A 144,179-nucleotide genomic window follows, 5' to 3' on the forward strand; every position below is an offset into this window, starting at 1 on the left:
GTGATATATAAAATGTCATTGTGGAAAGTAAAAGCACATGATGTAGGGGTGACAGATTGACATGGATAAAAGATTGGTTTGCTACCAGGAAGTTGAGAAAAGGAATAAGTGGTTCTTTCTCAGGCTGGCAGGATGTCATGTGTGGTGTACCAAGGGTAATCAGTATTGGGGCCTTAACTCTTCGCAATTTATAAAAATGATTTGAGTTAAGAGATTGAAAATATGGCAGTTAACTTTGCTGATGACATAAAAAGTGAAAGTGAATTATGAAGAGAAATAAGGAGCCTACAAAGCGGTCTAGATAGGTTAAATGAGTGGACAAGATACAAGCAAATGCATTATAATGTGGCAAGGTGTGAAATTGTTCATTTTTGTAAAAAGAACAAACAGCTATCTAAATAGTGAAAGAGTGTTAGAGCTCTGCGATGCAGACATATCTGGGTGTCTAGTACCTGAATCATCGCAGGTTAATATGCAGATACAGCAAGTAATCAGTAAATCTAATAACAAGTTATGATTTATTGTGAATACAACAGTAGGGAGGTTATGCATCAGTTGTACAGGGCGCTGGTGAGACCTTACCTGTGTTCACTAATGGTCACCATATTTAAGGAAGTATATTAATGTGTTAGAACTCGTTTAGAGAAGGTTTACTAGAGTAATACTTGGAATGAATGAATTGTCTCATGAGGAAAGACTAGACAGGCTAAGCCTGTGTCCTCTTGAAATGAGAAATATCAGAAATGACTTAATTGAAACATAAAAGATCCTGTGGGGACTTGACCAGGTTGAATGTTGAAAGGATGTTTCCTCATATTGGAGAAGCTAGAGATAAGGGTCATTGTTTGAAAGTAAGAGGGCTCCCATTCAAACCTCTCAAAGTGTTCGGAGTCTTTGGAATTCTCTTCCTCAAAAGGCAGTGGATGCAGGAACTTGTAATATTTTTAAGACAGAGATGGGAATGTTCTTGACTACCAAGAGAATGAAAGATTATCAGGGATATGCAGATATAGAGTTGAGGTTCAAATCAGATCAACCAAGATCTTATTAAATGGTGGAACAGGCTCAAAGGGCAGAGTGGCCTATTCTGGTTATTTCCTCATACGTTCTTATGTACCAAATGTATTCACTTCAGTGTGTGTTATAGAATCAGTGACTCTGTTATGAATGATACAAATGCTTTATGGTTTGTTTTGCATGTTCTAGTCTTGAAGGTTAGTACAGTAGTTTTTTTTTGTCTCTCAGTCTCCTTCTGCCACCTCTGGCCTTCATTTTCCATATTTGTGTTTTCTTCTCCTGCCTTGACCTTTGATTTGTTACATTTACCCAAGCTTGACCACTCACCCTCCTTCATCCTCCGCCCCCCCCCATGCACTTAATTTAGTCTAAAGACCCAGGTAATACAGCTTGCATGAGCATCAGTCTCTGAACTGGTAGAGATCCCACTTTCCCCAGTGCCCAATGAAGTAGAACCTATGTCTCCTATGTGTTACCCTATGTCATAGAGTCATAGAGATGTACAGCATGGAAACAGACCCTTTGGTCCAACCCATCCATGTTGACCAGATATCCCAACCCAATCTAGTCCCACCTGCCAGCACTCAGCCCATATCCCTCCAAACCCTTCCGATTCATATACCCATCCAAATGTCTTTTAAATGTTACAATTGTACCAGCCTTCACCACTTCCTCTGGCAGCTCATTCCATACACGTACCACCCTTTTTGTGAAAAAGTTGCCCCTTAAAGTCTCTTTTATATCCTACCACTCTCACACTAAACCTATGCCCTCTAGTTCTGGACTCCCCTAGACCCCAGCGAAAAGACTTTGCCTATTTATCCCACCGATGCCCCTCACAATTGTAAAAACCTCTATAAGGTCACCCCTCATTCTCCGACACTTCAGGGAAAACAATCCCAGCCTGTTCAGCCTCTCCCTATAGCTCAAATCCTCCAACCCTGACAACATCCTTGTAAATCTTTTCTGAACTCTTTCAAGTTTCACAACATCTTTCCAATAGGAAGGAAACCAGAATTACATGCGAAATTCCAACAGTGGCCTAACCAATGTCCTGTACAGCTGTATCCTTTTCCACAGTAAATACTGATACAAAATACTCATTTAGTATCTCCCCCATTTTCTGCAGCTTGACACAAACACTGCCTTGCTGATCTTCGAGAGGCCCTATTCTCTTCCTAGTTACCCTTTTTGTCTTAATGTATTTGTAAAAACACTTTGGATTCTCCTTAACCCTATTTGCCAAAGCTATCTCATGTCCCCTTTTTGCCCTCCTGATTTCCCTCTTAAGTATACTCCTATTGCCTTTATACTCCTCTAAGGATTCACTCAATCTATCCTGTCTGTATCTGACATATGCTTCCTTCTTTTTCTTAACCAAACCCTCAATTTCTTTAGTCATCCAGCATTCCCTGTACCTATCAAATTGGGACCAATGTGGACCATGACCACTGGATGCTGCTCTTCTTTCACACTAACAGGAATATACTATCTATGGATTCTCGTTATTTCATTTCTGAAGGCTTCCCATTTTCCAGCTGTTCCTTTACCTGCAAACATTTGCACCCAATCAGCTTTCGAAAGTTCTTGCCTAATTTTGTCAAAATTGGTGTTTCTCCAATTTGGAACTTCAACTTTTTGATTTGGTCTATCCTTTTCCATCACTATTTTAAAACTAATAGAATTTTGGTTGCTGGCCCCAAAGTGCTCCCCCACTGACACCTCAGTCACCTTCCCAAGAGTAGGTCAAGTTTTGCACCTTCTCTAGTAGGTACATCCACATACTGAATCAGAAAATTTTCTTGTATACACTTAATATATTCCTCTCCATCTAAACTGCCACTATGGCAGTCCCAGTCTATGTTTGGAAAGTTAAACTCCCCTACCATAACTACCCTATTATTCTTACAGATAGCTGAGATCGCCTTGCAAGTTTGTTTCTCAATTTCCCTCTGACTATTGGGGGGTCTATATTACAATCGCAATAAGGTGATCATCCATTTCTTATTTCTCAGTTCCACCAGGAATATCCTCCCTCAGCACAGCTGTAATGCTATCCCTTATCAAAAATGCAACTCCCCCTCCTCTCTTGCCTCCCTTTCTATCCTTCCTGTACCATTTGTGTCCTGGAATATTAAGCTGCCAGTCCTGCCCATCCCTGAGCCATATTTCCGTCATTGCTATGATATCCCAGTCCCATGTTCCTAACCATGCCCTGAGTTCATTTGCCTTCCCTGTTTGGCTCCTTGCATTGAAATAAATGCAGTTTAATTTATTAGTCCTACCTTGTCCCTGCCTGCTCTGACTGTTTGACTCACTTCTGTTCTCAACTGTACTAGTCTCAGATTGATCTCTTTCTTCACTATCTCCCTGGGTCCCACCCCTCCCACCTTACTAGTTTAAATCTTCCCGAGCAGCTCAAGCAAATCTCCCTGCCAGTATTTTAGTCCCCTTCCAATTCCTTTACTAACCTTATCCATCCTGTGCTAATTTCTGTATAGTTTCAGTAATAATCCAGAGATTATTGCCTTTGAGGTTTTACTTTTTAATTTGGCACCTAACTTCTCATATTTCCTCAGCAGAACCTCTTTCAAATTGGGACCAATGTGGACCATGACCACTGGATGCTGCTTTTCTCACTGTGAGTTGTTCTCCAGCCCTGGTATTGAGCAAACTGCACAACCCCATCTGGACTTACACTGTTTTACTTTAGAGGACAGAGTCAACACTCCACACTATGCCATCCCCAATGTCACCACATTGTTTTTGGACTCAATTCTTGAATGTCTTTTTTTCTATCTCAGTAGTATAGCTAGCTCTGTAGCCCTCATTTCTAACCAAAGATCTGTGAAACCTTAAAACTTGGACTATTGATGGACAATTGCAAAGCTTGAGACTCCTATGCTTCTGCTCCCTAGCTTCCCTAATCTGTCTGATTTGCCATTGTATCTTCCTGTTCCTGAATGCTGACTAAATTAGAAGAGTAAAAAATGAGGTCTGCAGATACTGGAGATCACAGCTGAAAATGTGTTGCTGGTTAAAGCACAGCAGGTTAGGCAGCATCTCAGGAATAGGGAATTCGACGTTTCGAGCATAAGCCCTTCATCAGGAATGAGAGAGAGTAGCCAAGCAGGCTAAGATAAAAGGTAGGGAGGAGGGACTTGGGGGAGGGGCGATGGAGGTGGGATAGGTGGAAGGAGGTCAAGGTGAGGGTGATAGACCGGAGTGGGGTGGGGGCGGAGAGGTCAGTAAGGAGATTGCAGGTTGGGAGGGCGGTGCTGAGTTGAGGGAACCGACTGAGACAAGGTGGGGGGAGGGGAAATGAGGAAACTGGAGAAATCTGAATTCATACCTTGTGGTTGGAGGGTTCCCAGGCGGAAGATGAGGCGCTCCTCCTCCAGCCGTCGTGTTGTTATGTTCTGCCGGTGGAGGAGCCCAAGGACCTGCATGTCCTCGGTGGAGTGGGAGGGAGAGTTAAAGTGTTGAGCCACGGGGTGGTTGGGTTGGTTGGTCCGGGCGGCCCAGAGGTGTTCTCTGAAGCGTTCCGCAAGTAAGCGGCCTGTCTCCCCAATATAGATGAGGCCACATCGGGTGCAGCGGATGCAATAGATGATGTGTGTGGAGGTACAGGTGAACTTGTGGCGGATATGGAAGGATCCCTTGGGGCCTTGGAGGGAAGTGAGTGTGGAGGTGTGGGCGCAAGTTTTACATTTCCTGCGGTTGCAGAGGAAGGTGCCGGGGGTGGAGGTTGGGTTGGTGGGGGGTGTGGATCTGACGAGGGAGTCACGAAGGGAGTGGTCCTTGCGGAACGCTGATAGGGGAGGGGAGGGAAATATATCCTTGGTGGTGGGGTCCATTTGGAGGTGGCGGAAATGAAGGCGGATGATACGTTGTATGCGGAGGTTGGTGGGGTGGTAGGTGAGAACCAGTGGGGTTCTGTCTTGGTGGTGGTTGGAGGAGCGGGGCTCAAGGGCGGAGGAGCGGGAAGTGGAGGGCATCGTCGATCACGTCTGGGGGGAATCTGCGGTCCTTGAAGAAGGAGGCCATCTGGGGTGTGCGGTGTTGGAACTGGTCCTCCTGGGAGCAGATGCGGCGGAGACGAAGGAATTGGGAATATGGGATGGAGTTTTTGCAGGGGGCAGGGTGGGAGGAAGTGTAGTCCAGGTAGCTGTGGGAGTCAGTCGGTTTATAGTAGATGTCTGTGTTGAGTCGGTCGCCCGAGATAGAGATGGAAAGGTCTAGGAAGGGGAGGGAGGAGTCTGAGATAGTCCAGGTGAATTTCAGGTCGGGATGGAAGGTGTTAGTAAAGTTGATGAACTGTTCAACCTCCTCGTGGGAGCACGAGGCAGCGCCGATACAGTCATTGATGTAGCGGAGGAAAAGGTGGGGGGTGGTGCCAGTGTAGTTGCGGAAGATGGACTGTTCCACATATCCTACGAAGAGGCAGGCATAGCTGGGGCCCATGCGGGTGCCCATGGCAACTCCTTTAGTTTGGAGGAAGTGGGAGGATTGAAAAGAGAAGTTATTCAGGGTGAGGACCAGTTCAGTCAGTCGAAGGAGGGTGTCAGTGGAAGGGTACTGGTTGGTGCGGCGGGAAAGGAAGAAGCGGAGGGCTTTGAGTCCGTCGTGATGGGGGATGGAGGTGTACAGGGACTGGATGTCCATAGTGAAAATAAGGCGTTGGGGACCGGGGAAGCGAAAATCCTGGAGGAGGTGGAGGGTGTGGGTGGTGTCCCGAACGTAGGTGGGGAGTTCTTGGACTAAAGGGGACAGGACCGTGTCGAGATATTGGGAGATGAGTTCGGTGGGGCAGGAGCAGGCTGAGACAATGGGTCGGCCGGGGCAGGCAGGTTTGTGGATTTTGGGCAGGAGGTAGAAACGGGCGGTGCGGGGTTGTGGGACTATGAGAAGACCCTATTCAAAGAGTTATGACTGCATCCTGGAAAAAAATGTCCAGGTAACTGTTCATGCAGTGTCTGCAGCTTGGTTTCCAGCTCTGTAACTCTGAACTGAAGTTCCTGTACCTAGCTGTGAGTACTTACTCTATATCACACCAACATCCAGAAACACCCAGATTCTGCAATCTCAGCACATCTCCTGCCCTGCCATCTCTAATATGAGTTAATCATTAGTAATTGCTAATTAATTAATTTATAATTAATACAGCCTACACCTCCTCCAGAGTCATACCAGACTCAAAATGCTAACTCTGTTTCTCTCTCCACAGATGCTGTCCACTTAGGGGGATTATATTTGAAATAATTCAGACTTCAAGAAGGATAATACTTAGTTCAATGTTTAGGGCAAGGCTCAGCACTCAGCAAACAACATTTTGCATTTATATAGCACTATTAACATAGTAAACACGTCAACAATGCTTCACAGGAGAGTCATTAAACAAAATTTGACACTGAGCCACATAAAGTGATATCAGGAAAATACAGCCTGAAGTTTACCTCACGATGTCACTTTTAAGGCCTGTTTTGAGAGAATGATAGATAGAGGTAGAGAGGCAGAAGGTTTAGGGAAAGGCTGTTTGTCGTTATTTAGAATTGCCTATTTCAGAATGTTTGAGTATTTCATTTCTTTTCACATTTGGTCTGTTATTCCTGGTGCTTAATTTACATTGTTGAATAATTTTCGAAGGTTAGATGTACTAAGTTATCAATGTTGTCCATTGTCCATGAACAATGGTTTGACACAAGATCCATCTCAATGTGTGCACCAATACTTGTTCACGCTGAGATGAGTTGGGGCCTCTCGTTCAAAAACTGCGATACTCTTCAGCTCTAAATGTGTTCACATTTACTTTCACCGCATATTAGGACTGGTTTAAATCTAAAGCAAGAACTTAATTAATAAACCACCCCATAAAACACACATAGCACTCCAGAGTATTATCTAAAAAAAATGAATCAGTGCAAACCACAAAATGCAGTTATACATTTGGCTACTCCACCCACAAGGGCTTTTGCTCAACAACAGCCTAGAAATGTAGGTTTATTGCAGCCACTCCTAGTTACAGGTCAACGTCAAGAAACTTCAGCATTTTTTACCATCTTGTGAACAATACAATCTATCTTTGTTTCTATAGCAAAAACAGATCAAGCATTCTCACTGAAGATCTGGTTAAACCTGAACTACTCCGCTGGTATCATAATTGCAGAGTATTTTAAAGATTCAATAACACACCCATATCAAATGACATACCTTTGTAATATTATTTGCACCAGTTTCTTTCTTAATAAATCACAAGGGCTTCCAATGAGAGTAATTTTTGTTTAAGAATGAATTTGCTACTTGTGTTAGTTATGCCACCACTGACAGCCATTTACCCTCATTTGCATTTGTCGAATGGTTGACAAGTTAAAGAGTGACATAAAGTAGTGCAGCTTTGTCTTGAGTGACCTGACATCTTTCTCCACACATGTTTTGATCAAAGTTAAAAATCACACAACACCAGGTTATAGTCCAACAGGTTGAATTGGAAGCACTAGCTTTTTGAGTGTCGCTCCTTCATCAGACAATCACCTGATGAAGGAGCAGCGGTCTGAAAGCTAGTGCTTCCAATTAAACCTGTTGGACTATAACCTGGTGTTGTGTGAATTTTAACTTTGTACACCCCAGTCCAACACCGGCATCTCCAAATCATTTTTTGATCCATCTCATAATGGCAGTCTTTAACTTAAAACATGGCATTTGTGCTTGAAGGACAATTGGGTTTGTTTTAAAAATGCACATTGTTATGTTGAAGAGCCTGTGACCAGCAGTGTACCATAAGGATCAGTGGGTCCACTGCTTTATGTCATTTATATAAATGATTTGGATGTCAACATGGGAGATAGGGTTTGTATGTTTGTAGATGACACGCAGTAGACAGTGAAGAAGGCTACCTCAGAGTACATTGGGATCTTAATCAGATGGACCCCCCCCCCCCCCCCCAGTGGGCCCCTTGACTGATCCAGTTTAACTTAGGTAAATGTGAGGTTTTGGAAAGGCAAATTAAGGCAGGACTTGTACAATTAATGGTCAGGTCCTGGGGAAGTTGCTGAATAAAGATACCTTGGAGTATAGGTTCACAGTTCCTTGAAAGTAATGTCACAGGTAGATAAGATAATGAAGAAGGCATTTGGTATGCTTTTCTTTGTTGGTCAGAGCATTGAGTATATAGGAGTCGGGAGGTCATGTTGCAGCTGTCCAGGACCTCAGTTCGCCACTTTTGGAGTCTGGTGTGCAATTCTGGTCTCCCTTAGGAAGGATGTTGTGAAACTTGAAAGGGTTCCGAAAAGATTTACGAGGATATTGCTAGGGTTGGAGGGTTTGAGCTATGGAGAGAGGCTGAATGTGGTGGGAATAGGGAGCGTCGGATGCTGAAGGATGACCATTATAGAGGTTTATAAAACCTTGAGAGGCATGGATAGGGTAAGTAGCCATGGTCTTGTCCACAGTCCAAAAATAGAGGTCATAGGTTTAGGGTGAGAGGGGAAAGATATAAAAGAGATCTAACGGGCTACATTTTCACGTAATGGGTGGTGTGTGTATGGAATGAGCTGCCAGAGGAAGTGGTGGAGGCTGGTATAATGACACCATTTAAAAGGCATCTGGATGGGTATATGAATAAGAAGGGCTTTGAGGGATATGGGCCAAGTGCTGTCAAATGGGACTGGATTAGGTTAGGATACCGGGTCGGCTTGGATGAGTTGGACCGAAGGGTCTGTTTCCATGCTGTACATGTCTGTGACTACATGACATTTGTTTTCTTGGTGGGCTCTACCAAATATCTGGAGAAAATTATTCTGCTTCAAAATTGCTTTTTTTTTAGGAAAGATTTTTAAATGTGACCAAATGGCTACAAAAAAATCAATTAAATGTAGAATCCATCACAAACGCCAGTCACCTTATTGAAAATTATTAATCACATCTTCAAAAGGGTGGCATGGTGGCTTAGTAGTTAGCACTGCTGCCTCACAGTGCCAAGGATCTATGTTTGATTCCAGTTTCAGGCGACCATCTGTGTGGAGTTTGCATGTTGTCTCCGTGTCTGCGTGGGTTTCCTCCGGGTGCTCCAGTTTTCCTCCCACAGTCCAAAGATGTGCAGGTTAGGTGAATTGGTCATGCTTGATTGCCCGTAGTGTTCAGAGATGTGTAGGTTAGGTGCATTAGTCAAGGGTAAATGTAGGGGAATCGGTGCAGGTGGGATACTCTTCAGAGGGTCGGTGTGGACCTGTTGAGCCAAAATGGCCTGTTTCCACACTCTAGGGATTCTATGATTCTATGACTGGCTTGTCAGTCATTATTCTTGGTTAGGTGCAAGTTGAACATTGGGCCCCTGCAGAACCCCATCATAGCAGACTCCGAAGGAATTACCTGGGTAATTGAAAATGCTGCTGGGTAATTCCTCTACGCTTAGAACCTTCCAAAAGTCTCCATTTAAATCAGAGAATTGGGAGGGTTCTGCTGCTGTTAAGTAAATAGTTACTCAGGAAAAGTTAAATGATTAAACACAAAGTCTAACTCCTGAGTGTCTATTCAACTGACCTCATATTTACCTCACACTCCCTCCCTCAATTCTACCTCCTGCATACCCCCTACAACAATCTGGATCCTGGTATAATAAGCAACCACACACCAACCCCTGGAGGCATAACATCGCTGTCCTGGGACATGATATCCTCCTAGGAATGCAAGCCTCACCTCGCCACTATCATACCCTGTGATCTGATACCAGCCCCCTTCTTCCCCCCACCCCCATCACCTCACTCCACATCAGAAAAGCCCGATGCGCGGCTGGCGCAGACCCTCAGCTAGACACCTAACTCCTCCTCCACTGAAATCGACACAATCCAGTACACCCTGCAGCCAGGCCTGATCCAACCCAAACTGTCTGGATCAGACCCAACCCTGTGTCTCCCTGGACCCAAAAAACACCCCTCCATCATGAAACCCGACCTGTCACCTTGAAACCCAAACCCCCCAACTTTAATGACTGTTGCATCTGGATCCCCCCCACCCCAACTACAGCCAATACCTGTCCTCTCTGTCCTCCCTGCTGGAACCATTTTATCTCACCCACCTCATCCTACCCTAAACACTGCATCACTTACTTTGTTACTTTGTACCCTGGCACCCTACTCTTTGTATCCTACTCACCTGGTACCTTGCCCCCTTCTCAGCTAGCAGTTATTTATCTTGCACCCAACCTACCATATCGCTGACACATCTGGCATCCTGCCATTGGCATCATATCCCTGCCCCAGCTGTCACCGTATACAGCTAGCACAATAGAAGTTCCAAATAAATCTGTTGGACTATAACCTGGTGTTGTGCGATTTTTTTTTACTTTGTCCACCCCAGTCCAACACCAGTACCTCCACAAATGGCTATATTTACCTGGCATATTCTCCACCTAGCCTCAACCTACTTTTGTTACTCTATCCCCTTCCTAGTTGGCACACTATTATCCAGCTGATACCCTACTTTATAGGCACCATGCCATCTTGCTTACTTGTGTCTCAGCCCCTAATGATCTGGCATCCTATCCCTGTACCATACCTTCTTTCCAGCTGGCATGCTGCCCTACTGGCACCTTATTTACAGGCACCATTTCCCCCTACCCATCTGGCACCCTTCCCTCTCAGTCCCCAAATGTCACACTAACCTGACATATTTAGATTTGACAGCAGCTGTCAAAGTTATTGTCAGAATCTTTACATTTCAGAATATGGCAGCTAACTGCTATGAAAAGATCCTTTCCAAAGCTTCTCACAAACTTGCAGGGAAAAAAAAACTATGTTATGGAATGTTCTTTGTGTGCTGTATTTAATAAAGTCAGAAACCTGATATTTATCAATTACGTTACAATTACAAATAAATCTTCATGAATCACTTTGGTATAGATCGCATGAGCTAAGCTATGAAATTGAGAATACTTCAGAAGAACAAAAGGGTTTCTGATTGACTTCTTTTAATTGTGGATTACAATGAAAACCTTAACAGAAAATGTCATACAGCAAAGAGTTCTTGGTCATGTATAGTTTAACTGAGAATCATGCAGTATAAGCTGTTTCTACTGAAGAGATCTTACTGGTGCTGAGTATTGCCATTCTGCTGATGCTGCTGTCTTTAAGACTGTGATAATTAAAAACTGTGTTCAGTAACCGTGGGGACACAGAGGCTCTAAAGCATCCTGCAGTTTACAGCTCTTTCAAGGTAACTCAGTACCCTGCCAAGTTGTAGAACTATGATCTAGATAGGCACAAATGAGAACTTCAGAAACCTTAAAAATATTCAAGACCCGGCCACTACCACCTTTTGAGGAAGAGAGTTCCAAAGACTTACAACCCTCTGAGAGAAAAAAATGCATCTCATCTCCATCATAAGTGGGTGACCACTTTTTTTTAAAAAAGGAACTCATAGTGCTTGATTCTCCCACATTCATTCACATCCACCCTGTCAAAATGCTTCAGGATCACATGTTTCAAACAAGTTGTCCCTTACTCTTCGAAACTCCAGTACTTGCAAGCCTAGCTGATCCTACCATTCCTAATCAGATGACCTGCTCATTCCAGATATTAATCACAAAAGCTTTCTCTGAATCGATTTCAATGTATTTACACCCTTAAATAAGGAGATCAATACTGTATGCAATACAAAAAAAACCCGAAGTACTGCAGATGCTGGAAATCAGAAACAAAAAGAGAAATTGCTGGAAAAACTCAGCAGGTCTGGCAGCATCTGTGGGGACAAAGCAGAGTTAACATTCTAAGGAAAGTTCACCAAAACATTAACTCTGCTTTCTCTCCACAAATGCTGCCAGATCTGCTGATGCTTTCTATTGTATACAATACCTCAGATGTGGTCTTGGATGTGTTCTGAAAACCAATCCTTCCCCTCTTCGGGTAATGAATCCAGTCTTTATCCAAACTATCTCTTCTCTGAAGGTCTCCCTTATGTATTTAACAGAATCTTCCATTGGTGTTGAGTATCTCTCCTGCTGGCTGAAAAGCCATTCACAGAAACATGCTACCTCATCAATGGAAGGTTCACCATATTTTCTAACAGTCATTTAGCTCTGAGGTCACCACTGGGCCTTCCTCTGAAATAAAGTCCCTGCGGGCTGAGGTCTCACCAAGTATGAGCTGCCCATCAATCTGAAAATGGCAGACCCTGTGCTCAGTCATTCCATAGAGGAGGCTGTGTTTGCTGTCAGAAGAGCAAATGCAAAGTCCTTGGACCGGAGAAAGGCAAAGGATGTGTTTGTGTTCCACTGTCACAAGGTTGACCCAGGGTTCTAAAGGAAAAAGTGAGGACTGCAGATTCTGCAGATCAGGATCAAAAAGTATGGTGCTGGAAAAGCAGAGCCGGTCCGAGGAGCATGAGAGTCGACGTTTCGAGCATAAGCTTTTCCTCAGGAATGTGGGGGAGGCCCAAGGAGACTCGTCTCCTCTGCCCTGAAGCCCAGCTTCCTATTCCCACCCCCCTCCCATTCATCTTTCAGCCCCCTTGAGTCTCCCCCACATTCCTGAGGAACAGCTAATGCTGACTCTCCTGCTCCTCGGATGCTGCCTGACTGGCTGTGATTTTCCAGCACCACACTTTTTGACCCAGGATTCAAAAGCCTTTACACAAGAAACACATTGCCTTTTGATTCAAACACCCCCATGTTTTATAATTTTCCTTGTGGTTGTTTAACTGTATTACTCCGGGAAAGGTTCCCAGCAGTACAGGGATAAGACCCTTTGCCAATTAAACGCCTTGCGGACAAAACAGGAATATTGAGGGAAAGGATGAGAGAGTGGAGGTTTGAATTTGACACAAACCCATCTATTTAGATACCCTTCCTCACCACTGTAGAGAGTAAAACATTCTGTCTACATTGTCACCTTTCAGTCTTAGACTCCAATCCATCTGAGGTAGTTTCCTTTACAAGTTGTTGAAATGATCCTTCTTCAGTTGGGACTAAAGTAATAAGATTTGTCCACTTATTAGAGACAATCTTCAAGAGGTTTTAGGCACAAGTGTCAATCCCATCTTCCAATGTGTATGTTTATATTGTATGTTATTGAAAATATCATACATTTTTGGATAAGTCCTTGCTATACATGTTGCTCAAAATGAATAAAGCCTTAACTAAATATCTGAAAATGTAGTCCCTATGTTACAGAGACTAAGCGAAGAAGAATTTGCCTTCTGGGGTCCAGAAGCAGGGTGGTTCTTTTAGGGTATGAAAGAATGTAAAGTGTCATATATGCAGTGGAACCAGTGTGGCTGATCAATTTAACAGGAGTGATACAATGATCACAGAGAACAAAGGCAATGACCATCACATTGGGAATGTAGAAAGCATTTAGTCACAGGAATGACTGAACTACAAATATGCTCTTTGTTCTTCTATTTAAATAAGATGGCATTCTAGGTCAGTCCAAATTTAGCAGTCTGAACGTTTATTGGTCTGGAACTTGCTGCAAAAATAACGGTGCGCTAACAATGCATACCATTGTCGACTTGCACATTGATTAGGTGTTCAATCTGTTACAAGATAAAGTTTGAGTTGCACATTTGCTGGTCATTTTTGGTGCCGAATCCCCTTTTTTGCATAGTGAAGCTGTAAAACAAAACAACCAAGTATCACTCAAATGAAGAAAGTACTGATAAGATTTTATCTTTTCCACCTTTCACTTAAATATGGATCAGCTGCAACATAAATTAAAATTTAATTAACAGGCTAATGTTGCTTCAAATAAACAAGTAAATTTCATTTTAAGTAATCAATGTAACAAACACGTCTTACACAATTGCAAGAATTTACCTACAGCTTGAATTGCAGCACGCAACTACACAGTTCCACAATATTCTGCTTTTTATTTACACCGGGTAGACCATGAGTCCTCTATGAGAACAGATACAGCCTTTGAGTTTCACAGATATGATGATTGTCAGTATGGAGCTTCTTGCCCATGGTCACAAAGTCTTGATGACCTTGCATTCCAGAGTTCTATTTTGACTGACCAGGCAATAACAACTTGGTTTACAATTTAGTCACTTCTGAGAGAACACCCATTTCTACGTTTCCAAACCATTCCTTATTTTAAGCATTGTTAACCAGTTGCAAAACATATGTGAGCTCCAATGGAACTGATGATTTCTTCCTGAGAGGGATTTGTTTTTTATCCTTCTTCAGTGTGTTCTTCTTTCTGTTATTGTCTGCTTTCTCTATGTGTCCGCATCTCTGCTATATTACACTTCAGCTCCTCTGCTTATAATTCTCCTTTATTCTGGCAGCCACAAGCTAACTTTTTATCTTTCTTCCTGTAGGAACTACTTCTTGGTCAAAGATCAGTCAGTCTCTCAGACCAGTATTTCTTACTGTTGGATAAAATTATAATTGTTCTCTTGGTGCGATTTTTTAAAAAAAGCCACTTTCAAACATTATTAAAAATAATATAGATTACAGTGTCATTTGAAATAAAGTCAAAACTCTTCTCGCAATACTGCTTCTGGTCAAAGATCATCATGCCCTCTCCTGTTCATTGGTCAGAACATCTTGCATTTTCACATTACTTGCCATTCAACCTGCCAGAGAAATGTTGGTAATTAACAACAAAATTTTGTTTTTGATAACAATTATACAGCAATGTACAAAATTACATAGTATTTGCAGCGCAGAAATAGGTAATTTGTCCATCAAGTCTATGTCTACGTTAATGCTTCACACAAACATTCTGAAGCCTTAACTTTATCTGATCTTACTTACATATTTTTGAATCCTTCTCTTTTAAAAATTTCTTTGGCACTCCTTTTAAAATGTATCTGCCCTATTCTACTCAACCTTTCCATGGGAAAGCAAGCTCCACGTTTTAATCATCCACTGAGTAAAGTGATTTATCTTAAATCCTTCCTTCAATCTCTTTAACATTTATTGAAAATATTACAATTATGACCCCCACCTTTGATCTCCTCCATAATGCAATGCTAACCAATCTTTTGGGTTGAGGAAAGGAACTATTCAAAATGAAAACAGAAAATATTTGAAAAACTTAAGAGATTTGATAACACCTTTGAGGTGAAAAACTGAGTTGTTTGGCTGAATTTTCATAGAGTTGGGAATAGTCTGCACACCTTGAAAAATAGGATATGGGATCCAAATTTGGAATCCTGCTACTTTCTGACAGATTTAATTTTTATTGGGTCATGAGATTGAATCATACAACTGTGACACTCAAATTGTTTTGGGTCAGTGTTAGTCAGAGCTAAGTTCAGATTGATTCAATTTTTATTGTTCCAGGGCCTTAACTCAGTGTGGGAGTCACAAATTTATGCTGTAGAAGTAAGTGCTCTTGTGTTATGTTTAACTGTCATGATCTGAGGTTTTTAAAATTACTCTCTTTAAACCTGAAAATATATGAGCTGAAGCTATCATTGAGGGTTAAAACAACACCCTCAATGTACTGATTTGATTGACAGACAACCTGGTTCATGTTTGGAAATAAAGTACCATTTGGTCATAGAGTCATAGAGATGTACAACATGGAAACAAACCCTTCAGTCCAACTCATCCATATTGACCAGATATCCTAACCTAATCCAGTCCTATTTTTCAGCACTTGGCCCATATCCCTCTAAACCCTTCCTATTCATATACCCATCCAGATGCCTTTTAAATGCTATAATTGTACCAGCCTCTGCCACTTCCACTGGCAGCTCATTCCATATATGCACCACCCTGTGTGTGAAAAAGTTGCCCCTCAGGTCCCTTTTATATCTTTCACCCCTCATCCTAAACCTATGCCGTCTTGCTCTGGATTCCCCCACCCAGGGAAAAGACCTTGTCAATTTATCCTATCCATGTCCTTCATAATTTTATAAACCTCTATGAGGACACTCCAGGGAAAACAACTCCAGCCTATTCAGTTGCTCCCTATAGCTCTTAGAGATCTTTGCCTACATTTTCTAAGGTCTGTTGTTATGCCACTCCTAATGCTTGGTTGAGTTTCAAATGTTACACTGATCTCAGGAGGGGTTTCTTTTTTTGCAGTTTGCTGAACATTTTGAAGAGGCTATTAAAGCATTGTCAGTATTTGGTATGGGCTCTGAATAGAAACTTGTTTGTTCTTATAAGGGAAAGTGAGGACTGCAGGTGCTGGAGACCAATGTTGAAAGTGTGGTGCTGGAAAAGCAGAGCAGGTCAGGCAGCATCCGAGGAGCATGAGAATCAACATTTTGGGCATAAGCCCTTCATCAGGAATGTCATCAGGTATTCCTGATGAAGGGCTTATGTCCAAAGTATTGACTTTCCTGCTCCTCGGTTGCTGCTTGACCTGCTGTGTTTTTCCAGCTCCACAATATTCTGATAAGGGATTTACTTGTTAAGGAGATTTAAGGTTTGTGATTATGTTTCATGGATGGGATTTCTTTCAATATCAAGGAGAGAAAGCTCTTTTAGATGATTAGAGGCTTATATTTCTATCTCCATATGGCTCCTTAGGGATATGAAGGTGATTGGGGGTGTGGAGTGTGGCATGTATGGAAGTAATGAATTGGCACAGCAGGGACATGAAGCTATGAGGGTCATGGAGATGGCCAGGTCACATGAGTAGACATTGAATGGAAATGGTGGTTGCATTGGGAGGGTGATGGAGAGAGGGCCCAACAACCTAAAATGCAACTGGCATTGAATCCCTAATGTTGTTTATGGGCTTTAGTAAAGCCTTTGACAATTAGTAAAATTAGATCTCATGGGATTCAGGGTGAGCCTGCCAATTGGATACAAAATTGGCTTAGGGTAACAGCCAGAGAATGGTGATAGAGGGTTGTTTGTCCAACTGGTTCACTTTTGTTTGTCATTTATATAAATAATGTAGATGAGAATATAGAAGACGTTGCTAGTAAGTTTGCAGATGACACCAAAATTGGTGGTATAATGGACAGTGAAGAAAGTTATCTAATATTACAAAGACATCATGATCAATTAAATCAATGGACTGAGGAATTGCAGATTGAATTTAATTTGGATAAATGCTAGGTATTTCATTTTGGTAAAACAAACAAGGGCAAGACTTATACACATAAAAGTAGGATCTTGGGTAATATTGTAGAACAGAGAGAACTTGGGGTTTGGGTACATAATTCTTTGAAGTTTACATCACATTTGGACAAGCACAGGAATAAGAAATGTTTGGAGGTCTATGGGTCAAGCATAGCCAGGCGGGACTAGTTCCGTTTGGGATTATGGTTGGCATGGATGCGTTGGACCAATGCATCTGTTTCCAAGCTGTATGACTCGATAGCTCTATTTCCCCACCGTTGTGGCTAATTACGTTCTGCTTCTGGAAATTGACGGTGTAATTCTATCCCATCGTAGCCTCTCCAGAGTATTGTATATGACTCAGCCCTTTAATCAAACACAGGTCTGTTGAGTTGGCAAATTTGCCCACTTGATCCATTTGCCTTGACAGCCAAAATCTGGCCCAACATTTAAGATTGTGACCTTTCATTGGATTTGTTTAAATTCCCATCATACAGTTAGTTTCCCTTCAAGATTTTAAATATGTCATATACTCAGTTCTTTCTTTATTTCTCCAATTTGATTTGAATTCACTTGATTTCCATCTTAGCTATTCATATTGTTCTTTCTCAGTTCTTTACAAATTAATTGTTTTGGGAGAATAACTGCTGGTTATGCCATTCTCCATGGGCTCAGATGTCTTGCACATATTGCACCTGTCATCAAGTTTCACTCTCAGCGAACTATGTTATGATACTCCTATGTGACATGAATTTGCTGTGTCAATTACATCCCTCATGGATGTGAGCCCTCAGCATGAAAATTGACACCCATTAGCTGACTTGTTCAGGCTATTAAAATGATAAATGAGAAGATTGATCACCATGAGAACAAAGTTCCATTTTAATGCTAGCACAATGGCATTTATGTCACTTCTTTTTGGGGCATGGGCATGGCTGTCCAGGCCAGTATTTATTGTCCATCACTAGCTGACCTTTATACCACTGCAATCTGTTTTCTGTAGGTAGATCAACAATGATGTTAGGAAAGAAATTCCAGGATTTTGACCCAGCAGCACTGAATGAGTGGCAGTATATTTCCAAGTCAGGATGGTAAGTGGCTTGGAGGGGAACTTGCAGGTGGTTTGACTTCCATAGATCTTCCAACATTGTTCCTCTAAACGGAAGCGTTTATGGGATTAGAATGTGCTGCCCAAGGAGCCTTGGTGAAGTTCTGTAGTGTATCTTGTAGATGGTACACAGTGCTACTATTGACAGTTGGTAGTGGTGTGAGTGAATGTTTGTGAGTGTGGTGCCAAATAAACTGGCTGAATTGTCTTGGATGGTGTCTTGAATTTGTTGGGATTCCACTCATCCATTCAATTGGAAAGTATTCCATCAAATGTCTGACTTGCGCCTTCTGGATGGTGGACAGACTTTGGAGAGTGGGTAAGGTGAATATCTAACACAGCATTCCTAGCCTCTGGCCTGCTCTTGTTGCCATAACATTTGTATTGTTAGCCCAGTTCAGTTTCTTGTCAATGTGAATCCCCTGGATATTAATAATGAAGGAAGCAGTGATGGTAATACTTTTGAATGTCGAAGCACAGTAGTTAGATTCTCTCTTATTTGAGATGCTGTTTGCTTGGTTCTTAAATAGCGCAAATGTTACTTACCACTTGTCAGGGCAAACCTGAACATCATCCAGGTCTTATTGCATTTTGTCATGGATTGCTTCAGAATATGAGGACTAACAAATGGTGTTGAACATTGTGCAATCATTGACGAACATCCTCACTTCTGAATTTATGATGGAGGGCAGGTCATTGATGAAGCAGCTCAAGATGGTTAGGACAAGGACACTACCCTGAGTGGTGGTGAGTGCAGGATGGATACTCTTTTGAGGTTGCAGCTAAGGCATGCTTGGCATGGGCAGATAAAAGTGGGCACTGCTATCCAGCTAGATGCCCTGGATGTTGGCACATGAGGGTCAAACTGATAAAAATGTACTCCCACTCAGATTCTTCACCTTGTTGAATACAAAATCCAGCAGGCTGCCCTGCTGGCCTTGTGAATAATGCCATAGCCAAGTGAGCCACTGGATGAGACATGAGAAGTTGTCCGTGTGAGCTTGGTTCACATATCTCAGCTGGGTGTGCAGTCAGGAAGCATGGGGGATTTCATTGTAAAGGCAAGTGAACTTTGGTTCGGGAATCAGTCCTGAATGTATTCCAGTGAACTCTGTAAGGATGTGTGCATATAGTATTTGGATTAAAACAGAATTGCTTCTGAAGTGCTCCCCATTGAAATAACCAGTTCACTAATAAATCTCACGGTGGTTAGCACTGCTGCTTCACAGCGCCAGAGATCTGGGTTCAATTCCTGCCTCAGGTGACTGACTGTGTGGAGTGTGCACATTCTCCCCGTGTCTGCGTGGGTTTCCTTTGGGTGCTCCAGTTTCCTCCCACAGTCCAAAGATGCGCAGATCAGGTGAATTGGCCATGCTAAATTGCCCGTAGTGTTAGGTGAAGGGGTAAATCTAGGGGTATGGGTGGGTTGCACTTTGGTGGATTGGTGTGGACTTGTTGGGCCGAAGGGCCTGTTTTCACACTGTAAGTAACCTAATGTTTAGAGAAAAAGAGCAAAAACATTTGCTGGCAACTTATGTTTAGTTTTAAAACTTGCATCATAAAAATGTGCACAGATATGTGGCCAAGCTGCATTCTAGGTAAAAGTAGTTTCATGCTTTAGAATGCTCCTCCCAGAATAAACCTGCTTACTGATCAAGATGGAATTGAGAGTGAAAACCTCCTTAACAATAAGCATGATTTAACTTAATTTCGTTCACAAGTTTTCTAATTATATTTCATCATGAAAGAATATAGAATATGTCAAATTTCTATGATTCCAAATCTTGAAGTCAGTCAACTATAGTAACCCAGCACTGTTTAAAATTTTGAAGTCTTTGAATGCCAAACACCACCCATTGCAATGCTATTATTATTGTGAAAGGGTGTTTCTCTTCCAAACTTTGTAAGACAAGTCCACAATTAATGCAAACAAAAGTGTAAATGCTTGACATGGCACTTGTTGCTCAGTTGCAAAGATTTTTTGCCTCTGAGGGTTCAAGCCGCATTTTGGACACTTAAGCATGAAATTCATGGCTAACGTGCCAATACGGTAATGGGAGGAAGCGCGACACTAACTAAGTGCTGTCTTTCAGTCAAGGTATCAAACAAACCTAGTTGGCACATTCAGGACAAATTTTCCAATGTATTGTATGACTAACATCACAAAGTATATTATTTGGTTATTATTACAAGGTGGCTCTGGGCCCTTGTTGTGTACAAAAAGACTACTGCATTAAAACAATGACCACACTTCTGTAGAGTGCTTTGGTACATTCTGGGTTTGTGAAAGATGCTATATAAATGAAAAGTCTTTTTCTCTCCCTCTCCCAGTTTCCTTTATATGCATATAAATTGGAGATCCTAATCATACCTCCTCCCATCTCATTCTTTCCATTTTTTTTTTGCCTGTCTGTTGAAAGGGTAACATTCTATGGTTTTAAGGCACACCTTCATATCTCGTCGCTCTCATGCTTAACTCGGAAAGCAATAAGGTATTTCAGCTAGGAAGGAGGCTAGTAAGGGTTGTTGGTATCAACCAATACTGTGGAGAAAATAATTGAGGATGATATTCATGCGGGAAGCATGGAAGGATGTGCAATGGGGAAATAAAATCAACTGCCCGAGTTGTAAAAGTGTAAATGACTGAATTAGAAACAGGTTAGTGTAGACTCAAAAAGATGGAACAACATTAAATAATAAGTTGACATTCTTATATTGTAACACAGAAGTTATGAGCGTAAACAACAACATCGAGATGCAGTTATTTTGCAGAAAATTCAAGACTTTATTGCATTAACCAAAAATCTGTTTCAATTGTAGAAGAATAGGAAACAAAGAGTAATTGGAATTGATTTATGAGACTTCAACATAGATTCATAGAGCCGTACAGCACGGAAACAGACCTTTCGGTCCAGCTTGTCCATGCTGACCAGATGTTCTAAATAAATCTAGTCCCATTTGCCATCATTTGACCCATATCCCTCGAAACCCTTCCTATTCATATACCCATCCAGATGCCTTTTAAGTATTGTAATTGTACCAGCCTCCACCACTTCCTCTGACAGCTCATTCCATACACACATCACCCTCTGCATAAAAAAGTTGCCCCTTAGGTTCCTTTTAAATCTTTCTCCTCTCACCTTAAGTCTATGTCCTCTAGTTTTGGACTCACCTACCCTAGAGAAAATACTTTGTCTATTCACCCTATTCATGCTTCTCATGATTTCTTAACCTCTGTAAGCTCACTCTCAGCCTCCAACACTCCAGGGAAATTAGCCCCAGCCTATTTAGCCTCTTCCAATAGCTCAAACCCTCCAACCTTTCAAAATCTTTGTACAGAGGAATCTCCATTATCTGGCATTCGATTAACCGAATTTCAGATTATTCGAACAAGATCACAAGATCCCGATGCTTGGCTAACTATGTTATCTGACATTGGATTATCTGGCATTTGAATAACCAAATGAAATACTCCCCACTCATGTCCTTCAGATAATTGAGGTTCCTCTGTAAGTCTTTTCTGAACCCTTTCAAGTTTCACAACATCCTTCCTCTAGCAAGGAGATCAGAATTGCGCACAGTATTCCAAAAGTGGCCTAACCAATGTCCTGTAGAAAGGAGGTGAAGTTTAAAACCAGTCTCAGGGTGTGGGCATTGATTTCCCATCCTTCATTTTCTTGTACAACTTGTTTTACAACTTCAAAGTCAGCTATTCACAATATATCAGATTGAGTAAGGACAGCAGATTTTCTGCCTGAAATCACAGCAATCAATTTTTATGCGACAATCTAATCAACTTTAGTGACGCTAGTTGAGTTTAAGAGTTAAAATGTCATATTGGGATTTGGAATTCAGTCTCACTGGCTAACAATTAGTTGAAGTTTAGCACGAGTGATTCAGATTAATGCAAACAGTGTAGACTCAATTTCTGTTGAGGCTAGTGTACAGTTGGGAAGTACACCCTTGCCCTCCTTCTGGGATGGATGACAATGACAAACCACCACTGACAATAAGACCAAAGAAAAATGACTGAGTATGAAGCACTCAGCACCTACCTGATAGAACTCTGAATTTTTGTGGCAATTGCCCATCTAATTTCCAGAGTAAAGCTTTATCAGAATTTGGACCATAATATGCAAATAACATATCATTGAGCATAAAAGCTGCAGTTGTCACAAGCCCAGCCAATACCAGGACTGTTATGACCAGGTTCTCTTTAAGGTAAGATATATATAGCATGAATATGTTGGAGTTTTCAGGCTATTGTATGGAACATGCTTGAACCAATTTTGATTCTCCTCTGGCTGTTGTGGATGACCTATTGAGGCTTAGCAAAAGCAGCAGCTGATAAAGCTGTGTAACATGGAAACAGAATTAATGTTTCAAAGCAATGACATTTCATTAGAATTGTAAAAAGCTTTATGCAGGGCTTCGCAGACTGTGGGTTGTTACCCCTATGGGGACAAGGGATAAACAAGGCGTCATGAGCTCTGAGACAACAATGGCAGCAATGGAATGGAGATTAAGATTTGCCTGTCCTGGCTATGAGACCTCTTTAATAGTGCATGATTGTGTTTGCTGGTAGGCATGTTCTAATGAAGTGAGCTCTGAGAATGGACCTCTGCTGCCATTAAGGCCTGTAAAATGCTGGGTGTTGGCTTTTTCAGTGCCTGTACGTTGTAGCAGCTTGAATGCCACCTCAGCTCAAAGGCCAGCATGTGCTCCATTAAGCACCCCCTCTATATGCACTACCACAACTCTGCACCCCACTACCCCACAAACTCCCTCCCTGCCCTGCTAACTTTCTAACACTCCACCAACCTGGCCACCAATACAACTCTTTCCCACCACTACCGCAACCCTCTCCCAATTACAACAAACATCAGGATCAAACCAAGTGAAAAGGATTACAATGGGTCACACTGACAAATTGTTTGGCAAGCATTGGTATAAGGCACCCTTTAAGTAATTGTGATCTGTTTTCAGTTTATTTTGGAGGTGGATGTTGCAAGTGGTGTGCCCTCTTCCATTCACAAGGAAGCTGTGCCACTCTGCAAGATTACCTTGAAGTGAGAAAGAGGGACATGATTCATGTGACATTTACCTCATGAGAAAATGTCCTCTGTGTATTGTGGGTCTGTTAAATAAAGTTATACCGAACAAACAAAAAGATTGCTCCTTGCTGAGGTAGATAGCAATCAGGGCAGAAATAAACAAACTTGCAAACAGTGGGGTGGCACGGTGGCTCAGTGGTCAGCACCAGGGTCCCAGGTTCAATTCTAGTCTCGGGCGACTGTATGTGTGGAGTTTGGACATTCTCTCGTGTCTGCGTAGGTTTCCTCCTGGTGCTCCGGTTTCCTCCCACGATCCAAAGATGTGCAGGTCAAGTGAATTGACCATGCTAAATTGCCCAATGTTTTAGATGCGTTAGAGGGAAATGGTTCTGGGTGGGTTACTCTTCGGAGGATCGGTGTGGACTGGTTGGGCCGAAGGGCCTGTTTCCACACTGTTGGGAATCTAATCTAATCTAAAAGCATATTCTTGATGAGGAAAATGCAATGCATGTCATATGAGTAGACTTCCGGACATTAAGGCATATGGAATTAATAACATCAAACTGGAATAAAACTTTAGTAGGAAATAGGAAACATTGGTTTTACTGGTCACTGCATATACAGTAGCCTAGATATGAGCTCAGCAGGTACAGGTCAACATTTACAAATGGGATAGTTAATTAATTCATGCATCTAAGGGGGTTGCTAGGCGATGATAGGATAGAATAGCAGCTAAAATATGACAAATTGAATTTAATAAGAATGACTGTGATGTGGGGCAATGCATTGGCTGAGTGACAAAAGTATCCAACAGTGCGGATTCAGTCTTATATAAGCTAGAGCAGTTTTTGCATCTTGCCTTGTCCCATAGAAATGTCATGGTTGGAAATCCTTGAGCGACAAGGATTGGTGATGAGAGAATATTTGGGGCGATGTACATTATTTTGGATTATAATTTATATAGAAATGGAGTCAATGATGTGGAAGAGCACAAGACATTAAATATCTCACTTGAGAGGATGTAAAAATGCTAATGGAGAAATGCGCCTATTTTAATACACTGAACAGCATTTACTCCAGATGTTAAAATCAATATTGGCTTCTGATTTATATCTTACTAATTGTTTGTTTGCCGTTTTGTTTTCCAAAACACTTGAGACATGTTCAATTCTAAAGTTGTCCTGGAGATGATAGCAGGTAGACCATTCATAATTCACATCTCTGCCCCTTTCAAAGCTCCCAAATGCTGGGCAGACCTAGTCTGGCTTGTGTGGTCCTTCACACTCAGATGACATGTTGGGCAAGAACTTTGCTGTTTAGTTCATGAATGCAATAAAGTGGATAAAGTGTGGAGCTGAAAAAAGCACCACAGGTCAAGCAGCAGGGGAGTCAACGTTTCAGGTCGGTACCTTTCATCCGTCCTGATAAAAAGTTCCAACCAAAATATCGACACTCCTGCTCCTCTGATGCTGCTTGACCTGTTGTGCTTTGTCCAGCTCCACACTTTATTGACTCTGACTTTCCAGCACCTGCTGTCCTCAGTATCTCCATGAATCCAACAAATCATCACGCAAGATTTCACATCTGTTGGTCATTACATCTCTGCTAGACTCATCTTGTCAGGATCCAGGTAATGCCTTTTTGATGTCAGCACATACTTGACATCTGTGTCAGGCATCTTAAATTACATCTTATTTTTATTCATCTTCAGCTTCATCAGGTGAGCTCTTTTTAGCAGTCTCATTAAATTCTGTTGATGGTCTGTGATAGCTTCATCCATGGATGCTCCATGTCCATGCATCTGCATATGTTCTGTGATAACTTCTGTTGTGTTCTAGCATAGATTACAGACTAGACATCACGACATATTCCAAAGTGAAGCTACTTGTCTTGCTGTTTGCTTCTCTCTGTGTCACAGAGTCAATGACCTCAAGGATAGAGCGACAGCAACAAAAGAGGGAATACGTTACGTCAGGAGATCATCTCAGTTAGAACCTACAAGTCATATACAAAACCACAGCATAGAAAACTTGCCATCGTTTTTCTAAACTTCATTGTACAACAAAAATGATGCCACCATGCACAGTAGATGGAGTTAGTTATTGTTTTCTTTTCAGGACTAAAGTTAATTTGTTTAAATTTGAAACCTCCTAGTGGTAATTGCATCAGTCATGTATTCACTGATTCAGTATGTCATCAAGTTAAATCAGGTCATTCATTGTCCAAGAATGAATTCAACAAGTTATGGCCTCAAGCAATCAGGGTCATAACATTGTGTGTAGTAATTGACTTCTTATCATGTCAGCTCACAAATGTAATCAGAAACTAACGTAAAAGTGTCACCTGGCTTGACATTTCTGAACCACATTTCATAGCTGACACTGAAAGACAGCAATTTAGAGCTGCCATATTTGCACAGTGGTCTGTAAGATGTCCAAAGGCAGCTTGTTCCAAGGATCAAATGGGGACCTGTGTGGCATCTCAAATAAATCCAAGATATCATTGATGAAATTTTCTGCAGATTACGATTGTTCATATCCTTCCCTATGACAAGAAGAGTCGAGCAGCTCTGGCAGTGAGATCCTCTACCGATTTTTCCCATGTGCTGGGAGGGTATAGTCTGGACCCCATCTTGCTTTGATAGCACTATCTCACCAACCTGCAAATTTCATCAGCAAGTAAAGATTTCAATGATGTGTAGAATCATCATTGAAAATGCTTGAGGTGGGTATAAGTGTGCAAGGTGTCCAGTTCAGGCCCTGGCACAACCCTTGCACATTTGTGTCAACGTTGTCCACATTCAAGTGCAGTGCCTTGGCTATAAGTCATCACTGTGCCAGGTCAAGGATCCAGCCTGTGCCATCTTCAACTAAGGAATCTGTTGCTTGTGAGACATGAGCAATACTTGGCTAGTAGAATTTCTTTCATTATTGGGATGTCTAAAGAGGTTGGTTATCTCTCAAATATGTGAGACTTATCCTGGTTGACAGTGACAAGGATATTGGGACAGAAGTCTTAAGAACACTATTGCATATTTGTGAAAGTGCATCATAATTTATAATGATGCTCTCTCTATATGGCCTCAATAATTTTTCCCCTCTTTCCCTCCAACTACATTCATGCATAGTCCCAACATTTATAGCACAGAGTGGAGGGACCCTTCTCTGCAATTGATTTTTTTTCCCTGGAAAACTTGGGTGGTTGTCCCCAGGGGAATTTCAGCCTTGAGGGCCCAGGTCTACTGAGAGGGTCCTTCCAAATTGCAGGATTACCTTCCTCAGCTTCAACTTCTGCAGGCTTTGACATCCACTTCAGACAAAGAGGGAAATGGAGGCATTCGGCATCGCTGGAATGTCCTAATAAGAAGCCTCTGGGATTGGGGGGGTGGGGAATCCTCTGGGGGCGTCACTATTTTATAAGTGCCTGCTGACACCACCCTGTCTACCCGAGGGGAAGAGGCACTTGGAATGACCTAGCCATTGAATATCTAAGACTGCAGTGATAGGCCCATGAACATATCTGGCAGACACTAAGTGTGCTAGGCCTAGCTCTCTATCGCAACCATCAATCTCTCCCCTAAATTCAGCCAGACATGTGTATGTAGCTAGCACGGTGCTGACGGCACTGGTAGACTCCATTATCTTTCGATTGACTGCTCTGACAAAGCTGCCTGCTGTTGTTGCACCTGACTGTGCATTTTGACAAAGTCATTAATGGCTGAAACCATGAGATTGTTTTCTGCAAGTGAATGAGAGCCTGGTTCCAGCAGTTCTCTGAGTGTTAAAGACCTGGGTCTTTCTTACTCAAGAACTGTGGAGACATGTCAGTGATGTGCTCAACAGTTTGTGCTCCAGATCTAATCTTCACAAAGCACACACCGAAATGATAATCTGAGCTGGTGAAAGGTAGATGCCTTGCTGGTGTACCCTCTGGGGCTTGAGTCCTTCTCAGAGATGGAGGTGATGCTGAGTGTCTGTGTCAATGGCCTCTATGAGATGGATGTTCGCTTGGTGCTACAAGTACCTGCATACAGAAAAAAAATAGATTTAATTTTGTAAGAAAGATAAAAGACTATGCAGGTGAGGTATGAGTTACTATTTGTGGGTGTAAATGGTTCACGTAGCCAATGCATTTACACCTACTAATGGTCCTCATTATCAGCTTTGCTTTCTCCCCGCATACTATCATGATCTCCATAACTGTCATTTTCTCTCTCTCTTTCAGTCCAACTCTGCATTTCCATTCACTCTTTTACCCAACACCTCACTCCCCATCTTTAACCTATCTGGCACCTTATCCCAGCTACTATTAGTTTTGAGAGAGGATCATTGGATTTGAAAGATTATCTCTGTTTTTCTCCTGAGAAGCTGCTGGACTTGCTGATTTTCTCTAGAAATGTCTGTTTTCCTTTCAGCTTTCCAGTATCATCAATTCTTTGGTTTATTTTACTGTTGATGGTAATGGCAAAGGATGCAATGTAGTTTACTGGGATGGCTGGCCACAGATGTCTCCCCATTTACAAATGAGCGATCTCACTAGTCACCATCCATTCACCTCAAACAATTCACTGGAGGAGAAGGCTCCACAAATATCTCTATCCTCAATGATGGAAAAGCCCAGGACATCAGTGCTAAAGATAAGGCTAAAGGTTTTGCAGCAATCTTCAGCCAAAAGTGCCAAGTGGATGATCCATCTTGGCATCCTCCAGTGGTCCCCAACATCACAGATACCAGTCTCCAGCCAATTTGATTCTCTCCATGTGATATCAAGAAATGGTTGGAGGCATGGGATACTGCAAAGGCTATGGGCCCTGACAATATTCTGGCAGCAGTACTTAAGACATGTGCTCCAGAATGTGCTGCTACCATAGCCAAACTGTGTCAGTACAGTTCCAACGCTAGCATCCAACAATGTACAAATTGTCCAAGTATGTCCTGTACATAAAAAGCAGGACAAATCCAACCCGGCCAATTACTGCCCCAACACTCTACTCTTGATCATCAGACAAGTGATGGAAAGTGTCAACAACAGTGTAATCAAGTAGCACTTACTCATCAATAACCTGCTCAGTGATGCCCAGTTTGGGTTCTGCCAGGGCCACTCAGCTCTTAACCTTACAGCCTTGATTTAAACATGTTTAAAAGGAGATGAATTCCAGAAGTAAGGTGAGCATGACAGCCCTTGACATCAAGGCTGCATTTGACCAAGTTTGACATTAAGGAGCCCTAGCAAAATTGGAATAATTGGGTATCTGGGGCAAACTCTCTGCTGTTTAGAGTTATACCTGAAACATCGGAAGATGGTTGTAGTTGTTAGAGGTCCATCATCTCAGCTCCATGACATCACTGCAGAATTCCCCAGGGTAGTGTCTGAAGCCCAGCCATCTTCAGCTGCTGCATCAATGACCTTCTCTCTATCATAAGGTCAGAAATGGGGATGTTTGCCGATGATTGCACGATGTTCAGCACCATTTACAACTCTTCAGACTCGGAAGCAATCTGTGCCCAAATGCAACAAGATCTGGACAATATCCAGACTTGGCCTGACAAGTGGAAAGTAATATTCACGTCACACAAATGCCAAGCTATGACCATCACCAATAAGCGACAATCTAACCACCGCCTCTTGATATTCAATGGTGTTACCATCACTGAGTACCCCACTATAACATCCTGGGAGTTATCATTGGTCAGAAGCTCAACTGGACTCACCACATAAACACAGTGGCTACAAGAGCAGATCAGAGGCTAGGAATACTGCAGCAAGTAACATACCTCCTGACTCCCCAAAGCCTGTCCACCATCTATAAGGCACAAGTCAGGAGTCTGATAAATACTCTCCACTTGCCTGGATGGGTGCAGCCCCATTCAGGACAAAGCAGCCTGGTTGATTGCCTTTGCATCTACAAGCATCCATTCCTTCCACCATTGACACACTGCAGCAGCAGTGTGTACTGCCTGCAAGGTGCACTGCAGAAATTTACCAAAGATTCTCAGTTAGCAATTTCCACACCCATGACCATTTCCATCTAGAAGGACATGGGCAGCAGATATGTGGGAATACCACCTTTAAGTTCCTTTCCAAAACATTCACCATTCTGTCTTGGAAATATATCACCATTCCTTCACTGCTGCTGGATCAAAATCCTGGAATTCCCTTCCTAATGGCATTGAGGGCCAACCCACAGCAGGTGGACTGCAGTGGTTCAAGAAGGTAGCTCACCACCTTCTCAAGGGCTACTAGGGACTGACAATAAATGCTGGCAAGACAGCGGTGCCCAAATCCTACAAAATGAATAAATAAAGAAAAGGCGGCATGTGGAGCTTATGTCTGCTACCCGCTTGCCAACCTTGGCCCTCTCGGTCTGAAAGTGAACTGTTTTTACTGCACTGAGACAAGTGGAGTACTAAAGATGATAGAAGTGGAAGGAAGGAAAGTTAGTGGTGATGGATAAGCAGGAGAGCTGATGAGGTTCCCCCACTGAGTGAATCGGAGGCTCACAGAGGGCAGGGAAGGTTAGTAGTACCAGACATAATGTGTGTATGAGCCATTGGCATGATGTATGTGGTAAGAAACATTGTACTTCATGATCCTTGAAGAGAAGAATATGCAGTGGTAGAATGAGGATGAATGATGGCCCAGTGTGTGAGGTAGCAGAGAGATGATGGTGGCACTGTCCCTTGCAGAGCACAGAAGATCATGAACCTTCTTCCTTCATGACTAGTCATAGAATTTCATCAGGGAGACTGACCACTTTCTTGCTCCAGACTGTCTGAGTCTGATGAATGGGTTCCTTTGCCAGTTAGTAGGATACAAGAATGTCCTCCTCTCCACGATCCCATTCATCAGAACCACCAGGTCCTTGTCAGTGAACCAAGGATCTAACCTGCCTTTCATGCCATTTTCTTGGGGATAATGGGACCGTGAAGCTAGAATATAAATATAATGTCAGTCGCATGAACTTCACAAAGTCTCAGCAGAGGCAAGCACTTCTGCCAAGTGATCCACAAGATGGGCATGATATGGGCTGGTCACATAATTAATGGGATGAAGAGTGGAAGGTTGCATTAAAAAAGACACCATGAGCTGTGGTGGACCAGGTGCCATGAATCTCATTTAAAAATCACTGCTTGAAAGAAGAAATTTTTTAATTTTATGAGTGCATACGTTTGCAATATTAGTCATGCAAATAATGATGTTAATAAACTTTAAGACATCTATCTCAACAAGTGCCTGACTCTTTGTGGTATTTGTTGTTTTGTAGACTAACATAATAGAAAGCCACAAGATGCTTCCACTCCTGGATGATCACAATCTCACGTTGCCTGGCACTCTTCAGTGGAAATGCATGTGAAAATATTTGTACCCCTACATGCCATCCAGGTGCAGTTAAAAAAAAACCTGATACTCCGTTTCACAAACCAGGAGCCTACCTACAGTGGTAAAAGATCTTTGCTTTGGCACATTGTGGCAAAATATTTTCAATGGTTTATTTTTTCAAAGTTGTATTCAGATCCTTTGAATCTATATGTATACTCAGCTCTCTTTCTTTTCACACTGTTATCAGGTTGTGAAGCTAGTCCATAAGAGTTTTCATTTTCTTGAATACTCCCTTCTTTTCCAACTCTTCTCCTTTGTCTTTCAAGACAGCTGGACTTTTGGTCTCACATTCTCATTCACTTTGAGTTGAATTTTATATTATCTTTGTAATCCTGTAGGTTCTGTTCAGCAGTCAATGGGCTTAGTGGCCTGTGAAATGCTGCAAATCTTCTCTGGTATTTTTAGGGTTATTAGTTCAATCTTTATCGCTGTGAGCTAGGTCAAATAGTGTCAACTAGGAATAGCTCTTCACAGTACATGTGGTGGGAAACAGAATTATTTTTATTCATTCATGGTACATGGTTTAGTTGACTGGGCCAGCATTTATTGCCCAACTTGAATTGTCCTTGAGAACTTCTGCAGTCCATTTGGTGTAGACATCCACATACTACAGTTTGAAAGGGAGTTCCAGGATTTTGATTGAGCAACACTGAAGAAAACAGTGATATATTGCCAAGTTAGGAAAGTGACTGGTTTTCTATGCATTTTAGCTGAGTGCCTATCTCCTGTCTTTTCCCTGCACATTGTTTGTATTCAAATAATCATCTGATGCACATTTGATTGCCTCAATTGAACCTGTCTCCACCAGGCAGTACATACTTGCAGTGATAAAAAAAATTCTCATCTCGCATTTGTTGTTTTACAAAACACTTTAAAATTGTGCCCATTGGTTCTTGATCTACGTACAAATGGGAACTGCTTCTCCCTGTCACCTCTCTCCAGAATACTCACGATTTTGTAAACTTCTGCCAAATCTCTTCTCCAAGGAAAACTGATCCAAATTCTCCAATCTTTCCTCATAACCAAAATATCTCTATCCTGGAACCAGTCACATAAACTTCTTCTATACTCTCTCCAATGCATTTGCATTCATCTTATGGTGTGGAGCCCAGAACTGTCAACAATACTTCAGCAGAGGCCTGTCTAATGTCTTATATAATCATCATTACCTCCCCGCTCTTGTATTTTATACCTCTATTTGAAAAGCTTAGAACATGGTTTGCTTTATTAACTGTTCTCACTGGTTGTCCTACTACCTTCAATGACTTATATACCCATTTATGCCATGTCTGTCTGCTCCTGCCCACATTCTAGAATAGTACCCTTTCTTTTATACCGTCTCTCTGTGTTCTTTTTATCAAAAGTGTGGCGCTAGAAAAAGCACAGCAACTCAGGCAGCATCTGAGGAGCAGGAGTGTCGATGTTTTACGCATAAGCCCTTCTGCAGTCCTCACTTTTTACCAAAATGCACCACATCGCATTTCTCCTCGTTGAACTTCATTTGCCACTTTTCTGTCCACTCTGCCAACATGTCAAAAGTTCTTTGATATTCTATACTGTCCTCCTCACAATTTTTCTAAGTCTTGCATGGTCCTGGGGAACTCTGTGTCTAATCTTCCTTCAGCCTGAAACATTTCCCCTCACCATTACCCTCTGTTTGTATCCTAATTGCTGTGCCAATCTTTGCAAACCTTTTCAAGCAGGGTGGAATGCTAGCAATTCTCCATTTCTCTGGCACCATACCCCACTGCCCCACTGCCCCCTCACCAATGCACCTCCCCCTCACGCAATTGGTTTCTCTGTGCCTTAATTGCACCACACCAGAGTAACAATGTGATTGCTTTGAATCTGTGTGGAGCAAACAGAGACACAACACGATATGTACAGTCAACATTTGCATGACAGACAACTGACAGTTCAGCATCAAACTCATACAGTAGGACATGGAAGACTCCAAAAAGGATGGCTATGGTATGCCTGTACATGAACCTTTGACAGAGTGGACCTTTTAGGATGGATGCAACACAAACCATTTGTGCAAATACAGTGGAAGACTGTAAGTGTGGTTGGATGAATATAACCTTATGTCCCATGCTTCCATCATCCAAGCAAGCCAGCAATAACAGCATGTTGTTAGGTACAGTTGGGGGAAAGCAGAAACCAACTCCACAGTTTTATGCAGCCGATGATACCTTAGCTGGTCTTTGTGAATTGTGGCCCAGGTTTGATGATATGTTGGCTTTCATGGTGACAGGATTTGAGTGTGGAAACAGGGATGTCTTGCTGCAAATGTGCAGGCCCTTGGTGAGACCACATCTAAGTGTTGTGTGCAGGTTTTGATTACCTCATATGAGGAAGTATACTCTGGCAATGGAAGGAGTGTGACATAGATTTACCAGGCTTATTCCTGGGATAGCAAGTCTGACATATGAAAAGACCTTGGATCAGTTCGGAGTATATTCACTGCAGATTAGAAGAATGAAGAGGATCTCAAATAAGCCTATAACATTCTAACAGGACTAGAGAAGGTAAGCTCAGGAAGGATACCTCTGACTACCAGGTAGTCCAGAACAAAGGTCACAATCTAAAGATATAGAGTAGACCAATTAGGACTGAAAGGAGGTGAAATTTCTTCACCCAGGATTTCACGACCAGAGAAAGCAGTCAAGGCAAAAACATTGAATGTTGTTGTCTGGTTTTTCTTTAAAAAAGTTGTGGACATCTCCGACCAGAATGTTCTGAATGATTTGCCCAGGTGTCCCACAATACCAAAGTGGTCAAATCAATACAAACACAAACCGGTACCAAAACAAAACATTTCCACTTTATTAGGAACAAAATTACAATAAACTTTAATACTAAACACTCTGTCCCTAATCCTATTTGGCCCCTTAAGGTTACAATACTTCCCAAGTCTCTTGTCGATTTAGACAACTGCGTTCCTGTGGCTCTGTCTCTGGATCTGTGAAGCTGCTTTCTCCCTCGCTCTCCATATGGCTGGTCAGCTGGTCTCTGCGTCTTACAATGCTACATTCCTCAGAAGGCCTCAGATGATTACAAGAGCTGTTCCAAGAGAGGGGGTTCTGCAGACTCAGCTGGCTGGCCACAGCCAGTGAACTGTGCATGAGATGATTATGATTTGATCAATTAAAATTGTTGTGGTCAGGATTTGCATTTGACAGACTTGAACAGTGCTTGTGTTTCACATAACAAACTCTATAGATGTCCTCAATCTGTACAGTGAAAGTGCCTTGTTGTGGAGGTGCCGGTGTTGCACTAGAGTGAGCAAAGCCAGTAGTCATACAGCAACAGGCTATAGTCCAACAGGTGAACTCTGTTTTTATACCTTTTAGATGGTTTTCTGGAACTTCCTGTAGTTCTGGACAATCAGAGAGTTACACTTAATAGTTTGAAACATGAATCAATCTTTTAGATGGCATTCTACTGTCAGTCTCTTTCTATAGCAGGACCTGGTGCCTTTCTGCCTGGGCTATCCTGTGTTTAGTGGATAAGTTGTTGTGGGAGTCTGTGCTGAATAACTGTTGCCTTTTACATTATGCTAATATCATTAGCACCTGGCTGCTGTGTTTGCATTGTGTCTGGTGTCTGGTGTGATTTCAGAGTTTCACTTGCCAATGTAGCCAGCATCCCTTGCCGTTTGGCCAAGTTAGCAATCTATCTTATCTTCTGGCAACCAGGAGGCTCTGCATTGTTTTCAAGAAGGAGAGATGGATATAGATTTTAGGACTAAAGGATTGAAAGAACTGCATGGAGGCCAATATCCCATCACCAAGTCAGCCTTTATTTCCTTGTGCACAATACACTGGCTGTGGCCAGCCAGCTCAGAGTCAGTCTCCTGAACTGAGGAAATTCTAAATCTCCTGTGTATTTTTACTCATAGTTATACAAAATACAATATAACAATAGTAATACTCAAGACAAGTAGGGACACAACCATAAGGTGCCCGAAATTTCACAAAACAACACTTCATAAAACATATAGTTATGGGCGGCACGGTGGCACAGTGGTTAGCACTGCTGCCTCACAGCGCCTGAAGACCCGGGTTCAATTCCCGACTCAGGCGACTGACTGTGTGGAGTTTGCACGTTCTCCCCGTGTCTGCGTGGGTTTCCTCCGGGTGCTCCGGTTTCCTCCCACAGTCCAAAGATGTGCGGGTCAGGTGAATTGGCCATGCTAAATTGCCCGTAGTGTTAGGTAAGGGGTAATGTAGGGGTATGGGTGGGTTTCGCTTCGGCGGGTCGGTGTGGACTTGTTGGGCCGAAGGGCCTGTTTCCACACTGTAAGTCTAATCTAATCTAAAACATATAGAGTTTCATCTTCTGTTTATATTGGTCAGCCAAGGCTTTGTGATTGGCCCAGGTTAACAACTCCAGTCAAGAATCTCATAGTCAATAAGATTCACCTCATTCCAATCACCACAGGGATCAAATAGTATGGGGAGTATAAAGATCAGATATAATCTATGGTCCATTGAATGGCAAAGCTGGCTTGAAGGGTTGAGTGGTCTACTCCGGCTCCTATTTCTGTTTCTATGTGACAAGGTTACCTATGATTACCTTTGCTTCACTGAGATGATTGTGATTGATCTGTCAAAATTGCTGTGGCCAGGATTTGCATTTGACATAGTTGGATAGTGTATGTGTTTCACATAACAAATTTTATAGATGTCCTCAACCTGTACAGTGAAAGTGCCTTGATGGTGGAGGTGCTGGTGTTGGACTGGAGTGAACAAAGTCAGAAGTCACACAGCAACCGGTTATAGTCCAACAGGTTTATTTGAAATTGTAGAAGCTTTCGGAATGCAGCCCCTTTGTTAGCGGCACCTGACGATAAGGCTGGGCTCTGAAAGCTTCTGTGATTTCAGATAAACCTGCTGAACTATAACCTGGTGTTATGTGACCTCTGACTGTGTAAGTGCCTGATTAATTTAATTGCCTTGGGAATCTGCGATGATTCCACCCCTTATGCTTAAGGAAGGACCTTACAGATATCCTTCTGGCCTGTTCAGAAGAGCAGGTTACAATTGTCCCTATGGCCCTACAGGTGAATCCTCACGATGATTTTAAAATCACCCCTTATTTCCTCTGGTTGGCAAATCAGTAACAATCAGGATTACCCCTGATAAACAAAGAGTCACCAAAAGTATTTTGTTTTTCAGAAGAAGCCATTTAAATATGATAAAAATAAGAGCTTGATTAAGAAATCAAATACGATAACGTCATTTAAAATTTAGTTGGATAGATCATTATAAAAGTGCAATATTAAAGTACATTGGGGTTAGGGCAGGGGAATAGCCTCTAAATTTAGCACATGTCTTATTTGCTACGATTAAATCATATTTGAGATATATCATCAGCAGCTTATATTCCTTTTTAAGCTGCAGGCCCTAGTTTAAATGATTATTTGGCCTCTGATTTGCAATCAATCTTGGATATCCACCATTCTGTTTTTGTTTAAAAGATAGCAGTGTAAAAGCTCTGTCAGGAACAGTTTGGTTCTTGTACTTTGCAGACAGGTGTATGTGGTAACTAACTACCCTGCAAATAATATTTGGGTGGTGGAATCTGCTCAGGTGGAGTTGTGCTGATATGGAAGGAATGTAGTTTAGTTGATCTGAGAGGGTGTGGTGGAATGTGGAAACTCTGCTGCCACTCTACTTTATTCTTTATGCTTTCTGCTCGTTGGAGGTTGTTCTACCTCCCTCTTCTCCACCCAGAGGGAGTGAGTGTGAGTCAGTGTCAGTGGGGTGGAACCATGTTGATACAGGAACAAATAAGCTGGGAGTTACCTCTGCCAGCATTCTGTTCAACATTACTCTTGTCAGCTAGCTCGCTGGAACACAGAGCAGCAAAGTGTATTCAGCTGTTAACACTGCTAAAGGAGAAATTACAAAGGAATTCCTTCAGAGAACAAAAATCCAACAGGTGAGTGCCTGATATTAATATTGTACTTCTTTTAATCACTCTGACACTTTGATAAGATTTGATCAAAGTTTATTAGCAACCTATTTACACACTTTTTGGCTGTTAATGTGTAAGGAAGTGAAAAAGAATCCCAGTACCTTTAAAATGGTTCAAATGACAATATTGTTTATGTAGCAGAAGAAAGTTTGGTTTGAATTTGTTAGATTGTCAACATATGTTGATGGATTTTGGCTGGCCAGTTATGAAAGGTGTTTCCTCCTTGAAATGGCATTGCTATGTCACAAATTCTAGGTAAACTTGAATGTTCTGTCACAAATGAAATGATCTATGAATTACAATGCAATATATTTAATGCATATATTGCCAGAAGATTTGTCAAGGGTCAAGTCATTAGGAGTGAAATTTAAGTCATTTTTGTAATTGTATTGCTTTGACTTTGGTATGGGAAATCTTGTAATCAAGTGCCAATTCACGAGAGTGGTCTGACTGTAACTGTCTTTGACATAAATCATTGCATGAAAAGCCTCTACCTTTACTTTAGTATGTTATTTTTTGATAATTGAAAAAGTGATTGGTGATCAGTTAGATAAAAGCAGGGCTTGTAAGACAGTCACAAAGCTAAGGGTTGTATTTTGTTTTCAGGTGTGACTGTGGATGGTGAGGCAAAAATAAATATGCATTTGAAATGATTTTTTGCTGATGATTAATCGTAGTTTCATTGGACACGCATAAAGCAGATCAGGCAGAGATGACTTGGGCAATCAGGTAGCTAACATACACTGATGTGCATTACCATGAGAAAGAATCTCCAGATCAGTCTGCTGGGAACTCGACATGAGTGGATTTTCCATTTGCTCAATATACAGTGAATATCCTTCTTCTTTAGTCTGGCACTTCACTTTACCAAGAGATTACAGGCACAGGTGACAGTAAACAAGCCTTAAGAACTTCGAGTATAAAACAAAGTTACACTGGAGTTTACCCATCAAAAATGACACAGCTTGTCTCTGCTAAGTTTCTTCTTTATTGCTCAACCTGGACCACCATACCTGTTTTGGAGTTACTTTACAGGGTTATATTTGGAATAGAAAAGGAAAGGTCTTAACCCAATAGCAGGTCTGCCCCTCCAAACATCATTAAGCTGTTCAATCATTAGAAATACCTTGGACTGCAGCCAAACTGACTCATTCAGGAACTGCATGACTGAGGGTGTCTTGAAGTAGCAAATTGGTTGAAATCCTTTGTCACAAGTCATTCCAACTTAGATCTAATGTGATTCCAAATAGATCCCACTTATTTCCTCGTCAAAGAATTTAGACACCAGCTGGTCACTAAGCAGTGACAGATGTAGGTTGAAACCCTTGACAGATTCACAGAAGCTAATGGGACCTCCCCAGAGTAATGTGTCATCCATAACCAATGTATGGCCTCCTTAAATTAAATAATGAATGGTAGTGGAAATAATTGGAAGTGCAAAAGTGCAGCATTAAACAAGTAGCAAACACTGCTTTAAATTTCACACCACTGACTTTCTAATAATGCCTCTAATGTGCTTGGGTCCCCAGCCTCAGAGTTTACCCATCTATTATATATTGTAGATAAGTCCTCAGCAAAGGACTTAAACGGGACAACTTGTGTCCTCCCAGCTGCTTTGATATTCAAGATTGAATCATAGAATCATAAAATCCCTACAGTGTGGAAACAGGCCCTTTGGCCTAACAAGTCCACACCGATCCTCCGAAGAGTAACTCACCAAACTCCTACCCTCTTACTCTACATTTACCCCTGACTAATGAACCACACCTACACATCCCTGAGACAATTGGGACAATTTAGTTTGGCCTATCTGCCCGAACCTGCACAATTTTGGACTGTGGGAAGAAACTGGAGTACCCGGAGGAAACCCATGCAGTCATGGGAGGTGGAAAACAGGCAAACTTCACACAGACAGCCACCATGAGGGTGGAATCGAATTGGGTCCCTGGCACTGTGAGGCAGCAATACTAACCACTGAGCCACCATGCCCCTCCGTGGGTGTTGGGGTGCGGGTTGCAGTCCAGCAGAAAAATAAAAGCCCACCAACTCTCCCACTGCACCCACTGTCAAAATGGGCGGGAGGTCAGTCTTGAGGATGACCCACAGCAGTGTCACAGGTGGAATCCAATTGTTGGGAGTGCTGGTGTCTCTATTGGTGCTTATTCAAGCTGCAAGACATCATGAATCTGGCAGGCGAATGGCCTCTCCCTGGTGTGGACCTGCTAATGGGTCAGCAGGGTGGAAGAGACAGCAAAGCCCTTTCAGTACTTGAGGAAGGCGAATGGCCTCTCTCCGGTGTGGACCCACCGGTGTGTCACGAGGTGGGAGGCCTGGGTAAAGCCCTTCCCGTACTCAGGGCAACTGAAGGGCATTTCCCACGTGAGGACCCGCTGGTGCTTCACCAGGTTGGAGGCGCGGGTAAAGCCCTTCCTGCACACAAGGCAGGTGAATGGTCTCTCACCGGTTTGCACCCGCTGGTGGGCTAGCAGGTCAGAGGAAGGCCTTCCCACACTTGGAGCAGGGGAAGTGCTTCTCACCGGTGTGGACCCACTGGTGGATCATGAGGTGGGAGGAGCGAGTGGACACCTTCCCACACTCGGGGCATATGCCCAAATCCTGAGGCACATCATCACTTGATCACTCAGTGTCTTTGTGCAAGAGACTTGGATAAGAAAATGTTTCCACCATGAGGCCAGCAGACCCTCCGGAGCACCGATCAGGACAAATTAAATATCAGCTTAAACCATAAATTCACTTAACTACTTGCTCCTGCAAACTGAAAGAAGGTTACTGGGATGCAAGAGATGAGCAAAAGATCCTTTTCAAAACAAATATGAACTGTAATTTATGAAAATTAACTGTGCGTGCTAATGGACTCACTTCTGATCTTTTCATTTTAAATATTATTTTGCAGTTTACTCCTGATAAGGATTTTATGCAGTTTTATTTATTTTTTTTACAAAATCTCAGTGTTATCACTGTTCATGAGATGTGACACAAAGTCTAGAAAGGCTTTGGACTGGAGAAAGGTGGAGTGTTTTATTTCCTAAGAGTAAAGTAAAAGAGATGGATAGGAGGCAGTGCAGTTGCTATGTGGGTTGGAGCCTCATGAAATGTGCCATAGCAGGCAGAGGAGATTTCTGGGGTTATTGTCAATGAGTAGGACTCTTGCTTTTGATGGAGAATGTTGTGAGTTCAAATCCCACATCAGCACTTGAGCAGGAACAGACAAGTTGATATTCCAGTGCTACGTTTTTAGAGCTGCTATGTTTTGTCTGTTATCTCAGGTTGACGTAAAAATACCAATAGACTATTTTAAGGAAGAGCAGGAGAGTTATTTCTTAGTATCTTTTTTAATATTTAATGTCCAGAGTATTGGGTCATTATCACATTCCTGATTTTGGTATAAATTGTTGGATAAACATAGCAGGCCTGGCAGCGTCTGTGGAGAGAAAGCTGAGTTAATGTTTCAGCTCCAGTGACCCTTCTTTATACTTTCATAACTTGCTGTTGCAAATTGGTTGTCACATTTCCGATACTACACCAGTGACCACGCTTCAAAAGCATCTCACTGTCTGCAATGTGCTTTGGATTGTTCTGTGGTTGTGAAAGGAGGTATTGAAATGCAAGTCCTCTTTTCTGACATATCTGTGTCAGCTGGTGAATTGGAGGTATGGTTAGGCTGACTGCTGGAAACACTGAAAGCCAAACAGTCCATTTAATAGCAAATCATTATGTTTACAGAGTTTATTCAAAAAACAATCTCTCTGAACTTCAACAAATAAAACTTATGTGCAAAATCAATTCCAGACATTTAGTGTGGGCGTGATTGAAAGAGGAATTATCCAACAGCATTCCTTCAGCCTGGAATAGTGGGAATGCTGTAGGCAGTCCAGTGAGGGTTAATAGACAATTACAATTAGAGACACTTGTGTGATTTTTGTGATAAATACTGTTTCATTGTGCAGGCAATCACTGTGTGACAGGATGAAAGGATGACCTTTTCCTTCACACTAGGTGTCTGATGTTAGTCATGTTACAAAGAAGTGCTGAGGCACACCAAACACTCAGTCTCGAAGATGAAAAAATTGCACAGAACATTTTAACATTGCAGCCTCCAAAGGAAATTCTGACCATGGTGGTGCATACATGTAAGAGACTGAAATGTTTGTTTAGTTTTGTTGCTGATAATCTGGACTGTTGTTCATCATCAGAAAATGATTCTGCTCCAAATTGAAAAAAATGAATGAGAGATGTGTCAGATGAGATTGGGCAGGATGCTTCCTCTGGTTTACATGAAGAAGGGTGACATGGTGGCACAGTGGTTAGCACTGCTGCCTCACAGCGCCTGAGACCTGGGTTCAATTCCTGACTCAGGCGACTGACTGTGTGGAGTTTGCACCTTCTCCCTGTGTCTGCGTGGGTTTCCTCCGGGTGCTCCGGTTTCCTCACAAAGATGTGCGGATTAGGTGAATTGGCCATGCTAAATTGCCTGTAGTGTTAGGTAAGGGGTAAATGTAGGGGTATGGGTGGGTTGCGTTTCGGCGGGTAGGTGTGGACTTGTTGGGCCGAAGGGCCTGTTTCCACACTGTAAGTAATCTAAAAAAAAGGGTGGAAAGCAAAGGGCTGCCTCATTTATAGGGTGCCCTGTTTGTATTAAGGGGTTCCCACCAAGATATCTCAACCCCTTTCTTCTGTGCTATCTGTTCAACAGCTTTGAGCCCACAAGCCCCTCTCCCGACTTCCTAGGCTCTAGCGTCAAGTGATCCAGAAAATGCTCTCATGGATTGGTTGCAGCAAATAGTTGCCTCCATGCATTTTTCTCAATCTCATTCTGTGGAAGTACTACATCTGCACAATTGAAACTAACATCGTCTTCAAAGTGGGAAAATTTCCTGTTAATCTCAGATAGGTACCTTTAAAAAGAATGTGCAGTGTTGTACAGCACTTCATATGAATACAGGATGCCCAAAAGTTTTTCACAGTCATTGGAAGATATGAAACATTTTGCGGTGTTGTTCCTATTGTAATAATGGGAAAAAAAGGGCAACTAATTTGCATTTGACAGCAAGTACAATGTTTATGAAAAGGGGGATAATGGAATCACCGAAAAAGCCAGCATTTATTGCCATACCAAATTGCTCCTGAGAGTGCAGTGATGAATCATCTTTTGACAACTGGATGGTTTGCTAGGCCATTTCAGAGGGCGGTTAAGTGTCAACCACATTGCTGGATAACTGGAGTCACAGTGGCTCAGTAGTTAGCACTGCTGCCTCACAGTTCAATTTCAGCCTTGAGTGACTGTGTGGAGTTTACACATTCTCCTCATGTGTGTGTGAGCTTCTGGGTCCTCAGGTTTCCTCTTACAGTCCAAGGATGTGTAGGTCAGATGAATTGGCCATGCTAAATTGCCCATAGTGTTAGGTGCATTAGTCAGAGGGAAATGGGTCTGGGTTGGTTATTCTTTGGAGGGTTGGTGTGGACTGGTGGAGCTGAAGGGCCTGTTTCCACACTGTAGGGAATCTAATCACCTCAGCTGGCAGGTTTCCTTTTTATGTAAGGGCATTAGTGAAACACATGGGCTTTTACAAAATTAATAAAAGCTTTATTGATTTTAACTTTACTATGGATCTACTTGTGGGCGGCACGGTGGCACAGTGGTTAGCACTGCTGCCTCACAGCGCCTAAGACCCGGGTTCAATTCCTGACTCAGGCGACTGACTGCGTGGAATTTGCATGTTCTCCCCGTATCTGCGTGGGTTTCCTCCCACAGTCCAAAGATGTGTGGGTCAGGTGAATTGGCCATGCTAAATTGCCCGTAGTGTTAGGTAAGGGGTAAATGTAGGGATATGGGTGGGTTGCGGGTCGGTGTGGACTTGTTGGGCCGAAGAGCCTGTTTCCACACTGTAAGTAATCTAATCTACTTAAATAATTTTAAATTTCAAGGCCACTATGGGAACATTTGAACTTATCCAATTAGCATTAATTCAAACTTGTTACTGATCCAATGTATAAATACTATGCTGGCATTCCTGATCCTTTCAGAACATAGGCACAGAATGTTCAAGTTTACTACAATTAGAAATATATGACCTTCTAATGGAATTTAAAAGCACAGCAAGTACAATGTCGCATGATTAAGCATTTTGGTGGAACTCTTGTTAATTTGTAGTTTAGTTAGTCAAACTCCCTTGGCAATTGATGCCAACAATTACAAACATATCTTGACCCGAGTCTGCTTGAGAACAGCTACAACAGAATTTCAAATGGAAACACATTAAATCTTCGGGTAAAAAATGAGGTCTGCAGATGCTGGAGATCACAGTTGAAAATGTGTTGCTGGTTAAAGCACAGCAGGTTAGGCAGCATCCAAGGAATAGGAAATTCGACGTTTCGGGCATAAGCCCTTCATCAGGAATGAGGAGAGGGTGCCAGGCAGGCTAAGATAAAATCTTATCAATTTGATGAAAACTTGCATTGACTATTAGAAAATGGGAACATGAGAATGTTATTGTCATTCCGCTGTGAATAAAACCCCACCCAAAACTTGCACAACCGGTTTAGGTAATTTGCAAACACACACACAAACTCCTTGTTTTAATTTTTTTATTTTGAAGAAGCTGTTTTCTCTCCACCCATATAATTTAACCGCATAGTCACTAACATCAACTGGTTATGTAAGTACAATTCCTGAATTTATTAGGAAATTGGCTAGAGGGCTTTCAGGTGAAACTGGTCCAGAATACAAAGTAGGATATGTGAGCAGAGCAATGAGTCTTAAACATGTGTTTATATGTCGACATATTAGCTAATGGCCCTTTTCTACTATTACTCAGGCTTTAAGGTAATAATTTTTAAATGGTGGTTTGTGACTCTTCCGTACAATATTGCTTTTCTCATCTCAGTGTTTTCATATGTCTCTGCTTCACAGAGGCAATCATAAGAGACTTATACTTTCTAAGCTTCTGATTCTGTTTTTTGGTTTTATAAAAAGTTAGGCTTGGAGTTATTAAAAGCATGGTTCTGTGTTTTATAGTGCCTTATAAAAGTCAAGAAATTTAAAATAATTTTTCACGGTGAATAAAGGTACAATCAAATACAAGTCATTGTTCCACACTTTGCCCTAGTTTTGGATTTGTTGGATCGAAACAAACCGACTTTTAACCTAGGGCATACTTCGTAGCTTGGATCATGGTATACTGAAAATGGCTAATATTCAACAATTCAGTGCAACAGCAAAAGAGTTCAGTCTCTCCTGTCTGTTGAGAATCCAGTTCACATGCATCTCTGTCTTACTAATCATTGAATACTGGGGTACTCATCAATTTATTACCACAAATATTATGTAATGTTTCAGAAATATTAACTCATTATGATGCAAACATGTAATGCAGTATTATGTACAAAACAGTGATAGTTACTATTAAATTGATTCATTTTGATGCTGGCCATTTATATACGGTCAAGTAGATGGTTAGGCCAAGTTTTGCTCGATTAGAGCATCTTGTGACATTAGTTGAAAATGGACTGTAGATGCTGGAGGTCAGAGTTGAGAGTGTGGTGCTGGAAAAGCACAGCAGGTCAGGCAGCATTGGAGGAACAGGAGAAATGATGTTTTGGGCAAAAGCTCTTCATCAGGAATCTTGTGACATTAACTAGATATAGTGGCTCATCATCTCCAACAACATCAATATTATGTTTATGGGGCACCTCTAATGAGATACAATGAAATTTTTCAAGGCACTTCACAGGTGCATTACATAACAAAGGATGGAGTTATCTCAGGAGATATTTGTCTGGGTGACCAAAAGCATGGACAAGGCTGGAGAAGTGGCTTAAAAGAGTGTAAAAAGATTGAGAAGCAGTGACCAAAAGAGGAGGAGTTGGGGGATGCATTCCAGAGCTTGGGGCCAAGGCAATTTGTGGAACAGCCAACAATAGTTCAGCAACTTTAATTGAGAATGCACAAGAGGCTAGAATTAAAAATACAGACACCTCAAAGGGTTTTGTGGCCAGAGAAGATTACAGAGATGGAATAAGGGACAAATATACAGAAGGATTAAACATTCAAACAAGCTTGAGGCCATCATTTGCAGTGTGATTTACTGCAAGTTCAGTCTAATAATCATGCAGCAATGGCAAGGAAGCGTCTGGAATTGTCATTCACCATAGGACCAGTGGCCTGTCTCCTTTGTCAAGGCAATTTAAGGATTGAGAAAGAAATAGTAACAACTGAGAAGAAAGTTGGGGTGAATTACTTTCAAATGAGGCAAAACAAGAGAAATAAAGGGAAGAAAATGTGGACTAGGAAGGTAGTAAAAAGAGAAAGGAAGTAAGGAAAAAATATAAAGAATTTAAATTTAGAATTTTTCCACATGAAAGAGTTAGTTCCAAACAGTGCAAATTATTCCCTCTTTAGATTAGAGTGATCAATCGTACTAACAATTATCATGTTGCTCAAAGAGCACTCACGGGGTTAATTATGAGCCCGAAACTTCTGTGGCATGCTCAATGGGCAATTAATGTATAAATCCAGCAAGTCCCTAAAAGTAACAGAGAGGCTACGGACAAGACACCATTTATGAACAGCAAGCAACAGTGGTGTAAATTGAGCAGAAAATTCAAGAGGCTTGCAACTCACAGGGTATCTCCTTTTTTCCCTTACAGTATTGACACATTATGCATTATGTCACATGCCTTGAGATGTTTTGACCCCATATAAATGCTAAGAGTTGCTTTTCAAAAATGTAGCACAACATGTCCAGCATTAATATTTTCTTCTCTTCCGCTTTTTTAAAAATGTTCCCTCCAAAACATTTCTTACAAGTCCATTCACTTTTAAGATGTACCCTGTCCAATTTCTCTACCTTTTCCTAATTGCTTATATTCAATAATTCAAAGGTCGAAATGGTGATTCACTGTGCCAAGAACCTGGGTTTGGCTCCATCCATGGGCAACTGTCTTTGTGGGGTTTACACTTTCTCTCTGTGTCTGCATGGGTTTCCTTTGGGTGCTCCAGTTTTCTCCCACAGCCCAAAAATGTGCAGGTTAGGTGGATTGACCATGCTAAATTGCCCATTGTGTCCAGGAATGTGCAGGCTACATGGATTAGCCATTGGAAATGCGGGATTACAGGGAAACGGAATTGGGTATGGGTGGGATGCTCATTGGAGAGTCGGTGTGGACCTGATGGACCAAATGGCTTACTTCCAGATTGTAAGGGATTCTATGATTCTGTGCATTTCTCTGTTCATTCACTCTCCTTAGCACTTCAACACTTTTTACTTCTTCTATCCAGCAGATCTTGCCCAATTTCCTTTAAAAACAATTTAGCAAGTTAGTCCCCCTGTCTCATATGAATATGAGGCATTCCAAATCAAGTTCTTTGCAAGTTACAGGGCAGCATGGTAGCTCAGTGGTTAGCACAACTGCCTCACAGTGCTAGGGATCTGGGTTTGATTCCCACCTTGGGCAACTGTCTGTGTTGAGTTTGTACATTCTCCCTGTGTCTGTGTGGGTTCTATTTGGGTGCTCTGGTTCCCTTCCCACAACCTGAAGTTGTTAGGTCAGAGGAATTGGCTGTGCTAGATTGCCTGTAGTGTTAGGTGCATTAGTCAGGGGTGAATGTATGGAAATGGCTCTTGGTGGGTTACTCTTCAGAGGTTTGTTATGGACGTGTTGGGCCAAATAGTCTGTTTCCATACCGTGGGAAATCTTCTTGAGTTGTTTATTCACATTTTGCATATCAGCTGTCTTTGCCTATCAAATACAGTTCTTCCCATTCTAGATGCTTTACTTCTTGCACTTGTTCTTTACCTTCCAGGAATGTATGAATATTTATTGGGAAATTGGAAAGAAGTTTGCCAATGTTGTTTTTCCCCAGTCCTGTTCAATGTCTGTGCAGAAGCAATGATCTAAAAAGCATTTGAAGACATAGAGCCTGGCACTAAGTTTTTTGTGTCTTCGTGTGAGGTGTTTGGGGGTTGGCGAATGATAAGATTGGTTAGATTTGCAGATGATAATGTGGTTGAAACCATAAAGAGGGAGCTTTACAAGAGCTAGTAACTAGAATAATAATGGCAGGTATGAACATGGGAATGGAAGTGAATAATGGCAATAGTTTGATGATACATAATCTCACAATCACCAGGAAATATTCATGGAAGGATAAAAGCTGAATATTCCTGAACAGTGGAATATCGTTGTGGAAAGGTACATACGTGAATGACAGAGTTATCACCTCCTCCTATTAACTCCTTCCTCAATCTACCAGTTCCTTAGAAACAGAGCCTGACTCACTGCCCTAACTGGTTAATATAGTTCTAGTTAATGATATGACTGAAATTTGTTTTCTGGGCTTTTAAAAGGAATTCTGACAGCTGGAAGGCTGGGTGTGAATCTGTTCTTGGGTTTACCAAAATGAGCACAAGTGCCTCAATGTCCTTTTTTACACTGGAATTTGTTGTCCACTGACTAGTATTGTGAGGAAAGAAAGACAGGGAAAAAAATTAAAAAGTACTGCAGATGCTGAAAATGTGAAATAAGAAAAAAGCTGAAAGTACTCAGCAGGTCTCGCACTATCCTTGGAAAGAAAACAAAGATTTTTCAAGTCAAATATGTCTCTTAGAGTCATACAGTCATAGAGGTGTACAGCACGGAAACAGACCCTTCGGTCCAACTTATTCATGCCAACCTGATAGCCTAACCTAATTAGTCCCATTTGCCAGCATTTGACCATATCTCTCTCAACCCTTCCTATTCATATATCCATCCAGATGCCTTTTAAATGTTCTAATTGTATCAGCCTCCCCCACTTCCTCTGGCACTGAGTTCCATACATGCACTAACCTCTGTGTGAAAAAGTTGTCCCTAAGTCCCTTTTATATCTTTACCCTCGCACCTTAAACCTAAGCCATCTAGCTTTGGATTCCCTCAACTTGGGGGAAAAGACCTTGTCTATTTAGCCCTGTCCATGCCCCTCATGATGTTATAAACCTCTAGAAAGTCACCCTTCAGCCTCTGATGCTCCAGGGTAAACAGCCTCAGCCCATTCAGCCTCTCCCGATAGCTCAAACCCTCCAACCCTGACAACAGCCTTATAAACCTTTTCTGAACCCTTTCAAGTTTCACAACTTCCTTCCTATTGCAGGGAGACCAGAATTGCACACACCATTCGAAAAGCAGCAACATGACCTCCCAACTCCTATACACTGACCAATAAACGCAAACATTGTGGGCGGCACGGTGGCACAGTGGTTAGCACTGTTGCCTCACAGCGCCAGAGACCCGGGTTCAATTCCCGCCTCAGGCGACTGACTGTGTGGAGTTTGCACGTTCTCCCCGTGTCTGCGTGGGTTTCCTCCGGGTGCTCCGGTTTCCTCCCACAGTCCAAAGATGTGTGGGTCAGGTGAATTGGCCATGCTAAATTGCCCGTAGTGTTAGGTAAGGGTTAAATGTAGGGGTATGGGTGGTTTGCGCTTCGGCAGGTTGGTGTGGACTTGTTGGGCCAAAAGGCCTGTTTCCACACTGCAAGTAATCTAATCTAATACCAAACACCTTCTTCACCATCGTATCTTTCAAGGAGCTATGAACCTGCACTCCAAGGTCTCTTTGTTCAGCAGCACTCCCCAGGACTTTACCATTAAGCGTATAAATCCTGCCCTGATTTGCCTTTCCAAAATGCAGCACCTTGCATTCTTCAGAATCTATTTGACTTGAAACATTAATTCTGTCCGTCTACCCACAGATGCTGCCAATCCAACTGAGTATGTTTAACACTTTCAGTTTTTGTTTCCCTTGTGCACTCTAATTTGTTTAGCATTAATAGCTGCAAATGTGTTGCTGGTCAAAGCACAGCAGGTTAGGCAGCATCTCAGGAATAGAGAATTCGACGTTTCGAGCATAAGCCCTTCATCAGGAATAAGAGAGAGAGAGCCAAGCCGGCTGAGATAAAAGGTAGGGAGGAGGGACTAGGGGGAGGGGCGATGGAGGTGGGATAGGTGGAAGGAGGTCAAGGTGAGGGTGATAGGCCGGAGTGGAGTGGGGGCGGAGAGGTCAGGAAGAGGATTGCAGGTTAGGAGGGCGGTGCTGAGTTGAGGGAACCGACTGAGACAAGGTGGGGGGAGGGGAAATGAGGAAGCTGGAGAAATCTGAATTCATACCTTGTGGTTGGAGGGTTCCCAGGCGGAAGATGAGGCGCTCCTCCTCCAGCCGTCGTGTAGTTGTGTTCTGCCGGTGGAGGAGTCCAAGGACCTGCATGTCCTCGGTGGAGTGGGAGGGGGAGTTAAAGTGTTGAGCCACGGGGTGATTGGGTTGGTTGGTTCGGGCGGCCCAGAGGTGTTCTCTGAAGCGTTCCGCAAGTAAGCGGCCTGTCTCACCAATATAGAGGAGGCCACATCGGGTGCAGCGGATGCAATAGATGATGTGTGTGGAGGTACAGGTGAACTTGTGGCGGATATGGAAGGATCCCTTGGGGCCTTGGAGGGAAGTGAGTGTGGAGGTGTGGGCGCAAGTTTTACATTTCCTGCGGTTGCAGGGGAAGGTGCCGGGGGTGGAGGTTGGGTTGGTGGGGGGTGTGGATCTGACAAGGGAGTCACGAAGGGAGTGGTCCTTGCGGAACGCTGATAGGGGAGGGGAGGGAAATATATCCTTGGTGGTGGGGTCCGTTTGGAGGTGGCGGAAATGGCGGCGGATAATACGTTGTATGCGCAGGTTGGTGGGGTGGTAGGTGAGAACCAGTGGGGTTCTGTCTTGGTGGCGGTTGGAGGAGCGGGGCTCAAGGGCGGAGGAGCGGGAAGTGGAGGAGATGCGGTGGAGGGCATCGTCATTAATAGCCAATACTCATTTCATCCCCATAACAATTAACCCTGTCTTCCTAATCTACATGAATGATACATTTCCCATTATTAGAGGTCAAAAACCATTGAATAAGGAAATGGCAAGAGTAAAATTCTCTTTAATGGCACGTAATTCTTTCACAATGGAGTGTGAAATTGATCTCCAATGGCACTGCACAATTGATAATTGTGTATCAGCAGTTCATGTCATTTAGCACCTGCTTTTCTACATTGGTAACAATTGTATGCATTTAAAATAGTAAGAAAACATCAGCAACTGCTGCTTTATTTAGTTTCTCGACTTACATGTTTTTCAGAAGCTCTGTTAAATTCTGAACAGTGATTAAATATGACTGCGAAGAACAGCTTTTCATGGACTGCAGCGTGAAACAATTCTATAATGATGAACTGAAATTAATGAAAAAATGACATGTTCATGATATATGCATTAATTTGGCTACCTGGTACAACAAATTTCCTCAGCAATGACTGATCTGATTTTAATTTCAGGTTATTGTTTGGTTAGCTTTTGAGAGAGCTCTCTCAACATTTCAAACAGACCAAAATATTAGCTAGGAGGATTTTGCAAGATTGTCTAGACAGACGGAGCAGCTACTGTGCTCTGATTCAATTCCCAGGTATAATTATAGAATCTTTGCAGTACAGGTAGAGGCCATTTGGCCCACCAAGTCTGTGCTGACATCCAAAGAGCATCCCACTCCATCCCCACAACTCCACATTAAGTAGAGCTAATCTACCTAACCTGCACATCCCTGGACACCAGGGGGCAATTTAGCATGTCTAATCCACTTAAAGCATATCTTTTGGACTGTCAGAAAACCTGGCAGAAGCCAACACAGTCACCCAAGGTTGGACCTGAACCCAAGCCCCTGATGCTATGAGGCTGCAGTGCTAACCACTGAGCTACCATGTCACCCATAAATCACCCGTGATCTATATGGTTCTCCTTTGTAGTGATGTGCTATAACTATACAGTTTGCTAAAAATGTATTGCTGGTAAAGTGCAGCAGGTCAGGCAGCATGCAAGGAACAGGAGATTCGACGTTTCGGGCATAAGCCCTTCTTCAGAAGCCGTTTACAGTTTGCTAGACCATTACAAAGAGATGTTAAGAGTCAAAATGTTGATGTGCTGTCGCATCCTCCTAAAGATTAACCTGGTTAAGGGCAGAAGCTCGTCTTCCCTTAAGGGACGTTAGTGAGCCAATGAGCTTGACAATATGAACCATCCATTTTGCAAAACAAATGAATCACTATCTTTGCAGTTCATGCATTCTCTTTTATCCTTGACTTGGAGGTGCTGGTGTTAGACTGGGGTGGATCAAATTAAAAATCACACAGAACCACCTGATGAAGGAGCGGCACTCCGAAAACTAGTGCTTCCAGATAAACCTGTTGGACTATAACCTGGTGTTGTGTGATCTTTTATGCTTTTAGCCAGTCCATCAAGTCGAGCACCATTTATAAAGTATAGAACAAGAAACCATGTCTTTTCTTGTTTATTTGGAAATACAAAACTTAAATTGTTGCAGGTGACAGATTGTTAGGTAAAGTTAATTGGTGTTAATGTTAATTGATGCAACTGAACCGCAGCTCATCATTATTCAACTGTTTTCTCCAGAATGACTTGTAATACTCCTGCTGGAAGAGCACACACAAGGTCCACACCCCCTACAACTCACCCTCCCATCCTGACACCTTCCCCTGCCACCGCAGGAACTGTAAAACCTGCACCCACACCTCCTCCCTCACCTCTATCCAAGGCCCTAAAGGAGCCTTCCACATCCATCAAAGTTTTACCTGCACATCCACTAATATCATTTATTGTATCCGTTGCTCCTGATGCGGTCTCCTCTACATTGGGGAGACTGGGCACCTCCTAGCAGAGCACTTTAGGGAACATCTCCAGGACACCCGCACCAATCAACCACACCACCCCATGGCCCAACATTTCAACTCCCTTCCCACTCTGTCGAGGACATGGAGGTCCTGGGCCTCCTTCACCGCTGCTCCCTCACCACCAGACACTTGGAGGTAGAATGCCTCATCTTCCGCCTCGGAACACTTCAACCCCAGGGCATCAATGTGGACTTCAACAGTTTCCTCATTTCCCCTTCCCCCATCTCACCCTAGTTCCAAACTTCCAGCTCGGCACTGTCCCCATGACTTGTCTGGACTTGTCCTACCTGCCTATCTCCTTTTCCACCTATCCATTCCACCCTCTCCTCCCTGACCTATCACCTTCATCCCCTCCCCCACTCACCTATTGTACTCTATGTTACTTTCTCCCCATCCCCACCCTCCTCTAGCTTATCTCTCCACACTTCCAGCTCACTGCCTTTATTCCTGATGAAGGGCTTTTGCCCGAAACGTTGATTTCGCTGCTCATTGGATGCTGCCTGAACTGCTGTGCTCTTCCAGCACCACTGATCCAGAATCTGGTTTCCAGCATCTGCAGTCTTTGTTTTTACCTTTTCAATACTCCTGTTCAACTCTGACTCGTATTAGTTCTGTAACAAGAAGCATGCCTTAGGGAAGAAGAGAAAGAAAGACTTGAATTTATATAAAACCTTTCTCAACTCTGGATATCTGAAACTTTCTTTAGCCAATTAGGTAATGTTGAAGTGTAGTTGCCATTGTAATTTAGGCAACATGACAGCCACATTACACACAACACATTCCTACAAACAGTAAAATGATAATATTCTGTTTATAGTGATGTTGATCAAGGGATAAATATTGGGAAGGATCCTGAGGAGAATCCCCCTCCCCCGCCACTGTGCTTCTTCAATATAATGCCATAGGATTTTTTTAAGCATATTCCTGAGAGATCAGATGGATCCTCAGTTTAACTTCTCCTTTGGAAGATAGTACCTTTGATAATGCCATACTTCCTCAGTACTGGAGTGTCAACTTAAATTTTTCTTCTCAATTCTGTGTGTTGATCTTGAGCCCATATCCGCCTGATTCAGAAGTAGGAATGCAACCACCTGAATCTCATTGGAGAATATTTCGATAATTAATTCCATTTATCAACGTATTTTAGAGTGGATATAAAGTCAGTGTTAATCATAGCACTTCCACTGAAGTAATTCCAGCTTCTGAAGAAAGCTATATTGGTACAATGGAAATGAAAGCATCTCAATTCATATGGAGTCCATTTAACAAGGTTTATTTTTTTAGGTGGTGTTGGTTGTATATTTTCAAAGATCGCCATTACCAAACTGGGTGATTCAGCTCACAGATCTTTTAAGCTGAGTGGATGTTCCCTTGGCATTGGGAGGGGTCTTTTTTGGAATACAACAAGACAGAGTATTACATTTTCCAATGCAACTGCTGAATAGTTGTCCCATACAACAGTTGTCCCGTTCACCCTGGCCACTTCTGCAATAAATCCCATCATGACATTCAAGCGATCAATTCCAGGGTGCCTAGAGATAATCAGAAGGAGTAGGGACAGGTCAGTCAGCCCATCCTGCATGTCTTACCATTCAATGAGATCATGGCTGATCTTCTACATCAACACCATACTCCGACAACATCCCCACATCCCTTGATACTAATGACATCAAGAATTTGCTCAAAACAAATAAAATATATCCCCCAGTATGATAAAGCAAGTTGAATATCCTTCATAATATACCAACTTTTGACTTTAGCTCTGACAGCTATCATAAGGGCTAGATTTTACATGGCTCCATTGACAGATTTGAAAGTTGAAGGTCTTGGCAAATGCAGTGTGCAGCCACCTACCAGCTTGCATTGCCCTTACTAAATTATACAAGTGCCAGGGCTGCTGTTGGGTGGTCTGCACACTTTTGACTAATTAATGCTCACTTAAAGGGCTGATACTGCTGCCATTGGGGTTTAATTGGCAGCTGGTGAGGCCCATGCCATGTGTCCAGTCTGGGAAGATTCCTGCATGGGATGTTGGTGGGTAGGGATGGTCCTCCTTTAATGCACTCCTGACCATGACCTTACCACCTTCACACTCCTCCCCACCCTCACCACCACTTGTTGGGAGCTGCCTGCTTGCCACTGTGGTGTGATCCCTACACGCTGACCCAGCATCCAAACCAAACACAGACATTTGACTGAAAGCTGTTGCTTGAGATGGATCCTCCTGATCCAGAAGGTTGGAAGTACCACCTTAAGTGTGCTGATGGCCTAATGTCAGTTAGCAGGTTATGGGATACCCAGTATTTCCTTTTGGCAAACTATTTAGCTGATAGGGTGCAGGAAATCTGGATTTCATACAATTCAGCCCACCGTTTATTTAACATTCTAGCATGGGTGGTGTTGCATATTATCTCAACATTAGCATGAAGAATATCTTTAACAATCCTAATATCATGATATTGTTTCTGTATTTTAATGTGTGACCTGAAGGCTTCAGACTTGATCGTAACTGGTGCCACTTTAAGCATGACATACTGATGAAACCATTTCAGCAAGTAGCTTAATAGTAACCTAGACACTGAAGTCCCTGTGACCTTCATATATGTATATATCAGAAGCTATAATAAATGTCTGTTGAATCTTTCATTATACATTATCCACGTCTAGTTCTTAAGTTATGGGAGCTTACTTAAGCATTGCCACATTCAGTAAATACCTTGTTGGAGGAAAAACTCGCACCTGGTAGCAACTCAGACTCCAGCAGAAAATATTCAGTTTCCCCACTGAAGGAGCACCAGATATTACTGTGTACCATGGGACAAGTTCCAGTTAGCCTGTCATCCTTCCTTGAGTTAAAAAGTGCAGCAGTATCAGAAGGCTACATAGTCATAGCTTCAGGGACAAAAGAAAAGAAGTAACCATCTATGATAGTGATGCTAAACAAGTGATGATCATGCACAAAAGCTAATAATTTTTAAAGTGAGGTGCTATCCAGGAAAAAAATATGATGTCCAAACTTTTTTGTTTAAGGATTGACAAACATTGGACAATCTATGTTCCTCTTTGATTCTGCAAATGTAATACAGAAGAGATAGGTTCCCTGGCTCAGTGGTTAGCATTACTACTTCAATGTGGTGGGATCTGAGTTCAATCTCCGCCTTGGGCGACTGGCTGCATGGGTTTCCTCTGAGTGCTCCAATTATCTCCGACAGTCCAAAGATGTGCAGGCTGGATGAATTGGCCATGCTAAATTGCCCACAGTGTTTGGGGATGTGTAGGTTACGTGCATTAGTTGGGGGTAAATATAGGGTATGGGAATGGGTCTGGGTGGGTTATTCTTTGGAAGGCCAGTGTGGATTTGTTGGGCTGAAGGGGCTGTTTCCACACTGTAGTAATTCTAAACTTCTAAACATGATGCTTCGAGTCTAATGAAAGAAACATTACATTGACATGGGCTAACATTGATATAAATATCTGAAGTTCAAAGTTACAGAAGTATTGATTAAATACATTACTTTATCTATTTTAAAAATCACACAATACCAGGTTATAGTCCAACAGATTTATTTGGAAGCACTAGCTTTTGGAGCACTGCTCTTTCATCAGTTACCTAATTTGTAACTGCAATGTACACTGTGATTTTTCTAGAGCATTACAGAAATATGCTTTTATTTGTGCTCAGACTAGCTTGTGTGAGAATTAAGCTGTAAGGGTTAAATAACAGTTAATTGATTTCTATGTTTACTGTAAACAGAAATCCTGGCAAGCCTTGTACAACATTAGTGCCTGTGTCAACAGAACACCCTGGAAAGACCATAGGAGTCAGAGAGATTAGACACAGGGAGGTAAAGAGACACTGATAAGAAATGGAACAAACACTACCAGGTTAGAATAAGGTTAAACAATCCCTGACTGGATGAATAAGATACTGACTTGGAATGAAAGCAAACATTGTTTGTATGAAGCATGCTTGGAATTCTACAATAAGATGCCTACATGCCTGAAATGATACAAAAGTAATGAATTCTAGCTAGTCTAGAATATAGTTTCTCTGCATTCGCTTGAAAAAAATTATCTTAAACCTGTATGCAACCTCATGTCTTCAATCACTAGAAATAACCCAACATATGCTACATGAAACATTCAAGTTTTCTCACAAGGAATGAATATTGTTACGACAAGGTAGGAGGGAAAAAATGCTTCTCGGTCTGTCACAACAATATTATCTATTTCTTTAAGCATGCATGAACTGTATCACACATCAATTAAAGATGTAATTAATTAGATCTAAATGAAGGAGCCAATTACAGGATTACTTGAATGAAAGAAAGAAGAATTTTATTATTGACTAATCCTGAGGTAAAATGCAGGTCATAAGTTTAAATGTAAAAATGTCTAGTACAGACAGAGCGAATAAAATTACATATTTAAAAATCCTAACATTGATTTTTAACCTGACACTACAATTATTTAAATGGGGTAAAAACAATGACTGCAGATGCTGGAAACAAGATTCTGGATCAGTGGTGCTGGAAGAGCACAGCAGTTCAGGCAGCATCCAAAGTGCAGCGAAATCGACATTTTGGGCAAAAGCCCATCATCAGGACTCACTGCCTTTATTCCTGATGAAGGGCTTTTGCCTAAAACGACAATTATTTAAATGTTGACTGGTAATCTCAGCAGTGGTGAAGGTTATAGGTGTTCTTGAATTCTCAGTGAATTATGGTTTCCTCACTTTGCTTTTCATTAGGCATTGTTTTTGAGATCTGTGAGAGTCAGGGAAATGGATTATCTTCTAATTCTTGTTACAAATTCATTTTCTTTCTTTTTGCTCTGATGCACAAAAGCAGCTCCTGAAATATTGTTCATTGTGTGTTTCTGAGTATGCTTTCTTTATCTTTCCAAGATGGCTACCTGGCAGGTGAGGTTTTCCTTTTCCAATATGTGAAATCATCACACACGTGCATTAAAACACGAGATGCACATTTCTTGATGTAAACACAATTGTCTAGTTTCAATGTCTTTAGATAAAAGTAGTATTTGATTTCTTCCACCTGGGTCTCAAACAGCTTGCTTCGTTCTGTGGTCAGGAGCACCATAACCATTTTAAGTCCTCATTTCTTATCCTTTTAGAACTATAGTGTATTTTAATCCACTAAAAGTTTTAGTATAACACTGAGATGACGAATGTTAACATGGCAATGTAAATATGAATACCAGTGTCCCAATATTCTTCCTGCAATGTACAATACACTGACATAGTTGCAAATAGATAGCTACACTTCACAGAAAGCATAGATAATGTCCCCACAGTTCACACCGCCTGTGATAACACCACACACAGTCACAATTTTTGCATAAGTCAGACAATGCACCATGCTAACTCTTCCCAGAGTTCAACCACAACACAGTGCTAATACTTCACACAGTTCAGACAAAGTACATTTCCAGAAAAAAGCCCCTCAAATTTGGAAAATACATAGCTTTGATTTTGGAGGTGATAACAAACAGTGACAACATCATTTTCTCAGTTTTGACCATACTTTTTAGATATGTATGTCCAGCCTGAAGGCAAGCCCTTGGCTTATTATCTATTGATTTCTTATGCTGAGCTGTTTTTCACGGTTTTTGGCAGTGGCAGTTTGCTGATTTGAGACCTACCTTTTCCTGGAAAGATCGGTCTCAAATCAGCGAGGACAAGGGCAAAAAAAGACACTAAAAGCATTATTCTGAACTGCTCATCAGCCATCTAGCCAGCCCAGCTAACTGACCCCTACAATTCTTCACGGATCCAATAGACATTAAACTAGGAACCATTTTCTCCCTTGAGAGACAACATATGAGCAAAGATACCACTTCCTTTTCACATACATTCTTTTATTGTGCTTGCACATACATCCAAGTTTAGTGACTTTATGACATGAACCTGCTGCGCAATCAATTTACTCAGTCACAAGGTGGGCAGTAGATGCCTGAACTGGATTGGAGTTTTCCAGGTGAAAATTGAATCCTGTAGATAAATTCAGTGAGTGAATCATAGCACATATATATAAAACATATTTAGCTCTGTTTGTATAGCTAATTCAGTTGCTTATTCTTAAGTATTCAGGAACACTGAAAAAAAGTTTTTGAAGTCAAAGCTCCTGTGTTAATATTGTAATCTACTAAAATATTCAATCTACAGAGATTACATCTTGGTATAATATTAAGGAAATCAAATCTTATATGAAATGTTGCTTCTGGATCTGTTTCTTCACTACAGTAAAAGGTTGGTTAGTTCAGTTGGCTGGACAGCTGGTTTGTGATACAGTGTAGCCTCTATAGCAATGGCTCAATTCCTGCACTAGCTGAGTTCTCCACGAAGGACTGTCCTTCTCAAACTCTCCCCTTGCCTGAGATGTGGCGATCTTCTGGTTAAACCATGAACAGACATCTCATTCTAATGAGAGAGTGGAACTATGACAGCTTTACCTTTGCCCATTTAATTTACTCGTACTAATTCACAGGAAAGAGTTTGCTTTCTTTTGTTCTGGATTGTTCTGCTTTGATATATTTGTAATCTGTGCACATTCTTGTTATCACTATATTTTATGTGAAATGAGACTTCCACAACTCTTTAACCTCATTGTCATGTCCTCTCTATAATGTTTGACCCTTCCTTTTCTGGTTGAACAACTGCTTACTGCAAATAAACACAAAGTTATCCAACAGCTGTATCATGAGCCCATATTTAGAAATGCATTCTCTCAAATTGACAGTTCCATTGCCCAGTATGCAAGTCTTGTCTTATTGATAACTTTCAATCTAAACAGCCATTGCAAACTTTCAGGTTATTCTATGCTTCATCATAGAGTCATAGAGATGTGCAGGACAGAAACAGACCCTTCGGACCAGATATCTCAACCCAATCTAGTCCCCCTGCCAGCTCCTAGTCCATATCCCTCCAAACCCTTCCTCTTCATATACCCATCCAGGTGCCTTTAAATGTTGCAATTGTACCAGCCTCCACCACTTCCTCTGGCAGCTCATTGCATACCCGTACCACCCTCTAAATGAAAACGTTACCTCTTTAAGTCTCTTACATATCTTTCCCCTCTCACCCTAAACCTATGCCCTCCAGTTCTGGACTCACCCGCCCCAGGGAAAAGACTTTGTCTATTTATCCTACCAATGCCCCTCATAATTTTATAAACCTCTCTATAAGGTCACCCCTCAGCTTCCGACACTCCAGGTAAAACAGCCCCAGCCTATTCAACCATTCCCTATAGCTCAAATCCTCCAACCCTGGCAACATTCTTGTAAATCTTTTCTGTTTCTAAATCTTTCTGATAAGAGACCAGAATTGCATGCAATATTCCAACAGTGGCCAGGCCAATGTCCTGTACAGCCGCACCATGACCTCCCGACTCCTGTACTCAATACTCTGACCAATAAAAGAAAGCATACCAAATGCCTTCTTCACTGTCCTATCTACCTGTGACCCCACTTTCAAGGACCTATGAACCTGCACTCAAAGGTCTCTTTGTTCAGCGACACTCCCTAGGGCCTTGCCGTTAAGTGTATGAGTGGCAGATGGAGTTTAATTCAGATAAATGCGAGGTGCTGCATTTTGGGAAAGCAAATCTTAGTAGGACTTACAACACTTAATGGCAAGCTGAACAGGCTGTTTTCCCTGGAGCGTTGGAGGCTGAGGGGTGACCTTATAGAAGTTTACAAAATTATGAGGGGCATGGATAGGGTAAATAGGCAAAGTCTTTTCCCTGGGGTTGGGGAGTCCAGAACTAGAGAGCATAGGTTGAGGATGAGAAGGGAAAGATATAAAAGAGACCTAAGGGGCAACATTTTCACACAGAGGGTGGTACGTGTATGGAATGAGCTGCCAGAGGAAGTGGTGGAGGCTGGTACAATTGCAATCTTTAAAAGGCATTTAAATGGATATATGAATAAGAAGGGTTTAGAGAGATATGGGCTGGGTTCTGGCAGGTGGGACTAGATTGGGTTGGGATACCTGGTCAGCATGGATGGGGTGTACTGAAGTGTCTGTTTCCGTGTAGTACATTTCTATGACTCTATGAATCTATTTGCTTTCCCAAAATTCAGCACCTAACATTTATCTAAATTAAACTCCATCTGCCATTTCTCAGCCCATTGGCCCATCTGATCATGATCTCGTTGTAATCTGAGGTAACCTTCTTCGCTGTCCATTACACCTCCAATTTTGGTGTCATCTTCAAACTTACTAACTGTACCTCCAATGCTCACATCCAAATCATTTATATAAATGATGAAAAGTAGTGAACCCAGTACTGATCCTTATGGAACTCCATTGGTCACAGGCCTCCAGTCTGAAAAACAACCCTCCACCACCACCTGTCTTATACTTTTGAGCCAGTTCTGTATCCAAATGGTGAGTTCTTCCTGCATTCCATGAGATCTAACTTTGCTCACCAGTCTCCCACGAGGAACCTTGTCGAACGCCTTACTGAAGTCCATATAGATCACATCTACCACTCTGCCCTCATCAATCCTCTTTGTTACTTCTTCAAAAAACTCACTCAAGTTTGTGAGACATGATTTCCCTCACACAAAGCCATGTTGGCTATCCTAATCAGTCCTTGCCTTTCCAAATACATATATATCCTGTCCCTCAGGATTCCCTCCAACAACTTGCCCACCACGGACATCAGGCTCACTAGTCTATAGTTCCCTGGCTTGTCCTTACCACCTTTCTTAAACAGTGGCACCACACTAGCCAACCTCCAGTCTTCCGGCATCTCACCTGCGATGATAAAAATCTCTCAGTAAGAGGACCAGCAATCACTTCCCTAGCTTCCCACAGAGTTCTAGGATACACCTGATCAGGCCCTGGGGATTTATCTACTTTTATTCATTTCAAATGGACATTTTTCAAGATGTCACAATCTGTTTCCCTACATTCTGTATCTTCCACGTCTCTTTCCACAGTAAATACCAATGCAAATTACACATTTAGTGTCTCCCCCATCTCATGCGGCTCCACACAAGGGAAATACTGCAGTTGTCATTGTAAATTTGATATGAAGTAATGTGTTCCTCTAAACTGTTTTCTATGATTAATAGATAGTAATAGAATTTAACAGATAATAATTGAGGAATTTTGATTAAATTTTTATTTATTTGCTTCTAGGTGAAGCTGTTGAAGAGGACAAAAGAAGTTCAAATCTTTAGAAATGGCACTATTTAAAAAATTAACAGAATCTTTCTCAGTCAACAAACCCAACCAAGCAGGTTTGTAAGTTTTGATATTCTTTTTGCTGCTGATATATATATAAACTGAAAATGTGTTGCTGGAAAAGTGTAGCAGATCAGGCAGCATCCAAGGAGCAGGAGAATCGATGTTTCGAGCATGAGCCTGAAGAGGGGCTCATGCCCGAAACATCGATTCTCCTGCTCCTTGGATGCTGCCTGACCTGCTGCGCTTTTCCAGCAACACATTTTCAGCTCTGATCTCCAGCATCTGCAGTCCTCACTTTCTCCGACACATATATAAACAATAGTTTATTCATGGATCTAATATAATTATGTGAGGCTGAATATATAATATCACAATTGTGCTCCAATTAATATCAGCAGGACTGTCATTGAATGAATAAGTAATGTCAAAAAGCATTTAGGAGTTAGAACAAAGGAGCTATTATTTAATGGATAATGTGAGCAGTGATATACCAATAGCCTCATTACCTGTCTCTTCAGGTATTCTTATTATTCCCAGACCACAGTTATGTCAGGGTACAAATAACACATGTTGCCCCTATTATAGTGAGATGTATTTTACAAATAAACCATAATAAAGTCAACTTTTTTACTCCTGTTTTTCTAACTTATGTGAAAACCTTTGTCCACTGGCATATTGCTACAGAACCATGTTCAAGCTGTTACAAAATGATCAAAGACATTTCAATGATTTCCTGTCTTATGAAATCGGCATCCAAAGCTTCTCCCTTTCAGTGACTGGGACTTTCCTTGTATTTAGATACAATGATCAAGACTCAAAAGGAGTCAATAATGTTTGTTTTAAGAATTGTAACAGAAAGAGCTATTATTATTATTATTATCATTGGACAAGTTAGAATGGCACCTTCCATAATTACTGGCAGGATCATTTATTTGGAGTTCAGAGCAATTAATTCTCAAAATTAAAGGAGAAAACATTCTCAAAGGTTACCTATTTTTGCATGTTTAATTCCTGAATTCATTTCTCCAGAATCGGTGACAATGGTTGACATGTTCAAACCCAATCCACCTCAAGTGATGCATTTCTTCAATAGTTAAAATTGAATCCAATATAATTGAACTGAAAACAAAAATTGACTTACTTTAGATGGGTGTAGTTTAATGTGTGAACTGAAATTCAAAGATTTAGAAGTTATGATGGAGGTAAAGTCAGCATAGTCCCACTCTTTCATTATATAGAGACAACCGGTCGTGGATTAATCTGAGGGTCACCATCCTTTATGTGTGAGGAGAGATTGAGAAGGAGAGTTCTTCGTGTTAACCTTAGCCAGAGCGCAGAATTTAATCCATGCTATTGCCATCCTACATCACTCATCAGCCATCCAAGCTAACCAAGCTCTGTTATGGTACAGTTTACAAAGGGCTGGTTGTATCCCATATGGAGTAGTTCTTTAGCTGGACTCAGGACTGGTTAGAACCAAAATGGAGTAGTTCTTGAAATGGCCCAGATTATCTGGTCTCTGGATAATCGAAGACCCTGCAAGATGCACTACGGAATCTCTTGGAAAGCCAAGTGCTAGAACTCCATGGGAATCACCAAGCAGTGTAATCTTCCAATGGACACTTTCTCTGCTCTTCAGCACCTTCTGAATGTGTCTCTAATTCTGAGTTAGAGTCAAAGCTCTGTGAACGGTTTTGGATAGTTGCTCAGAAACTGTTAGAAAGTAAAAATCCTTCTCTACCTCCTAGACAGTTATATGACTATCCCCCAGATATTTCATCCTAACTCTCTCCCAACCACCACTTCTCCATCCTGACTGTTACTGTTTCTCTGATGAACCTCAGGTCAATCCCCATGAATGCCCCCTAATCATCCTTACTACGCCTGATCTTCCGAATCACTCTATAACCTACCACCCTCTCCACATGTCACTCTACTCAGCTGACACTGTGCACACCTTTCACCTTATCCCTTATTCAAATGCCCCCTTCACTCAACTTTCCCCCTTACCTAAGTACCCATCCTCACCCCTCAACCACCCTATTCCCTTTCTCACTTGTATTATCCATTCAAAACCTGATCCAACCTATTCCCTCATCTGATTTACCCCATCATGTCATAAATTTATCCATAGTACCCCCTCACTCACTTATCTCACTAATCCAACACTCTTATCCATTGTCCCCCAACCCACCTTATGCCCTAACCCAGCTTTCCCCCCTTGCTTGATTAATTTACTTACCCTGCCCCATTATATGTTTACATTCTCATGTACCTCTTCGAAAGAAGCTTTGGGACATTTAAAATTATCAGAGTATGACAGTTAGTGTTGTAAGAAGGGACTATGGCTTATATTTATCCTCTTTTCATGAAAAAAAAGCTCCATTTCAGGTTGACTCAGAATTTGGAGAAGAAAGGATAGGAGTCCCAGCCAGAAATGTGGAACTTGTGTCTCTGAGAAAAGCAGGAACCAAGTGCCAATCTGATGGTGGTTGGGAGATTTAGGCAATTGATTTTGGAGGAGATGCAGTGCAGAATTGCTGGAATGATACCAAGTGCTGAAAAGATTGTGTTTTGAAAATGGATTACCCAGACTGTTCACCTGGAAATTCAAGATGAAAGAATGATGCAGATGAAATGCTTAGATTGCTAAGGATTTGATAGGACAGGTAGAAATTATTTCATTTGGTAGGAGAGTTCTGAAGAAGGCATCAACCTTAGTATTAGAGCTGGACTACTCAAGAGTGAAGTTCGAAAGCATATGCAAAGAAGAGCATATGCACTAGAATTGGGATCACCCTCCTAGAATGAAGGTTTGGAGACTGTCAACTGACAATTTCAAAACTTGGCTTGCTGGATTTCAGTTATATATTAAGGGTTACAGCACAAAAGCGGGGAGATGGAGTTAAGAGGTAGACAAAGCAGGATGTGTATGAAAGTCAGAATGACTATGTCCCTATGTTCGACCAAGAGAGGAGAGATTGCAAAGTAGAATAGGAAAAAGACAGAGATAAAAGTAGTTTGCTGTAAAATAGGACCTAGATGAGATTCACCCAATGAGCAAAATGACTTTTTCCATTTCTACGTCGTTACTTACTGATAGATTTTCTACTTTCATCTGTGATATTGCTTTCACCACAGTCATTTACAGATCATAAAATTTCAATTTCAGACGAAGGCAGGGACCAGGTTATGCGGGAAACAAAAAAGAAAACTCGTTTAATGAGTGATGAAGCATGGATTAAAAACAAACCATCAGATGAATCACAGTGAGTGTTGAACCACATCCTTAAAATAAGAATTGGAAAGTTAAAGGGACAATTGTTTCACAATGTGCCACAGTCAGTTTATTAATCTGCTTGAAATTAATTTTAATTAATGATTGTTTTAATTGGATGAATAGTGGTGAATCAGCTAATCTCTTTCCAACTCTTTTTGTTTGGTCATGATAATGTTTTAAGTTGTTGTTAACATGAGGCTTTCAAGTAAAATGTAATCAATTCGACTTTGCTTAAACAGTTAATGAGCAAACTACCAAAGTTTGCTCACTTCCTTGCTGAAGTTTCCAGTCTATATTTATTAGTACCACATGGTAATACTCATTCTGTATTTGTTTGCAATGTCCATTCCAGTCTCAATGTAATAATTTAATTACTGTATTCTGACATCTGCCAAACCCTGCCATTGGGCAGGAAATATGTTGTTTAATTTCATCCTTTACCATGCATTTCTCTCTTACCTCTCACAAGCCTAACCAAATACTTCCATTTCCATCTTCTTCACATCTCCTTTAATATGATTGTTGGACTCATAATCACTTCTTACTTTAAGTGGATTTTCTATTTATCAGTTCATAGAGTTCCTACAGTGTGGAAACAGGCCATTTGGCCAACAAGTCCACACTGACCCTCCGAAGGGTATCCTACTCAGACCCAATCCCCTACCCTAATAGTCTACACTTCCCCTGACTAATGCACCTAACCTACACATCCCTGAACACTATGGGCAATTTAGCATGGCCAGTTCACCTAACTTGCACACTGTTAGATTGTGAGAGGAAACCGGAGCACCCAGAGGAAACCCACGCAGACACTGGGAGAATGTGCAAACTCCACACAGACAATCGCCCAAAGCTAGAATCAAACCTGGATCCATGATTCTGAGAGGCAGCAGTGCTCACCACTAAGCCAACTATTCTGTTATTTGTTACCTGACTGTTTCATAGCAAGCACCAAAGTCCTTTCCTCCATCTTAATTGTTGTGTTGAGGGAGTGTTTTATTTTGAATTCTGTAAGCACACATATTTAATAAAACAAAATTATTCTTTATTAACAGGCAAATGCCAACTGATGTCAACTATGGCAAAAGTGTACTAAGTCGAGTTAAATCTAATGAAGCCCTGAACAGGTAGAAACATTCTTCTACTTTAAAATTTGTTCTGCCTTGCATATCTTATATAAGGATAAGAGGACAGATCATAGAAATACAGAAGATAGGAGCAGGAGTAAGCCATTTGACCCCTCAGGCCTGCTGTACTATTCAACATGACCATGAAACATGAGTATGCTTATTTAAAGCATTTCTTTGTCTAACTTCACCAGGCATGGTTATATTGAATGATGCAATACATTTATTTAATTCTTTTATTTAATTCTGTACAAGCAGAAAATAATTTATATATTAAATAAGAGTAAATTGTTGCTTTATTTAAAAAATGTAAATTCATGTCTTGAATAAATTTCAGCAAACACAGAAGGGAGTGCCCTTTAATGAAAATGCGCTTTTCTGTATTTGGCATGATCACAGTAAAACACACAACATTGCAAAATTTTGTATTCACTATGCTAATTACAAAGCACACTAGTCTCAATCAAGTTGAATAGGTTGTATCTCTTAAGTCGCTGAAAATGTGTTGCTGGAAAAGCGCAGCAGGTCAGGCAGCATCCAAGGAGCAGGAGAATTGACGTTTCAGGCATGAGCCCTTCTTCAGGAATCCTGAAGAAGAGCTCATGCCCGAAACGTCGATTCTCCTGCTCCTTGGATGCTGCCTGACCTGCTTCGCTTTTCCAGCAACACATTTTCAGCTCTGATCTCCAGTATCTGCAGTACCTCACTTTGTTCTGTATCTCTTAAGTCATTCATTTGATCATGCACTTTTTAAATTCTGCATTTTTTTGAGTTAATTCCTTTTAGCTTGGCTTAATGACTTGAAGTACATTGCTTGTATCGTATTTCTACCAACAGTTTCTGAGTCTGCCTTGTCTGTCTCGTTTACACAGTGATTCAAATAAGACGAATGGCCTGAAGTCAACAACAAAGGCGGATACCATAGATGGACGAAGAAGGTGTGAATTTATCAAAAGATTTTTCAAGAATCAAAAATACATTGCTGTTTTGTGTGTTTGATCAATGTGTTATGTTAATATAGTTTGCCAATGTAACTAATGAACAACAAAGATTTAAATTTAAAAGCAGAGCTATTGTCTCATGAATTGTCAAGTTGAATGAGTTTCAACAGATTCCCACATGGAATTTTAAAATATGCCATTCCAACATGAAAAATTGGAACAAGTCCAACCTTTTCTACTGAAACTATGACTCCACTGGGTTAAAGGTCAAACAAAATTAATGCTGACTTCATTCTGTGTCCAGAATATCTCATTCTCCATCCATTTTGAGGTGAGCAATGCAAAAATTAATCCAACAAAGTTGTTAGGTTAACACATTTCTAAATGTCACATTTTAAACTTGTACAGCATGTAGCAGACAGGAATTTCCCAGAACTGAGTTACCATGCTGTTGTTCTTTCTTGACTGTTGGAATATACATTCTGACATACAGCTTGAAAATAATCATACAAGAGCATGCTTAACATTAGGCTTTCATTCGTGGCTAGTCTGGCAAGATAGCATAAAGAAGATCTAGCTTTGAGGTGAAAGTCTAATTATGAGTTTGGATAATTAAGTTCCAAGTTGACAACATTTGTAGTAATAATTTCAATGTGTAGTGACAGGAGCAAAAGAAATGTGTACGTTTTGCAACATTATTGATGGGAAAGTAAACATGTTTTGGAGCCTGATCTACACCAACCATAAAATGATCTCAAATACAAGCCAACAAATGACATTGTAGAAATAGCTGGGTAGATGAAATCCCTTTGTCAATAATCTTTTATCATGTAGTAAATCTAATTTAAATTCAACTGTCATGAAGACAGTGGTAAATGTCCTGGAGTAAATGCCATCCATCAAAACCATTAAACCCAAACAAATGAATAAACAGTGATCAAAAAGTGAAACAGAAATTTTTATATTTTCTATATATATGTTAAAAATTGACAGAAGATGGTAATACTTAACTCCTCAAATATGCCACATTTCATACTATACTGCTCAGAAATGTTGGCAAGTTGAAAACAATATTTCTCTGTAATACAACTTAAAACCATTGAGAAGATGAAAAAGCATTTTTGTTTTTGCAAATACAGTGCTATTATGTACAAGCTTTTGAAACAGGGTTGAATTCTTCTTCAATACAAAACATCGATGATAAGAAAGCAGCGTGAAGAATGATCCAAATATCAAGTTGCTTGAGCAAGGTCTTGTCAATCGAATAGTTCAGTGAATGGCATCCATTGATTTTGTATGGAGGCTTGAGTTAGGTGGACATATGGACATGAATAAATTATTGTGTTGAGATGTGCATTTGGAGTCCAATGTAGTGACGATCAGAACTGAGGTCCCAGGGGAACAGAAGAAAGCAGTTGAACAGGACTTTTTCCAGTTCAGTACCCATTAAATTCATGATTGCCCTGCTAGCTTCTAAACATATTTCCCCTATCCAATATGAATATAGTTGAAATTGAAACAATTCAACACCTTACACTTCTGTGACTGTGATCACTGAGTTAAACTACACATCTGAGTAATGCTCATTAAGAGACTTTAAATTCTTTGAACTGAATACAGTGAAATGGTGTTTGTACAATTAGTGTTGAGGTGTTTTTTTTATTTATTTGGGCGTCAGTGATATTTTCAACGGAAAGAATGGTGCAATAAAAAACATTATGTATTGCATTAGCGATGCTTTATCAAAAGTGGAAAAGTATGGTGCTGGAAAAGTGCTGCAGGTAAGGCAGCACCCAAGGAGCAGGAGACGTTTCCAGCATAAGCCCTTCATTAGGAATGTCAGGACATTTCTGATGAAGGGCTTATACCCCGAATGCCAATTCTCCTGCTCCTCGGATGCTGCCTGACTGGTTATGCTTTGCCAGCACCACACTTCGACTCTGATCTCAAGTATCTGCAGACCTAACTTTCTCCAAGATGCTTTATCAAAAGCCTAATTCATTCCATCAAGTGTGACAGAGATGTTTTCTTTAAATGCATTTTAAGGCAGAATTGTTCTCTTTACCAGCAGCGTTTGGGTAATTAATGCTGGCCGTAACAAAGTTGTTCTCAGCCGATTCAGATCTGAAGAATACCTGGGCAGGTAGAAAAACTGGCGGTACCAAGAATAGTATCTGGCCACGAAACATTTCAGTGGTAGTGATGAATATGAATTCCAGAATTGATCCTAGCTTTCCCAATCAACTTGATTCAGCATAATTTCACTGGATGATTGCTTGCAAATCAGATTTTCTCCTTATTTCTAACCATTTAATGGAGAAAACCAATTCCTAGCCATACCTTCAATTGATGCTTGCTTGTTGATTTTTATCATTGTTTTTCATACCCTTTCCTTCTGTTCAAAGAATGTAACAGGAGTGATTGATTCCTTTTTAAATGAATTGAATAATGTTAAATTTAAAATCTTTCAAAATTTGTAACATGAATATCTTTCAATTACAGCACTTTGATTGTGAATGTTTGATCTTGTTTTTTATTGGTTAGGCTCGGGCTCAGGTGACCAAACATTTAGGTGAAAGTAGATAAAACAACTCAAATGCACAGTGAAAGTAGGTATACCAGGTCATTAACCAGAAGAACTAGAATCTGCAATACTATCCAACCTGACACATGGTCTGAACCATTTCTTTGTTGACCTCCCCACTTCCCCAACCCTCCCAAAATAAGAATCTGAGTTATGTTTAAAAGCCCAAGATCTCAAGAAATATAAGGAGAAGGGAGGTGCTTGGAGCTAAGTCGCATACCAACCATACATCATTGCATGAGAAATCTGGCTCAAGGGCTAAATGAGCTATTCATGTACCTATACTAAGCTGTTTCTGGAACTACTCAATTTCAGCAACACCCATTAAATAATTCATGCTTCCTTGGTTGACCTTCCAAACCTGCCTCCAATTGAGGCCTTCTTTTGGTCAATTAATGACCACTTAAAGGCTTCATCCCACTGCCACCGGATTAATCCAGCACTTCATGGCCCTGTCACCTGTGGTGGGCTTGGCAAGTGAAACTGGGGAGAGCCACTTTCCACATTGAGAGGGAGTGATCCCTCGATCAAAGGGAACAATTGTTTGGTTGAGAGACTGGATATCAGGAAGCTGGAGCTAAGGCACATCCTTCTATATCCCTTTCCTCACAACCCCCATCCCCCACATTATTCACTTGTGGTGTGTGTGCCTTTGTGATTCTGATACTTCAGATGGTGCCCTTCAGGCAACAGTGTCAGCCTCCTCAGTCATATTGTTAAGTGCCTCTGGCTGCTAACTCTTGCTAGGTAGCACTCTGGGTCTTGATTTCAGGGGAAGGTTCACTGTGATCTCACCATTGCCGGATTGGTATGATGTTTGGGGAGCTTTCCCAAAAATAAAGTAGCCTGAATCTGTCAATGATTCTTCAGTAGACAGGAAAGACCCCTGAAGCCTCAAAAGGAATTAGCCTCACTGCATGAAATAAAGAAGATGAAGATTTACGCCTGTCTGACATGTCGGATGTTTCCAACTTTTCAAAGCTTTTAGCATTTTGGATTTTTGTTTTCTTAGTTTCATTGCTCCATAATGAATTAATATAAGGCATAATAACTATCGCATCTTCATTTGTATAGGGACAACAGTAGCACTACTGATCTCAGCTCAAAACAGCGGTCTTCAACTTTGGATAGACCTACAAGGTAAGATCATGACAACAACTGTAACTGTAGTGGTCATAGATAAATGAAAGAACATTATGAAATCTGTGGGTTGTATCTATCCTACAGTAGTGAAAAGAATCAGTAGTGAAAGATCTAACATTGGTTATTGGCAGATGTGGATTATATTGAAGTATAGTTTATGAGAGTTAGGCAATCAGTCACAACATTTATAATAACACTGGGAAATATGAAAGTTACCAAGCCTATTTCACCAGTTCATGTTTCTACTGTGACATGTCAGAAATGGCTATTGAGGGAAAATACCATCTGATTTAAATGGCACTTCTTCAAGTGTACTAGTCATTCTGCTGATGAATCCAGTCTGGAACTGAAATCTAGATATAGCAACAACAAAACAACTTGCAGATTTGGGCATTGCACATGTGCCATTAATGCCTTTCTGACTAAGACCTTTCTCACTGTTGTGAGATGAACTTTATTGATCTTAAATAAATATTGATTGTGACATAGCAAGCTTCATCTAGGCGGCAATGATCATCCCCCATATAATCAGATGCTTCAAATTAATCTTTTCTATATCTCTTTGTTTGTCCACCTCCCTCTCCCACCTCTTTCATCACACTTTAGACATATCCCACTCTAAACCATCTTCAGCATGGACTTAATTTTTTTTTGATTACTCTTCAGTTAAGGGCCCTTGACTTCCGTTTAGTTATTGGCACTATATAATTGCAAGCTACTGTCATACTGGTACACTAAATGCCAAGGTGGCAGCTCCAAACAAATTGAGAGAGGCTTGCATAACTCTTATAACCTGCTGTGTTGCTTATTTTACAAGATTGCTTCAAAGGCATTTTAAACCAGCAAAGTAAATCGGTATTGTTTATTTGCGAGGGAAGTTTTGTGAAAGTCTGGTTTTGAATTGTTACATTATGCCGGAGACCCGATGTTTTATCGGGTGAAACAGGAGAAGAAGACTTGTATTATTGTAACCCCTTTGATATGTGCAATGTGCAATCAGAACTTTTGAGTAAATTTGTTTAGCTTTGTATGTTTCAGGTATAGAACTGTTCTTTTTGTTAGCAGCTCAGAGCCAACTCATGGGCTTGATAATAAAGTTGTGGTCAGCCGATACAGATCTGAAGAAGACCTGAACAGGTAGAAGTGTTAACTGTGATACCGGCCAGAGTGAAGCTCCTGCAAATAACTGAATGCAAGAAATCATCTCAACATTTTCAATCACTTTTAAAATAGAAATTCCTTGGAATGATGGAAGCATGCTGTCTGTTATGAATAAAGTGGGCCTGACAACAATTAGCTACTTATGCTATATGCCTACACCACTGAATAATAAACAGCATAATATTCCCATTCCTAATAAAGATCATTTATACAACTGGTGCTTTTTGACAGGTGGACTTTAGGGTGTTTTCTTTTTAAATAAACTCTCATTTGTATATCAGCACTGAATTCGAGTGCATTGGAGCAAAGCTATATTGTTCCAGGTGGAGCTGCTATGCTACAATGGATAGCACTGCAGCCTCTGAGCCTGGTTCAAGTTCTGTCTTATAATTCAATGACCAAGGACAGTGCAGCCAAACAGATTGAGGACTAATTCCAACATGTGACAAGTGGTAACAAATTGGAGAGATTCTTGTCAGCCATGTGATAAAGGAACTTGGATATGCATGTAAAAGTACATGTTGTCACAGCAATCCACTGCTAGAATGAATTGTGGCATACCACTTTGAAGTCCCTACACTGATCTCGTAACATATTGAGCAGTTTTTTTTTCCTTTAAAGCTTAAGGGAGCTGGGTAATTCATGAGCAAACACATGAACTATGATTACTTGGATCTATAGTGGAGGCTAGGAGGGATTTGGCCAACCTAAAAACTTAGTATTAATAGCTTATGTGCTAACCTAGTGCCTCCTTTCCCACCCTAAGTGACTTTTGAGAGTTTGGGAGGAGCTGAAGTTGTGGATGAGTGAACTTGCCTGTGGCACTGATCAAGACATGTGAACAGCTCATTAAGACCACACCTTGATTGCTTAAAAATTATCATAGAGCGGGCAGCCTTCAGCAGTTGGCTAATATAGATCCATTCAAGGATGGTGAGAAAGTTGCTGTAAAGAGTCTTAGTGGAACAAAGGAGGCTTATTCAATCATAGGAAATGTCCAAAATAGTTTTAAAACTTGCCAAGTTCCTACTCAATGCAGGTTTCATGTCCCCATCTATTCCTGAAATGTGAAATGTCAGCACTTTCCATTTCTTCAAACACAAAATTTGCTGGCCACTAGATCAGCCACAATAGTGACCTCTGAAGTGAGTCTGAACATGGTTTCCTTGTGATGCCTTCCTTTTCTCTTTGCATGCCTTTTTTTAGATCTTCCAACTAGCACTCGCCACCGTCCTCCAACAATGTTCTTCCTTCCTACCTAATGGTTCCATGGCATTTTTGGCTGCATATTCAATGTTACCACAAATTGTAATCAGTTTCTTATCAGACTGGAGAACAGTGTGGTCAGAGTTTTTTGTCACAAACACCAGTTGTATGAATTAGAATATCCGGATCACTGACTGTAAATCAGAATTTGCATTTCTTCTGCTAAATGTTAATTTGGAGTTCACAATAATGTTTTCAAGTGACATTTCCTTGTTGATTTGAGCAAATTCAAGCCAGTTACCAAATTTCCTTTTAACAGGGATTTGCTTTGTATTGACTAATGATCTAAGCTGATGTCCTTGAATTGCACAGGAGCATAGGAAGGAGAATGGGCTGTTTTCCTCTTCAGGATTATCTGCTATTTTTGTTAGCTATTGGAGTTTTATTGCTTATTTTCATATCTCTGCCTCTTCATATTTATTAAGGCCATTATATTTCAAGTACATAGAACTCCTGTAAATTTTTGAGTTGATTTAGCACCTGCGGCTCTGTAACCACATTAATTGAAATGGTAAAGACATGTCCTTATGAATGACATGTATTGTGGGTGTCAGTAAACTTTGACATATTCTGCATGAGCAGCCAAATTTACTTGAACAAATGCGCTGGCACAACAAAATGCTGGTGTTCCTGCCAAGCAAATCTCCTATAGGTGTAGTATTGAGCACATTAGTAATAACAGGCAGAAGCAAAATTGCTTAACTATGACAATAAGTCATGAATGTTTAAGCGATGATATCATGCAAATATTCTAAGCAAACGAATTTGACAACATTCAGCAGACGTTGACTTATTTTAAGCATTTGTCTGTCACTTAACAGTGAAACAAGAAGGGAAACATACTTGGGATTTTAAGTTTTCTGTAAGACTTTCATACTTTGCAATGTCATGTAAACACCTGTAATTTTATCAATATGAATATTGACAATGTTTTATTATTGTCAATATTCATATTTTATTGAACAGACTAATTCTATAATGCAGATTTTGAGCTGAAACTTCTGACAGCAAATACCCCCATTAATGCAGAAATTGAAGCCCTTTAAAGTTCAGAACCTGTGAGCTAAATTCTGTAGACATTGATAGCTGTCTGCCACAAATTTTTGAGTGTCAGAGAATTATTATAATAAAGACAAGGAGCTTAATTATTATTTGACAATGTGGTTTGATTGTGACAACAGCATCCCTTTGAGTTCATAATGTGGTAAACACCAATTAATTTTACTATCGTTTTGTCTGGATTATGAACCCAAAGTAAACTATTAGACAGAAAATAAAAGTTGTCACAGACCAATAATAAAACTGTCTTCTGAAAATACACGTTAACTTTTTAGTTAGTGGCTACAATTCAGCTTCAGTTTCAGCTCCCTGTTTTTGATTCAGCTGGGTATCTTCAAATTTATTGAAACTGACATCACACAGATGAGAAGTGTACATCATGTATATGCTTTTATTCACTCATGGGATGTGGGTGTAATTACCTGGGCCAGCATATATTGCTCATGCCTAACTGCCATGGAGAATGCGATGATGGGCTACCTTCTTCAAGTGCTGCGATTCTCAGGGTTTAGGGACACCCACAATACTGTTAGGAAGGGATTTTGACCTAGTGACAATGAAGGCACAATGGTATAGTTCCAAGTCAAGAGGGTTAGTGGCTTTGAGGGGAACTTACAAGTGGCGGTTTTCCCATACGTCTGCTGCCCTCGTACTTCCAGACTGTAGGTGTTGTGGGTTTGCATTCACTCTCTATAGACATATGTGATCAGTTACCTACCCTTGATTCTTAATTGAAGCACTATTAAACATTTTACTCAATTCCAGTCAAAGAGCTATTAGTGCAGATGGCCAAAAGATTGCTCAAAATATAGGCTCTAAGGATAACCTTAAATGATGAAAGCAAGATGGAGACAGAGGTTTAAGGAGGGGATTTTAGGTGTTAGGATCGAGACAGTTGAAGTTACAGCTGTCAATGATGGAACGAGTAAATTCAAGGATATTCAAATGTCAAATTTGCAGGGTTTCAGAGTTGAAGTTTGTTACAGAGAAAGGAAAGAGTGAGGTTATGGAGGGATTTAAAAGCAAGAATAAGATACTTAAACAAGGCATTGCTTAATCAGGAGGTAATATTGATCAGTTAGCACAGAGCTCATGGGTGAAAAGAACTAGGTGTAAGCTAGGATGTATTTTAGATGATCTCAAGTGTATAGAGGTTAGAATTTGGGAAGCCTGCCAGGTGTTTATTTATTGTCGAGATTAGAGCTAACTGAGGCACAAAAGGAGGTCTCAGCAGCAGAGTGCTGCTAACACCTACTCATTGCAACATTCACTTGGTTTTATCTAAAGCTAGGAGTTTTGCTCCATTTAGCAATCCATTCTAAATAGCAATCATTTTAGTCCCTCAACTTAACAGATATTAACATTTACTATGCTATATGCCCCTGTAGGATCATTTCTCAGATGCCTTCCTGCAATTCATACAGCAGAGATTTTTCCAGTACAATCGATTTTTGGCAAAGCAGAAAAAAAATCACATTTAATCAATGCTAAAATCTTTCCAATCAATATGCCTTCCAAATTTCATGACTTCAAATTGTGCTTTGTGAATTTTGACTGAATTTTGTTCTTAATTTTTATGCTAGTAGTGCTGAAAAGAATACTGCTTCACTTTCATGGTGATTGATTTTCTCGATATTTATTTTCTCTTGCTTTACACAGTGACAAAGGTAGCACCGACGTCTTCAGCCCTACAAACAAATATTCCAGTTTGGAAAGAAAGACCAGGTATGTTGGAAGTTCAACAGTGTCACAGAATATATTTTCCTACAAAAAAAGCTTACTGTTATATTACTTTATAATGAAACCAAATATTAATACTTTAGATCTTTGGACTGTGCATCAATCATTGGAATTTGTGGTTAGACATTTATCCAGTAGTCATAAAACTAGCACAAGGGGCAATTATTAAAATAAATGCCTGATTCCCACTTCTTTCATTTTTAATTGAGTTGAGCTTTATCACGAAATGTGATCTTCGTGATGAAGTGGGTGAAATGTGCCAACACTGACGTATTTTCCATTAACTAGTTGGACAATGTTGCAGTTGGCAAGTTTCTCTGTTTGGCTCATGTCAGCTGCAAATCTAAGAAATAATAAAAATTTTCACAACTTTCTGCTACCCAGAAGCACTTCTCAACTTTTGAGCTACTTCCCTGAAATGCAGTCTCTGTTGTTTTATAAGCAAGTCTGACAGTAAATGTACACAGACCTATGCTGACCAAGCATTTGTGAGATAAATGACCAGCTATAGGCACAGGGATTGCTGGAAATACTCAAAATCATTTCCAGCACGTTTATTTAAAATTTCAGTATTGGGTTATGACCATCCGCAATGCTCACTCTTGCAAATAGCCATTTAATTTGTTTTATGGCCAACTGAACAGGAATCCTTTATGGAGCTGTTCTACAGGCATCTTGTTGAGACTATTTTTAACTCCTGCTTTGTCTCTGTTTCTGAACCTCTTGGGATGGGGTGTAGTTGGTTTGGGTTAAAATCTTGCCCCAATCTATATTAGCATACAATGATCGCAAGATCAGATCAACAAATTCAAATTGTGGAAACAATTTTGAAGACATAATCACTTGTCAACAAGTAATTGTAGAATAATGTATCCCTTGCAAAGTTTGCCTTTTTCACATGAACAGTCAGTTAAAGTGATTTGGGCGGCACGGTGGCACAGTGGTTAGCACTGCTGCCTCACAGCGCCTGAGACCCGGGTTCAATTCCCGACTCAGGCGACTGACTGTGTGGAGTTTGCACGTTCTCCCCGTGTCAGCGTGGGTTTCCTCCGGGTGCTCCGGTTTCCTCCCACAGTCCAAAGATGTGTGGGTCAGGTGAATTGGCCATGCTAAATTGCCCGTAGTGTTAGGTAAGGGGTAAATGTAGGGGTATGGGTGGGTTGCGCTTCGGCAGGTCGGTGTGGACTTGTTGGGCCGAAGGGCCTGTTTCCACACTGTAAGTCTAATCTAATCTAATCTAATCAAAACAACAAGATGGCGTACAATCATGAGACAAGCATGAATAGGATTTAGGAGACCTTTATTGCAATATCAGAGTTTGTTTGCAATGCTAATAAAATTCCTTTGCCAGATTTCTTAAAGACCAGCAGAATGAGTAGCGAAAACAATGACGGTTATATAAAATATAAATTGGAGATTATTGTAAGCTGTGAGAGGATGACTTTGGAGATAGCTAGTTTCAGACAGGCAAAATCTTGAAGAACAATTTAAGCAAAGTAATGGAACAGTGTAGTTGAAAGCAATGGGAAAAAAATTATAGATTGAAGTAAAAAGCACCCGAGTTTGTTGATCAAAGGCTCTGAAGCAGAGGCCATCTTTGAGATAATTTGGACTTGCTATTTCCATTTTGCAGGCCAATATTATATTTACCAAATATTGAACCTGGAGGTGACAGAATTATGAGTTGGGCTGTTAATGGTAGACAGGCAGGCAGCCATTTTGATTAATGGGATGTTAGAAGTTCAACTCAAGTTAAAGTAAATACCAAGAGAACAGAAAGCCAAGAGCAATTTAAAAAATAAGCAAATAAAATCGTAACATTATAAAAAATAGGAGGAGGAGTAGAATAAGTCATTTGGCTCCATGACCCTACTTTGCATTTAATAGGATAATGGTTGATTTGATTGTAGTCTTATGGGAAGGCAATGGCCTGGTGGTATTATCACTGGACTACCAATCCAGAATCCCAGGTAATGTTCTGGAGACACAGGTTTGAATCTTGCCATGGCAAGTGGTGAAATTTGAATAAACTTCTGGAATTAAGAGTCTAATGATGACCATGAATCCATTGTTGATTGTTGGAAAAACCCAACAATCTGGTTCACTAATGTCCTTCAGGGGAGGAAATGACCATCCTTACCTGGTCTGGCCTACATGTGATTCCAGACCCATAGCAATGTGGTTGACCCTTCCCTGCTCTCTGGGCAATGAGGCATGGACAATAACTGCTGGCCTGATTGGTGATGCCCTCATCCAGTGAATGAACTTGTAAAAAATGTAAATTTATTCAACGCGCTGTACAAAATACATTTATAATGAGACATTTTTATGTAAAATGTCTCCTAATTTCAATGAATTATTTGAGATAACAGTTTTTTGCTGGATGCTTTATATTAATCACGCACCTGCTTTAAATTTGCCATGTGTGTTGTGGACACCATGTTATTTAACTAATCGTGATATGATCAAGCTCAGAAAATAGGCTTATTAAATCCTTGCATCAAACTGAATAGTATGTGAATAAGTTGTGAGATCTATTATTGTGGTCTTCTTACTTGAGGAGGGACAAACTTGAATTGGAAACAATTTAGAGAGTGTTTACTATGCCAATTTTCTAGGATAAAGGTGCTGGCTTATGAGTAAAGGTTGAGCAAGTTGGGCCTCCATTCTTTATGGTTTTGAAGAATGTGAAGTGATCTTATGGAAGTGATCTTTTGAAGGGCCTGGCGGGGTACATGCTGAGAGAATACTTCCACTCTCATAATGGAATTTAAACTAAGGGCTACTGTTTAATAATGAGATCTCCCATTTAAGACACAGATAGAATCATAGAGTCATAGAGATGTACAGCATGGAAACAGATCCTTCGGTCCAACCCGTCAATGCCGAGCAGATATCCCAACCCAATCTAGTCCCACCTGCCAGCACCCGGCCCATATCCCTCCAAACCCTTCCTAGTCATATACCCATCCAAAAGCTTTTTAAATGTTGCAATTGTACTAGCCTCCACAACTTCCTCTGGCAGCTCATTCCATACACATACCACCCTCTGCGTGAAAAAGTTATCCCTTAGGTCTCTTTTATATCTTTCCTCTCTCACCCTAAACCTATGTCCTCTAGTTCTGCACTCCCCCACTCCAGGGAAAAGACTTTGTCTATTTATCCTATCCATGCCCCTCATAATTTTGTAAACCTCTATAAGGCTACCCCTCAGCCTCCGATGCTTCAGGGAAAACAGCCCCAGCCTGTTCAGCCTCTCCCTGTAGCTCAGATCCTCCAACCCTGGCAACATCCTTGTAACTCTTTTCTGAACCCTTTCAAGTTTCACAACATCCTTCCAGTAGAATTGCATGCAATATTCCAACAGTGGCCTAACCAATATCCTGTATAGCCACAACATGACCTTCCAACTCCTGTAGTCCATGCTCTGACTTTGAGGAGGAACATCTTTGTAAAATCCTTAATCTTTGGAATTCTCTTCCTTAGAGAGTAGTAGGGTCTGGAGTAGTTGAATATATTTCATAGTTTCATAGTAATGGAAGCAGTAGGCCATTTGGCCTGTCAAGCCTGCTCTGCCATTCATTAACATCATGGCTGATCGATCCATCGTCACAGCTCCTTCTACTTGCATTATTCCTACAACCCTTAATTCCCATACCATGCAAAAATTTGAGGCTAAGTTAGGCATATTTTTGATCCACAACAGAATTGCTGGTTTTGGAGGCCAGGAAGAAAGGAATACTTAAGGCTACAATTTGGATTAATAGTACAGTGATAATACTACTAGGCCATTGCCTCCCTATAAGACTTCAATTAAATCAACCAGTATCCTGCTAAATTTTAAGTAAGAGCCAAATAGCCATTCATTCTCCTCCTCATTTTTTTAAATATAATGTTATGACTTTACTCAATCAATTTTCAAAAAAAATATTCATGGCTTTCTATTCTCTTGATATTTAACATAACTTGAGTTGAACTACTAACATCACATTGATCAAAAAGGCTGCCCACCTTTCTACCATTGACAGCCCAACTCATGATTCTGTCACCTCCAGGTTCAATTATGCCACTACTTTCCTAGCGATCTTCACTCCACCCATAGTCTTTAGCTCACCTAAGATTCCACTGCCCATATCAAAGACCGGTCACACTGACCCATCATTTTTGAACTCAGGAGGATCAATTTCCCTCATGAGAGAGCCTAGGACCAGAGCGATTAGTCTCAGAATAACAGGGAACCAATTTGAGACTGAGATCAGGAGAAATTTCTTCTCTTCGAGGGTTGTGAGTTTTTGGAACTCCTTGCCAAAGAGACCTGTGGGGGTATAGACCTTGTGTATATTTAAGGCTGAAGTAGATTGATTCCCCTTCTGATCAAGAATCTAAAGTTATGGGGAAAGGCAGGAAAGTGGATGTAAGGAATATTTCAATCAGCCATGATCCTATTGAATGGCAGAACAGGCTTGAGGGGCTGAATGGCTTACTTTCTTTTCATCTTATGGATTGCCAATAGCTAGAATTTAAAATTTCAGTCCTGTATTTGAATCAGTCTATGATCCCAGCCCCTTCTGGCTTTCTAATTTCCTCCAGTCACACAATCCCTCTTAAGGAGAGGCAACAGCCTGGAGGTATTATCACTGCACTGTTAATCCAGAGGCTCAAGTAATGATCTGGGGGCCCAGGTTCAAACCCCACCACAGCAGATGCTGGAATTTGAATTTGATCAAAAGAAATCTGGAAATCAGAGTCTAATGATGACTGTGAAACCATTGCTGATTGTCAGAAAAACCTATCTGTTTTATTGGTAACCTTTAGGGAAGGAAACTGCCATCCATACCTGGTCTGGCCTCCATGTAACTCCAGACCCACATGATTGACTCTTAACCGCCCTCTGGGTGACTAAGGAAGGGCAATAAATGCATAGCCAGTGATGCCCTAATCCTGTGAATGAACTAAAATAACTTAATTCTTCTTCTAGTTACTTACGCATCCTGCCTTTATCTTTCCCACTGTTAGTGGACATATCTTTTGTCAGCTATGTTCTATACATTACTATTGCCTCAATAAGCTGCTATTTCCTTTAATACAATTCCCACAAAATCTCATGCATTTTCCATTTTTCTCCTGTTGGTGTCCATATTCCTTCAACACTGTCAATACCTTGGGGGCAAAGTAAGAGAAATTTGAAAGTAATAAGTCTCCATCCACATAGCACGGGCTCACAAAAGATAGAAATTATGGTGAATATTAAATAAATAGATTGCTTTAAGCTTTTTAAGATGAAAGTGAGGCACAGAATAGATTACAACTGTGCTTGAATCATATTTACTTTTATAACTCAATGATGTGAGAACACGAGAAACCAATATTAACCTCATGACATCATTTGGCTGGTGCCACTCAAGAAGTTTATTTCCTTGATACTCCTGGAGTGATTCTTAGATTCTCTCTAAGTCTGGTTTTATGTTTCTTTAATATAGCTGTCAATGTATTTAAAATTAATGGATATATAAAGGTGTTATAATAGCACAAGGAATTTAATGGAAATATATTATAAAGCTGGGTAAAATTAAGAAATTGACCTCTTTGTTTTCTGATATAACTTGGCCATCAAGTCAATTTACCGTGTACCACCACATATTATTGTCCCAATTCAGTTTCTGGACCTTTCACCTTTGCTGTTATTTTTAGAAGCTTTGACCAGTGAATTAACTAACAATAAAACCTACTGAATATAACTTTGACTTGGAGATATAATGTACAGCAAACAATATTGGATCAGTTGTCCATTTTACATCTCTCTTAATTTTATTATCCAAAAATTATCAGTGAGTTAATCCATTGAACAAACTTAATTAATTATTAGCTCCTGGTGTAATTAATTCCGAACAATTGTTGTGTAAAAACTAAGTCCTTGGACCCTAGTATGATAAACAATGAGGGAGTGCCAAGTTTGGAGATTAATTAAAAAAACTTCGAAAAGCCTCTTGTAGAACGTAATTGAAATTGGATGCATGAAAATTCATTAAATCATAATTCTTTATTATTACTTGTTTAATCATTATGACCCACTGTTATCATCAAGACTAATCTGTTTTTTTTTCTAAAAAGCTAATGCCTGCAAACAAAGTGGGACATGGCATTTTCCACTTATTAAAGTAAGCAGCTAAAAGTCATACTGTAATTTAAATGGAGTTCAGGTACTCATGCTATAACAAGGAAGCTACTTCCCCTTTGGGGTGCATAATGTATAGCAATTTAAGAAGCACATGCACTAATTTATTACCACAGGCATCGACTGTGGTCAGGCTTTGCAAACATTTCTCTGAGCTACCTTTTGGTAAATCATTTGCAGAATTGCTAATGTTGTATGTGAGACTAAACTAAGTCTGCACCTCATGATGAGATGGGTTTGTTGCCATTATCTTCCTTAAGGGTAGGAGTCTGCAGGGCCTGGATGGTTAAGTTTGTTCGAAGAAATACACTTAATGCTGTAATAGAAGAGGCTCTTAAACTGAAGAAGATATAGTTTATTGTATTTTAGCAATTGATTACATATTACATTAATGCAGTAAATGTTACTTCAGAGACTGAAGACAACTTGGATTTTACGTTTTACTCCTTCAAAACCCTAAGCTGCTCTGCTAACAAATCCATACAACTTCATCATTGTGGGTGGTGCTTAAGGCACTCCATCGTACTAACCCTTTCAGGCCCTTATATCCCCTATACATTTTGAGAAGAATCTTGAAGGATGGGAAGGAGTAAGCAATACATAATAATTTTGGGTGAGTTTTAAAGAATGGAGTCTTTGTCACTGAAGAATTTAACTTTCTTAATGAAAGGAGCAAGGTGTTCTGACTCAGTGAATGGTGTCCCAGCTTCCAAGAGAGAACTTCTGGGTTCAAGTCTCAACCGAGGAATTGATGGTCATGGAAGGTATTTTCATTAGTCAGTCAAACCAGTTGAATGTTTGCAAATCCTTCCATTGTTGCAGTCCAAATGAACAACAGATAAATCAGGTTTGGAGGAACACCTCTGTAGAAGTAAGACTTTACATTTTGGAATCAGATATGGTATTATGGCAGATAAAGTTAAAATCAAAAGAGTAATTTATACAAATTTGTTTGGTGAGTGAAATAAAAACTTGTAACTGGTCTAATTTAAATAAAGTAAGGTGTGTTTTTAAAAGATGTCACATTCATACACACCCAGAACTCTCAATCGCCAGTCTTCTTAAAGATTACACCAGTAAAACATTTACATTATGGTAGCATCTTCCCACTTCTTTGTCTGTACTCCTCCTGCCAGGAATAATAGTACGGCATTTTCATAATTTAACCTGACAGCTTATTTTCACATCAAACCTGTATTAAATTGGCAACTGAATTTAAGGATTTCAAATTACATTAATTGCGTTAAATTAGTTCATGTATTTCTAATTCTTTATCTAGGTTAATTTTAATCCCTAAAGTCTGAAAATAATGCATTGATATCAGAATCTCATTGATTAGGGTTGTATTAGATTAGATTCCCTACAGTGTGGAAACAGGCTCTTCAGCCCAACAAGTCCACACCGACCCTCCGAACAGTAACCCACCCAGACTCATTTCCCTCTGATTAATGCGCCTAACACTATTGACAATTTAGAATGGCCAATTCACCTGGCCTGAACAGGCTTTGGATTGTGGGAGAAAACCGGAGCACCCGAAGGAAACCCACGCGGACACAGGGAGAATGTGCAAACTCCACCCAGACAGTCGCCCAAGGCTGGAATTGAACCTGGTGCCTGGTCCTGTGAGGCAGCAGTGCTAACCACTGAGCCACCCTGCCGCCCCACATTGTAAAGATCTTTACACCTGGATTCCACTTCGAGTGTTACCCTCCGCAGTGTCAAGAGAAAATAATTTGTGATTTAATGTCATTACGTAGAAAAATAGAAGGAGCATGCCACTTGGCTCTTCAAACTTGCTCTGCCATGCATGCCTGATCAACCAACTCAGTGCCTAGTTCATGCATTCTTCCCATACTCTTTAACCCCTTTTTGCCCTGAGAATGAAGTAACTGATTACTGAGTACATTTTCAAACAAGTATTCTTCTGTCTCGCATCAGTAAATTAAATTGTTTGGTCTTCAGATTTTATTATGATTTGGAACATTTCTCAACTATTTTATTGGAATGGCTTACCAACCAGCCTTATGCAGGCTTTCCAATTTATTGCTATTCTCTCGGTTTAACATCTCTGATGAGATTAAGAGTTTTACTCAAACAGTTATTGAATATGAGAATTTCCAATATGAATAAAACATTCAAATATAAGACCAGCTCTGAAATGACTGAGTGTAGCCCTCAGATTATCCATTGATCTTCACTTTGCCTTGTATCATAAATCATTTACTGCATCAGATGAGCAAGATTCTGAGCTGAGCAGTTGAAATGGGCTCAAATGATTTGGGGCTATCATCAGTTACACTTTTAATAACAATAGGTAGTGATTTTGCAACGAACATTTTAAGTTTATCATCTAAATGGTGCTTTTCAGATTGAAATCAATGAAATTGTTCTGAAGAAATTACTGGACAGTGTTTTTTTTTTCTTTTTTGTGCTAATTGCAGGACCTCTTCATACAATACAGAGGAATTACCAAAAATGTGAGTTTTTTTTTGTTATTTCACAACACATAAGTTAAAGTGTGTTAGGCTGGGTTTTGCAGTAATAAGGAATTGAGCGTGGGTGGGCAAGTTGGCTTTTCCATGGCTATTTAATGAATAGTGGGCTGTTAATTGGTTTGAGGCAGTTCGTCCTCCATCATATGGAAGAAGATCCCACTTCTGTAAGCAGCCTGCCAAGTCAAGTGAGCTGTGGTTTTATGGTCCCTATAGTGCCACTGGGAGCAGTGATGAATGTGATAGATTTCAAATCCAAGGTGAAGGGAGGGGCACAAGCAAAACAACAAACCATGGTGGGAAGATACTAGAGTGGGCCTCTGATGAGGAGGGGGTACTGTAAAAACATGCACCCACCTACTTGACTGGCCATCTATTGGCAATTTTTAAAAATGATTTTGAATCTGCTTCCCCTATTTCCCATTATTTTCTGTGCCTCCTATAATGTAAAGGCTTAATGTCAAACATGTCAGTAGAGTATCTACATCGTCAGACAAAAAGTGTGGTGTTGGAAAAGCACAGCAGCTCAGGCAGCATCCAATGAACAAGAGAATCGACTCTCTTGCTCCTCCAATGCTGCCTGACCTGCTGTGCTTTTACTTCCCGACTCTGACACTCCAGCTTCTGCAGTCCTCACTTTCTCTTTCCTACATTATCAGTGAGGTAGGGTCACATTTCAACAGAGTCTGCTGATAAATGGTTGTATGTGAAGCCTCATGCTAAGCCAAGTTCTGCATATGGTCAAAACACAATAAAAAGTAAAGGAATAAAGGTAGAGTTTACCAACATCCCAAACTCTCCCGTCTCTATCAATGGTAGCTATTGATGCAACAAAATAATGATTACTGATGAAAGGCTCCTGCCCAAAACGTCAATTTTTCTGCTCCTCAGATGCTGCCTGACCTGCTGTGTTTTTCCAGCAATCTTGGCAACAAAATTAAGACCCACAATAATGATGCAGACTTCCTGGTTCAATATCATGGACAAACTTACATATTCAGCATAAAACACTTTCACTCAGTTTTTAATTTATACATCAAATGCTGTACAATAATATATTTTCCATTTAATGATAAGTACAAGAATAGCCATTCAGTCTCTTGGGCCTGTTCTGCCAGATATCTAGGCCGTGACTAATGTCACTCATTGCAAGCCATTACTGACCAATATAACATTACCCAACAAAAATCTATTATCTAATTGGTGGAAGATTCTATTGAACCAGCATCCTCAATCATTTGGGTGATACCACTCCAAGTTTCTCCTACACTTTATGAAGAAGTGCTTCAGATTCACTCTAGGTTGTCTCTAATCTTAACATTATTCCAACCTAGTTCCACATAAAGAAGTATTCTCCAATTATTTTTTTACTCTGCCATTGTTTACTCATTTTTGAGCTTTTTCAAGTACGTTTGAAAATTGAATTAAAACTTGAAAATGCAAAAATGTTTTTCTCTAATTTCAATTTTGTCTTTGAAGGACAATAATTACATCTGACACAAAAACTGAAAGTCCAACCAGCAAGGGGTAAGGCCACAACTTTAAAGTTTTATGGCATCTTTATTCAGCTGAGCTTGTGAACGGCTTTAATTCTATTTATAATTATTCATAGTGAGACAGTTTCCATTGCAAGCCATGATTGACCAATATAATATTACCCAACAAAAATCTATTATCTGATTGGTGGAAGATTCTACTGAGCCAGCATCCTCAATCATTTGGGTCATAATCACCCAATTCTAGTACCTATGCAAAAATTATAGCATTTAAGTTTGATATGGTAATCTTTGATTTTAGCTTGCATACCTTAAAAAGTAATCAAGTCAGGATAGACCAATGAAGAATTGAACACTGTACAATGTTCATTCGAAGTTGTGGAAGTAATTGTTTCCATGGTCAGAGATTCAGAAAGTTCAACTTCAAGGATTATCCTACAATTCGAAAATGTTTTATGCAATGTTTCAAAGTTAGCTTTGTTTTTCTTCTTTCTTAGCCAACTGAGCAGACCCAGTCCTGATGGTCAAGTAACAACACAGGAAAAATCACCTACAAAGTAAGCATCAGGATCTAGTTGTTTTATAATCTATTTCACAAAGCTTTAAATATTTTCAAAATTTGTTTATTTTGTGTTTTGACCCTCAAATGTGTACATGAAGCTGTAGGGCATTCTGGGTAAATACATATATTGAATTGCAGGAGCAGTTTAATATATGTATTTGGTTTTCATTGCTCGAGTTGCAAGTATCTTTGCATTGCTGTTTCTATAATAAATAGCCCCTTAGAGCATGGATAATATCACAAACCCATATCTTATCTTCACGTTACCGAAAATCAACACAGGCTTTGTTTACTTTACAACTGTCAACTTGTAACATTTATAATTCAAAACTATTATAGTTGTGGCCCCAACATTTTTATTGGACATCTGGACAAAATGATTTTCTGGGACCAGAAACATTGAGACATTTTGTTTTTGTGGCAGCACAGCAGTGTATACCTCAAAGCCTTGTTGCTACAGAAGTCTAAGTCCATGCTCATCTTTCCAAAGAACTGATATATTAAAAAAAAGTTCTGGGAATTTTGATTTAGAATTAATTGGTAGAACTACTAAGAGGAACACTTCCCAAATCAATCAGCCCATCAGTCATTGACAGGAGAGACCAATAAAGGAAAATGCCAGTTCATGAAAATTGCTAAAAAGGAGACATACAGACAAAGTTTTCATCTTGCACTCATCAGGACATCAGGTCAAATACAAGAATGTCAAATTTCAAATGACTACGACAATTTATATTACAGGACAGCAGATTTGGCAATTCAAAGTTATTAGCAAAGGCATTGCCATAGATGAAGAAAGATGAAACTAAAGGCACTTTAAGTTCCCTTTTCTTCAATGGTTAAATTGTTGTGATCAATTGAGGTTGAGTACTCAGTAAGATAAATGCAAGATAAATGCAAAATTTGGATTTGAGTGTTAAAGTGCCAGAGCTTAGATGTTAAATATTACCCACAGACAACAATTTAGCAATTCCTGATTATATTATTTCATAGTCATTGCCCATTTTCTTTAAGATCTTTTCATTTCATAAATAATTTCTCCAGAAAAGGGAACCAATGGTGTGCCACAAGGATTGTTGCTGGGTCCACTGCATTTTTGTCATTTTTAAAAATAATTTGAATGTGAACTTAGGAGGTATAGTTAGTAAGTTTGCAGATGACGCCAAAATTGGAGGTGTAGTGTACAGCAAAGAAGATTACCTCAGATTAAAACAGGATCTTGATCAGATGGGCCAAGGAGTGGCAGGTGGAGTTTAATTTAGAGAAATGCAAGGCGCTGCATTTTGGGAAGGCAAACCAGGACAGGACTTATACACTTAATGGTAAGGTTCAGGGAAGTGTTGCTGAACAAAGAGACCTTGGAGTGCAGGTTCTTAGTTCCTGGAAAGTAGAGTCGCAGGTAGATAGGTTAATGAAAAAGGCGTTTGATATGCTTTCCTTTATTAGTCAGAGCATTGAGTTTAGGAGTTGGGAGGTCATGTTGCAGCTGTACAGGACATTGGCTGGGCCACTTCTAGAATATTGTGTGCAATTCTGGTGTCTTTCCTATCAGAAGGATGTTGTGAAACTTGAAAGAGTTCAGAAAAGATTTACAAAGATGTTGCCAGAGTTTGAGGGTTTGAGCTATAGGGAGAGGCTGAATGGGCTGAGGCTGTTTTCCCTGGAGTGCCAGAGGTTGATGGGTGACCTTATAGAGGGGCATGGATAGGAAAAATAGACAAGGTCTTTTCCCTGGGATGGGGGAGTCCAGAACTAGAGGGCATAGGTTTAGGGTGAGAGGGGAAAGATATAAAAGGGACCTAAGGGGCAAATATTTCACACAGTGGGCGGCGTGTGTATGGAATGAGCTGTCAGAGGAAGTGGTGGAGGTTAGTACAATTGCAGCATTAAAAAGGCATCTGGATGGGTGTATGAGTAGGGAAAGTTTAGAGGGATATGGGCCAAGTGGTGGCAAATGGGACTAGATTGGGTTTGAATATTTGATCAGCACGGACGAGTTGGACCGAAGGGTTTGTTTCCTTGCTGTCTGTCTCTATGACTCTATGACATAACTTTGAACATTATTAAGTTGTATCATTAATTCTAACCTATCACATGTAGAAACTGACATCCAGATTCTCTTAATTGGCAGGCCAATTTTGAAATGGGGTAGTCAGAAAGAAGAAACTTCTAGAAGTAGCTACACTCCAAAGAGTTCAACACTGGAACGAAATACTTCAAAGTGAGAAAATTGGAAACTTTAATTCTGCCTTTTAAAAAGAATTTATTTTATGCCATTTCACTGATTTTTCATAGTGCATGGTTGTTGAAACAGAGTTTCGTGTTCTAACAATAGAAAACAAATGGGTGTGTGTCTCTGTGTGTATTTAAACATTTCCTCTCTCCACACTGCTGTGGTAAGGTCATGCAGGGTACTGGGTGGAGCTGCATGTGTTCCTGTCCTTTTATTTTTCTTTGCCATAGATTTCAGAATATGACACTTGATCTGTGATTGTTTGTAAGTGCAGTTTGTGGTCAAGGCCCACACCTGCAATGTCAACTGGCCAAATTACCATTACAGTCGGAACTGTTGTAACACGTGTTTCTTCAACGTGAATTGGCTTTAACACGATTGAAGAGTTTAGACCGTAATTTGTAGAATGCAAACTTTCCTTATCTATATTGGTTATAACGCGATTCTGGCCCCGTCGGTTTAAATGGCATGGCTATGTTGATTTTTTTATAACACTACATTGCATGAAAATGGAACTATCGTGTTATAGCAGAACGACATGTGCTATGATCACAAGACAGCAATATAGTTATGATTTTAGAAGAGAAACTTTCCCCCTTTCTTCACTGAGACCAATTATTCTGACCAATGTTCTTGTATGATTAAACTCCTCATTTAAAGAACTCAAGATTTACAAGGATGTGTTAGGGTTGGAGGATTTGATCTATAGGGAGAGGCTGAATAGGCTGGGGCTGTTTTCCCTCGAGCATTGGAGCCTGACGGGTGATCTTATAGAGGTTTATAAAATCATGAGAGGCATGGATAGGATAAATAGGCACGGTCTTTTCCCTGGGGTGGGGGAGTCCAGAACTAGAGGGCATAGGTTTAGGGTGCGAGGGGTAAAATTTAAAAGGGACCTAAGGAGCAACATTTTCACACATAGGGTGGTGCTTGTATGGAATGAGCTGCCAGAGGAAGTGGTGGAGGCTGGTGCAACTATAACATTTAACATGCATCTGGATGAGTATATGAATAGGAAGGGCTTAGAGGGATATGGGCCAAATGCTGGCAAACGGGACTAGATTAAGTTAGGATATTTGGTCAGCATGGATGAGTTGGACTGGAGGATCTGTTTCCGTGCTGTATATCTCTATAACTCTATATATCTAAGAGGCTGAATATTCACATCCTGCTTAGCTCAGGAATAGGGGGGCCCTGAAAATGACAAAGCCAGTTGACATGCCAAGTTCCCACCCTGCTCCCCATGTGGGGCAATTTATTGAGTGCCGGTATTGTGCCAGGATGGCTGTCTGCACTATAGGAAAGGTGGGAGTTTGGGCTCACTCAGAGCCTTGTTGAGCAAGCTTTTGGGTGCAGAAGGGTGTGGGGATTTGTTTTCAGGTTAATTTCCTGAAGGGGACACCCTGTGACAGACTAGAGGTGTGCGCTCAGGAGTGCAGGCCTACTGGTCTGTTTTGGGGAGAAATTGAGGACTGCAGATGCTGGAGATCAGAGCTGAAAATATGTTGCTGGAAAAGTGCAGCAGGTCAGGCAGCATCCAAGGAGCAGGAGAATCGACATTTCGGGCATGTGCCCTTCTTCAGGTCTGTTTTGCCTGCTATCGTGTGGATAACAGCTATGAAGGGTGAGGGACTAACCCTTCCTCATGTCCTGCCCCCAACAATAGTGGCGTAACTGCTTCTTGTTGAGGTGCCCTTTCACTTATTTGTCATGAGATCAGTTGCTTCTCTGAAGCTTCAAATACTTTAATCATCCTTTGGCCTCAATGGCATTTCCAAAAACTCCAGTCTAACAGGAAAACCCTTTTCCTGCCAATTAAGAACTCACTCATGTGAAAATTTTGACTTTAATCTGTTACCTACATGAAGAGGGTTGGGAACACACAGACATTCCTGACTCATATTCAGCACATCAGGTCAACTGGAGCAACTAGAGTAATATGGTTGGTGACTCGCATTAAGTGCTAGGACTGTGGCTATAATCCAATTTGCTCACCTGTTTATAGAACACCCGTGAAAGCTGAATCTGAAAGTCTGATTGATCTGACACCTACCACTGAAAGTACAAGCAAGGGGTAAGTGCTGCAAACTATGGCTGACACTTTAGTGATAGGCTTTAATCAAATGTACACTTGACAGGATTACAGCTTTGCCCAATCAGGATTGTGCTCCTTCAGTCTTTCAATTACTTTACACACACTTCCATGTATCCTATCTTAAATGTCAATTGTCCACTATTTGATTAATATTAAGTCCTGTTATAGAAAATATTATTTCATCAATTTTCCAATTTTGCATCTTCTCCTGTCCTGGCAGTGTTTTCTATTGAATGAATCATGACTGGCACTCTGGTGCTCCAACTGAGTGGTAATTCTTCATGTGTGAACAGTGTGAGTTGTCAACCAATGACCATGGGGACATTAAATAAATATCATGACATGGCCACCTAATTTACCAAAGTAATCAGGTTCTTGTTTAGGATGTGCTTCAGTTCTGTTTCAATATGCAAGTATGACATTATGGCGAACAAAAAAAAAGCATGTTAACATTCAAATGGAATTCAACAAAATCAGTGTTTACACATTAAATAAATCTGGCTGTCACTGGAATCATTAAAACAGATATATAGTGAACACTGGAATCGATGATGATAGTATATTTTCCTTTCTGTTTTCAGGTCAGATTTTATATCGAAGGTTGGAAGCAAAAGCCTAATTGATCTTTCAATCACTCCACAGCCATCAAAGACAAAGTAAGATTACAGTCAATGTTACTTGAAGCCAGAGTAAGAATTGCAATATCATTTATCAAAACTCACGCGCATTTAGAAGCTTTGAAGACTGAGTTCAAAATGTTCTGAAAATTACTACAGATTTGAGTACTTGGTGGAATATATAGAATAACAGTTGACTATAAATGGAGGCACAGAGTGCAGAAGTTATGAGAAATGTCGACATAACAATGTAGGAACTCAGTTGGAATACTGTGTCTATTTGTAAGCATCACACTTTAGAAAGTGCATCAAGGCTTTAGAGGGAATCAGAGGAGCTTTACCACTAGGGATGAGTGGGTTTCAGTTATCTGGAAAAATTTGAGAATCTGGGATTGTTCCGCCTGAAATAGAAAAGATGAATGTGAAATTTAAAGGACGCATTCCAAATTATAAATAGCTTTCACAAGAGCAGGTGAGGACAAACTGTTTCCTCTGGTAGAAGGTCCGGTGATTACAGAAAATAGATTAAATGTAATCCTCAAAATAAAATCCGCTGGGAGGTTGGCAGCAGAAGTGGAGAAAAATCTTCTTATTCATCGAATTATAACATTCTGGAATGTATAGCCTGGGAAGGTTATGGATGTAGATTTAATTTAATATTTACAGGAGATTTAGATTTTAAAAAGTTGAAAACCAAACTAAATTACAAGTCTTTGGAGAGAGATTAGGGAGTGGGACAAATCTGTCGACTTTTTCAGACATCCTAGACAGAAGTATCTTGGGTCGAATGGCCTCCTCCTGTGCTGAGTAATTTTATGACTATATGACTGACACTTTGCTGAAATGTTGAGGTAGGACATATCTTGGGCATTTCTAAAAAAAAATCTAATTTACCTTGTAATATAAAATAATGTTGGGAAATTGCAGTAATGTTGGAATTGTGGCTTTTGCCAATTTTGCTCTTGTTTAAGAAGTCCGGTTGCTACTCCAACTACTCCAGTTAGAACTTCAAGTCTGATTGATCTGTCACCATCCTCTCCAGCCAAATCTAAGAGGTAAGTTTGGGAGTGCCTTCCTCCAGTTGACATATTGCAGTTGGATCAGGTAGTTAGCACCATTTTATATTTCCTCAAAAACAAGTTCATGTTTAAAATAATGATACAGTTCCATTCTTCGTGAACACATGAAAATGCAGTCAGGAATTATTGGTGCTTTTTATTCTTCTAACAAGCCTGAATATAATGGTTAGGATCCACTGTTATCCCTTGGGTGATTTCGTTTTGGCTAAACTGAGTCAATAATTGAACCTGAAGTATTGATTGTGATGTACCTGCTCATGGTTAATCAGATACCCTGTTGTCAAGGACGCAACACTTCTAATATGTCCACCTATACCAGGTATATTGTCAGCACATACATAATGGTGTTGTAGGCGACAGTGAGAACTGCAGATGCTAGAGATTAGAGTCAAGATTGGAGTGGTGCTGGAAAAGCACAGCAGGTCAGGCAGCATCCAAGGAGCAGGAAAATCAACGTTTTGGGTAGGAGCCCTTCATCAGGAATATATAGAATGGTGTTCTGATAGCAATTCAATGAATTACAGAATCATGGCAAACACCATTCTGGATTCGTGTCTGCTGTGGCAGAAACATTTAACTGGCTGCCTAACTATTGGATTACTGATACACTATTGATTTTTCTGTCATCATTGTACCTCCTTGTCTAACTGAGCCAGCCACTGTAACTTGAACTTGGCTCTGACTACTCCCCAGTTGCACCATCATACTCATCAGTATTCAGAGCTGAATAATGGTTCAGAAGTGGGGTGTGCTGAGACCACTTCTGCCTGAGAGGTGACCTTATAAAAGTTTATAAAATCATGAGAGGCATGAATAGGGTAAATAGACAAGGTCTTTTCCCTGGATTGGGGGAGTCCAGAACTAGAGGGCATAGGTTTAAGGTGAGGGGGAAGATTTAAAAGGGACCTAAGGGGCAACGTTTTCACGCAGATGGTGGTGCATGCATGGAATAAGCTGCCAGAGGAAGTGGTGGAGACCGGTACAATTACAACATTTAAAAGGCATCTAGATGAGTATATGAATTGGAAGGGTTTAGAGGGATATGGGCCAAGTGGTGGCAAATGGGACTAGGTTATGTTAGGATATTTGGTTGGCATGGACGATTTGGACTGAGGGGTCTGTTTCCATGCTGTTCATCTCTATGACTCTATGACTGCACAGCACATGCACTCTCAAGAATTTCCAAAAAAGATGCAATAATAATAAACTTTACAATGATTAAAAAAACCTGAAGTAATAATAAATTGACTAATAATTTACTCTTTACTAGTTCTGTTAAACCTTATTTGAAGCTTCTCTTTCCCTTGTGGAATGAATTCACACATGAAGCAAATTTATAATTTTACGATGAATCAATGGATATGGGTACAATTGAAATATATTGGAAAATACATAGATAGGACATGTTTGGTGGGGTATGGGCCAGGTGCAGGCAGCTGGGACTAGTTTGGGGTTATGGTTGGCATGGATCAGTTAGACCCAAGCATCTGTTTCCATGCTGTATGACTTGGTCTATATCTCACTCAGGCACAGTCTTCTGACTACACACTCCTAACTGACATCACAGTTTGAAATATTCATCCCTTATGTCTGATGAATCATGAGTTAGTACAATAATTAACACCAGTTGAACCAACAACTTTCATTTGATTGACAGATAACTGTCACCACGAGACAGGAACCTGTTTAACAAGGCAGTTTTAGATACTTGAAAGTTGTTCATTCAATGTCAGAGCGTGGCTCTTAATTTATATTTAAACTTGAAAAAGATTTAGCAGAAATTACTGTATGAATCAAATTCACTCCTGCACTTGGTCTGCATCTCTCTCAGCTGTAGTCTTCTGACCATGCATTCCTTATTGACCTTGCTAATTAATAAAAGATATATAATTATCAATTAAGTGTTAATGTGCTCTGCAGTGACTTTACACAGCCTTCAGTTAAATCATTTATTTTAACAGAAACAGTGGTGAGTGGGACAATACCAGCTATTCCACAACTACAAGCACGAAAACATCCTTTGACCCAACTTCAAGAAAGTCAAGGTATCACATTATATAGTGTGTTATTTAAAGCAATTATTTCTTCCTGGGATAAAGTAACAATTTGCATTTTCCCATGAATGGAATGGAAATCCATTGAGTATGTAATGGGCTAGTGATCAACTTCCTTTTTTACTACCTGTGTTCAGCAATTTACTTATGATCAGAGACCACCCTCAAGTTCCTACTAAACAGTGGGTCTCCAATCAGGAATTTTAACCAAGCAAAGGTATTTGTCAAAGGTGGTTTAAGAGGGGGAAAATTAAAGTAGATTATTACTTTATAAATGTGATTGAGTGTTCAATCTGGTGTTTGAAACAAACAATTTTTTGAATAGGAACAGTGGAAACTGGGATGAATCCAGCTCATACACCACTACAAGTACAAAGTCAACCTTCAACCCAAGGAACTCAAGGTACTTTGACAGCAACTTGAAATATCAAAGATAGACAAGCTCTTCTTGTAAGTTGCCTAGTGTAATAAGTGTAGATGTTCTGCAGGTATATGGGAACAACACTTAAGTCCAAATAGATTGGTTGGGCTTAGGCTTTGTAAACTAGCGAATGTAAATTTGAAGTTCTGAGATAGATGATGGTAGAACTTGGAGTTTGTGGCTCTAACCAACAATAATGCCCTGAATTCCTGGCATGAGATACAAGTTGCAGAACAAAACAGGCAAACAGGTTCCAAGGAGAAGAAATATGATCCCAAAATGAGGGAATATGTTGCCAAAAAGAAGAGAAATAGTTCAGCATGTAGCTCCTAGAAAATTCCTAGAAATTAAATAGAGATGGCAAGTTTAATATTGAGGGATGGGACAACTTTAGGGAAGGAAACTATTAAGTTTATGTTTTTCTGTGGGCTGTCATAAACATCTGGTTTTATTTTTACTTTAACTTGAGGGCACAACGCTGATTGGTACAAGTCTGATTTGAGTCTCATTGATGTCAATATGCAGGTCATTGGATGACTATCAGTAGTGACCCCTGGCTGATTTTATGTTCTCTCATGTCTGATGGTTTTGGGTGAACTTAAGTAACAGTGGCTACTTTTCCAGTTTTAGTGTATTTAACTTTTGGGGAAAGGAATTTTTTTAAAAAATTCACTGATACAAAATTAGATTTTTGTCTTCTTCAAATGATCAATAAGGTAACTACCAGAATATCTGACTATCTTGGAACCCGCTTGAGTTTTTCTTATTCTTTGAACTCAATATAGAGAAAATCAGATAAGTTTTACAGCAGCTAATAGCCTGCTTTCCAGATTACAGGCAGTGTGAAAGTAACTTTCACATGACCTAAGTCATCTTTGGTGATAATCTTAAGCAGTGGGAATCCAGTTCGTAAATTTGATTAAGAGATGTGGGTAGCTTTGAGATTGGGAAAATGGAGAAAGTCTCAATAAATAATTAATTTTAACATTAGTGAGTTTTGAGAAGATTTGTAGCTCAGGTTAGGTTCCAGATGTAGGTTTGCTTGATGAGCTGGAAGGTTCGTTTTCTGACATTTCGTCACCATACTAGGTAACATCTTCGGTGAGTCTCCAAAAGAAGCACTGGTGGTGTCACCTACTTTCTATTTATATGTTTGAGTTTCCTCAGGTTGGTGATGTTATTTCCTGTGGTGACATAATTTCCTATGGTGATGTCATTTCCTGATCTTTTTCTTATGGGGTGGCAAATGGGACCTAGGTCAATGTGTTTGTTGATAGAGTTCTGGTTGGAATGCCATGCAAAATAATTTTAATATTTTCAGTGTGGTCTATGAAATATCTTTTGCTTTTTCACATCAACAGTGGAGACTGGGATGAAGTCAACTCCTACACTACAACAAGCACAAAAACATCCTTCAACCCAAGAGGTTCAAGGTATGTTGATAGAATATGATGTTATGTATTACAGTTTGCTTCTCTAACTGAATTTGTAGTTTGCAACAGAATTGCACTTACTTGTCAAGATTGCAAAGGGAAGTATTTAGAAATTTCTTTTAAGCTTTTGGGTGGAATTTTCCATTTATTACCTTCGAGCCTCCTGATTTTTCTCCCATTGTGAGCAGCAATTCTGCTCTTTCCTGTTGAAATGGCTGGGCATGGTGTGAGTGCCAAGTTAAGCAATCATGGTGGATCTGAAAAGTCAAGCTTACTCCCATCTTCAGTGTATTCTTATACCATAAATCTCAGTTTGTAATGGACTGTTTCCACCATAGCTCAGGTCACATTCACTTTTGGTCTCATATCCACTTCCTTTGCTGAGATGGCTGTAGATTTTCCTTCTTGATCTTGCACGTGAAGTCAGTAAGAGTGAGAAATCCATGTTTCTCCATTTTTCAGAGAAATTGTTGCTTGGTTTATTTTACAGCCTATTCTAATTAAAAATTGTAAGAATTACTTGCTCTGAATGTGATCGTTCCTTCATTTGTCAAGATTAGTAGCCTCACTGACCTCAAGTGGAGCTGTCTTGTCTTGTGCATTCTAAGCTTTCTTTACAAGCTTTAAGTCCTCTTCTTTTGGTCAAATACTGCAGGACATTTAAAGTTCATTATTCATGTCCCAATGGCCATGTTAATTAAAGAATTTTTTACAAGTTCCATTTTTTTTCTCATCAACAATATATCTTGTGCTTATGTAAAAAGCAATGGATAAGAAAATTTCTTGTAACTAATACAGAAATGTGTATTGATGTAAAAGTCTCACTCAATATGGGAGCAATATATAAGGTTGGATGAATTGGATGGATTTGAGGTTCACAGGCAAATGCTGAAACACTTTGACACTCTGGGATATTGTATCAAGCAATGATAAAATCTGGAGTTTTTGTCTGTGATCACTGATGACCTGAATTTATGACTTTTGGATTATAGCAGGGAAACATGTTTCCAAGACAAGTGAAAGTATTTCAGCCTCTCACTTATAGTGTGAAGTTCTTGAAACTAAGTATAAAGAATGTAATAATCCAAGGTGTAGAATTGCATGGTCTAGTTGGAAGAAAAAATATATGAATAATCCTTTCTAAGGCATTACCCTTTGCAGTGGCTGGTTGAGATACCATTTTCATTTTGTTTTCTCTTTTGAATAGCAGTAATGAGGACTGGGACAACACCAACTCCTACACCACAACAAACACAAAGACAACTTATGATACAAGCTCCAGGTATTGCACAGTACAATTAAGATCGTTATATCAAATGATATCTAATGTAGTCAATTCGTGGTTTTTATCAATTTTTAATCTGGCTTTTTGTACAATTTGATTGCAATAAAAATAAAAACCAGAACAAAGACCATTTTCTTGCATCTGTTTCAGCAAACTACACTAAGCAAAAATACCCCATTGTTTCCTTTGTAAATGTTTTGCTCATCTTCAAAATCTATGAAGTTTTAATTGAATATAATATTGCTCTCTGGCTATTGGCATTATCTTTAACAGGGAGAGTAATTGCTTAATTGTTAACTCAAGACTGAGAATCATGAGACAGTTTGACCATGAGGGGGGCCTCAAAGTCAAAGTTAAATACACATTTACTCATGTCTACTGTTCAGCAGACATCACTCATTAATGCAATAAATTAAGAGTCAGTTCAGATTATAAACTCAAGAAGACTTTTTTTCCCTCACCAAGGGGTCACCAAATTAGCCATGGGCCAATTTTAGGTCTTTGCTTTTTGTTTTGCTGGCTGAGATATCCTGATTATTTTTAAAGTTAGCCTCTACTTTTTGTCATTTACCTAAATGATTTGGATGCGAGCATAAGAGGTACAGTTAGTAAGTTTGCAGATGACACCAAAATTGGAAGTGTAGTGGACAGCGAAGAGGGTTACCTCAGATTACAAGAGGATCTGGACCAGATGGACCAATGGGCCAATGGGCTGAGAAGTGGCAGATGGAGTTCAATTCAGATAAATGCGAGGTGCTGCATTTTGGGAAAGCAAATCTTAGCAGGATTTATACACTTGATGGTAAGGTCCTAGGGAGTGTTGCTGAACAAAGACACCTTGGAGTGCAGGTTCATAGCTCCTTGAAAGTGGAGGCACAGGTAGATAGGATAGTGAAAAAGGCGTTTGGTATGCTTTCCTTTATTGGTACAGAATATGGGAGGTCATGTTGCGGCTGTACAGGACTTTGGTTAGGTCACTGTTGGAATATTGAATACAATTCTGGTCTCCTTCCTATCAGAAAGATGTTGTGAAACTTGAAAGGGTTCAGAAAAGATTTGCAAGGATGTTGCCAGGGTTGGGGGATTTGAGCTAAGGGGAGAGGCTGAACAGGCTGGGGCTGTTTTCCCTGGAGCGTCGGAGGCTGAGGGGTGACCTTATAGAGGTTTACAAAATTATGAGGAGCATGGATAGGATAAATAGGCAAAGTCTTTTCCCTGGGGTCAGGGAGTTCAGAACTAGAGAGCATAGGTTTAGGGTGAGCGGGGAAAGATATAAAAGAGACCTAAGGGGCAACTTTTTCACGCAGAGGGTGGTACATGTATGGAATGAGCTGCCAGAGGATGTGGTGGAGGCTGGTACAATTGCAACATTTAAGAGGCATTTGGATGGGTATATGAATAGAAAGGGTTTGGAGGGACATGGGCCGGGTGCTGGCAGGTGGGACTAGATTGGGTTGGGATATCTGGTCGGCATAGATGGGTTGGACCGAAGGGTCTGTTTCCATGCTGTACATCTCTATGACTCTATGACTCTATGACTCTTCCAAGAACTATGGTGAGAAATAAATATTTGTTTTTATTAGGTTTTGAATGTTCTGAGATTGAAGTCTTGAGGATTGCGAGAAATCTAACCTGACCTAAGTAATCTTGGCCAGATGCCAATAATCTTCATCCTTACAGACTGCTCACCCAATGAAGGAATCAAAATTTGGCTGGCCAATTTCATGAATAAGCTACAATACTCTTGATAGATATGAGCCTGGACCCTGCTGGAGGGGACAATTAATTTATAGAGGCAGGTTGACACAAACATTATTGCGTGCACATATACAATACTTGTCTTTCTTGTGTCAATGGAATGTCTAGTATCAATTCCATCATTTGAGGTAAAGTGGGTCAAGTTACTCCTGACCCCAACCATAGACTCTTATTTCCCATGATATGAGGTGTTTCCAGAATTTTTTTTTTTCATTTTGGCAAATCTTCCTTCAGGGCTGCAGACGACTTCTTTAGTCTATTCTTTCCATGACAAATTCCACTTGTTTATCATGAACATATCTTAATATTCGAAAAAAAACCCACTTCAATCCAGTAGCGTTCTATATCTCGAGGCATTTCTCATCAGCAAAATCTTCCTTCTCTCCAATCCAAATAAGGGATGCAAGAACAGATTTATAAAGGGTGTGCTATTAAAGTTTTTGCTACTTTGTTCAAAGTGTACCTGGTCTCCTTTTTAACAGTGAGTTGTGACTATTGGGGGTACAGTGACAGGAAAATATTGCTGGTGTTGGAAATTTGAATCAAAAACATAATGCTGGAGACACATAGCCGGCCTGGCAGCATCTGTGGTCAAAAATTCAGGGTTAACATTTCAAGTTCAGTGACCCCTTATCAAGTCTGACAAAAGATTGCTGGTCTCAATGTCAACCATGTCTTTTGCTTGACAGATGCTGCCAGCCCTGTTTGTTTTTTCAGCACTCCCTGTTTTTGTTTCAGATAGTGACACAATTTTGCTACATTCATAATACAATCACAGAGATGGGTGGAAACGAAATTCAACTGAAATTTTGGAATGACAAGCTAGTCCTGGCAGTGGGGACCAGGACAACAACCAGTGATTGTTGTAAAACCAATCTGCCTTCAAGGGAAGGAAATCTACCATCATTACATGGTCTGGCCCACATGTAATTCTCGACCAAGAACTGTGCAGACGGTTCTGAAATGGTCGAGTAAACCACTCAATTTAAAGATCATCAGAGATTGGCAATAAACGTTGGACTTTGTGGCATAGCCCACATTTTATGATAGAATTTAAAAAGAGACTGGAGGAATGCCAATTCTGCTTTTCGTACAATCACAGAAACATCTACTGAGGTAATTTTGAAAACCCAAAGCTAATGGTCAGTCCCACAATGGATGCATTTTATGGTTGCATTTCGTTTGTCTTTAATTCCCAATTCAGTGAATATTTCATGCAGATTGAAGCCCTGCACTTAGTGATGCAAGAAGAATAGTCTATCTGACAAAAAATATGGTCAAATAAGGAGAAATCCATAAATGATCCAGGAAGAAGCATGGAGATTATATTATGTTTCCTTTTTATGCTGGAAGATTGTAAATTTAAAGCCCATCAACACCTCTTTCTGGAATTCCTTTAAGTAAATGCAATCATGGAAATCTTTCACATTGTAAAGTAATTAACTCTGATGCTGCAGAAATGATTTTGCTAGCTAAGGTAACATATGTCAAGCTCAGTGAGAAGCAATAAAACCATATTTTAAGAATCATTATGAATCTCCACATGTAAGACATTGAGTTGGGCCATGACTACAATTTGAGGCATAAATTTATACTTATTCATAATTAACGTAAATGCAGGAACTTCACATTCTCTAGTTCTTCTGTCCGTTGGTTGAATGTTGCTAATAAATGGTGGAGCTGTCATGAAATTCTTGAAAAAGACCAAGGGAAAACAGAGCACATCTTGTTTTGCACTGAAAATGAACACTACCTTGCATTTACAGTATTGTCACATCTCACAATATCAGAAAATTACAGAGGAATTTTGCAAGCAAAATTAGAAAACAAATCATTAATTGTGTCTTCATTGTAGGTCTACGAGTGAACATGCTCTTCCCAAAGATGAACCTTACAAAACACCAACTTCTTATACCAAATCAAGCAGGACTTTCAGGTACAAACTTTGTGCCTCTGTCAATATTTTAATGCACATCAACTGAAATGACCTTGCCTTAATTTATGGCCCAAACTAATTTCACTAGCATGTGCCTTAAAGAATACCAAATTATAGTTTAACTAAAAATTGTGAGATCTGTCTAGACAAGTGGTTAATTGTACATTAATTTGATGATAGCACACTGAGAATACATAGATTCCTGGAGGATTAGGCTGACTGTGAAGTCGTTTAAAAATGTCAGCTGGATCCCAGTCCTGAGGGTCTTGCTCCTATTCCCAATATTGGCAACTTTTGCCAGTACGGGTTCAGGGTGAATGTTTTGAGCCCACATCCTACACAATCACCAGGCTGGCTCTATTGCAGTGTTCGGCACCTCATAGCAGTTCTGGTGTTGGGCCAGATTCTGGCTGACTCATTATTCACAGCTCTTCAAGAGAAGCTGTGAAACATTGTCTGGATCCATTATCGAAAGGAAACTTTAAAAGGTGCTGCCCATGCCCGACACACCACTTCATGTTCCAAATGTGTCATCCAATACACTCTCAAGGTCTTCAAGCCACTTCCAGGCTTCTCATTCCTCAGAAATGGCTTCCATACCTTCTTGGTACCCTCCATGGACCTTTCATTACCATTCAGCATGTACAGAAACATGAAGTTTATAATAAAAATGGCAAGTGTTGAAATTGTGAGAAAAAATATTAGAATTTTCTTTGTCAAAACACACACAAATTATAAATTTGTCAATCAGACCAGATCGATATAAATAGTTTCACCCAGCTCACACCTCTTAATACTGATAAAATAGAACCTAGAAGGAAAACTTAGTGTAACCTAATAAAGATGTCAAGTAAGCACGTAAACACTCCTTTGAATTATCCTATCAGACCTCTGCTGACTTAAAACATTTGTGAATCTTGGAGTTCGGCCAGGAATTCATAGTAAATTCATCTAGGATCTATATTAACAGAAAGCACTAGTCAGACATCTAGTTCTCTCCCTAACATCAGGTATATGAGGGATGAAAGCTAAAGAGTGTGATAACTTCTAACACACTGGGCTAATGTCCCAGAAAACTAAGGCAGTCCTTTCAACACTTGCTGACCCCATGATCTGTAACTGGGGTCACGGGGCCCAAATCTTTCCTGCTCTGCCCACACCCCTTCCTGGAAAAAAGATCTCTATAACAGGGAGGTGGTCCTCTAAATCTGAACATTTCCAACCTTGAACTACCCACTTTGTGGATGTAAATTCAGCTCATTCAGTTCATGTTGACAGTCCCCATCAAAGCTTTGTTATATCCTCCAACAAATCTTCAGATGCAGAGGATTCTTAACATTTGTTGACATTTTACTATGGGTGCTATTCAGAACATTTGTATGTACCAAGGAATCTGGGATGCACAAAGGATGCACTGAGGTAGGAAACTTGGCATCTAAAACAAAGGTAAATGATGTGAGTTTTTCTTCCAGTGTTCAAGAGTTACCATGGAAACAGCTTGGCCTCTGCTCAAATTGGGCTGCATCAAGTGTACGGCAAAGAGACAGGACCTTTAGCCTTTCCTACCCTACTTCATCTAAACGTATCTTCCTCATTAGTTGAGTTCGAGTCTTTTGAGTTTGAAAGGTTGCACACCACAACCATGTTGATGTAGAAAATGAGAGACAGGATTGGCAAATATGATTCTTAATTCTGTCATTATGTCATAATTGTGGTCAACTCATTAATCATAAATTGGGATAATTTCACAATTTTTTATTATTGTATCTCCATTATTTGCCTTCAATGCATCTTATAGATACTATTTTACACAGTTAGTCAAAAGTAACATTGACCTTCAGTGTGTCAGTTTATCATTTAATAATTCATATGGTATACAACACAGTTCAGGTTCACCAATTCACGGTACCTATGTTCAGTGAGATGTATACATCAGTTAATATAAATATCTTTAATTAATGTTTGTCTCTTTCAGCTCTAATTCACTTAAAGATAAAAGCCCAACTGTAAAGCCAGATCTGTATGAATCTCGATCATCCTACAAGGAAAACAGGTATTTTTATGAACTCCCTGTAATCTCTCTCTCTACCCTGGCACCCCCCACCGACTCTCCTTCCTTCCTGCTTATGTCAGATCACCCTATGCTTTGTGAGTTTATTGTAAAGACCAGATTATTCTCTTTATCTCTCCATGATAGAATAGTCTGATTTGACTCATTGGCAGGACACACACATGAAGAATGGTTAATAGACTGCTAATAAAACTGATTAAGTTGATTTGCTTCACACAAGTTCAAGTGACAGCCTTTTGCCACAGACATTAGAATCCAATGACAATGTACGTAGGTAGAATTTTGGGTTCATCTATAATGGATCTGTTGATAAATCTTTTATCCAAAGTTGATATCGCCAAAAGGCTGGTCTTTATGTGGTGCAACATGTTATAATCATTTCCTGCTGCTGATGTGGTGCTTCACAATATGGGAGCTCACAGCAGGAACTCAGGTGCTGAGGATTCTTAACACTTGTTATAATTTTAGTATGGCTGCTATTCATATCCATACTTGCATGTACCAAGGTATCTGAGATACACAAAGCATTTCTTAATGTAGATAGAAGCCCTGTATGCTTGCTTGGTTTTGCTAATGTGAAGGGAGATAGCTAAGCAGCACTTTAATTGATCAATAGCAATGATTGATACAATGGAATTACTGAATCGAGTATTGAATAGCTAACAACAAAGATGAATGCTCAAGGCAAAAGTCACAATTTAATATCATAACAGTCCATTTGTTGAGGGAGAGTTCTGCTATATTGATTTAACCAAAGGTAAGGAGATGGGAGAGTGTTCCACGTACAACGAACTATCCAGCCAGTTCCCCAAGGGGAAGAGAGAAATGGAAGTTGCAATTTCAGACAGTCTACTCTATGGACATCATCATCTTTGAACATATGTCTGGGAAACTTTACAGATTAGATTATCTGTGCTTAGAAAAAAATTCAGATATATATGAGGCAAGTGAGATACAGTCTGATATACTGCGCTCATTAAAGGAACAAAGAAAAATTATGATTAATGGCTAGAGGAGTACTGAACAGGATATATTTTACTGAGATGCAACAAGTAATTGATAATGTTTTTATGCCAGCCCTCCAAGTGACAATCTTATTGACGATGGTGATTTATACCAATCTCCAAGTTATTCAAAGATCAGGAACTCCAGGTACACTCAATATTTTCAACACTGTATTCAGATTTGTTCTTAAGCATTTAATTTTATTAAAAACTGGGAGGACCATCCTCAATTCTGATTAGAAACAAATATGTTAAAACTCGCTTTTGAGGAGCACAGAAGGAGAATTGGATGTACAGATTGGAATTTGGAGTATGCGTTGGTGATGGTAAGTAGACAGAATTGTTGCAAATTAAGTGCACTGTGTTGATATTTCTCACAATCCAAACTGCACTCTTGAAATGAAATTTAGTACAGTCTGTAATAGAGAAGTAACGTATCTCCTGAAAATTATGATTTGCAACGATTACTCCCAACAAACCTTTCCTGTCTCTTGGGTCCATAGACCTTTCCATCCCAACCCCAAAACCCACAATTATTTATTTCACTCATTGATACTACCAGCAGTCCAATTTTTGCTCTGCCTTCCTCCTGGAATCATGCCATCACACACTGACTCTGCAGTAATGAGATAATTGTCCTAACATCTGGAATTCCTCCAGTCACTCTATTCTGACACAGTCTCCCAAATTTCAAATCCATAGGTGAGGTGTTTAAGGGAACAATTCTAGATGTTTGGGCTCTGTTAATTGTGAGTTGAAAATGTGTTGCTGGAAAAGCGCCTCAGGTCAGGCAGCATCCAAGGAGCAGGAGATTCGACGTTTCGGGCTGTACCCTCATACCCGAAATGTCGATTCTCTTGCTCCTTGGATGCTGCCTGACCTGCTGCGCTTTTCTAGCAACACATTTTCAGCTCTGATCTCCAGCACCTGCTGTCCTCACTTTCTCCTCTGTTAATTGTGAGTCAAGCGTGTGTTGATGGAAAAGCACGGCAGCTCCAAGGAGCAGGAGAATTGATGCTTCAGGCATAATTAATGCCCAAAACATTGATTCTCCTGCTCCTCAGATGCTGCCTGACCTGTTGTGCTTTATCAGCAACACACTCTTGACTCTGATCTCCAGCATCTGCAGTCCCCACTTTCTCAGTTAATTGTGAGCATGCATCAGAGGAACAGAATCTCATAGGGTTAGAAGTTGTATCTTGCTGTGCCTGGCTTTGATTGTAACAGGTCATAATTTTGCAGCCAAAGCCATGTCAGTTGTATAAGACTATAGGTCAGAAGCAGTTAATGTTCCTGTTGCCTTGAGTTCCATCCAATCTCATGATGTTGCACACAGTCTGAAACTGGAGAGAAGGAAACCTGTAGCCTTCATAGGGAGCAGATGTATTCTGTACAAGATTCAGAGAGTCCTAGTAATTACTAAGTGCTTGAATAGTAATGTTGAGACAAAAAAAATCTGCAGATGCTGGAATCCAAAGTAGATAAGCATGAGGCTGGAAGAATAGGCACGGTGGCACAGTGGTTAGCACTGCTGCCTCACAGCACCAGAGACCTGGGTTCAATTCCCGCCTCAGGCGACTGACTGTGTGGAGTTTGCACATTCTCCCCGTGTCTGCGTGGGTTTCCTCCGGGTGCTCCGGTTTCCTCCCACAGTCCAAAGATGTGCGGGTTAGGTGAATTGGCCATGCTAAATTGCCCATAGTGTTAGGTAAGGGGTAAATGTAGGGGGTATGGGTGGGTTGCGCTTCGGCGGGTCGGTGTGGACTTGTTGGGCCAAAGGGCCTGTTTCCACACTGTAAGTAATCTAATCTAATACAATAAGCAACTAGCATCAAGAAGTGGAGAAGTCAACGTTTTGGGTATAACCCTTCCTCAAGAATGGGGATGGAGTCAGAGGGTGCTGAAGATAAAAGGGTGGTGGTGTAGGGTTTTGGGTGGGGAGGGGGCAAGTGTTGATGTAGTGATTGGTGAACACAGGTAGAAGGTACAGCCTGATTGATCGAAGGAAGGAATTAATCCAGTTGGTAGCTGGAAGGTGGGGTTAGTCAGTAGAATGGAAGGGAGGAGGCGGGGCTGGAACAGGAGTCTGGGGATGGGTGAGAAGATTATTTGAATTTAGAGAGCCCAATGTTAAGTCCTCTGGGCTGTAGACTGCCCAGGCAGAGGATACGGTGTTATTCTGCCAATTTGAGGTCTGATTCACTGTGGCAATGGAAGAGACCAAAGATGGTCATATTGGAGAGGGAGTGGGAATGGGAATTGAAATTGGCAGTGACTAGGAGGTCAGGTTGGCCCTGCTGAGATGCTCGGCAAAAGGTGCCCTTACATTATGTTGTTGATGCTGCCTGACTTGCTGAGTTCTTCCAGCCTCCTGCTTGAATAGTAATGTAATTGTACTTATTAATATCATGCAATAAACCACCTTATTAACTAAATTGGTTCCTATATGAAAATGCTCTGATATGGTGTATCCTATACCATCATTATACAGGCCCTAGATAAAGTATAGACAAAGATATCAACAAACTATTTCAACAACTCTTTCTCTGAGCCACATAATGGCAGTGCCACAAGGTGCTAATAGTGGCAATCAGGGCCAGTACCATATTGTGACCCAAAGAACTGTGAAAAATATCTGAAATTGACTCAGATTACGTTCTCGTAAAATCTTCGAGTAAAAAATAAGGTCTGCAGATGCTGGAGATCACAGCTGTAAATGTGTTGCTGGTCAAAGCACAGCAGGCCAGGCAGCATCTCAGGAATAGAGAATTCGACGTTTCGAGCATAAGCCCTTCATCAGTTCCTGATGAAGGGCTTATGCTCGAAACGTCGAATTCTCTATTCCTGGGATGCTGCCTGGCCTTCTGTGCTTTGACCAGCAACACATTTGCAGCTCAGATTACGTTCTCCTCTGGTGCTGCTCAAGGCATTCACACTACCATTACCAATAACAGAAGAGGTGCCAACAGCCCACTTGTTAACATCTCTTCCAATTCTACACCCTGCCATTTCACCACCTTCCCCCAAAACTCTGCCCTGCTAATATTCAGAAAGTTTGGTTACTGATGGTGAAAGAAGTGGCTTCTGGCAGCATGCGCCTTGAATTGTTGCAAAGCTAGAGGCCTAGTTTTTGTTTGGGCCTCTGGTTTCCTTGTTTTCACTGAAGCAAGGTGCCAGATTTAGTCCCAAAGAGGAAAAAAAGGTCTGTCTGACATAGTGACAGAATGACAATGCAATTAACTCTTTTTTTTCTATAGCTCATCTCTCTCTGATGGCAAGAGTCCTGCAAAAGTGATAAGTTTAACCACTGCCTTCACCAGTGCTGAACAGTAAGATAAACATATTATTTTTGAATGTCTTAATTTTGTTGAATTTGTCTGTTAATGCGGTAATGGATTTGCCAAGTTGTGAGACAAAGGAAAAGTACTTACATTCCTGTCCAATTAGCATAAACCTTATTTTGTTTTTGGAATATTATAAGCCAAAATGTGAAATAACACAGCATGGTTTATGGATGAGAAAGTGGCAGTTGTGGATTCAGTGAGTTAAAACCTTGGAGGCTTAGCTTTGTATCCAGTTCAATCCAGCAGGGTGGAAGCATTTTCTGTTTGCAACCACCTTTCATTTTCCTTTCCCTGCTGCGGCCCTTATCTAAGAAATTGCCACAACCCTTCAGTGAAAACTGAGGATGTATTGGGGTGACTGTGATAGTGGGTCTGGTTGGGAATGGGTAATGGCTGTGAAAGTGGAAGCCTGTTGGAGAGAGAGAGAGCACAGCTATTTTAATTCAATCAGAGCTCCATTGCAGTCTCTATTGCTTCTTAACTCACAACTAATGACACCAAATTCTCAGCTTGTGACCCCACCTGGGCTTGCAAACCCCAAATTGAAAAGGTCTGTTGTAAGTGAAGTGAATTAGGTATAGTTTTTCAGTCAATTCCTGATATCTACCTTGACATGAAATCATTAAGATGAACAATGTAAGAAGGGATTGACAGCGTTGTAGCATAATACTCTTCTGAAGTTAGTGTTAATGCAGACTGTGGGTTTGGAAGAGGATGAGTTTTACCATGCTTTTGATTCAAGAATTGCTTGGTGCTGACACTTTGTGGCTGTAATAAAATACTACAAGTCACGATGACAATGACATTTTCAATATTACTGATAATCTGGGCAAAATCAGTACATAAACTAACCACAAATGTAGACTAATCCAGCAATTATAGACCAGGACTTTCCTACTAGTAGATCATGGCCCTTTGCAATCTGCTGGACCATTTGTGGTCAAAATGGAAACAGAACAATCAAGGAACTATAATTAATATATATAAACATTTGTATGTGCTGTGCACAAAGCTGCATTGATCTGCTGATGCTTTATGCTGAGCAATTTTTCTTTTATCAGTGATCACTTTCCAATATCTTTCAATCATGGGTCTAGGAGGTAAATTCCAAATCTATCTTAGCTAGAGTAGGCATCAAACCTAGGCTCGTGGTATTAAGTGAACCACATGCTAGTCATTTTGTCAACTAGGTAATCTTGTATAAACACTCACAGATGAAAATGAAAAACATGCCTTGCAAATTGAATGAGTTGGACGAAGGCCTCACCTTTATCCCTCTATGGTCCCAGATTAATGAGTTTGACACACGCCGTGACCTTGAACATTTCTTCCGCCGCCTCTGCCTCTGTGCCCACTTTTTCAACCAAGGCACCTGCCCTCCCACCGAGGACCCCTTCTCCCGCCTCCAACACACTCCATCCACCTGGACACCCCGTGCTGGTCTGTTACCCGACCTTGACCTCTTCATTTCAAACTGCTGCCGTGACATCGACCACCTCAAACTCTCCGACTACCTCATCCACTCCAACCTCTCGCCCTTGCAACATGCAACCCTCCACTTCAACCCCAACCACACCATCAAACCCGCAGACAAGGGGTGGGGGAGGGGGGGAGCAGTAGTAGTTTGACGTACCGACCTCTATACTGTTGAAGCCAGGCACCAACTCGAATACACCTCCTCCTACTGCCCCTTTTGATCATGACCTCCCCTCCCATCACCAAACCATCATCTCCCAGACCATCCACAACCTCATCACCTCTGGTGATCTCCCAACCACAGCCTCTAACTTCATTGTCCGTGAACCCTGCAGTGCCCAACTCTATCTCATACTGAAGATTCACAAACCTCACTGTCCTGGTCGGTCCATTGTCTCAGTCTGCACCTGTCCCACTGAACTCTTCTCTTCTTACTTTGACACCATCCTGTTTTGCTTAGTACAGGAACTTTCCACCTACGTTCATGACACCACCCATGCCCTTCACCTCCTCCAAGATTTTCATTTCCCCGGCTCCCAAGTCTCATCTTCGTGATGGATGTCCAGTCCATGTACACATCGATCTGCCATGATGAAGGTCTCCAAACCATCTGTTTCTTCCCCTCATGCCGTCCCAACCAGTACTTTTCCACCGATATCCTCATCTGCCTGGCTGAACTGGTCCTCACCCTCAAAGACTTCTCCTTCCAAACCTCCCACCTCCTCCAAACCAAAGGGGTAGCCATGGGCACCCGCATGGGACCCAGCTATGCCTGCCTGTTTGTCGGAAATGCGGAACAGCCAATCTTCCACAATTACACCAGTACCACACTCCAACTGTTCCTCTGCTACATCGGCGCCACTTTGTGCTCTCACGAGGAAGTCAAATGGTTCATTAACTTTACCAACACCTTCCACCCTGACCTCATTTTCACCTATACCATCTCGGAAACCTCCCTCCCCTTCCTGGACCTCTCTATCACCATCTCTGTTGACCAACTAATCACAGACATATACTATAAACCCACCAACTCCCACAGCTAGCTATACTACACCTCCTCCCACCCTACCTCTTGTAAAAACATCATCCCTTATTCCCAATTCTTCCAACTCTGCTGCATTTGTTCCCAGGATGACCATTTCCACCTCAGAAAGTCCCAGATGACCTCCTTTTCCCATGATCGCAAACCCCCAATATCACGTGGTTGACGATGCCCTCCCGTGGATCTTCTCCACTTCACGCACTACTGCCCTTGAACCCCAACCCCCCCAATGCAACAAGGACAGGACCCCCTTGCTCCTCACCGTCTACCCCACCAAACTCCGCATACAACGCATCACCCTTTGCCATTTCCGCCACCTCCAAATAGACCCCACCACCAGAGATATATTTCTCTCCCCACGCTTATCAGTGTTCCAAAAAGATCTTTCCTTCTGTGAATCCCTTGTCAGGTCCACACTCCCCCCACAGTCCACACCCCACTCCTGACACCTTTCCCTGTTACTGCAGGAATTGCAAAACCTGCACCCACACCACCCCCCTCGCCTCCGTCCAAGATGCCAAGGGATCCTTCCACATCTGTCAGAAATTTACCTATACCTCTACCAATATCATTGACTGTATCTGTTACACCCGGTGTGGCCTCCTCTACATTAGGGAGACAGAACGCCTTCTTGTGGATCATTTCAGAGAACATCTCTGGGACACCCGCACCCACCAAACCCACTGCCCTATGGCTGAACACTTCAACTCCCCCTTCTACTCCATCAAGGACATGTCGGTCCTGGGGCCCGTCCATCACCAAACCATTACCACCCGCTGCTTGGAGGAGGAATGCCTCATATTTCGCCTTGGGACCCTGTAACCACACAAGATAAAAGTGGATTTCAACAGCTTCCTCATTTCCTCTCACCCCACCTTATCCTAGTCCCAAGCCTCCAACTCAGCACCACCCTCCTGACCCATCCATCACTCCACCCTCTGACCTATCATCTTCTTCCTCACCTTCATCCAACTATTGCTTTTCCCGCTTCCTTCCACACAACCCCACCCCCCTCCCATTTATCTCTCAGCCCCAACCCACAAGCCTCATTCCTGATGAAGGGCTTATGCCCGAAACATCGATTCTTCTGCTACTCGGATGCTGCCCGACCTGCAGTGCTTTTCCAGCACTACACTCTCAGCTCTGAGCTCCGGTATCTGCAGTCCTCACTTTCTTCGAGTTGTATTCTCAGGCAGGATGTAACCTAAATGAGGTTTTGTGGCATAAGGGCTGGTGTCACTGTCTCTGAGTCAGAACCTGATGACAGTGACTGGTGGAATTTAAATTCAATTAATAAATCTGGAATTGCAAACTGATCTCTGTAATAATAATCACAGCAACTATCATCAGTTGTTATAAAATTCCATTTGATTTACTGTTTACCTTCAGTGAATGAAATTTGCCATTCTTACCCAGTCTGGCTTGTATGTGATACCAGGTCCACAACAATGTGGCTGATTCTTAACTGTGTTCTGAAATGGTGGAGCAAGCCGCAGAGATCAAGGGCAATAAGGGAATGACAACAAAATTTCTGTCAGTGATGCCAAAATCAGATGTAAAAAAAATTTAAAAATGTCAAGTGGTATCATTTTTATTAAAATTATTGGTAAGATACAAAAGTGTTTCAAATTCTGAATAACATTTCATAATACCTATAACTATTAGTGTTTCAGAAAGATGGTAAAATTCCATGGAAGGGCTCGACATGTTCATTAAATGAGTTTCTTTGGCCTCTTATTTTCTTTCTTTGATGTCTGAAATGCAACTTACAATGGACAGTGTTGGCTTTGGTTCAGAAAAAAACAAACTTACTAAGCATGATTTCACATTATTATGAGTTTTTCCTTTTGTTCTTTTATTGTTAATTGTCACAGTTTCTGCCTGGATTTCCAGCTTAAATAGGAAACTGTCTGAAGTTAGATTTAAGTTCATGCCCAGACAATGAAATAGGTGGTGCCTATTTTTTTAATATTCAGTTTCAACAAAACAGGTTCATAGTTTCTTGAAAGTGGAGGTATATAGGATAGTGAAGAAAGCGTTTGGTATGTTTTTCTTTATTGGTCAGTGCATTGAGTTGGGAGGTCATGTTGTGGTTGTACAGAACATAGGTAGGCTACTTTTGGAATACTGTTGTCAATTCTGGTCTCCCTCCAACAGGAAAGACGTTGTGAACTCAAGGGGTTCAGAAAATATTTACAAAGATGTTGCTGGGGTTGGAGGGTTTGATAAGGGAAGAGGCTCAATAGACTGGGCCTGTTTTCCCTGGGTTGTCGGAGGTTGAAAGGTGACCTAATAAATGTTTGTAAGATCATGAGGGATATGGATTCGGTAAATATATAAGGACTTTTCCCTTGGTGAGGGAGTCCAGAACTAAAGGGCATAAGTTTAGGGTAAGAAAGAAAAGATATAAAAGGGATCCAAGGGCAACTTTTTCACACAGAGGGTGGTGCGTGTATGGAATAAACTGCCAGAGGAAGTGGTGGAGACTGGTACAATTCCAGCAGTTAAAAGGCATCTGGATGGGTATTTGAATAGGAAGAATTTAGAGGAATATAGGCCAAATGCTGGCAAATGGGACGAGATTAGTTTAGAATATCTGGTTGGCACGGATGAGTTGGATGAAGGGTCTGTTTCTGTTTGTATATTTCTATGACTAAAACGAAGTGATGTTTGTTTTTTTTGCCCTATGTGTCAAAATGTGTGATGATACTAGAATAACAGAAGTGATCAGAAAAAAAAATCATCATTTGCCTTTTATTTTTTCATGTTTCTCTCGCTGGTATACTTCTCCTGGAGCAGGTAGCTCAACTTGAGTGCTAGGGCAGACAATCATGATGCTTTTTTAGTATGTTCTCAGTAATTTTGAAGGAATATTTGTTTGGTTTGCAGGAGATCCTCTGATAAAAATAAGTGCAGCCAGTGCTACAAACCCATCGAACACGGTGCTAGAATGATCTTGGAAGATCTGAACATTAATTGCCATGCAGCGTGCTTTAAGGTATAAGTTGTAGAGTAACAAAACTACTTAATCTAGATAATTCCACTGCAACAGCTAACATTAAAAAAAACTACAATGTGCTTCTTCCATATTGTTTACATCATTTAAGATTTTTAAATTTAACCTATTTTTCTAATCAACTTATTCAGAAGTATTATTACATACCTCTAGTGCAGATGGGACTTGAATCTTGGTCTCTTGGTCGAGATAGGAATACTACCACTGCACCACAAAAGGGTCCCTCTGTCATTTAAAGAAAAATGTATTTTCCCAATCAATCTATTCAGAGATATTATTACACACCTCTCTGAAGCATGTGGGACTTGAATCCAGGTCCCTCGGAACACTACCACTTGCCCACAAAAGAGTCCTTATATGTCATTTGCTAAGCAGTGTGGTTAATGGTTTCTACATTTTCCTTCTCACCCTGTGGGGAAACAGGGGATATCCATTTAGAAAAAAGCCATCCATCATCAATTTATTTAACATTATAAAATCATCATGTGCTGAGTTGAAAGCCCACGTGCATTCACTGACACGCTGCACAATTTTGACTTTAGCTGGTGACAGGAGGCAGAATTCAATCTGAAATCAAAATGAATCTCTTCTCTGTCAATTTAGCCATCTGCATGAAAGATTTACTAGCCAAGCATACATTGATCACAATTAGAACATACAATGTGTTTTTTCAAAAATATTCTTGACAATAAAGGAGAAAATAAGCCAGATATTCTCTGACACCTTCCTGATCGCTTCTCAAAGGATTGAGCTGGGATTTACCCATATCTGCTAATCTATAAAATCTCCTCCCGGCTATGAAGTATTAATTGATCTCAGGTCTTTCTATTTAGACTGCCCCTCTCCCCTTCCCTCTCCTCAGTGTATGTGAACATTGGCTCAATGGGATAAGTTTTTAGATGTTGCAAATAAATAATTATGCTTCAGAACTGCATGAGCTGTAAGTGATACTATCTATATCCAGCCTGTGCTTCACAAAACCAAAATTATGCTCTTATTTAATTTGGCTTAGCTATAATGTTCTAGTTCATTGTAAGCAGTTTACACAAAGTAAAAATTATGATGATGCTTTTCTTATTGCAGTGCCAAATTTGCCACACCTCTCTTGAAAACCTGAGTGCTGGTGACAACTTCTGGGTTCACCAACGTGTTGTGCACTGTGAGAGATGCTATGATAACGTACAGGGTAAGTGGCAGTGTTAATTGTGTTTAATAAAAAAAAATTCATTGAATGGCCACCCATGGCCTAGAACCCTGTCACCATGCTCCCTCCATTGGTTACCTCATACAACCAATGTCAGTGAAATAGGTCAATAGTGACAGACGCAGTGCTAACACACGTGTTTTTCATTATTGAAATCTCAGTAAAAAATCCAGCAGTTATCATACAGTCTGTAGAAACAGGACACTATCGCAAATCAGAACAATGCAGAGAAAGACAAAAAAGAAGAACTTGCAAAGGAATAGGAGAAGGTTATTCCACCCATCATGAAAGTAAGATCATCACTGATCTATATAAGCTTTTACTTGCCCTGTGTCTTCTACAAGGCAAGCATATTTAAATGGGCAGTCAATTTTCACTACCAAGTTCCTATAAATAACAATGGGATGATAACCAGGTAAAATATTTTATTGAGGGATAAATATTGGACGACACACCAACAAAAACTCCCTTTCTATTCATCAATACAGTGCCATGAGATATTTTATATCTATTTGTGAGGTTTAGATTAGTTATCAGAATAACATTAGATTGAAAACTGACATATCTGACCATCATGTGATGCATGGATGAAATGAGCTGCCAGCCAAAGTGGTGGAGGCTGGTACAATTACAGCATTTAAAAGGCAGCTGGATGGGTATATGAATAGGAAGGACTGAGAGGGATACAGACTAAGTGCTGGCAAATGGAATTACATTAGGTTAGAGTATCTGTTCGGCATGGACGAGTCGGGCTGAAGGGTCTGTTTCCGTGTTGTACATCTCTATGACTCTTTCTAACATTTGCGACACTGTAGGACTGCAGCTGCTGTTATTGACAAGTTGCTCTGAAGGTGATTGTGTCTGGTGACTGATGCATATAGGCAGTAGGATGTGAGAGGCCATGCAATGAAACCTCGCAGAAACACAACCAGAGTGGCTGACTCCAACAATTAGCAAGGTTGTTCCCTAACACTAATCCAAATCGAGAAGTGGACACAAGAATAAGATGTGGCAATTAACTTGAGATCTATGACCCTGAGATAGACTTTTGACAGCGGTGGAAAATTGGCCTTATTTTTCTGCCACAGGGCATTCATTTCATAGATACTTGTATTCCATCATAGTTGAACTTCAAATTGAACATTTAAGGAGAAATGCCTCTGTATCTTAACGTACAGTCACGGAAGAAAGAACAACATCACACCATTCTTTAATAAAGGCAGAAGTTGCATCATTTTATAGTTTTGGATTGTTCATTCAATGTTCAGAATTAGGTATATGGCTGGCCCAGACATGAACTACACACATTGCTTAATATGCATTGTCCATTAAAAGCTTTATTTTAAGAAAGGAAATAAAATCAGCACTTGACTAGGGCCTCCTGTTGTGCTGTAGGAACAGTCTAAAACTTCTTTGCAGTACCATTCATACTCATGTTACTTGTATCAAACTCATTGTCCTAAATAGAAAAGTAAAAACTATGAAAGCTTAATACACCCTTGCTTTGTCCGACTTGTTAAAAATTTCAGAGCCACGGTTTTGGTTCTCTGAGTTAAAAAATATTAAAACTATTCCAGGAACTGGGCAAATTTAACTGCATTGCCACATTCTATATCCAATATTATTCCAGGCTGGAATTCTATAGTTGTAATTGTATTGCTGACTGTTGCATGCAGAAACACTGAAATAATAGTTACTGTTTATGATAAAAAGATTTTAAACTAATCTAATCTTATGATAATTTTTTCAGCTTAATACAACAAGAGGCCACACGTTTTGTGGAATAACTTTTGACTTGATTTTTTTTTCACATTTTATCTTATTAAAACCAAGACCTGTTTCATAGTGTCCTATATCCACCCACTGGAGGAGGTCTTAAACAGTGTAAACTAGGGACAATGATTTGCTCTTTCACTTCGTGTTTCTTCCTACCTATATTTCCATGAAAATGGGAAGAGGTGTAAAATGAGCTGCTGATTTGCCATCTGTTTATGCCATAATACAAAATCAATTTCCTTGTGAACCCTGATGATTCTGTCTTCAGTAATGCTGAAAAGAGAGATATTTTATACTTGTCTGGATAATTCACAAGAAATACTAAAGTAAAGGGAAACAACATTTTTATCCTTTGAGATACGACTCTGTTCTTTTGCAGTCAGAAAAAAAAACACTTGTGCATTCACTTGCCTAGAGGTGTCAGCCATTCTCTAGTTAATTTTTCAGGACAATGCCTTGACCAAACAGTCTCTTTCTGCCAAACAGTCAGTACTCTGCTCTCAGACAATAAAAATGTTATTTTTCCTTTTACTGTGCTGTTTCTTTCAAATTGGCCTGATGTGTGCAAGATGGAGAGCTTCAATAAAATGTGTTTATTCGTTAGGCCTCAAGTTCTGTACTATAAAGTGACAATTTGTCTTCTGTCTTTGCTTCCTCTTGCAATCTTCAAGCAGTTAAAATTCAATTTTGCTCCAATGAACCATTTCCATGCTAATTTTTCCTCATTTGTTTCCCTTCTTCACCTCTTAGTTATTTTTCATATTAAGTGTCCTAGCTCTAGACAAGCACTTCTTTAAAAGTGGAAGCATGATTCAAGCCTTTTTATGAAAAGTAGCCTAGTTTTCAATGACTTTTTATTTTATGTAACATGTATCAAGTTGTAAAAAGTATATGGATCGTTGGCATGGATATTGCAGTCAGTGAAGAAAGATACTCAAAGGTTCCAGTAATCTCTGGTGTGGAGTTGTCCTTTCTATATGAGTTTGAATCTTGAGTCAGGTCAAGTGAATCTCCAGGTGTTTAACAACAGCGATGTCACTAAGTTGATTGAGCAACTAATTGCAATTAAGCGTTTTTCACAGACAGCAAGCTTGGAGGAGGTGAAACACACTGATTATCTCTCACTTTGCAATAGCATTTTATAGAGTGATGTAAATAATTATGACATGCATATGAGATTAAGATAGTTAAATTATAATAAACTTGAAAGCATCTAAAATTTATTAAAGATATGCAAATTTTTTACAGTGGCGAATCTCGACACTCCATAAATATAAAATTAGATTTTCAAGGCCAGAGAGATTTTTCAGAAATAATTATCACCTTAGTGCATGTTAAAAATCTAGTTATACTTCATTCAATAGGCTCTAACATATTCATGGGATTCAATAGTGAAACTATGAGTACAAAATGGCAAGATCTCTTCAGCTATTTCTAATAGAATATAATCTATATAGCATTAATTTTACACTAAAAGGGGAAGTCCAAACTCCCAAAAAGCAATTTCTTGATTTTTGTGTTTAACTATGCATGTGCTGACTCCAGAAGTTACAATCAGTTTTGATATAATGTCATGATTTGGAGATGCCGGTGTTGGACTGGGGTGTACAAAGTTAAAAATCACACAACACCAGGTTATAGTGCTTCCAATTAAACCTGTTGGACTATAACCTGGTGTTGTGTGATTTTTAACTTTGATATAATGTGACAGTTCCATTCTCGAGCGATCTCGCATTATAAGAAAATTGCGCAATTGCCACTCCATTTAAATTAATGGGGCTGGAATTGCATTACAGCCAATGCAGGTAAGGAAAATTTGCATTCTACAAGTAACAGTCTAAATTTTTCCATTGCGTTAAGGCCAATTTGCGTTGAAAAACACGCGTTATAGCAGAACCGACTGTATTATCTTTGTCAAGTATGACAGTAAATGCTGATTGCTACCACTGACACTGCATAATCCAAGCTGTTGTGTTCATCCCTTACTGTGACATGTTTTATTGTCTGATTGTAAAATACATGTGTATGCAGTAGTGCATGATGGAACATCATAATCTCTTTCAAGTCTGAAAAACATTTCTTCTTTTTTTGCAGCACAACTGTCATACTAAATTGATACATGGACGAGTTTACCAGTGTTCCAACTATTACAATTTCAGATTTATTTGGATTAAGAGGATATATTTACACTGCTTTATGAATTTTAGAAAAATCTCTTAAACAATTTATCATTCCCTTTTTTCATTGTAATTTCTGGACTTTATTTCAAAATAATGGAATACAGTTTCAATAGTACTCTTTATGTATGCGTTATATTTTTGGGGGCAAATTGCTACAAAATGCCTGCATCAATGGAAGTGAAGTCACTGCTTTAAGAACAGCCATGAAATAACTGTTCCATTTGATCAGTATATCGGCGTTCCAGGATCAAATGTGATTTCTTCCTCAAAATGATGCTCGCCAGCCTCTGCTATTGCAAATGGATAACTATTTTATTTTCTAAGCATTGTGTTCTACCTTTAACTAGAGAGTAGTATCTGTTGCCCAAATTATAAAAGATCTACAGATGTGGTGTCGAAGTAGAATGACATGTATTATTAGAACTGAAATCTTCTATCTGTAACCTGTCTTGCAAAAACAGATTCAGTTTTTCAAGGCAGAATTACATGACTTGAGAATGTAACAGATGCAATATGTCAAAAGGGCAGCCTACATATTACTGAGGGTGAGGCCTGTTCATCTCTGCACAATCCAATTAGGCAATATGTGAGTTACATTTTTTTTTGTATTTGAAGAACTGAGGTAAATGGTATTGTAGGACAAAATCTCCTTCATAGTACTGCCATTGCTTTGATTATGTGAACACCAGCCGAATTATCATGACAAGATTGCATGTTTAAGGGCTGGCACTGTTATAAATTCAATATTTTGTTTCTGAAATTTAACTCTTAGCTTTCAGGTAAACTTGAGATTTGCAAAATTCTAAAGTGTAATTTGGAAAACAAAAATTGAGTTCTTTAAAATCAAGGGTTAGAAATTTGAAAGGAACACTTAAGCTAAGCTTTCTTTTATATAATTTCTGTAGGAAATTCTGCTTTTAGGGAGGTTTATATTTCTATATAGTAAAGAAAATCTCTAAATGATATTAGCATTTTATTTCAATTACTATTGATATCTATGTAACAATCTGGGTCAGATTTTCCTTTTGCAGTGATAGTCTTACAGCTGATTGTACTGATGGAAGCGGCTGACAAGATCATTCAAATAAGCTGTCCATTGGCATGACACATTGTGGTGACATTTCCACCATGTAATTTATAAATGTCATTCTGTTTGCAGAACCACTCCTGCGGTACCAGTTTAAACATAATTTAGCTAAAAAATCACATTGTTTATGCTTGTTTTTGCTCTTAGTAGCAACAAACAAAATGAATAAATATTAATTTTGCATCTTCTACCACCACATCTAAATCCTGCAAACAAGAGAGTCTGGCCCATTTGTATTTGACACTTTTTACATATAGCTTAGATTTCAATGAACAAAAAATATGGTTGAACCAATTGAGAATTAAACAGAAAGCAGAATCAAGTGGATCCATCAATTCTATCTTTAGAATTCTTGAAGATTACACATATCACATCATCTATAAAAGTGGTCTTTTATATTCACTGGAGAACTAACTTGTGAAACTCAAATGGTGTTTATTACTTTGTTGACCAATAGACTTCACAATTGCATCAGGAATGTAGGGTGAAATAGAGGACTCTAACTTTACTAAAATCTTTGAAAGCTCAATCTGCCTAATTCAAAACCCCTTGTAATTGACAGTAAATATAAATTTAAACAAAAATTCAGTGGTAGCAGGAACAATGCTTTGGTGGATCAAACTATCATTTGTCAGAAAGTTCCCATTCTATATGAAATCTATCTATCAGGAATGTGTTAACTAAAATGATATGCTATGTACTAATGCAGGAATATTTAGCAAGGAAAAATGTTGGTGCAGTGCTATTTTGTTAATGAACTCTAATGTTGCGTTAATAAAAAAGAAAGAACTGACCAAATTAAGTGTTGTCCTTTAATGATGTGCTTGTTCCATTTCTTACTTGGAAATCACTTTTGATTTTTTCTTTCATTTATAAATTTTATTTGACCCAGCCTTTCTATTATCATTTTAGTCATACATACAAAACCTATTAGACCATTGGGCAATTTTACATTTGGCTATGTTTACTTCAATTTCTCTTCTCTTTTATTCAGCAAGCAGTACTTTTTTTAACTAATATTTCCATACTTATCCAATAGCTCTAAAAATATTAAATGGAATTTTGTCCAAACTTTTAATCCATGGTCTAAGAGGGGAACAAAATTTGCCCCACCAACCTGAAATCTTGGTCTTCTCCACTGGGGCAATTACGTTTCTAAACATTTAATTCTGAAGAGATCAAGTTCCTTTTAAATCGAACCAGTGCCTATTATTTCTTCCAAATGACATCTCCAGACTCAGCCATCCATTATCAATTCTTGCCCTCACTTTAGGAGTAGAACTGAAAGGAATGTACTCCATACTTAGAAATGTAATTTCCTGTGTCAAAGAAATTGATTGACAGTAATCAACACCTATCACGTAAACACAGCAGCCTGTAATACTGTAGATTGTAGTGCACAAGTCAGTCTTTGCAATCTCACAAAGATAAAGACAGACTTGCACAGAATTCAAATTGTGAATTGTTGGTCTGGATGGTTGCCATTTTCCAATGTGAAAATGGTGATTCATATTAAATTAATGTGGCACACTGAAATGATTAATTGTATGCAGATAGAAATGGATTAATTGTATGAAGATAAATTCTAACCATAATCAAAGCATTTTAAAATCATTGAATTAATTACTTTTGGTACCCAGTACAAATAGATCAAATAAGTTATTTTGCCAGTAGCACCATAAAGATCCCACTCTGATTCAGATGTGGTGCTCTGATTTTCAGAATTATCCCCCTCCCCCACAGTGAGATACCTTCATTCGTTGAGTTGGATATTCCGTGGTTTTGTATAATCTGATGACACTTTGCGAACTTCCTACAAATTGCTAATGAAGTCATACAAACCATTAGCAGGGCACATACATTTCCACTCTTTCTGAAGATTTCTTCTCAAATAACCATCACCCATTCCAATTGGCACCCACATGATCCTTGAATGGCTTGTTGAGGTGCGTATCAAAAGGTTGAACTATGGATGTTAAACTTCCTTGTATAACCGCATTATGGGTGCTATGTTTTCATAGACACCTGTTGAACTCATTAGTATATGAGATCTGAATATGACTAATATTAATAAGCTGCATTCTTTACTTAGGCCATCCAGCCACCTATTCAACACATCATCAATTCATAAATTCATTTTATTCTATTCATTCAGCCATTGATATGGATGCACTCAATATAGAATTTCTACAGAGTTTACATTTGAAAATTATGATAGACATCATTCCATTCATGGACGTTACCCCATGTTGCTGACGTGACATGATGGATACTTAACTTTATACTGTTTGATGATGAATCATTGGAACTGGTCATTTTAACACCAGGGTCCCTTGGTAATTTCTGAGCCTTTTGCCATAACATTAAATTGCTTTGTTCCATAAACCTACTACAACATTAAATAGCCTGAACACAGCTTTTAATCTGTACCACTTAAATGTTTATATATACACATCACATTCCACATGAGGATGTAATCATTCTGATGATTTTCTAGCACTCATTCTGATACATATTTCTCTAGATCATTGGCTGGTCCCTGTTCCTGTGGTGCATTTGGTTTAGGATTTTTCTTCAAGGTGGAGTCCTTCTTTTTCCATACACACAGAATTCCTGCACTTGTTAGGTTAGCAAATCGTAGGATATTGAGTTGGAAAGCAGCTTTGAAATTAATTCATTTTATTGGAGGATCCTGTTCTGTTTGTCACTCATGGTGCCCTGCATGCTCTGGTCCCTGTGAATGTGCCTGAAAACCTCACTCGCCTTCTTCACAACACTGCCTGCTGCTTGAACCCATGCACTGACCTACAATAAAACTAAGGAAAACACATTTCTTTTGTCAAACATGGAAGCTGACTATGAATGTTAGTACCGCATTGCAGGACTCCCAAATATAGGCAAAAGCATGACTTTTGGAACTGTAAGAAAATAAGAACATGGGAAATAAGAGCAAGAAAAGGCGATTTGGCACATTGAGTTGTTCCACTAGTCAAGAGAATCATCGCTAACCTGCCAGTCCCTCATAACCTTCTTCTTCCTGTCAATCAAAAGTCTGTCTAACTCAGCCTTCAATATATTCAATGAAAGTCTCCACTGCTCACTGGGGAGAGAATTCCAAGTGCAAATGACCCTTGAGAAAGATAAATAAAATCTTCTCATTTCTTGTTTATTTTAAACTGTGTCTGCCAGTTTTGGATTCCCCACAAGAGTAAGCGGCCTCCCAGTATTTATCCTGCGAAGCCCTTCTCAGAAGTTTATATATTATAATAAGATCACCTCTCAGTTTTTAAAATTCCAATAGCTTTAGGCGAAATCTGTTCAATGTTTCTTCATACAATCATCCTTTCATTCCAAGGATCAGCTTAATGAACCTATTTTGAACTGCTTCCAACCCAAGTAATTCCACCTGTCCCCAACTTAAGGAGAATAAAACTGCAGGCAGCATTTGGGTTGTGGTCTCTGTACAGTTGCAGCAAATGACAACAGGACTTTCACACTCCATCTCCTTTGCAATAAAAGCCAACATTCAGTTTAACTTCTGTATTACTGCAATTTACTACACAATTTATACAAAATGATTTGCATGTGAATACAGGAGGTGTGTTAGTAAGTTTGCAGATGACACCAAAATTGTCAGTGTAGTAGACAGCCAAGAAGATAACCTCAGAGTAGAACAGAACCTTAATCTGCTGGGCAAATGGGCCAAGGAGTGGCAGATGGAGTTTAATTTGGATAAATGTGAGATGCTGCATTTTGGATAGTCAAACCAGGGCAGGACTTATACACTTAATGGTAAGGTGCTGGCAGTATGGCCGAACAAAGAAACCTTGGGGTGCAGGTTTATTGTTCCTTGAAAGTGGAGTCGCAGGTAAACAGAGGAATGAAGAAGGCATTTGGTAGACTTGCTTTTACTGGTTAGTGTGTTGAGTATAAGTGTTGGGAGGTCATGTTATGGTAGTTCATACATTGGACATTGGTTAGGCCACTTTTGGAATACCGCGTGCATTTCTGGTTTCCCTGCTAAAAGAAAGTTGCTGTGAAACTTTAAAGAATTTAGAAAAGATTTATGAGCAGGGAAGGAGGTTTGAGCTATATGGAGACGCTGAATAGGCTAGGGCTATTTTCCCCAGAGCACTGGAAGCTGGGTGGGGTGGTGGTGGGAGCTATAGAGGCTTATATTATAAGGGGCATGGATAGGGTGAATATCCAAGTCTTTTTCCCAGGATAGGGGAGTCCAAAACTGGGTATAGGTTTAAGCTGAGAGGGGAAAAATTTAAAACGGAGCTAAAGGGCAATTTTCTCATGAGGAGGGTGGTGCATGTTCAGAATGAACTGTCATAGGAGGTGCTGGAGGCTGCACAATAACATTTAAGAGGCATCTGGATGGGTATATGGATGTGGGCCAAATACTGGCAAGTGGTAATAGATCAGTTTGGAATATCTGGTTGGCATGGAGGAATTGGACTGCAGGGTTTGTTTCTGCATTGTACAACTCTATGACTCTGTGAACTTGATTCTTTCTGATTCATGGACAAAGCCACCCTGATTCATCTATACAGCAGCATCTGGCAGTTTTCCTCCATGCAAATACTTTATTATTCCTCACTTCCTGCCACACAGCTTTGCACATTGAACTCCACCTACTAAACAGTGGCCCATTCACTCAGCTGGGTGATATTTTACCTGTATCCGGAGGTGCACCATCATGTTCTGTGCTGAGTATATTTCATACGTACAACTTCACACCCAATTCACGCTGCTCAACACACATCAACAGTGACAAGAACAGAAATTGATGGACAAGCTCAGTAGGTCTGGCAGCACCTATGGCGAGCCCTGAGGGAGGGGCTTTTACCCGAAACATCGACTTTCCTGCTCCTCGGATGCTGCCTGACCTGCTGTGCTTTTCCAGCACCACTCTAATCTAGACTCTGGTTTCCAGCATCTGCAGTCCTCACTTTTGCCTATGGAGAGAAACATTTCGGGTCCAGGGAACCTTCTTCAGAACAGGGAGCCTCACAACGGGACGCATATACAGTTGAAGCACAAACAGTTTTGCAACAATAAAAAAAACTGCAACACATTATACCATGCATGAGATACAAAAAAAATTTAAAAACACTGCGGCAATAATCTGGGGGCGGGGTACGGGGAGCTAGAAAGTGATTCCTTTGCGATTCAGGCGACATTACTCCTTTGATGTGGGCGGCGCTTTTGTGAGATAGCAACACCTCCCCAACCCTCCAACGGAGAAAATAAAACCTTGCAATAAGAGCGTTTGCAGATTGAGAGGAGAAAAGGGTAAAAAAAAACGTGTCGCCTGACGGCATTAAAAAAAAGGCAGAGACACACACACGCAGACGGACAGAACAGTGCTGCTGATGTGTGAGAGAGACTTGGCAGAGATTGTACTGGAGAGGAGGGTTTTGCAGCCTTGAGTCGCAGTATTCGCCTGTTCTTTGTTGTGTTGGAGAGCGAGAGAGAACGGGAGGAGACTGAAAGGTTCCTGTCCATCCCATTCAATCACAATAAGAGGCTTTTTTTGGGCGGGGGAGGGGTTGTACAGAGGGATGGAGGCGCCGCTGCTGAAGGTGATGGGGGCTACAGCGGGGGATGTCAGCTCTAAGGTGAGCGCCGAGCTGGAGGTGAAGAAGCTGCAGGAGCTGGTCAGGAAACTCGAGTGGCAGAACGAGCAGCTCAAGAGCAGGGCGAGTGCCGCCGCCTCTACCACCTCCTCCTCTCCTCCTGCTCTCCTCTACCCTCCCGGCAGCCCGGTTTACTGCCCCGCATCTCCCCCGGGCTCGGCTGCTTACCCTGGCGGTACCGGCAGCAGTAGCTACCTCCCCCCCGCTCACTGCCGACCGCCTTCCGGCACCAGCGAAGCTGCTCCCTGGGCACTGAGCACCAGCAGCTCGGCCAGGCTGCTCCTGGACGAGGTGGACACCCTGGACCTGGACAACGGCCGCTGCAGCGGAGACGAGGATAACTGGTATCGTTATATTTGTCTCCATTTTTACTGCCTTTGTCCCCTCATGCAAAATATCCCATTTGTATTACACGCTGGTGGGCGAGCTCAGTGTCTTTTTCTCTTCATTTCTTCTTCTTCTCCCATCCTCTTCCTTTTCTTCCCCCAGCCTCTTTCTTGTCATCTGTCTCCTAATTTATTCACCATGTCATCTTTTTTTTTCCCCCTCACCCACCCTCCCTAATCACCTTTCCTCACCATCCATTCTCTCCCACCAGTATTTGACAAGAAGTTGCCATGTCTACTTTGTTGAATTACCCAAGACTTCCTCGTATGTTTATGTCACCAGTCCACACTGTGCACATCTCTTGTCTCTCCCCACTTGCCGGTTATGATTTGTAAGCATCTGCCACTTGACATAAGACCCTGTTAATAACAAAGCAATATCATCCTGTCGTGGGTTTAGGTTGGCTGGTCTGAGTGTATTTTGCTGGTCTTTTAATGTCGTGTCGCTTCATTGTTAATCGAAAGAGATCAGTTACCATAGTGAAAATCAAATTTGTTATTTATGAGTGGAGCTTTTTCATTAAAAATTTAAACATAACTTAATATTATTGTGTGTGGGAAGTGGTTTGCTGTTCATCGTATTTGGAAGTGGAATTTTAACAGTTCCTGTGATTTACAAGTCTATTGGGATAGATTTTAATGTTGAATAGAGAATGCTAACAACAGTGGAAAGTAGAAATCCTTTGATAAACTCCAGGTCTTCCATTCCAGTGCTCAAAAATAACTGGTGTTGCACTCTTATCTGGAATGTACTAAACCATTTGTGTGTTTTCCACTATTTTGCTTTGTTGACACTTGTATTTTTTTTTGACCTGCTTTTCCCCCTCCCCCCCCCCCCCCCCCCCCCCCAAAGACACAATAGTGGCCGCATGCATTGCTCCAGTGTCATTAAACAGTCACATAAAAACATTGTGATAAGTACCCTGCAGTGCCACCAATATAATGAGCATGCAAAGTTATTTAAATATTATGAGCAGAATCTCTCAGTTGCCTGAATGACATGGGTTAGATTGAGATTTTTGACAAAATTGCATGAGAAGTCTGCTGAAGCCCATCTTGACCTTGGGAGCAAGTCATTATCTGTTGAGTGGAGAAGGTAGTTTCTCCAAAGGCAGTGACAAGTTGCAAATTAAGGCAGTTTTTAGCTTGTAAAACACCTTTTATTTACAGTTTCAATAATATTTTGTGTTTTACCTTACAAATTACCATGAACAGGCCAGGCGTTGAGAATTCTCAACATGGAAGTCAGAATGAGTACCTAGCAACTGCAGCTTGGTGTCTGCTCCAAAGAGCCTTCCAGCTCAGCGAACAAACTTACATCCAGAGCCACAAATCTTCACAAAACTTGCCAGGACCTCCATGTTGGACATTGAGCACCAGTAACACACTGCACACTGCATGGGCACTGGCCACAAGTGTCCACATCTATGGACGTTGATAGCCAACAAGTTCAGCCTCTAAGACCCTTAATTAGATTTTTGATCTAAAGTTGCTTCTGCATCTCAGGCTGCATTAGCAACTATTATTGTAATGCCGTGCTCAGGGACACATACCTAGCTGGAGACCTGGACTGGGCTACATTTCCAGCTTGTTTACTTGCTGTCATAATGCTCCTTGACTGTGCGCATACCTGGATGCTCGTAACATTCCTGCCTTGCCTTAGTGTCCTTTACCCCCATCCCATCCCTCAGCGAGTGATACCAGGCTCACAGTAATGTGGAGAAAGTAAGGATTACTAATCTTGGAGATTAGAGTTGAAGAGTGTGATGCTGGAAAAGCATAGCTGGTCAGGAGAATCGATGTTTCAGGCATAAGCCTTTCTTGATTCCTGAAGATGGGCTTACGCCTAATACGTCGATTCTCCTGCTGCTCAGATACTGCCTGATTGGCTGTGCTTTTCCAGCACCACACTCTTTGACTCACAGTAATGTGGTATTGCCTTGCCATTTAGCATAGACGCAAAGCCAGGAAGCATGTCTTATTTGTTAGCAAGCCTTCATCAAGGCAAGCACGATTGCAGAGGAATTGCCAACACAATAATTCAAGGCTTTGATGCCAGTCCAGGGTCTTGCATGTGGTCAGTTAGCAGCTCAGGTTAGTCACAGTCAAGAACCCCTTCACATAAGAGATGAGGAACCATACAGCACAGAAACAGATCCTTTGGTCCAACCAGTCCATGCTGACCATAATCCTAAATTAAATTAGTCCCACCTGTCTATGCTTGGCCCATATCCCTCCAAACATTTCTTATTCATGTACTTATCTAAATGTTACTATTGTACCTACATCCTCCACTTCACTCCATATATGAGCCACTCTCTATTTAACAAAAAAATTGCCCCATGTCTCTTTTAAGATCATTTTTCTCTAATCTTAAAAAAGTCCCCTTGTCTGGACATCCCCCTACCTGGGAAGAGACACCTGTTATTCACCTTATCTATACCCATCATTATTTTATAAACCTCTCAAAGGTAATTACCCATCTCCTACATATCAACGAAATAAGTCCCAAGCTCTCCTGATAACTCAAACTCTACATTCCCAGAAACATCCTGGTTAATCTGTTCTGAACCCCCTCCAGCTTAATAATATCTTTCCTGTAACAGGGAACCAGAACTGTACACAATATTCTAGATGAGACTTCACCAATGTCCTATGTGATGTCAATATGATGTCCCAACTCCTACATTGAAAGGAGCAATGAAGGCAACGTGCTAAAAAGCCTTCTTAACCACTCTATCTATATTTAAAGCAAAGTTCAAAGAATTATGTACCTCGGTCTCTCTGTTTGACAACATTGCCCAAGACTGTACTTTTAATTGTATAAGTCTTGTCTTTGTTGGTTTTACCAAAATGCAATACCTGTCATTTATACAAATTAAACTCCATATGCCACTCTTCAACAGGTGGGCAGTGCACCATCCATCTTGACTTTCTTTTTTGTGTATCATGGGCTGTTTTCTTCCTGGAATGAGAGATACAGGCAGATATAAAGGGAGATGAAAGTGGATGATCCAGCTGTTATTTTTGGTACAGGGATGGACACATCCTGAGTGAGTAGGCAGCACAGAGGACATGCAAGGTGTAAAGTTTTGGGGTGGGTGACAGTGAAATGAGGGAAGATGGTGAAGGTAATAATGAGTAGTAGAGCTGGTGCCTTGGTGGGAGGAGAATGCAGTAGCAGAGTCAGTAACATTTATGCTGGGGGAGTGGAGAAGGTTGTTGACTTTCTTTTTACATTGCTGGGTGATCGTCCAAATGGCTGAAACTGGACTGACCTGGGTGGCAACCTAACAGCAGGCTGGCATTGTGATCTCCTTTGCTATCCTGGGGCAAGAGGACTTCCTGCCTGTGTACCACTTTAACCAGCAGAACTTCCAGATTGCTGCCTGCAAAATTTCCATTGTCTGCCATGTCCAAGGAAAATGTCAGGAAGCATGTAGAGCAGCTTTACACCAACATTGCTTGTCTGGTTGGCAATGGTCTTTTAAAGATAGTGCCAGCATGTGGGATACCAGTAAATTCTGGACTGTTTTGGGAATGATGGGTGGTGAGATACTGTTAGAATCAGATGAGAGGGATCCTGTAGGGGTGGGGTAGGTAATTGATGCAGTTAGTTTGGTATCGTGAGAAAGCTCATTAGGCTTCGTGATGTGAAACCCCCTTAAAAAACCTGAAGCAAATGGCCCTTAGCTGCAAAAATGTAAGATTTTAAACCAAAGTTCAATGAAGTAGCAGAACACCAGTTGGATTATGATATTATTGGCTTCTCATTTATATTCTTGGTGTCACAAAAACATTCTGCATTCCACAGTGCCTGTTGATTGTGAAACATGTTAATGATCCTTAAAATGTTGCTTTTCAATTTCCAGTGGATTTTTAGCCTTGCATGCAAGGAGGTACATTTTGAAGATTGCTGTATGGAAATAGGCTGGGAATATAGTTATAGTGTGGGTACTGGAACCTTGTTTTAAGCCAACTGTAGTCACCAGACTCGAGCTGTTTTGCTGACTGCACTTCCCACACTGTCTGGGGGAAATAAGTTTCATTCGTTAACAGTTAAATGATGTTAGCATTTAATATAGTCAAATTGCTAATGGGGTAACGTGCTTGAAAATACAGATGACAAGGGACAATAGACACCCAACTAAAGTACGTTTTTAAATTTTATCTTTTTCTGGAGCAGAAGGTGCTGTCATGCTCCTCTGTGTCCCATAAAGAAACCATGGATCTTTTCTGCCTCAGTCCTCCAAATCTCAAATGATTTTCCTCCTTTCCTATGATTTCCTTGTGTCGCCAACTGTTCCTTGGGTCCTCCTCTTGCCTAATTTTAGCTGCTTCCTGCTGCTTTCTTTGGACTGGTCATGAGAATGTGCTGGCCTGCTCTTTGACATCTCCTGGATGAACTGGCTGCCCATTTTTTTCCACTGTCCCTGGCCAAGTGATGAACCTGACTTCAACACTTCTGACACTGCAGTATTGTGCCAGTAGTTGCCTCTAAATTAGGTAATGCATTCAGCTGCTGGTTTGGATGATTCCACCCATTATTGCTCAGATCAGAATGTGCAAGTGTAACCACTGAGCCAGGCTGACAGGAAATAGCTCCAAAGTTAGTATTTTAACAGCTGAATGTTTTCCTGATGTAAACGCTCAGAAACTTTTGCAGACGACTATACATCACAACCATGGTTGTTCCTGAAAATGATACCAAACTGATCATAAAATTGGATCATGTGCTAAATTTATAGGTATCTGATTTAATGGGTCTTTGCAATTTTCCCTGTGTTGTGCCTGTTGATCGGCTGCTATCCTTCATAAAATCTGTAGTCATGTCTCTTATAATCAGTACTTTCGTAAAGGATGTATTACATTTCCAGAAGCTCAGTTGAAAATCATGAACAAGCAGTGTCTGAATTGAAATACTAATGAAGACAACCAAACACAATACAATTTAAAAGGCAGGAGTATCTTACTCTCAGAATAAAAGTCCTTTGTAAAAAAAGGTTCCTGGTTGGAGTGAATGAAATGAATTTCAATCAAATTAATATTGTATTCTTTCATTGTGTCTCAATGACCTATTTGAACAAAATGATATAGTTTAAAAACAGCTACCTGTAATTCTAAATTCAGAAATGTCCAGTCACATCTGCTTTCCCATAAGAAGTGAAAATTGTCGTTTAATTTAATTAGTTGAGGATCATTTCAACAAGTGAAAATGCTCTTTTTAACAAGTGAAAATTGCTCTTTTTGATTATTCTTTTAATAAATCATGAACCTGGAGAATGTATGGTGAAAAATTGTAGGTTTTGCAGCTTGGATGCTATCTGTCGTCATATTCCAGTGGTGACCTCAGATTTCCAGGACCATATAACTTACAATACGATGCAAGTTAACAGCTTAATTGAGTTGTTAAGAGGATGCTTGGGATGATGATTTTGGAAAATTCAAAATGGAGGTGTTGCATTTCTAAGGTTTTGCCTGACATATTGTTGTCTTTTGGAGTGAATCTCTTTTTGTCATTTAGTAAAGCTTACTCATTTCAGGCAATTACCTCCTTAATTTAAATGTAGAAGTCAGAAAAGCGGGTTGGAGGGGAGGGTGGCAATCCTGTGACCTAACTTGGAAGCCATTTGCCATTTTTAGGTCAGAACCTGGCCTGCACTGGGGAACCTAAGTATAATTCAGGTCCTTTGGCCATTGGCACCCGTGTCCTCTGCAATCATGACCTCCCTGTCCTATGCAGCTTCTATCTGGTCAGCTGCACTGGGATGCCGATGCTCACTTGTCTGATTTTCAAATGTAAGTTGTGAAGCCCTAAAATGAGCAATAAATAAACAGTTCATAGCATCCGCAACAAATCTGTACCAGTAAATACTTTTTTTTTATCACTACGGCAATTTTGGAGAAACAACGACATATACTGAATAGCTAATACCTATTTCAGGCTTAATCTGAAAGAATTGTAGCAATTCAGCTGTCTGAAGCCAAAAGCAGATTTTTCAAATCTTTTTAGAGAGTCAGAAAGGTACTTTAGCAGGTAGAAAACCAAAATAACCAAATTTACTAAATGATCCTCAACTAATTAAATTAACAAGATTTCACTTTGTAGCTTTTTACATTAAATTGAACCATAGCACAAATTACACATTAAGTTAATAGATAAATAATACATCAAATAAAGTAAATATCCCTTTAAATAGTAAGTACAGCGAAGATATATCTTAGTTAGCCACATGCATTTACTTCATTCCCTGCATGAATGTTGCACTACACAGCTATACAGTTCCACAATGTGCACTTCTCTCCAGAAGTAGGTTGGTTTAGGAGTGCTTTCCAACAGCAGTTTTCAACTTTGGTTTCTCAGATACAACTGCCATTAGCAAGGCACACTTCTGGGAACCTTCTCCTTTTCTTGAGTTGCAAGTATTCAGATGGTGTAACTTTCCAGAGTTCCTGTTCAGCAACCTAACCAATAATGACACTCCAGTTTATGGTTTGGTTACACTTGGGAAAATGGCTAGCTGTTTTGCATCTGCCGCCGAGTTATAATGCTTTCAAGACCTTTTCAGCCAGCTTTCATAGTACCTCTGAGATCTCCTTTTCTGCCAAACAAGAAAATAATTTCCTCCTGTGAGGGATTGCTGTTCTCTTAAAGATTCTGTGGTCCTTCTATCTGTTTTCTGTTTGTCTATAGTATATATAGACATTCCTGATGAAGGGCTTATGCCTGAAACGTCGAATTTCCTATTCCTTGGATGCTGCCTAACCTGCTGTGCTTTAACCAGCAACACATTTTCAACTGTGGTATATATTGCCTACCTTCATCTTGTAGCTCTTCAACTTGTGGTTCTCCTTTGTGTGCACCAGCCACATGTCATCTGGTCCAAACCGCTTTCCTGTTGGGGCTTCATCCAGGACAAGTTTCACCAAGACTCCACAATATTTGTTGTTAACAAAGAAAATGTCTTGGAAATTGAAGTAAGCTCCTTGAAATCTTTGTCAGACATTCTTGAGAGAATTACAGATTTAAGGACTATTTTCTTGCCACGTCTGAGACCAAGGCTATCTCAATATTTAAAAATCTGCAACTTATAAAGTACTCCTAAGATGCCAGGATGGTTGGAAGGCCAGCATTATTGTTGTCCCTAATTGACCACTGAGGCACAGGAGTTGTCTTGTGTTTAGTAGTTTTCATGAATTGTTTTCAGCAACGTTGTCAATAATGTAGTTGCATTTAGGAGGCATTTCTAGCCAGGGAAAGGATCTTTTCTATTAAAAATTGAACACCCATGAGTGATGCAAGCTCCAGCTCCATTTCCAGAAGCTTGCCAATCTCAACTTTGCCTTTTCGGAATAAAGTATATACTGATGTTGGAGGCAGTCCAGAGAGCTTGGGTTTGGAGGAACTGTCTTCTGAGGGGAAGCTAAATTAGACTGAGGCTGGAGACCTGAAACACGCTAAAATGGAAGATTCTTAAGGGTCTTGACAGGTAGATGTGAAGAGGTTGTTTCTCTTTGTTGGAGTGTCAAAGACCAGGGGCCTTAATGAAGACGGGGTACTAATTTTAGACAGAAGAGGAAGGATTTCTTCTCTGAGGCTAGTGAATCTATGGAACTCTTTATCATCAAGGGCTGTTGAGACTGGGTAACTAACTATATTCACAGCTGAAATGGAGAAGTTTTTTTAATCAGGAAGGGAACCAAGGATCTGGGGAAAAGGCATGGAAATGGAGTTGTGGAATATTGGATGAGACATAATTCAAGGTTGTGATTTGGGAAAGTTGGAAGTTGATTGGCACCAACCAACCCCACATTCCTGTGGCCATTCACTTCAACTCTCCCTTACCCCTCACCTGAGGGCATAACCATTCTGGGCCTCCTTTACTGCCTACACAAGGCCACTGCAAACTGAAGGAAACTGATTTTCTGCCTTGTGAGCCTACGACCACATGGCATGAACATTGAATTCACCAGTTTCCATAGCTTCCCTCCCCAACTACATTCAAGATCCGAAACTCCGACTCAGCACCGTCCTCTTGAACTGGCCTACCTGTCCTTCTTCCTTCCCACCTATCCACTCACCACTTCCCACCAACCTATCACCATCACTACCTACCTTCGCCCACCTATTGCCACCCCATCTACCTTTCCCTTAGCCCCAGCCCCTCCCCCATTTATCTCTCAGTCCCCTTCCCCCTTTTTCAATCCTGATGAAGGATCCTGCCTAAAACGTCAACTCTGTTGGTGCTGGATGTTTGCCTGACCTGCTATGCTTTTTCCAGCGTCACAATTTATCAACTCTGACTCTCCAGCATCTGCGGTCCTCACTTTCTACTAGTTGCTGATTGGCACAGAGCAAGCTACCAGAAACAGCAATGTGTCAACAGATTATCTGTTTCAAGCAATTTTGAAAAATTATTTTTAATCATCCTCTTTGGATGCGTTATAACAGCAATCCAGGACAAGCAGGACTTGAACCTGGACATTATGGTTTAGAGGTGGGGAAACTACCATAGTATCAAAGGAACCCTTTTAGCAATTCTGATTCAGGGATCTGACCAGAACAGCAAATAGAACTGCCTTTCTGATGGGATACTCTGGATCGAAGACAGATCCTCTGTTTGTCTGAATTGCCACCTTTAGATAATGATCATGCTCCTTTAGTGCTCTACTGCAGTCTCAGGCTTGAGTTTTGTTCAAGTTTTTCAGTTGGGGCTTGAACCCACAACCATATGAATTTGAGATGAGCGTTCTCACAAATGATCAATTGCTGACAAAGCAAGCCCCTGCTCCTCTCTCCAACTATTTCTGTCACTTGCAAGTATCTCAGCAATTGATGGGGATCGGTGTGGATTGATCTTTGTACCCACTGCAAAAATAGTATCAAGCTAAGTATTATTTAAATAGAGAAAAACTGCAGAAAGCTACAGAACAGAGGGATTTGGGATACCTCTCCATGACTCACAAAAAGCTAGCATCCAAATTCAACAGGTAAACGTGGAAGGCAATTTGAATGTTGCTGTTTCAAAGACAATTTAGTCGAAAAATAGGTGCTGTAAATATTTTGCAAAGTAACTCTTCAGTACATTAGTGAAAGAATCTTTGTGATAGCCATTAATAGTTAGAAGGGGTAAAAGGAATGAAAAATAATAAAGAATGTATAAATTGGGGTATTTGGTTAACAGAATGGAGAGAAACATCAAGTGACATTCCAGAAATGAAAGAAATCCAGTAGGGGACAATAAGTGAAAGAGACACAGGCAGACATGAGAGTGGGAAAGAAGCAGAGGAACAGTTATAGAAGAAATGCCAACACTGGGTGGAAATTTAGATTTTTGAGGTCAGGACATGGTTTTCAAATTTCCAAATAAAATACCTATAGAGTGACTATCTGAACCACAAAGCTTTTTCTTCAACTCATTTAGGATTTTTACTTGGTACAGCATTGTGTTATTTCTGTTTGTTATCTTCGAAGTGTTCCTTTCCATGTTCCCTTTTAAACCTGCTTCCCTAATTTTATAAATAACTGCACTATTCTGGTGGAGGAGGGAAAATGTAAATTTTGTCAAATGGAAACTTAATTGGCTTTTGAAGCAACCTTTGTCAGAATAGCAGCAGATGTTTTTTTGACCAAGTTTCAAAATGAAGACCACAAGTCAGCTGTCTCCAAGAATGCAGCCTAAATCTCTTGGTGCCCAGTTAAGTCAAATTCCACAAGTCTGGTTTGAGGCACTAATCAAGCAGGAGCTGTTTTGGAGGTATCTTATTTTCAACTCCAGCGTATGTGAACCATGCAGCAAATAGTTTTAATTACATTACTTTAAAGGTATGCAAGTATGTAGACTTTTATTGTATCTTATATGAAGAGCCAATTATAGAAATTTTATTCAAAGAAGATTTCAGTTGTATGAGGTTCAAAATTTTTTGACTAAAATCAATTTGAGGGCTGCACTGCTGAAGTTGTCTTTTTGGTGTGATGTTCTCTCAGACATGTGCAAAATATCTTGTGACATTTTGTGAAGCAAGTGGACAATGTGCATTTATGTAAGACCTGTCATGACCATAGAATAACCCCAAGTGCTTTTCAGCTGGTTAAGTATTTTTGAATTGAGGGCTGTATTGTAATGGAGGAAGAAGAACAAAGAAGTTCTCCTCCCAACAAATGTTGCTAGCAAACAGATTATCTGGCTATTATATCGCTCTGCTTCTGCGGTTGTGCTGTGTGCAACTTGATTTAAGTGTTCCCTAGTTTATGAAGTGTGAGGTCACACACTTTGATAGGAAGAATAGAGATATGGACTATTTTCTAAATCGGGAGAAATTTGAGAAGCCTGAAGTGCAAAGAGACTCGAGAGTTGTAGTCTAGAATTCTCTCAAGGTAAACTTGCAGGTTGAGTCAGTACTTAAGAAGGCACATATTTTGAGAGGACTTGAATATAAAAGTAGGGAAGTACTTCTGAGGCTCTTTAAGGCTCTGGTAACACTACAGTTGGAGTATTGTGTGCACTTTTGGGCCCCATGTCTCAGGAAGGATCTATTGGTCCTGGAGTGTGTTGCGAGCAGGTTCATGAGAATGGTCCCAGAAGTGAAAAGCTTAACGTATGAGGAACATTTGAGGAATCTGAGTCTATACTCTATGGTATTTATAAGAATGACGGCGGGGGGGGGGGGGGGGGATCTTACTGAAACATTCAGAACACTGAATGGCCTGGACATTGTGTAGATGTTAGGAAGATGTTTCTATTGATAGGAGACCTGAGGGCATAGCCTTAGAGTAAAGGGAAGACTTTTTTTAGAATGGAGATAAGGAGAAACTTCTTCAGCCATAGAGTGGTGAACCTATGAAATCCATTGGCTCAAAAGGTTGTGGAGGCCCGGTCATTGAGTGTATTTAAGACTTAAGTTCTTGAGTATCAAGGGGATCAAGGGTTATGAGAAGAAAGCGGGAGAATAGGGTTGAGAAACTTATCAGCCATGATTGAATGGTGGAGCAGACCCGGTGGGCTGAATGGCCTAATTTCTGCTCCTATCTCTTATGGTCTTATAACAAAGAGAGTATTTCATTAGCAAGTGCCTTGAGACAAATTGAGCTTGCAAAAAGTATTATATAAATGCAAGTTGTTCTAAGATTTGGTTTTGAGCACTTTGCATCAAAGAAGGGCACCTAATATAACTTAGTTTATCCCATAACTTGCAAGGTTTTGAAAAAGCTCCAGTAATGTGAGCTTGCTGAAAGGGCTCCATAGACAAATCATTTACCATTTAAAGACCAGCACAGTGGTTATTGAAAAAGACCTGAGCATTTTAAATTGTCTGGCTCTTGTATTATGTTGCATTGTTGTGGTTGTGTTCACCGAGCTGGGAATTTGTGTTGCAGACGTTTCATCCCCTGTCTAGGTGACATCCTCAGCGCTTGGGAGCCTCCTGTGAAGCGCTTCTGTGATCTTTCCTCTGGCATTTGTAGTGGTTTGAATCTGCTGCTTCCGGTTGTCAGTTCCAGCTGGAACAGACAACCAGAAGCGGCAGATTCAAACCACTACAAATGTTGGAGGAAAGATCACAGAAGCGCTTCACAGGTGGCTCCCAAGCACTGAGGATGTCACCTAGACAGGGGACGAAACGTCTGCAACACAAATTCCCAGCTTGGCGAACAGAACCACAACAACGAGCACCGGAGCTACAAACCTTCTCACAAACTTTGAATTATGTTTTCATTGTCATTATGTTTCTAAGGGACCTGCTCATGATATCATAAATGTATCTTGAGAGAAGGTACATAAATATAAACACATCGATGTGATTCAGAGTTAGCCAGGGAAACAGCCAATCTCATAAAATGATCAAGTTTTCAATTTTGAAAACTTCACACACTATGACAATCTAATACAATCAGAAGCTTTTGCAACCAATTATATCATATATCCTCAAAAGACAGGACAATACATCCATAAAAGCTAAAATCAAGACAAACTGGTGCCAACAAATTACCACTATACATCCTGAAAGACGTGTCAGCCAGTGAAGTTCCATGTACAGCCTATTGTAGTCCATCTATCAGACTACATTTTAACAAATCTCCAGTTTCTTGCATTGGTGCAATCACATGATTCTGCCGACATACAAGCCCATCTTGATTTCCTGAACTCTTCTAACTGGTGGATGCTAATTGTCTGACAACAAGCAGGACTATCTGGATACAAAGATCCTAGTACAGTCATAATTAATGAGATTCAAACCAAAGCCAATGTAATGGAACAGACCACGTGTGATGCGATGAAATCCATCAATGCTGTTAAAGACACCTACCTGGATGGATTTTAAGTGATTGACCAATTTGAGGGTAATGCAGCATGACACCTTAAGTAATATGAGAACCCATTCATTAATCTTCCAAGGAACTGCAGTGTATATGTTCAGGATTAATTTTGAGTGGAACCGAATGAAATAGTATAGTTCAAAAGGTCAACCATCGCAATGATTGGTGTAGTTCCATCACGTGTTTTAAGAAAGGAATGCAACATAGGAGTTTACCAAATAAGACATCTTGAAAGGTGTCCACTCAAAATAACAACTGTGGAAGAATTAAATCCTAAATTTTCAAGAGCAAGATTTTCTTTGCCAATGTAGATGTGAAGCACAAATACTGGTCTGTCTATTTAGCAGAAGAATCCCAAGAGCTTATCACATTTAAGACACCATTTGGAAAATATTGTTTTCAACGGTTGCCCATTTGGGTTATTAGGAGCTCAAGACTTATTCTAGTTGTACATGGATAGGATTGTTGAAAATGTGTCTGCATTGCTGATGATATTGTGGTCAAGAATAAGATAAAGCATGCATGAAACCTTCACCTACTGATAATAGTAGCACAATGACAAGGATTGGTATTTAGCAGTGTCAGGTTAATGCCAACTAGATCCTTTAGTTTCATTTGCTCCAGCCAAGGGATCTATCCTGATCCAGGTAAGATCAAAGATATTAAAATCTATTGATCCCAGAGGATGATAATCTGCAACGTTGTCTTGGAATTTGCTCTTACTATATTCTTACAGGTTGTATCAATAGACAATAGACAATAGGTGCAGGAGTAGGCCATTCAGCCCTTCGAGCATGCACCGCCATTCAATATGATCATGGCTGATCATTCCTAATTTTCTGAGAGATTTGCTCAAGAAAGATATTCCCCAATCTGTGGCAAATATGGCCACTGCTAAATCTTCATTTATTTCAAGCAGGTTATATCAACAAAATCTTACTGCAGTATTTTGACCCCAGGTAAGTCATACTTCTCAAAGTGGGGACATGCCTTTTGTCCATAAGGTTTGGTTTTAAAAAAAACTTGTCGTCTGTGTAGGCCATCTATGCCGGCGTGGAATGTTTTTGTATTTGGCGTCTTGTGGCTTGACACACACTTATTTGGCATGGAATTCATAATTACAAATTGCAAATACAAGCCATTACAAATTATATTCCACCATATTCAACAAGTACACACATCTTACAGTATCTATTTATTACAGAGCAAAGATATGATCTTGAAATGAAATATAAGCCAGGTACTGGGATGATTACATCTGACACATTTGAGCAGATTACCCAACCCACGTGAAGACTAAGATATTCCTCTTGATCTATGTGTTGATGCTACAGAACAGGATGCTGAAGATGCTCTCTAGGTTGGTCTGCTACAGTTTGTCCAGAACCAGTGTGAACAATTGCAATCAGCAACTGCTGAGGATGAGCAATTACAATAGCTGAAAAAGATAATTTGTCTAGGAATGGTCTGACAGTATTAAAGATGTGCCTGAGAAGATTTGTTCATTTTTGTCTCACAGGCTAATTTGATATATCGTAACAAGCCATTTTCAACGACAAACAAATCCTGAATACAAGGATTTTATGCCAAGATATCATGTTCATGTTTCACCACAGCCAGATAGTATTGAATACGTAAGATGGCTAGCACATGAATCCATGCGATAGTCAATGATTGAAAGCAAGTGAGGCATGTCGAATACATCAAATCCAGCTGCGGAGGTAACTTCTACATCTACAGTGTTCCATGTGCTGCTCAGCTGAAAGTAGCAACATTGTATGAAATTTAGATAAATTTTCATATTACTGTTGGCTTAGCAACATAAGGACCATGATCACTATTGACATGGGGAGTGCTAATCTCAGTCTGTTTGGTATCCCAGAACAAAATATGTCTGAATCATTTTAAGAAATGCCTGCTAAGTGGAAATTGGCTCTCAACCTATCATCACCTCATTATCCATACTCAAATGGGCCAGCAGAACCTAAGGTGCGTCCTTAATGATCTTTGATTTAATAATGTTGAGTAACAAAGCAAGATTTTTACATTCCATTTCTATATTTTTTTTGTTCAGTACCAATGGATAGTATATTGCCATCCTGAGCACAATTTGTGTTGGGAAGGCAAGTGCGATAGACCTTTCCAAACAACCAATTTGTTAGCCATTCCAAGATAAAAGTTATTCTTTTTCAAAGACAGAGGAGAATGAAAGTGGTACACGATGAACAAGCAAATAGAAAACTACCAAAGCTGCATACTTGGCAGAGAACTGAGAGTTAGAAATATAAATATATGGATATCAGCAAAGGTTTCTAGAATGTGCAATCAGCCCACACATACAACTTATTTACTGATGGTGGTTCTACATTGTGAAGGGATAGAAACCAGAAATTAGCACAATGTATGAGACACTAATCATGCATGAGAAAAGTGAGGAAAAACGCTTTGTTGGCAGTGATTATACAGTGACAGAGTCACCACAACCAGCAGCAAGATAACAAAGTTATCAAACAAGAGTAAGAGGCATCATCTCGGAGAAAGTGAGGCCTGCAGATGCTAGAGTTTCGAGTCGAAGAGTGTGGTGCTGGAAAAGCACAGCCGGTCAGGCAGCATCCAAAGAGCAGGAGAATCGACAGTTTGAACATAAGCTGTCCCTCCTTGGATGCTGCCTAATCAACTGTGCTTTCCAGCACCATACTGTTCAACTAAGAGGCATCAACATATACCTCCTCTTGAAGGATGATACATCTTCAAATATGGATGAGTTGTCAAACCTCCAGTGTTGCATTGAAGTTTGAAACTTCTGTAAAATCTATTAATCCATTTTGTCATGAAAAATCAACACAGGCATATTTACAATCATGTATACATTTTTGGAGTTTTTTTTTTAATCTTTGGAAATAGAGATGTTGTGTTGTGTCTCATGACCAGTATGACTTTGAGATTGCTGTGATACAGTGATAGTATGGGCATATGACTTGAGAGTATAAAAGTCTCATACTGCACCATGCCTTGGATCACTTGATGCATGCTCCTTTGTTGTAACCTAATGTCTTAATATTAGCTCGGACACTTAACTGCCTAAGGAATGCAATGTTGGTACGCAGTGGTTAGTTCTAATAAATGTCTGTTGGAGTCTTCAACACCATGACGTTCATTCTTCTGTTCTAGAAAATAACATAAACATTACCACATAAGGTAAAACGCCTTGTTGAAGGTGCACTCGCATTACGATCTGTTACTTGTTTTGAAACATTTTTGATATTTTAGATTTTCAGACCTCTGTGGCTTTGTCTTATTTTTTACTTGGGTAATGGATGGAGAATAATAGAGAGTGGCTTCCCAAGTTCCCAAAATGTATCCCCAAAGAACCATCTTCTGTGCCAGTGTTGATTTGTAAAATTACTCAGGTTGGACAGTCATAAAATAAAAATGGAACAATGCCGTTTGTGTGACATCTTGCTTATAAACAGATTGAACTATATTTTTTACACTGGATATAGTACAGAACATGGTATTTACTGTCTTAAATATTGCTGGGCTAGTTTAGTATATTGTACAGTAGTTAACTGTCATGACTTCTGCAGCGAAAACTCCGTTCTTGCAAGGATAAAGGTTTTGCTTCATTGGGTACTCTGTGGTCGCTACGTTTTGCTGTGGATAGAAGTATAACATTTTCTCAATATCTAAAATGTTGAAAACCTCAAGTTGCCATATCTTTAGCAGACCATAGGGATACTTAGTTATTAGAGAGAGATGACTGGTGGTTGTTTAACCTGAGGGACGTCCCACCTCAGGCAAGGGGAAAAATTGAAAAAGAGTCCTGCACAGTAACTTCAGTAGAAACAGCAATGGAATCCACACTGTTCACATTACTCTGCATTGAGAACCAGTCTTCCAACCAACTAAGCTAACCGAACCACCCCCTCCCCCTCCCCGCCTCCTCCTCAAAATATCTAGTACAATACTGTGCATCATTTCTGAAATCAAATCTGTTTTCTTTTAGAGTGTGCTCCAGTGGCTTGCCATTAATATGGCTGAAAATGTGACAGATGATACAAATTGAGAATGATATTTAGTCTACTCTGCCTTTGCCAGTTCAGAGTTTGAAGACATCTGTTTCTGATCTTTCACTCAAGGCGTTGTGGTCATGTCACCATGAAACACTTTCAGGATTGTATTGGAATTACTTGAACATCTCCATTTTTGGAATGCAATCTTTTTAAATTAGTCAAATGCTTTGGTTAGGCAGATGAATACATTGAAAAGTTCCTGCAGTTGTTCTTTATATTTTTATTGGTTTAGTCTGGCTTAGAGGCCGTGTTAGAGATTCCCAGAGAAGGTGCAAAGATGCTCTATGTTTCTGGGAAGGTTTACTATGATGTCCTAGTGTACACAGCTGTGGGTATTCGCTGTACACTGGTACTGTAGTGAGGCCTGCACTGTCGAATAGTGAAACATGAGTATTCTTGAGAAATGTCATCAGCAATGCCAGTGCAGCATTCTCTGGATTCAGTGGGAGGACAGTCAAACTAATGCTGGTGTGTTTCTTGAAGCTGGGTGCATAAACACTGAAGCAGAACTCTTCTGCAATCAACAAATACTCGATTGGACATTGGTAGCTAAAAAGCATTCTGGTCACCAGGTCCTGTTTCTTAGACTTTCAAATGTTTAACTTTCCAGGAAAGGATAAATATAATGCTCTGAAGCTGTGCATGAGAACTGGCAGAATGCACAATAATGACTGGGAGGAGCTTGCTACCAAATGTTCAGAGTGGCAAGAATGTGTGGACACAATGCGTTTAATGCCCTCCTTCTACACCAAAGCACTTCTGTCATTCAGAGATTCTGTCCATCAAGGTTCATCGTCTTTTGAGTCATAATATGTTGTAAATGAGACAATCCCGTGGCAGAGAAGGAGAGGAAGCAAATCCTGAATCCCACCACCTCGTGAGCAGATGGAGCAGCATGTCCTCCAACAGTCTGTGGACTGAGAATCGGCTTGTTCAATCACATGAAGTCTCATGGCAGATGCTTGTGTCCCTGATTAAATTGAGGGACAGCTAGTGATGACCTTTTGCCACGTAAAGCTTATTTTGCATATTTGTTCTTGAATTTAACTCGAATAATTATTATTGGTGTTGGTTCCTACCTGACATCATGGGTAAATTTTACTGGAATTCCAAAACAAACAGAAATTGCTTGAATTAGACAAGAAGCATTTATGTAGAAAAGCAGAGCTTATAATATTTGGCTGTGTAATGAACTAAAGTGTCATAATCCTGCTATTACTTTTCCTCTTTTTATTGACCTGTAACAATGTCAGTTAAACCTGAGTTAGTGTCAGTCACTATCATGTATTTCATTATTCAGTGGGGTGATCAGGAAATTTGGATGGTTTTTATAATTTTGAACATATGAAGATGTTTATTCCCCAATCCCCCAAGGATTGTTACGTAGCTTAAGTTCAAGATGTATGGTGATCATTGGTTTAGAGGCTTGTGTTAGGTCTTTCCAGCTATTGTTCACTGGAAATTCATAATTGATTGTTCACAGTCTGGTCCAGAATTCCTGAAAATATTCCAGCTACCTTAATTAAAATAGAATTTATAGTTGGACGTAATTGATTCCTGTCCTGTACACCTGTTGTCAGCATTAATCTCTCCAATCTCACTATAGCTAGTTTTGCAGTCACATGCCCGTAGCTGGATCCCAGTACTTTTCTTTTATTCATTCACAGGATGAGGGTGTCACTGGCCAGGCCAGCATTTATTGCCCATCCCTAATTGTTAAGAATCAACCACATTGCTATGGGTCTGGTGTCACTTGTAGGCCAGACCAGTGAGGATGGTAGTTTCCTTCCCTAAAGGACATTAGCAAGCCTGATGGGGTTTTCCAACAATTGTCAGTGGATTCATAGTCATCATTAGATGTTTACTCCCAGATTTAATTTGTTTTAGGCAATAGCTCCTTTACAGTAACTAGATTTTTGCTTTTGGGATCAAGGATCCATTTCCTTTCCTGCCTCAGCTATTGGAATCCACCTGCATGTTTATTGTGCACTCAGAACTCATGGTGAGCTAAATCTCATAAGTGCAAATCCATGATCCATAAGGTAATTGGGTCAAATTCTTTACTAACAATGATACGGTCTTATCCTCTGCAGATGTCAGAGTGACAACATGCAGTGTTTACTAGCACACAAAATTTCTTTTGAAATCTGTTTGGATTCATTTAACTTCCTGAATATTTTATGGTGACCTCCTTTTCACGTTAGAGCTCTTGAATATTATCCATATTTGTCATTCTGCTTTGAAGAGCATTATTGTAGATTTTATTAATGTTTAAATCTCTTGAGCTCTACATTATTATTTACTCCAAACCCCTCATAAAATGAGACAGCAAGACTTGATTTTTCTTGACCTGCAGTAGTTGACAAAGTATGTTTCTTTGTGTACAAGATTTTAAACATCATCATACACATTGTATTCATATCAAAGCTTATGTGAAGGTAACTATTGCTTATAGGCTTGTGTCTGGTAAATTAGTACTAGCTATGAATTGGAAGTGAATAATTGTCTTCAACCATTCCCTGTGAAAGTTCTGATTTGGAGATGCCGATAATGTCTAGCTATCACCCATTGTTAGCAGCTAATCTGAGAATGCAACTTTTTAAAAAAAGGTTTTGTAGTTTACACATGGAAGAAGTGAAACTATCATGGTATTCAAACAGATGAAAGACTTAACAATCAATTTTTCAATGCATAATTTCAGTTACGTCACACTGTAAATGTTTGCTATAAATTCTGTGTGTTAGTGGGGAGCTCAATCCTATCACCTGATGAAGCTAGTATGCTTCCAATTAAACCTGTTGGAGTATAACTTGGTGTTGTGAGATTTTTAACTCTGAAAGTTCAAGTTCTAACCTCTCTCTGGGCAAAGAGGTTTTAGCTTTGATTTGTGTTTTGAATTCTTCGTGCCTATCTTATAATGACAGTTTCAAGTTCTGTTCTTATCCACAAGTACAAACATCCTCTTTATGCAGGTTAAAGCACAGCAGGTTAGGCAGCATCCAAGGAATAGGAAATTCGACGTTTCGGGCATAAGCCCTTCATCAGGAATGAGGAGAATGACACTCTCCTCATTCCTGATGAAGGGCTTAT

The 144,179-nt window shown here is 40.4% G+C and overlaps 1 protein-coding gene across 6 annotated transcripts; it reads left to right on the forward strand.

Annotated features, from left to right (window-relative positions):
• The first annotated feature begins 36,332 nt into the window (after positions 1 to 36,332).
• Positions 36,333 to 119,467, forward strand: scel (sciellin). 6 transcript variants are annotated; one of them, XM_060825920.1, is made up of 26 exons: positions 36,335 to 36,529; positions 60,485 to 60,585; positions 63,705 to 63,801; positions 64,868 to 64,939; positions 65,812 to 65,877; positions 69,539 to 69,604; positions 70,646 to 70,744; positions 74,753 to 74,818; positions 83,450 to 83,485; positions 84,980 to 85,027; positions 85,494 to 85,553; positions 87,690 to 87,779; positions 89,797 to 89,865; positions 90,468 to 90,542; positions 91,475 to 91,558; positions 93,544 to 93,627; positions 93,962 to 94,039; positions 95,419 to 95,490; positions 96,698 to 96,772; positions 100,389 to 100,469; positions 102,445 to 102,522; positions 103,618 to 103,692; positions 106,802 to 106,873; positions 112,296 to 112,404; positions 113,506 to 113,608; positions 117,497 to 119,467. In XM_060825920.1, the coding sequence occupies exons 2-26, from the start codon at positions 60,528 to 60,530 to the stop codon at positions 117,511 to 117,513; spliced, it is 1,830 nt and encodes a 609-aa protein (XP_060681903.1). In that variant the 5' UTR covers positions 36,335 to 36,529; positions 60,485 to 60,527; the 3' UTR covers positions 117,514 to 119,467. The 6 variants fall into 6 exon arrangements, with proteins under 6 accessions (XP_060681906.1, XP_060681907.1, XP_060681903.1 ...); XM_060825921.1 differs by having other exon boundaries at positions 96,701 to 96,772; XM_060825922.1 differs by having other exon boundaries at positions 70,673 to 70,744.
• Positions 119,468 to 144,179: the final 24,712 nt, after the last annotated feature.

The sequence above is a fragment of the Hemiscyllium ocellatum genome, chromosome 6 (genome assembly GCF_020745735.1).
Source record: "Hemiscyllium ocellatum isolate sHemOce1 chromosome 6, sHemOce1.pat.X.cur, whole genome shotgun sequence".
NCBI classification, from domain to species: domain Eukaryota; kingdom Metazoa; phylum Chordata; class Chondrichthyes; order Orectolobiformes; family Hemiscylliidae; genus Hemiscyllium; species Hemiscyllium ocellatum.

What these genes read in the sequence shown, in the direction of transcription:
- scel (XM_060825920.1), top strand. Translation starts at nt 60,528, where the DNA reads ATGGCACTATTTAAAAAATTAACAGAATCTTTCTCAGTCAACAAACCC. An exon ending in ACTTTGGATAGACCTACAAG is followed by an intron (nt 69,605 to 70,645) that starts GTAAGATCATGA and finishes TGTATGTTTCAG; the next exon opens with GTATAGAACTGTTCTTTTTG. An exon ending in AAATCAAGCAGGACTTTCAG is followed by an intron (nt 100,470 to 102,444) that starts GTACAAACTTTG and finishes TGTCTCTTTCAG; the next exon opens with CTCTAATTCACTTAAAGATA.